At 42.2% G+C, this 144,179-nt stretch overlaps 1 protein-coding gene and 1 pseudogene across 1 annotated transcript; both read right to left on the bottom strand.

The window, feature by feature from the left end:
• Positions 1 to 36,441: 36,441 nt before the first annotated feature.
• Positions 36,442 to 117,471, bottom strand: LOC131499841 (zinc finger protein 345-like). Its single transcript, XM_058708274.1, has 6 exons — positions 117,335 to 117,471; positions 106,338 to 106,430; positions 59,627 to 59,770; positions 56,070 to 56,196; positions 55,491 to 55,586; positions 36,442 to 42,551 (listed from the first exon to the last, which is right to left on the bottom strand). Exons 3-6 carry the CDS (start codon positions 59,639 to 59,641, stop codon positions 40,579 to 40,581), a joined length of 2,211 nt encoding a protein of 736 aa, XP_058564257.1. The 5' UTR covers positions 59,642 to 59,770; positions 106,338 to 106,430; positions 117,335 to 117,471; the 3' UTR covers positions 36,442 to 40,578.
• Positions 91,167 to 93,126, bottom strand: LOC131499847 (eukaryotic translation initiation factor 4E-like; annotated as a pseudogene).
• Positions 117,472 to 144,179: the final 26,708 nt, after the last annotated feature.

The raw sequence follows: 144,179 nt of genomic DNA, 5'->3' as shown, positions 1-144,179 counted from the left end.
CAGGGGACTTTAACACTCCACTTAGAGAAATGGATAGATCATCTAGACACACGGTCAATAAAGAAACAAGGGCCCTGAATGATACATTGGATCAGATGGACTTGACAGATACATGTAGAACTCTGCATCCCAAAGCAACAGAATATACTTTCTTCTCAAGTGCACACGGAACATTCTCCAAGATAGATCACATACTGGGTCACAAAACAGCCCTTCAGAAGTATACAAGAATTGAGATCGTACCATGCATACTTTCAGACGGCAATGCTATGAAGCTTGAAATCAACCACAGAAAAAAGCCTGGTAAACCTCCAAAAGCATGGAGGTTAAAGAACACCCTACTAAAGAATGAATGGGCCAACCAGGCAATTAGAGAAGAAATTTAAAAATATATGGAAACATATATGAACATGAAACAAATATATGAAAATGAAAATACAACAATCCAAACGCTTTGGGATGCAGTGAAGGCAGTCCTGAGAGGAAAATACATTGCAATCCAGGCCTATCTCAAGAAACAAGAAAAATCCCAAATACAAAATCTAACAGCACACCTAAAGGAAATAGAAGCAGAACAGCTAAGACACCCCAAACCCAGCAGAAGACAAATAATAAAGATCAGAGCAGAAATAAACAATATAGAATCTAAAAAAACTATACAGCAGATCAATGAAACCAAGAGTTGGTTTTTTGAAAGAATAAACAAAATTGATAAACCTCTAGCCAGGCTTCTCAAAAAGAAAAGGGAGATGACCCAAACAGATAAAATCATGGATGAAAATGGAATTATAACAAATGCCTCAGAAATACAAGCAATTATCAGGGAATACTATGAAAAATTATATGCCAACAAACTGGACAACCTGGAAGAAATGGACAAATTCCTAAGCACCCACATATTTCCAAAACTCAAACAGGAAGAAATAGAAAGCTTGAACAGACCCATAACCAGCGAAGAAATCGAATCAGGTATCAAAAACCTCCCAACAAATATGAGTCCAGGACCAGATGGCTTCCCAGGGGAATTCTACCAGATATTTAAAGCAGAAATAATACCTATCCTTCTCAAGCTATTCCAAAAAATAGAAAGGGAAGGAAAACTTCCAGACTCATTCTATGAAGCCAGCAACTTTGATTCCTAAACCAGACAGAGACCCAGAAAAAAAAGAGAATATCCCTGATGGATATGAATGAAAAAATTCTCAATATGATACTATCAAATTGAATTCAACAGCATATAAAAAGAATTATTCACCATGATCAAGTGGGATTCATTCCTGAGGTGCAGGGCTGGTTCAACATTCGCAAATCAATCAATGTGATACATCACATTAATAAAAGAAAAGAGCCATATGATCCTTTCAATTGATGCAGAAAAAGCATTTGACAAAATTCAGCATCCTTTCTTAATAAAAACCCTTGAAAAAGTCAGGATAGAAGGAACATACTTAAACATCATAAGCCATTTATGAAAATCCCACAGCTAATATCATCCTCAGTGGGAAAAACTGACAGCTTTCCCTCTGAGATCAGGAACACGACAGGGATGTCCACTCTCACTGCTGTTGTTTAACATAGTGTTAGAAGTGCTAACATCAGCAGTCAGAAAACAAAAGGAAATCAAAGGTATCAAAATTGGCAAAGATGAAGTCAAGCTTTCACTTTTTGCAGATGGCATGATATTATACATGGAAAACCCCATAGACTACACCAAAAGTCTGCTAGAACTGATACATGAATTCAGCAAAGTCGCAGGATACAAAATCAATGCACAGAAATCAGTTGCATTCTTATACACTAACAATGAAGCAACAGAAAAACAAATAAGGAAACTGATCCCATTCAAAATTGCACCAAGAAGCATAAAATACCTAAGGAATAAGCCTAACCAAAGATGTAAAAGATCTGTATGCTGTAAACTATAGAAAGCTTATGAAGGAAATTGAAGAAGATATAAAGAAATGGAAAAACATTCAAGGTTCATGAATTGGAAGAACAAATATTGTTAAAATGTCAATACTACCCAAAGCTAACTACACATTCAATGCAATCCCAATCAAAATTGCACCAGCATTCTTCTCCAAGCTAGAACAAGCAATCCTAAAATTTGTTTGGAACCACAAAAGGCCCCGAATAGCCAAAGGAATTTTGAAGAAGACCAAAGCAGGAGGCATCACAATCCCAAACTTTAGCTTCTACTACAAAGCTGTAATCATCAAGACAGCATGGTATTGGCACAAAAACAGACACATAGGCCAATGGAATAGAATAGAAACCCCAGAATTAGGCCCACAAACGTATGGCCAACTCATCTTTGACAAAGCAGGAAAGAACATCCAATGGAAAAAAGACAGTCTCTTTAACAAATGGTGCTGGGAGAACTGGACAGCAACATGCAGAAAGTTGAAACTAGACCACTTTCTCACACCATTCACAAAAATACACTCAAAATGGATAAAGGACCTGAATGTGAGACAGGAAACCATCCAAACCCTAGAGGAGAAAGCAGGAAAAGACCTCTCTGACCTCAGCCGCAGCATTTTCTTACTTGACACATCCCCAAAGGCAAGGGAATTAAAAACAAAAATGAACAATTGGGACCTCATGAAGATAAAAAGCTTCTGCACAGCAAAGGAAACAGTCAACAAAACTAAAAGGCAACCAACGGAATGGGAAAAGATATTTGCAAATGACATATCAGACAAAGGGCTAGTATCCAAAATCTATAAAGAGCTCACCAAACTCCACACCCGAAAAACAAATAATCCAGTGAAGAAATGGGCAGAAGACGTGAATAGACACCTCTCTAAAGAAGACATCCGGATGGCCAACAGGCACATGAAAAGATGCTCCGCATCACTCCTCATCAGGGAAGTACAAATCAAAGCCACACTGATATATGACCTCACGCTGGTCAAAGTGGCTAAAATGAACAAATCAGGAGACTCTAGATGCTGGAGAGGATGTGGAGAAACGGGAACCCTCTTGCACTGTTGGTGGGAATGCAAACTGGTCCAGCCGCTCTGGAAAACAGCGTGGAGGTTCCTCAAAAAATTAAAAATAGACCTACCCTATGACCCAGCAGTAGCACTGCTAGGAATTTACCCAAGGGATACAGGAGTACTGATGCATAGGGGCACTTGTACCCCAATGTTTATAGCAGCACTCTCAACAATAACCAAATTATGCAAAGAGCCTAAATGTCCATCAACTGATAAATGGATAAAGAAATTGTGGTCTATATACACAATGGAACTATATGGCAATGAGAAAGAATGAAATATGGCCTTTTGTAGCAACGTGAATGGAACTGGAGAGTGTTATGCTAAGTGAAATAAGTCATACAGAGAACGACAGATACCGTATGTTTTCACTTTTATGTGGATCCTGAGAAACTTAACAGAAGTCCGTGGGGGAGGGGAAGAAAAACAAAAAAAGGGGTTAGAGAGGGAGAGAGCCAAAGCATAAGAGACTCTTAAAAACAGAGAACAAACTGAGGGTTGATGGGGGGGTGGGAGGGAGGGGAGGGTGGGTGATGGGTATTGAGGAGGGCACCTTTTGGGATGAGCACTGGGTGTTGTATGGAAACCAATTTGACAACAAATTTCATATTTAAAAAAAAGAAATTCTTTAACCCACAAACTAAAATAATTTGCACTTGCTTCAATGTTTACATGAATATTATCATAACAGACTTACTGTCAATCAATTGCTTTCTTTAACCAATGTTACAAGAAGATGATGTTTTCACACTAGTAGAAAGGATTTACTGCATTCCTAAAACACATCATATCCCACAGTAATTGTAAACACAACACCACTGTTTATACACTTATACACAGTTGAATGTACCAATCTCCTGCTATCACACACAGCATGAAATGTGCAACTTTGATTTGTACACCTGTGACTTAATTGGGTGGTTCTGGGACAGGAGATAGTTGCACCACCATGACTGTGCATTCTTACAAAGGGTGGTCAATTTCTAAATTGCTCTTGCTAATGGATTAAAAGAAAAAACTGGCAATCCCTTATCAAAATAACACCAGCATTCTTCACAGAGCTAGAATAAACAATCCTAAAATTTGTATGGAACCAGAAAAGACCCCAAATAGACAAAGCAATCTTGAGAAAGAAAACCGAAGCTGGAGGCATCACAATTCCAGACTTCAGGATGTATCACAAAGCTGTAATTATCAAGACAGTATGGTACTGGCACAAAAACAGACACTCAGATCAAGGGAAAAGAACAGAGAACCCACAAATGTATGGCCAACTAATCTTTGACAAAGCAGGAAAGACTATCCAAAGGAATAAAGACAGTCTCTTCAGCAAGTGGTGCTGGGAAAACAGCGACATGCAGAAAAATGAACCTGGACCACTTTCTTACACCATACACAAAAATAAATTCAAAATGGATGAAAGACCTGAATGTAAGACATGAAGCCACCAACATCCTAGAGGAGAAAGCAAGCAAAAGCCTCTTTGTCCTCGGCCCCAGCAACTTCTTACTCAACATGTCTCTGGAGGCAAGGGAAACAAAAGCAAAAACAAACTATTGGGACCTCATCAAAATAAAAAGCTTCTGCACAGCAAAGGAAACAATCAGCAAAACTAAAAGGCAACCGACAGAATGGGAGAAGATATTTGCAAACGATATATCAAGGGTCAATATCCAAAATCTATAAAGAACTTCTCAAACTCAACACCCAGAAAACAAATAATCCAGTGAAGAAATGGGAAAAAGACATGAATAGACACTTCTCCAAAGAAGACATCCAGAAGGACAACCGACACATGAAAAAATGCTCAACATCATTCATCATCGGGAAAATACAAATTAAAACCACAATGAGAGATCACCTCACACCTGTCAGAATAGCTAACATTAACAACTCATGTAACAATGGACGTTGGCAAGGATGCAGAGAAAGAGGATCTCTTTTGACTTGCTGGTGGGAATGCCAACTGGTGCAGCCACTCTGGAAAACGGTATGGAGGTTCCTCAAAAAATTAAAAATAGAACTACCCTGCAATCCAGCAATTGCACTACTAGGTATTTATCCAAGGGATACAAGTATGCTGTTTCAAAGGGGCACATGCACCCCCATGTTTATAGCAGCACTATCAACAATAGCCAAAGTATGGAAAGAGCCCAAATGTCCATCGATGGATGAATGGATAAAGAAGATGTGGTATATATATTATATAATATATATATATATATATATACACACACACACACACACACACACACACATACAATGGATTACTTGGCAATCAAAAAGAATGAAATCTTGCCAGTTCAAACTACGTGGATAGAACTAGAGGATATTATGTTAAGCAAAATTAGTCAGAGAAAGAAATATATGAGTTCACTCTTATAAGGACTTTAAGACACAGAACAGATGAACACAAGAGAAAGGAAGCAAAAATAATGTAAAAACAGGGAGGGGGACAAAACATGAGAGACTCTCAATTATGGAGAACAGAGGGTTACTGGAGGGATTGTGGGTGGGGGGTGGGCTAAATGGGTAAGGGGCATCAAGGAATCTACCCCTGAAATCATTGTTGCACTATATGCTAACTAACTTGGATGTAAATTTTATAAGTTAATAATAAAGAAAAAATTTACAGATAACGAACAACAACAAAAAAAATCTCAGACACCCTAGAGCATACTGATTTTTCATTTCTTCCCTCTGGCATTTTCTGTGCCCATCACTGTCCTCATACTTGCTCACTCATGGCCCAGCGTACCTGCCCCACCAACATGCATCAAACGATGTTCCATGCAGCAAAGGAGGCAATGGCAATCTGAAAGGACTTAGAGAATTGGATCTGAAGTCTTCTGTTTTCATTCAGGGAAGGCCCTCTTCCCCAAGTCACTACTCCCTCCAAGTCTTTGACCAGAATTGTGATATATGGGTTAGTCTAATTAGAAATCGTAGCACTGGGTGTTGTATGGAAACCATTTTGACAATAAATTTCATATATTGAAAAAAAAAAGAAATCGTAGCACTGGTGGACACATAAGATATTTGCAAATGGCTCTCGTTCTCTGCACTGTTTCACAGCATTTAACAAAAAGGCCATCACACTTTGCCCTGAAATTAGCCCTTAGAATTCAGAATATCCTTAAACTTCATGCACAGGGATTTATTCTACATGCAAATGGACTGCTGATGAAGAGCTGCGTAAACCTGCAGTTATTTACAGTCTTATGGTAAAAGCCAGCAACTTTTGCAAAGCTGGCCTTTTGCAACTACGAGGACGGAACTGGAGAGTATTATGCTAAGCAAAATTAGTCAGAGAAAGACAAATATCATAGGACTTCGCTCATATGAGGACTTCAAGAGACAAAACAGATGAACATAAGGGAAGGGAAACAAAAATAATATAAAAACAGGGAGGGGGACAAAACAGAAGAAACTCATAAATATGGAAAACAAATTGAGAGTTACTGGAGGGGTCGTGGGAGGGGGGATGGGCTAAATGGGTCAGAGGCATTAAGGAATCTACTCCTGAAATCATTGTTGCACTATATGCCAACTAACTTGGATGTAAATTAAAAAATAAATTAATCTGAAAAAAAAAACCCTGTAATATCCTATCAACTAGGTTTGCACTGTCAAAGAAATTAAATAGGGAAGCCACAGCCTGAGGTGGTTCTAATGCCTCAGTAGCCTCTGTAAGCAAATCAGAACTTAATTCACAGTCACTGCACTGGAGCGTAAGAAAATGAACTTAAGAACAATTACAGTCAACTAGGGCTTCAAAAATAAGGCGAATGCTTAAGGTATATCCAGCCAAACACTGTCTGCTTTGCTTCCACATCCTCTCTGTAAAAACCTCATCACTACCTTCTACAAGTGGAGCATGCCTAACCTCTGAATAGATCATTTTAACTGGCCAAATGAACTCTTGTAAATGTGAATTTACGTATCAGTTCATCATTTAACACCACACAGTATCATCTTCCATTTTGACCACTTTTCTCACATGGCATGAATATCTTACCCACTTCCATTGTGGGCATAAGAGTCCGTGACCTCTTTCCCTGTCCTTCACGTCCCACTTTTGCACATGCGCATCAGACACCAATGAACCTCCCCTCACTTACCCAGACTTCACTCTTGGTAACAGCTCCCCACAACGCCTGCGCACATAGAGGTTTCCGCTAGTTCCGCACGTGCACAGAGGACTCCTGGCGCACACCGCCTGGTTTGCTTATACAGTTACATAGTTGAATGTTTCTGTCTTCTGCTATCACACATATCATGAAATATGGATCTTTGATCTGTACACATGTGACTTAACTGGGTGGCTCTGGGACCTCAGACTGTTGTCCCATCATGACCGCACATTCTTATGAGGGGTGGACAGTAGCTAACAAGGGGTAGGGGAAAGCTTAACATCCTACTAACTGTGTTTCCACTGTTAAACGGGGAAGCCATAGCCTGAGGTGACTAATGCCTCCGTGGCCTCTGCAAGCGAACCACAACTTAATTCACAGTCACTGCACTGGAGTGGAAGAAAATGAACTTAACAACAAACAATTGCAGCCAACTAGGCCTTCAAAATAAGGCAAACGCTTAAGGCATGTCCAATCACTCTCCTTGCTGTGCTTCCACATCCTCTCTGTAAAAACCTTACCACTATTTCCTATAAGCGGAGCATGCATAACTATTTGAATCGACAGATTAACGCGTCAGATTAATTCTTGAGAGTTTGAACGTACATCCGTTCATCTTTTAACACTACACAGTACCACCTTTCATTTTAAGCAGTTTCCTCCCGTGGCCTAAACATTTCGCCCACGTCCAACGGGGCAAGGAACAGGCTCGTCTCCCTGCCCCGCCTTGATCGCCTTCACACATGCGCACAAGAAACTAAGAGGACTCTGCCCTCACTTGCCCAGACTTCACCCTGGGTAATGGCTCCCCACAGCGCCTGCGCAGTTCCCCACCAGTTACGCACACGCGCGCAAAAGACCTCTGGCACACAACGCCCCGCTCAGGACTAAAGCCTGCAATCCTGTGCTCCTCACTTCACCAGCCTTGAATCCCATTTCAACCAAGTACTCACGACTGAGTTCATAGTTCAGACGAGCTGGTAACCAGTCCTCCCGCAGGCTTATGTTCTTATCCAGTGTTTTTGATGCCCTCTCCCGTTTCTGCTTTTCCTAGTGCCAAAACTTCACACATGCGCACAAACAGAATTCAGGTGAACCCCGCCCCAAGGACCTGAGTCCGGCACCTCCCACAACACAGAGAACCACAGAGCAGACGGGGATCGGGGACTGGCCATCCAGAATCACGCTGTGTAAAATAAATGCATAAACGCCCATCAGTCACAGCACTGCAGGGGACCTTCTGACACCTCCCTCCTCCTCCCTCCCCCTCCCCTTTAAAGGCCTCAGCACGGCCTCCCCCTCTGCTCTCTTCACCTCAGAGCTAGCAGCATCTTGAAATGCACAAAACGCTGCCTTCTCCTTGACTTTGTCGCAGGAAAGCTTCAGAAAAAAAAGCTCCTGCGTGGACACTTACCTGTGAGTTTCTCCTTCCCAGTTTCAGATGTCCTCCCCTCCCACAGACAGCCACACATCCTGCCACAGCTCAGAGAACGTGGGCTGCACTAACTTGCCCCTTCCAAGTCCACGCCAAACAGACTATCATTGTCTTTTCTACTGAAAGGCCGACGCAGCCCTTCCAGATACGTCTGCGAATCCTCGTGCTTCACCCTGGCCTCACCTGAGAAGTCACCTGGAGCTCATAGTTAAAGCGGCACCGATGCTCTCACCCTGACCAATAGACAGACTCCGGCAGAGGGCACAGGTGATACTGGTTCTTAAATCTCATCATGGGATGCTTATTGTGAACCCAGGCTCATAAGCAGTTCGGTGCTTTCAGATTTTCACGTGCATATAAATCATGTGGTGTCCAGGTCCCATAGAAGAAATGGTGATTCCGCAGGTTTGGAAAGGGGTCCATGAATCGGCATCTTCCACCAGTTCCGTGTTAGTGCTGATGCTGCTTCCCGAGACCCATGTTCAGTGGCACTACCTGAGAGAATGCAGGCACAGCACACCTGAGCCGCCCACAGCCACCATCTGACTCAACACGAACAACTCCTGCTGAGTTCCCAGGCAAGAGTTCATCACTTACTTTCCACCGTTGTCAGTTTACTGTTGGTTCCCAGCAAAGACCACCATCACTATCCCGCAGGACCACATGCTTTCACAGCACTTTAAAGTTTACTGAAAGAAGGCTCTGGAATGCTCTAATGTCTAAGCCAGACTCTATTTGGAAAATACATGTATACATTGATTACTGCAGTGTTTACTGAGCATTAATTTTGTGTTCACAAGGAAGTTATGGTGCACCACGCTGGGTACCTCACATATATGATGTGACTTAATCCACATAGTCCCCTGCAGACTAGGTACCAGGTGTCCTATAATAACCACGAATATGTAGATACTGGTCCCCCACCTATCTGCCTCTTATGTTTCCCTATCAACTGAAAAAAAAAAAAAAAGTTGGTATAGAACCGAAATATGGATGAATGAAAAAATAGAGAAGAGAAGGGTAGATTAGAAATTCAGAGAGCTTTCATTGTTGTGTTTACGTTTTCTTAGCAGGATAGAAAAATGTTTGAGTGTATAATTAAACACCAGTTCTGTACGTGATACACTGTCATCAGCAATATATGATTATTTTAATTCCTTCACATTGGTGTTAGCAATTTTGTTGTTTTTTTCCCCCTAGTTTAGTCCTTTTAGAAAACAGGAAGTGTCATCTCACTGTATTTTCCCTGCTTCCTAGGAAGGGTGGTTAAAGAAAATGTGATATATATATATATATGTATTCTATTTTTTGATATATATTTATATACTATATATAATTATATATCATATACTTATTATATAATTACTTAAATTACTTATACATTTTGTTACCTATATACATATAATTATTATATAATTACTTATATTACAATATTTTATGTATCATAAATAATGTATATATAATATCTATCTATCTATATACAAGATATATATACATTTTCCTTACGACAATGGAAGGGACAATGTAGGTGAGCCTGGATGATGTTATGCTAAGTGGAATAAGCCACACAAAATGTCAAATACTGCACTATCTCAATTATATCTGGAATCTAACAACACTGAACTCCTAAAAGCAGAGTAGAAGTGTGATGGCCAGGAGCTGGCTGAGGGTGAGTGGGATATGTTGGTCACATGGCACAAAATTTCGGTTACACAGGATGAATAAATTCTGGAGATCTAAATACAGCATGGAGACCACACATAATTATATGTCTGTTATACTTGAAATTTGCTAAAGAGGGGTGCCTGAGTAGCTCAGTCAGTTAAGCAGCTGACTTTGGCTCAGGTCATGATCTCAACAGTTCATAGATTCGAGCCCCGTGTTAGGCTCTGTACTGACAGCTCGGAGCCTGGAGCCTGGAGCCTGCTTTGGATTCTGTGTCTCCCTCTCTCTTCTCCTCCTCCTTGCTTGTATTCTGTCTCTGTCTCTCAAAAAACAAAACAAAACAAAACAAAAAAACTTATAAAAAATTTACTAAGAGAGTATGTCTTAGATGTTCTCAACAAAAATTAATTAAAAAATCAGAAGTCAAAAATCCTAACTATATAAGTTGGTGGGCATGTTAACTAGCTAGATTGTTTTAATCCTATCATAATACATACATGTATTTCTATTTTGTTACCTAAGACTACTAAATCTGCGCCAATGGAAAACAGGACTCTGGGTGAAAGGCTCACTCACGCATCCTGTGAAAGGCACAGGATTTAATGATAAAAACAGAAATGAAGGCACTAAAATATATAGTCTTTTGCTCCCATTCATTGGATTCTGAGTTTTGGGAATTGTGAGCACTGGCCCCAGAGAGATGAAAGGAGCTGCCACTCGGAATCTGACCTCCTCTAATCTATCCTGGGAAGAGAGGAGATCCCAGAGCCAGGCCAGACCTGAACACAGTCTCAGAAGGGAGTGGATCTGGTTTGGGGGAGGGAGGGAGCTGCCTGAAGATTCTTCCTCCCTCTTGGGTACTTCCTGCTCTGTCAGTCCTAAGCCTATCTCAATTATATCTGGAATCTAACAACACTGGAATTATATCTGGAATCTAACAACAGTATGAGCAGGAGTTCATACTATTTTAACCTATTTAGTCTACTTCCTGTCTATTTCATAAAAATAAAACAAAAAGCAACTTAACATAAACACTTACAATTTTCTGGGACAATTAGAAAACTTGCATTCCTAACAAGAATGTAAAATAAATGCTACTACTACTGTTAATAAAAACTCTTTGGTCCACGGATGACCCATCAGAAGTGACACCAGAACTCACACCACAACACGGAAAGGGAAGTGGCCCAACTTCAGCAAAGGCCTCTGTGTTCCCACCTCTTCCACTCACTGACTCCGCAATCCTGAATTCAACAATGCACCCACTTACTCCAACCTAAAATTTCCTGCATGGTAGAGATCGTGACTTTTCATCTGCTTTTTTTTTTTTTTAATTATTTATTGAGAGAGAGAGTGAGAGAGTGAGCAGGGAGGGACAGAGAGAGAGGAAGAGAAAGAATCCCAAGCAGGCCCTGAGCTATCAGCACAGAGCCCAACAGGGGGCTCCCACAAACCTTGAGATCATGAACTGAGCCAAAATCAAGAGTTCAACATTTAACCAACTGAGCCACCCAGGCGCCCCCATCTTTTTTCTAATGACCAGATGCCATGGAAATAATCTCTTTGCATCCCTACACTTTTTCAGTGTTCTTTACCACAGTACCAGGAACCTGAAATGACCCCCACCTGGGCACCATGAAGGAGATTCCTTCTATGGAGGGAGGAGGGAACCCTGGCTGACTCCTCTTTCTCTGAGATGGAAGCAGATTCAGATTCTGGTGCCAGCCTAACCCCAGTCTATACAGGACATCCGCAAATACTCCTAAGAGTCCCTAGTGCTGGAGGGAATGTCCCCATTGAGACTGACCCGATGCCCCCACAGGGATCCAGGTACCAGAAACCTTATGCTGAGTCTGGGCCATCAGGTAGAGCATAGGCCTGTCCTGGTGCAGCAGTATCCCTGATGCAGTTGGGATGTTTTCTCTCCCTGAGCAGGGCTCCCTGGAGTAAAAAACCTCTACTGCAGTTAACAGAAGTTGCAGGTAGCTGTAGTTGTGGTCATGATTCTAGATATTTTGAGTCTTAACCTTGCATTGTTAAAGGATCTTCTCCTCTCCTTAGTTTGGATTAATGCAGGACCTACTGTGGCAGGTTTCAAGGCCTATGCTTGTTGCCAGTTAGAGATTCTGCACTGACTATCAGTAACACTAGTTTCTGGAAGGACCCAAACATGTTAACCATTTTGTGGAACTGTCTTCAGAACCCCATGCCCAGGTAAATGTTGGGCATAGATAATATCTCAGGTTGAAAGATACACATGCGAAGATATTTTGTGTATCTCTGAATTCTTTCAGGAGAAACTCTTTCATTCCTGATTGGACTCTGACCTAATCTACCATTAATACAACATAGTTGTATGGATAATTATATAATAATTATTAAAGGATTCATTGTATGGCTATAATTTATTATTTATTACTAAAATAGATTCTCTGTATTATTCACAGCTTTACATACAATGTGACTGGCTTGTAATTGTACATACACTCTGTGAGGCTTGAATATATGTTGACTGACATGGAGAAAAACAGACTACACTTTTCTCATGAGATGAGGAAGTTCTGTAATTCCTCCAGGATACAGAGAAGAACATGGAAACACAGTAGTCATTTCTCAAAAGAATAAAGGGACGGGCAGTTGGGAGACACACATTGATTAAGGCTCAGGTGTTCACTTCCCTCCATATAGTCTAAGGAAAAAGAGAAAAATTACAAAAATGGAAGAGAATGTATAAAAAGTTACAAAGATGGTCCCTAGGACAAGAATGCTTGGGGTAGCTGTTATCTCAGGGAAGGATCTAGGTATGATACTGTTCCTATCAATATATTGGCCCCTTGGCTTGTGCACAGAATGAAAACCATTAGTCCTAAGCAGAAAACATCTGGGGTACATCTGAATGCTGCAGAGAGTAAGCCTATGTGTTTGCCACAAAGTATAGCAGAACAGAGTCTGATACTAGGTGTTCTGATCTATTTCTTCTTCTTCTTGTCACACACATACATAGCAACTGTGATATTTACCAGGTCAAGTAGGATCCAGCAGAGGATATTGGAGGGGCCAATGGAATGTGGGACTGTTACTTAATGCTTTGCCCACCTGGAGTTCCTGGGATTGGTGGTGATGGCCTGGAAGACATTCAAGGACCAGAGTTGGCAATGGACTCACCTCTGGAAACTCTGAAACTAGAGTATAAGTCTGCATCCAAAATCATAGAGAAAATGTTTCAAACCAAAGGCTGCCAAGATGTCTGGGATTCCACTAGAAGGAATGACCAACACTTGGCTACATTCAGATGACTCATAAAAACCTCTCTAACTTGCCCTGGTTCCACCACAGTAAAGGAAAATGATGACATAAGAGGTAGAAATCCTTCAGGTGTCCAGTGAAAATCTGGACCAGGAAGATCATTCCCAGTGTCAGATTCTCAGCTGCCATTTTCCAGGGTTCAATATTTACATTCAAAACCAGAAAAAAATCAGCATAGAAACATGATTTGTGGGCTACCTTTTCCCTGAAAAATGAAATCTACAGTATTCACCAAGTTGTTATATAGTGTTTGCACTGTATGGTCTACTGTCCTTAATGCTTTGTTCTAATGATTTTAACGTTCATGATTTTATGAATTTGGACTAATATAATTATCATTTATCCTAAGTGATAAGAGCACTAGATGCATCATTTGCTCTATGGAAACAACTCTAGGTGGGCTCCTGGGGGGGGGGGGGGGGGAGGGGGCTGGCCACTAGAAAGACCAAACTATGATCAGAAGCTTAGAACATTTACATTCATCTCCCCCCACCCCTTACTCCAGAGAAGGGAGAAAAGCTGCAAATGGAGTTAATGACTGGTCATACCTACATGAAGAAAATCCCATTAAATCCCAATAGCATGGAGTCTGGAGAGTTTCCAGGCTCTGAACACATTCACACAGGGAGGGTGACACACCCTAACTTCACGGGGACAAAAGCTCCTGAGCGTGGGAACTTCTCCAACCTCACACTACATATCTCTTCATCTGGCTGTTCATCTGTATCCTTTATCATATCCTTTAATAATCTAGTAAGCATAAATGTCTCCCTGAGGTCTTCAAGCCTCTCCAGCACGTTGATGGAACCCAAGGAAGAGATTATCAGAATATCTAATCTACAACCAGCCATTCACAAATATGGGTAATAGCCTGAGCTTTTGAATAGTGTCTGAAAGTATGTCGGGGGAGGGTTGGGAGCAGTCTTGTGGGACTGTGCTCTTACCTGTAGGACCTAACAACATCTCTGGGTAAATGGTGTTTAAATTGAGTTAAACTGCAGGATATCCAGGTGGTATTAGAGACTTGCTAGTTGTGGGGAAAGCTCCCACCCCATATTTATGACCAGAAGTCTAAGAAGTAAATTGTTCTGTGTGTGTATTAAGAGTGACACACAGGAGAGAAATGAAGTAGGGAAAGACAGGGTTTTTCCCTTCATAGAAAATAAACAATAGGTTTTTTCTTTTCTTTACAACTGACCAAAATAATTTAAAGAAAGATTTAGTGATCATCTAAATATTGGTAGGGTCAACATTTGAACCTGGGTACCTACAGCAACAGGAGGAATTGAAATGGCCTTCCAGAAAAACACCTGTTCTTTGATTCTCTCCTCTGTTTGACAATCAATGCTTCACCCAGAAGTCTTCACATGGAACCACCATGGTCTGAGACTTGAGAGTGTACATTCCAGCCCTGGAAACACACATATGACCTGAGTGGAAATTGAATTGACTACTGAGGACCGGGTACACAAGTCTGACTTCCAGGGTTAAAACACAGGAGAAGCCCAGCCTACATATGAGCCCACTTTCACATCTGGAGAACCAAGACCAGGGTCCCCCCTCCCCCAAATAATTCATGATCATCTGTGCTTTTAGCTGCATTCTTGATGCACTGATAACTTTACTGAAGATGACAAGCATAATTATGCACCCAGATTTTCATTCTCAAAGTACATTCCCAAAACAGGCCCCACTGGCATCACCTGAGAACTTATGAGAATGGAAAATTGGGGGCTACAGCCCAGACTATTGAAATGGTGACATGGAGGGGCGCCTGGGTGGCTCAGTCAGTTAAGTGTCCGACTTCAGCTCAGGTCACGATCTCGCGGTCCGTGATTTCGAGCCCCGCGTCGGGCTCTGGGCTGATGGCTCAGAGCCTGGAGCCTGCTTCCCATTCTGTGTCTCCCTCTCTCTCTGCCCCTCCCCTGTTCATGCTCTGTCTCTCTCTGTCTCAAAAATAAATAAACGTTAAAAAAAAAAAAAAAAAGAAATGGTGACATGGGAAAAAATGGCTCAGAAATCTGAAATTTTTACAAGTACACCAGAGGACCCTCATGCAAGATAAATTTTACAACCTGTGCGGTAACTGAGTCACATGTCATCCATGAGTTAAGTAACTCTTTGAAACCATCTATTTGTGGCAATGTTAGTGATATCACACACACACACACACACACGCACACACACATGCACACAACATGCACATTTTCTTTATTCATAAGTATATCTGACCTTATCATAGGTTCTTCTGGCTTTTTTGTCTTCCATGTCTTACTTCTCTCAAGACCCTCCCTGAGCTTCCTGAGATCACCCCCCAAATACACTGGTCTTCACATGCTTTCATCAAAATAATCCAACTTAGAGTAAATGGAAATTTATTCAAATATTTCATCAAATAACATTTGAAACACATATAGCCAAGCCTGAATAGATGCTATAACTTGTAATAGAGTTGAATATAGAGTTCTCACTATGAATCTGCATTTAATGATATTTACTATAACAGCATGACCAATCACAGGCTTAAGCAGCTCTTCATGCCCAGCCCTGAAGAATTAGTCCTCCATTTGCATACATGATAAAATTATTGTGAATCTGGGTAGGCCTGCTCTAAATTTCAGGTTGTTTTCGGAACATCTGATTCCAGTTCAAGGCATGGTGTCCTTTGTGTCAGATGCCTTGAAATACTTCAGGCAACACTGGCCATTCCCAAAATTTCATGTGTCCACCTGTGTTACAGATAAGTTGTTACTTAGAGTTGTGACATGGCAGTGTTCTGCTCAATGAGATGAAGAGAGAAGTGCCTTAAAGGGAAGACCTTCCCTCTGAAAAAGGAGCGGTTGGAAAACACATTCCCTAAGTCCCATCAGATTTACACTCCGTCTTTGCTGCATGCAACACAGTTTGGTGGCTGACAGTGGGGCAAGCATCTTTGGCCATGAGAGAGCAAGTGTGAGCACAATGTCTGCAGGTGGACAATACCACAAGAAAGAAATAGAAAAACTAGAGCACACCCTAAGGTGTATGAGCCATTTTATCACATATAAGCATCTACCTACTCACTGTATACATAACCCAAAAGATGCATCTTCTTTTCTATAAGTACACATTGGCCTTTTCATGGTATAGCTGAACACAAAGTAGCAATTACCCAAAAGTGCATCATTATATTTCTTTTTTTTAAGTTTATTTATTTATTTTGAGAGAGGGTGGGTAAGGGCAGAGAGAGAGAGAGAGAGAGAGAGAGAGAGAGAGAGAGAGAATATCCCAAGCAGGCTCCGGGTTGTCAGCACAGAGCCTGACACAGGGTTTGATCTGACAATGGTGAGATGATTACTTGAGCTGAAAGCAAGAATTGGATGCTTAACCAGCTGAGCTACCCAGGCACCCCCATTATTATATTTCAGTTATGCCAATGTTAAATGTGAGCATAGCCTGCTGTCCAACTTCATGGTCTCAGTTTCCACAACTGACAGAAATGCTCCACATAGGATGGGATAAAAATAAAGTATGAGGTGAATGAACATAGGGGCATCTAGCCTAAAAACTAGGTGGACTGTCCAAGGCAGAAATGTGCGCTGATGAACTGCCCCCCAACTCATCAGTACCTTGCACAATCCTCACAGTAGAACACCCATCATGGGGCTCAAGCAGAACTGAGTTTCCTGCCAGCTGTGGATCAGCTTCACTGGAATGTCATCCATCTACAGTGGATCAGACTGATGTTGGGGTTCTGTGCCTAAGATTCTAGTTATTTGTGGAAGGACAGCACACACCTCCTGATCCTGCCAGCGTCCAGAAGGGTTCCTCATTTCCAGCATCTACTCTGCCATGTGACATGGGAAAGCTATGCCCACAAGTTTCCATCTTCCAGCAACCCCTCTCCATCCACTGCCACCGATGTTAGCCTGAAAAGTACAGTAATCTCTATGATCCAACATCACCTGTCCTCAGCACTGCAACAGGGACATATGAAATCATGAAGAAAGGATCTGACTTCTCTGAAACCCACCTCGTTTCCCAAGTGTCCATTTCTGTCACATTTGCTGATCACATGTAGCTTCCTAAGCCCTTTCAGTGACTAAAAGAGACTCCCTACCATTTGTGTCCCACATTTCAATAGTTCTCCATATTTGCTTTCAGTAGCCCTATGTTCCCCTCAAAGGATACCATCATTATGTTTCATCTGCCTTCATAACTGTCTCAGTGCCAAGTGCCTGAGTTAAACCTGTGGCCCACTGACACCGCTGTCCTCTTATCTCAATGAAGTGGTGACAACATTGTATTTACATTTTAAATATGACCTCCAATGATCTGTTTAAAGATCATTGCTCAGAAAAATTCCAAACTACTCATGAGAACCTACAAGGACCTGAGTGACTGATGTGGAAGGGGGGCAGCTGTGATGCATAGGCTGCTGGGATTTGGAGATGAAGAGACATAGAAGAACTGCAGATGATTTGGAAAGAAAACAAATAGAATTTACCTTCCCAGGTTCAGAGTCAGTAGTGCAGCCCAGGGACAGATGTCCTGTTTCCACAAGCAGAATTCATGCCAATACTTCATCTGGATGTTTTTCATCTCCGACCTGGGGCAGTAACATTACTCCCAATCGAATAGTCATCTTCCTAAGTACAGTATAGTTGCTACATACTCAGCACTGTCCCATGTTTGTTCACTTGAAAGAAATATCAAGACAACCCAAGATGAACACATATTATCTATATTATATGTTTTATATATGGTATTATGATAAAATAATGTAGAGAAAAGAAAATGTTATTAAGAAAACCATAAGGAAAATAAACTTACAGTACTCTACTGTAAAAAATATGCCTGTCAGTGGACATGCGCAGTTCGAACCCATGGTGTTCAAGGGTCAACAGTACTTTGTCATTACAGTCTCTTTACTACAACCTTGTTTAATGTGTAAGGGGTTAATGTTGGTACAAGGAAAACAATTCATTCATTACACATCAGTGCTAACACATGAAAATCCGTTCGGGTTTGCTAATTAAAATATATCAAGTTTGGGGCACCTGGGTGGCTCAGTCAGGTAAGTGTCATCGGGCTTCGGCTCAGGTCATGATCTCATGGTTTGTGGGTTCGAGCCCGCATCAGGCTCTGTGCTGATGGCTCAGAGCCTGGAACCTGCTTCAGATTCTGTGTCTCCCTCTCTCTCTGCCCCTCCCCTGCTCTCTCTCTCTCTATCTCAAAAATGAATAAACACTAAAAAAAGTTTAAAATTTTTAAATAAAAAAATTATATATATCAAGTTCATTGTGAGCTCAAGCCCCACGTCTGACTCCGTGCTGTCGGCACAGAGCTTGCTTGGGATTCTCTCTCTCCCTCTCTCTCTGCCCCTCCCCTGCTTGCTCTCTCTCTTGCTCAAAATAATATATATATATATATATATATATATATATATATATATATATAATTATAATCTCTGATGTAATGATCTGAGAGTTATGGTTCCCTTGGTTTTACTTTTCACATTCCAAATATGTGTTGATCAAACTATTTATGTTCTCAGTAAGGTTTCTGGTCAAGAGTAGTCTATAATAACAGTTAAATTTGGGGAAATCAAGTGCTATACACCTATTTCAACTGCACAGGGGTAGAGCCTCTAACCATGCATTTTGAAGACTCTCCTAAAAATGATCTAAGTGTTTTAACTTTGGGTTATTCTCTACAATAAATATTATGATTTAGATTATTGTCTTCAAAGTGGTAATAGGCTTAGTGCTTTTCACTATGAATTCTCAGATGTTTATTCAGATTTTCTTTTTCATTATATACAGTGCCAATTTTTTACATATTTGAGGTTTTTAATGCTATATGAACCTCTTCTTATCTGAAATGTATATTTAAAACAAAAGTATTCCCCTATTCATTACATTTCTAGGGTTTCTTTCCAGGATACACCCTCTGATGAGTTGATGTTGAGTTCCATGGAATGGCTTTGCCACATTCTTTACATTTGTAAGCTTTGTCCCCAGTAAGCACTCACTGATGTTTACTTAGGTTGTAGTTTTGGCGAAAGGCTTTGCTATAGCCTGTATATTGGTTGGATTTCTCCCGGGTACATATACTCTGATGTCAAAGAAAATTTAAGCATGGTTAAAAGCTTCATGAAATTCTTTACATCTGTAAGATTTCTTCCCAGTATGTGTTTTCTGATGTTAAGAAAGGCTTGCTTGCTAATTAAAGGCTTTGCCACGTTCTGTACATTTGTGAGGTTTCTCCCCAGTGTGAAATCTCTGCTTTTGAGTGAATTTTGAAAACCATTTAAAAGCTTTCCCACATTTACTACATTTATAAATCTTTGATAAGGATACAATGACATACAAAAAAGCTTCAGCTTTGATAAAAGACTTTCTGATATTTCCTTTTTTTTAATTAAAAAAAATTTTTAATGCTTATTTATTTTTGAGACAGAGAGACACAGAACTTGGGTGGGGGAGGGGCAGAGAGAGAGAGGGCGACACAGAATCTGAAACAGGTTCCAGGCTCTGAGCTGTCAGCACAGAGCCCCACGTGGGGATCAAACTCACAGACCATGCGAGATCATGACCTGAGCTGAAGTTGGACACCCAACTGACTGAGCCACCCAGGTGCCCCAAAAGTGCTATATATTTATGTTGTTTAATTTTTTAAGGATTTGTAAAAAAAATTTAATGTTTTTGTTTTTGAGAGAGAGAGAGAGAGAGAGAGAGAGAGAGAGAACAAGTGGGGGAGGGGCAGAGAGAGAGGGAGACACAGAATCCAAAGCAGGCTCCAGGCTCTGAGCTGTCAGCACAGAGACCGACATGGGGCTCAAACTCACGGACCGCTAGATCATGACCTGAGCCAAAGTCGCACGCTTAGCTGAGCCACCCAGACGCCCCTGTTTTAGACTTTTGATCTTCATTTAAAATTTTCTGACATGAAGAAAAGTTTGAATAATTAATCCTTCCTGTATTTGAAATGGTTCAAATCATTACTTTCAGCATGGACCAGGTGACTTTCCAGAAGGTCCAAATTTCTTCTCAGAGAATATGTACGTTTAAGAAATGGAGTTGGGTCTTTGTATTCATAAAGACATTGTTCTGCAAACATACCTGTCTTAAAGCAGGGTTTTGCCCAAAATGTTTTCTACACCCCATCTCTTGTGGCAGTAAGGAGTCCATCATAGAAGTTTACTTATACCCATAATAACCTTCATTCTGCCTTTCATTCCCTTCAATCACTTTCTCTATCTTTCATGAACTGTGCTTTTTTAAAGTCACAGCTTCCATATCTTCCCAGTAGCACTTTATGGAATAAATTTTCTTTGCCTGTCTTTGTCAAAACTCCCAGATGTCACAGCACGCCTGGGAGGCTCAGTTGGCTTTAAGCGTCCAACTTCTGCCTACATCATGATCTCGTGGTTCGTGGGTTCAGGCTTCACATCTGGCTTGGTGCTGACAGCTTGGAGCCTGGAGCCTGCTTTGGATTCGTGTCTCCCTTTTTCTCTGCCCCTTCCCTGCTCATTCTCTCTCTCTCTCTCTCTTTCTCTCTCTCTCTCTCTCTGTCTCAAAAGTGAATAAACATTAAAAAAATTATTGGGGCACCTGGGTGGCTCAGTCAGTTGACCGTCCGACTTTGGTTCAGGTCATGATCTCATGGTTTGTGAGTTTGAGCCCCGTGTCGGGCTCTGTACTGACAGCTCAGAGCCTGGAGCCTGCTTTGGATTCTGTGTGTGTGTGTGTCTCTCTGCCCCTTCCTTGCTCATGCTCGCTCTCTCTCTCTCTCTCTCTCTCTCTCCCCTCTGTCAAAAATAAATATTTATTTTTTAATTTTAAAAAAATTATTTAAAAAAAATCCCAGGTGTCATAAGAAGACATAACTGAGAAAGTACCTAAGAAATTATCCCACTTACTACACCCACCTGTATATACTTTAAAATGCTAATGTAAAAAATTCATATCCAACATAGGACATCAGGAAGATGGAGAAAAGGGAAGCACCGGGACTTTCCTCTTCTGTGGAGATACAAACTCAGCAAATTGCCTTTTTGAGTGCTCCAGAAGCCTGTTGGGAGAACACAGCACCTCCAGGCTGGCACAAATGAAGAACCACCAGTTTGAGAAAAGAAAGAAAATCTGTTACCCTTGCTCACCAAAGCTGCTCTCTCTCCCTGGCACTCTCTGACAAGACCATGAGAAAACTCTCAACTCTGCTCAGGAGAGGAAGATATAAGTGATGTGTGTGGGCAATAATCTGGCTTCATGACGGCTGCCCGTCTCATGCATGACGTGGTGGGCTGAGGGAATGGGAACACCCTCTTGATGCATTGTATTGTCCACCCTCAGAACAGGTAAGTACTCGTTCAAACACCAGCGAGACTGCAGAGCTGAGCAATGTCAGGAGAGGGATGCATGGTGTGCACCGAACAAGAAACAACAAACACTTCTTTAATTACACCCAGACATTACACATCCCAGCATATGTTTGACAGGCCCCAGATTTACTACACAGGTGGCTGTTATTTCTGTTCTCCATAGAAAGCAAGTGCATATATCCTGGGACCAGAGGCTGGTTTTTAAATTCCCAAACCTCAGCAAAAGATCATAAGGCATACACGGAAACAGAAGAACGCGGTCCAATCAAAGGAACAAAATAAAACTTCAAAACAGGCTTTAAATTAACAAAGAACTATTAATTACCTGAGAAAGGATTCAAAATAACTATCATAAAGGTGCTCACGAAGAAAGAGGAGAAAGCAGACAGGTAACTAAAATGATATCTGGTAAATTATGCATGACCAAAATGAGAATCCAAAGAGACAGAAAGTAAGTATAAAAAAACAACCAAACAGAAATTGGGAGCTTGAAAGTACGATAACTGAATTTAAAAGTACACTAAAGGGTCAGCAGACTCGATCAAATAGAAGAAAGAATTAAACAACTTAAAGACCCCTTGGGTTTTTATTTTTATTTTTATTTTTTAATGTTTATTTATTTTTTGAGAGAGAGAAAGAGAGAGTATGTGAGCAGGGGAGGAGCAGAGAGAGAGAGGGAGACACAGAATCTGAAGCAGGCTCCAGGTTCCCAGCTGTCAGCACAGAGCCCGAAGCGGGGCTCGAACCCACGAGCTGTGAGATCATGACCGGAGCCGAAGTCGGAGGCCCAACTGACTGAGCCACCCAGACGCCCCAAATCATACGTTGAGGGGAGCAAAGTACATGTGAAAAAAGGACAGAGTCTAAGGGACTTATGGGACACCAAAAGTGGACGAATATATATGTTAAGGGGACCCCCTAAGGCGAGGAGAGTGAAAGGGGGCAGAGAACTTACATAAAGAACTACTGGCTTATCCTTCTCACAACTGTGGAAAGAAAGACACATATCCAAGAAGCTCAGTGCATTTTAAGTAGGATAGATGTCAAGACATGGGCACAGTGGCACATTATAATTAACATCAAAAATTGCAAGTGAGGAGCACCTGGATGGCTCAGTCGGTTGAGTGTCTAACTTCAGCTCAGGTTATGGTCTTGTGGTTAGTGAGTTCAAACCCCGCAGTGCACTGTCTGCTTCCAGAGCAGAGTCCACTTCAGATCCTCTGTCCCCCTCTCTTCGCCCCTTCCCCACTTGAGTTCTCTCAAAAATAAACAAACATTAAAAAAAAAAAATTACATGGGGCGCCTGGGTGGCTCAGTCAGTTAAGCCTCCGACTCCAGCTCAAGTCATGATCTCACGGTTGGTGGGTTTGAGCCCCACGTTGGGCTCTGTGCTGACAGCTCAGAGCCTGGAGCCTCTTCAGATTCTGTGTCTCTGTCTCTCTCTCCCCCTCCCGTGCTCGCGCTATGTCTCTCAAAAATAAATAAAATCGTTTAAAAACTTTTTGTTAAATTTTTAATTAAAAAAATCACAAGTGAAAAGAGAATTTTGCAACAGCATGAGAAAAGCAACTTATCTTGTGCAACAGAGCTCCTCTAAGAATATGAGTGGTCTCTCAGCAGGACTTACATGAAGAAGCACATGAGATAATATATTAAGTACTGAAAGATCAGAAACTATCAACCAAAGGTGGTGCATCTGGCACAATTCCCCAGGTAAAAACCGCTAGACCTGCCCTACAAGAAACATTAAAGGAAGTCTTTCTGGTTAAAATGCATTGACTCCAAACAGTAACTAAAACCACATGATACGATAAAGCTCTCTGGCAAATGTTTACACAAAGATAGAAACCTAGAATGTTTTATTGAGGGAGCACAAATTCCTTCTTTTTATACGACAAAAATTTAAAAAATAAAATGAAAGTATAAAATGATGCATCGAAATTATAGACTACACCACATAAAAGAGAGAATTGGGGTTATCAGTGACATAAAGTGGGTGCAGGGATGGACAGGATAAGTAGCAGGGTTTTTTTTTCTTTAATGTTTATTCCTTATTAAGAGAGAGACAGAGTGCTAGCAGGGAACGGACAGAAAGAGAGGGAGACACAGAATTCAAAGCAGGCTCCAGGCTCTGAGCTGTCAGCACAGAGCAGGACGTGGGGCTTGAACTCATGAGCCACGAGATCATGACCTGAGCTGAAGTCAGATGCTTAACCGACTGAGCCACCCAGGCACGCCAAGTAGTAGAGTTTTGTATGCTACTGCCAATATCTGGTTAAAATGGTTTCTTACAGCTTTGAGAGGTTTTAAGTAATCCCTATGGTAACCAAAAAAAAAAAAAAAACTGTAGAAGACATAAAAAGGAAATGAGAATGCTATCAAGTTATGTCATTACAAACATCAAAGAAACATAATGGAACACAGGAAGAAAAGAAAGGTGGGATATAATAGCTACAAGAAGTACAGAAATCTATGAGAAAACAGCAGCCATGGTCCTTCCCTTTCAGGAATTATTTTGTACGTAGATTAAACTCCCCCATCCCCGCATTAAAAGGCATAAATTGGCTGAGTGAGTAAAACACAAGATCAACATCCTCCTGGCTATAAAAGAGTCACATTAAATCTAAGGACACACATAAGATGCAAGCAGAAGGAGGTAAAAGCATATTTCTGGGGCGCCTGGGGGGCTTAGTTGGTTAAGCATCTGACTTCGGCTGAGGTCATGATCTCACAGTGTCAGGCTCTGTGCTGACAGCTCAGAGCCTGGAGCCTGCTTCAGATTCTGTGTCTCCCTCTCTCTCTGCCTCTCCCCTGCTCTCTCTCTCTCTCTCTCTCTCTCTCAAAAATAATGAATAAACATTGAAAAATTTTAGAATGTCTCTCATGATGGTATCAGGTGTTGTGATGAACTTTCTGAGCGGTTCATACAGCGAGAAGCTTCCCCATAGGTAACCTGTTGTGGTAATTTTTCCTCAGCTTCAGCTTGCAGAGCTTCAAAAAAAGAAGTTTTAGTTCTCATGATTCCAAGGCAAAAAGGAAAAAGTTCAAGACGTTAATCTGGGGAGTTGTAGCTAGATACTGGAGAAAACTAGAATTCAGGATTTTTTAAGGACTAGCAGAAAGCTCCAGACAGAACCCACAGGGATGCTTTACCACCTTCCATTAAAAACAAATAAACAGGGGTGCCTGGGTGGCTCAGTTGGTTAAGCTTCCGACTTTGGCTCAGGTCACGAAATCATGGTTCATGAGTTTGAGCCCTGCGTCGGGCTCTGTGCTGACAGCTCAGAGCCTGGAGCCTGCTTCGGATTCTGTGTCTCCCTCTCTCTCTGCCCCTCTCCCACTCGTGCTCTGTCTCTGTCTCTTAAAAATGAATAAATGTAAAAAAAAAATTTTTTTAAAGGACAATTCAGGCAAATGGAAACCAAAAGAGGGCATGGGTGGCCATACTTATATCAGACAAATATACATTAAGTTCATAGAGTGTCAGAACAGAAAAACGACATTATATGTAGATAAAAGAATGAAATTACCCAGGTACTAGAACAATTATGTGTGTACCTAACACCAGAGATCCCATATATATGAAACCCAAAAGACAGAAGTGAAGCAAGAAATACACAGCATCAGCACAGTAGCAGAGGGTAATACCTCAATTTAACTGGATAGAAGGACCACATTCAAGTCCAAGAAGGAGAGTACTTGAACAATGTTATAGACCAATTACATATAATGGACATAACACAGATCACTCCACCAGGCAAGAGCAGAATACACAATCTTCTCAATCACACACGGAACATCCTGTAGTAGAGACAATCTGTTTGCCTTCAAAACAAGTTAACAAATTTACTTAGGCCTTCTTGAATTTTTTTTTTTTTTAAGTAGAGGCTTGAACTCACAACCCTGATATCAAGACCTGAGCTGAGATTGAGAGTCAGATGCTTAACCAACTGAGCCACCCAAGTGCCCCCAAAACAAGTTAACAAATTTAAGATGATGAAATCATACCAGTATCTTCTTTGACCACCACATAAAGAAACTAAGAGTGAATAGCAGGTGGAAAATTGGAAATTCCACAAATACTTGGAAATTGAACAACGCACTCTGAAACAATCAATGGGTCAAAATGAAATTAAAAAAAAAAATAATAACCAGTAAATACCTTGAGACTAAGGAAATGAAATGCAATATATTCACACATATGGAAACCAGAGAAAGTAATTCTAAGGAAACGGTGGAGTGAAAAGGCAACCTGAGAAATAGAAGGAAATTTTTCGCAGAGCCTCCAGAGCATAATGAATTAACATCTAGAATATATAAAGAACTCTTGCAACAACAAACACAAAGCAACTAGCATGATTCAAAACTGGACAAAGGATTGAATGGACATAATCCAAGGAAGGTACACAAATGGACAAGCACAGGAAAGATGCTCAAAATTCCTATTCATTAGAGAAATACAAATCAGTGAGTTGTCACTTCATACTTGTTCACCCCCACTATTAAACAAGAACAAAAAAGCTACATGTGTTGGAAAGGAAGAGGAGAAATTGGAACCCTATGCTCCGCTAGAGGGAATGCAAACGGTGCCACCACCATGGAAAACAGACTGGAGTTTCCTCACAACTTTTGAAATCATGTGATCGCGTGATCCAGCCATCCCACTTGAGAGTATATAATCAAAAGAATTCAGAATAGGATCCGCAAGAGATATTTGCACAAGCAGATGGGCAGCAGCATTATTCAGAAAAGCTAATAATAAATGCAAGCAACAGAAATGTTCATGAATGGATAAAGAAAATATAGCATTTAAATGTACCAGTATCATATTCAGCTTTGAAAAAACACATCTTGTCATTTTATACAACATGGTTACAAAGTGATGATATTATATTAAGTGAAATCTATGAGTCACAAAGAGAGATACACTATGATTTCATTTAAGTGGCTAAATTAATGTCTTGAGCCTCATGAAGAAGGGAGGAAGGAAGGAAGGAAGGAAGGAAGGAAGGAAGGAAGGAAGGAAGGAGGGAGGGAGGGAGGGAGGGAAGGAAAGGGAGGGAGGGAGAGAGAAAGAGAAGGAAGGAGGGAAGGAAGGAGGGATGGAAGAGAGGAAGGAAGGAAAAGGAGGGAGGTAGGGAGAGAGAGAAGGAAGGAAGGAGGGAAGGAAGGGAGGAAGGGCAAGCAAGCGCTTAGAGACAAATGTGGAAGTGGCTGCTTTAACAGATATGGAGTTTCAGTTTTGCAAGATGAGAAAATTCAAGAGGTGGGTTTTGCAATAATGTAAATACACTTAATACTTCAGTTAAAAACTGTTAAAATGGTAAATTTCATGGCATATATTTTGGACCACAATTAATAATAATTTATGACACCTAAAATTGATACAGAGATATAAGTTTAACAAAATGACGTTCGATTCAAAACGGTGTTTCTCTCCCATAGAGAATATGAATTCATTCCCAAATAGATGATGACATTAATTCTATTGTGACAACTCACCCGGGATAAAACAGGATAAAACAACCACCGACAACTAACCAAAAAACAAACAAACAAACAAACAAGTTAAGTCATGAAACAACAACGTACGGGTAATATTTACACAAATAAATTTACACATAATTTTATTGGCAAGTGACATGGCTGATTGCTATTTGAATTAAACCCTACACTGTCCTCAACTGCAATGAAAGTTATTCAAGATTACAAAACATAGATAAAAAACAAAAGCACAATTAATTAATGATGTGGCAACTATCATTAAAAAGGAAGCTCTGGGGTGCCTGGGTGGTTGACTCAGTTCAGCATCTGACCCTTGGTTTCAGCTCAGGTCATGATCTCGCAGTTCCTGGGATTGAGCCCTGTGGGGGGCTCCATGCTGACAGTGTGGATTATGCTGACAGTGTTTGGGATTCATGCTCTCCCTCTCTCTGTGCCCCTCGTCTGCTCATGGGCATGCGTATGCTCTCTCTCTCTCTCTCTCTCAAAATAAACTTTAAAAAATAGAAAGCTTTGTTATTGGATTGCAAAACAAGATTAAGTAAAATGTTAACTGAAAAAATTCTGAATAAAGCATACAAAGGATCCTTCTAGATACCATAATTTTATAAAAGGATCCTTCTAGATACCATAAGTTTAAGATTTTTCTTAATGTTTGTTTTTGAGAAAGAGAGACAGACAGACAGACACAGAGCGTGAACAGGGGAGGGGCAGAGAGAGAGAGGGAGACACAGAATCCTTAGCAGGCTCCAGGCTCTAAGCTGTCAGCACAGAGCCTAACGTGGGGCTCAAATTCACAAACTGCAAGATCATGACCTGAGCTGCAGTTGAAGGCTTAACCGACTGAGCCACCCAAGCGCCCCTAACCATAATTTTTAAACTGAGTGGGCACTCAAGAAAAGCAAGCATTTGAAACAGTAGCATGTTACATGCCATAAATTGCTCAGAAAATTCATTTCACTGAATCATAAAATGCTCTAATAAAAAATTTATAAGCATTAAATGACACTATAGAATATGTTATTAGAGACACTCCCACTTTTACACAGAATGCCAAGGCTGTAATTCATCCTTTACAAGCAACAACAGGGGCACATCGGTGGATGGGTCATTTAAGTATCTGACTCTTGATTTCAGCTCAGGTCATGATCTCATGGTTCCTGGGATAGAGTCCTGTGTCAGGCTCTATGCTGACAGTATGGATCCTGTTGGGATTCTCTCTCTCTGCCTGTTCCCTGCTCATGCTTACCTGCTCTCTCTTTCTCTCTCAAAATAAATAAACTTTTTTTTTTTTTTTTAAATAGAAGTAACAGGGGCACCTGGGTGGCTCAGTAGGTTGGGCATCTGACTTTGGCTCAGATAATGATCTCACAGCCCATGAGTTCAAGCCCCACATTGGGTTCTGTGCTGACAGCTCAGAGCCTGGAGCCTGCTTCGGATTCTGTGTCTCCCTCTCTCTCTGCCCCTCCCCTGCTTGCACTCTGTCTCTCTGTCTCTCAAAAAAATGAATAAACATTAAAATTTTTTGGAAAAAAAAAGGAATGTGAGTTTTGTTACAGATTCTTTAATTTTCAATCCAATATTGTCCTCATTAGAGAAGAGAGGCTATTATAGAATTCTAGAAAATAATTTCCCCAAAACATTGTTATTTGATGAGTTTGAATGGAATGATGTTTTTTTAACATTTATTTATTTTTGAGAGAAAGAGAACACAAGCAGGGGAATGTCAGAGAGACAGAGAGACACAGAATCTGAGGCAGACATCCCTTTTGAGAGAGAGAGACAGAATGTGAGCAGGGGAGAGTCAGAGAGAGAGAGAGAGAGACAGAATCTGAAGCAGGCTCCAGGCTCCAAGCTCTCAGCACAGAGCCTGACGCGGGGCTCAAACTCACAAGCCATGAGATCATGACCTGAGCTGAAGTCAGACGCTTAACTGACTGAACCACCCAGGCACCCCCAAGAGCATGCAACTCTTAATCTCAGGGTTGTGGGTTCAAGCCCCATGTTGGGCATTGTGCCTACTTAAGAGGAAGAGACAAGGAAGGAGAAGGAGAAGGAAACAGAATCCCAAGCAGGTTCAACACTGTTAGCACAGAGTCAGACGTGGGGCTCGAACTCATGAACCGTGAGATCATGACCTGAGTCAAAGTTGGAAGCTCAACTGAATAAGCCACCCAGGAGCCCCTTGAATGGAATGATTTTTATGGCAATTATGGGTTCTACTAGAATATGAAAAATGGAAGCTACAATCCTTTTTGAACATTTACTATTACTACATTAGTAGTGTAACAATTTTTATAAGTTAATGCAAAAAAAAAAAAAAAACCCACCAAAATAATTTGAGACCAAACATAATACTTTTTCTCCTTTACGGCAGTATTTTACCAAACAACCAATAAATGGAAGAAACTAGGTTTTAACCAAGATTATCTGGTCTAGAGTTTATCTAACATGGCACACACATCTATATACAGAGACTACCTTAAAGTAATGTTCTGTAGGGGCCAGGGGCAAGCTGCCCCAACATGGGACATTTTGGCATGAAAATTTTTGGGGGGATAAAGGCAACTGACACCCTGTGGGCCCAAGAAAACCTTTTTATCCTCTCCCTTTACTATGTAGAAGAATCTAAATTGGGGATCTTTCAAAGAATAAGTATTATCACCAGAGACAAATTTTATCTGAGTGACTGTGTGAAAGGGCAAACATCTAATTACCAAACATCTGCTTTTATTATCGCCCTGTGAAGGGCATTTCTCCACCGCGAAGTCCCAGACCCTCCTCCTTAGTTCAGGACGACATATATACCCCGTTTTGCCTGATTGTCTTTGGGATTTCTGTGTCTGTGAGGGTTCCTTATACTTATGAAATTTAATTTGATCTTCTCCTGTTAATCTGTCTCATTTCAGTTGGATTCTCTGTCCAGGTAGAAGGACCTGAAAGCGGAAATAAATTCTAACACACAATTGGTTGAATGAAGCCACCAGCATTGATCTTGTCAGTTCAGATGAAAGAATGCACAGGTCATACTGCCCCCAGGCACAGATGTACCAGCCAAGGAACATGTAGTCTCGACTCAAGAGATAGGAATGTAACCCCACTAGTTTACAACGGATTAATCAGCACTACCTTGCAGATATAACGACCAGATGCATCCAATAAAACTTTTAATATAAAGAAAAAAGACACTTTTCTGATTAAAGGTTTTTTGAGATGGAATACACCTCTATGATATCAGGTAAAGTGGCAGCAGAAGTTATCAAGTAACATCTCCTAACATGGCCTCAGGGGTCTCCAATCAATGGCATCCACCTTTTCAGTGCCAATGAACCAAACTATGCCCTTGGGCTCTCTAAGCAAGAGAAATTGATCATAAACCAAATTGAAGTTTCAGGCAAGGTTTCATTGCATCTTGTGCTTGAGAAGAAGGGACACAGCACAAAGAAAAGTGTAGAGGTCAGGGAGAGTCCATCTTGGTGCACCCTGGTTTGGACCAGTCTTTGCCAGTGTTCATAGTAAGCATCCTCCCTCTGAAGTCCTGCAACATAAACTACTCGAGATGCAGAGTTTTGTTTGTTTGTTTTTGTTTTTTTCCCTAATGGAGGGAGTCAAACAATGCTGGATTTCACGGTCAATGTTAAGGGGGCCTGAATCTAGCCCATGCTCTGTCTCATAGGAGGACTGTTGAACTCAATTTTCCCCTTAAAAGCCTTCACTTGCAAGCCACTGGGGAGTTCAAGACTTTTGAGCATTATCCCCTCCTTCTCCTGGGTGGGTCCACACAAATAAACAGCTTAAATTGGTTCACTGCAAAAGGCCAGTGTATGATTTTATGGCTTGCTGCACATGGTGGACAAACTCATTTGCTTTGGTTACTATTTTGGTGAGCATAAAGGAAACCCAGTCCCATGTGGATGTTCTGCCCATGATCCATTGGCCCCTGCCAGTGGGGGCATCTCAAGGTCCCATTGTGAGAAGGGAGATGAATCATTTTCAGAAATACCAAATAAAAGCTGTGCAGTCTAATTAATAATAGGTTTACAACCTATTGGAAATATGTACAGACTCCCCCCTCCCCCCACATTGGAGTCCCAAACGCTTAGACACTTCACTTCCTTGTTCTTCTTCCCCTCTCCATTTAGTGGTCTTATTTTTGCGGATTTTGCAATAAGCATGACCCAAAGAACAGAGGGAGGAGAGACTGAAAGTCCCTGTGTCACCTCAGAGAATGCACCCTTTTTTGAGTCAGACTACTTTTTGCCCTACCTGGGCACAAGCAACTTTGGGTAAGGCTGTAACCTCTGTAATGCTCAGCCAATGAGGAACCAGGGGAGGGACTTACCTGTAGTGCTCAGCCAATGAAGAATCAGGGGAGGGACTTGCATGCTAGGAGATAAACTGCTGTGACTGCGCCCTGTGTGCCTATCCCACAGAAACCACTCTTGCAAGAACGTTGAGTAAAGCCTTTCTCCACTGTGATCTGAGTCTCCTTATCCCTCCTTTGATTGGGTCGACGGGTTTATTTCTCACACCATCCAGGAACTTCCTAGAAACTTGTTCTGGGGAGATTTTTGAGACACTCACCACTGAGCAGATCTGGTTGATCTATGGCGCTTTTTTTTTTTTTTTTTTTTTTAAGAGATCTGCTATCATTTTTCTATTCCTATTTTTTCCACTTTCACTTTAGGCCACAAAATCATACCATTTCTATTATTTGTGATGAGCTGGGGGACAATAGAAGTGTTCGAACTTAACTTATCCTAATAGTAAGGCAATGAAGTGCAATGGAAGGCTGAATGCTAACTGTGAATTTTTTTTGTAACATAACATTTCAAACCTGCTTAAATCCAGAGAGATTTTCTTATTACACAATTTGATTTGCACAGCAATAAAAAATTAAATATATAACAATACAGATGAAGAAACAAGAACTTAATTTGTAGGGAAATAATTATTAGATACATAAAGTACACATAGTGAAAACAGGTCACAGTAAAGTGAGACGTCATTTTGCTCGGTCACTAAAGCTCCTGACACGTCCAATATCATACCATCAAATTTATCGTTCTTGATGATAGAGCAGAACACAAAACAAATATGGATCCCAGAGCTGACTTTCAGAGTTTCCAGCATAGATAACTCACTACAGTGATCCAATTTGCAAATCAGTTGGGACCAATAAATCACTGCATGAAGGAGTGAATGAGGTCCTTTATCCTTAATGTCACCAGCTAGGATTATTATGTCTCTTGGATTTTGTTGAAAGGATTTCGTATTTTCTCAAATACTGAAGAGAAATATATTTCACCTCTGAGCCCTACACTAGCATTTATGTGCTTTAGTCTTGAATATAGAAGAATAATGAATTTAAAATTTTATTTTATACATTTACATAGTCTAGATGGTATTGGCCTGAGGAATATAACTGCCCAAGCTGTACAACATTCAATCTTAAAAATAGGGCACCTGGGTGGTTCGGTTGGTTAAGTGTCTGACTCGATTTTGGCTCAGGTCATGATCTCAGGGTGCTGTGAGATTGAGCCCTACATCAGATTCTCTCAGCCCCTTCCTCCCCCCTCTAAAAATAAATATTAAAAAACTTAAAAAACTAAAAATAATGGGGTGCCTGTGTGGTTCAGTCAGTTAAGCGTCCAACTTCAGCTCAGGTCATGATCTTGCGGTTTGTGGATTCAAGCCCTGCATCGGGCTCTGTGCTGACAGCCCAGAGCCTGGAGCCCGCTTCAGATTCTGTGTCTCCCTCTCTCTCTGCCCCTCCCCTGTTAGTGCTCTCTCTCTCTCTCTCTCTCTCAAAAATAAACATTAAAAATTTTTTTCAACTAAAAATAATTCTAAAAACAAAAATAGATTCAAGAGAAGTTACTAGGAAATGCTGACATATGTACAAACTTTTAGTTTGCTATATCCCATTATATGGAGGAGCAAATGTAATGCGTTTATAAAGGAAAGGGTTTTTTAGGACTCAAATATTAATTTGTAACCCTTTTGCATTTGTTCTGAAATAGACACACCAGAAAGGTCACCTTCCCAAAATTGTGTCTGTTTGGCCTCAACCTACAAATATGTACCTAAGCAAAACTTTAAGCCAGAAGTAATTGTTCTGTTTTACAAGTACAAGATAAAATTTATAATTAAACCGTCACAAAACAAAACAAACAAAAAAAAGATTTAAACGGACTATGCATCAAAAATTTAGTTTTAAGGAGACCAAGAAGGAAGATGCGAAATAACTTGACTATGGTGCTTTCATTGTCCAGTGAGAGAAATAAGGCATCGGACTGGAAAAACCTCTTTTGATAAACAGTATGTGATGACACCAGACATTTTTTGTTAGAGTTTCATCATAAACTCATTTTGGTGAGGACTTGTACTCTTCTGGTTTCAGAATCTAAGAGGCTTTGTGGTTCTGGGTCTGTGCTTGTGTTGTTTCTTGACTGGCAATGGGGACTGTTTCTGATCTAACTCCCCATGTGCAGTCCATTAGCCGAATGTTACACAATAGGCTGGTGTTCAGTTAGGACTCTAATAAAGGATGATCATTTTCCTTTGAAATACTGCATGGCCGCAATACACTGTAGAGTCAGGAAAGAACAGATTGCAGGTCTGTGGCAGAGATGACTCTTCCTCTTAGAAATTTAAAAGTCTTTGGGCGCCTGGTGGCTCAGTTGGTTGGGCGACTGACTTCGGCTCAGGTCATGATCTCACAGTTTATGAGTTCAAGCCCTGTGTCGGGCTCTGTGCTGACAGCTCAGAGCCTGGAGCCTGCTTCAGATTCTGTCTCCCCCTCTCTCTGCCCCTCCCATGATCCTGCTCTGTCTCTCTCTGTCTCTCAATAATAAATAAATGTTAAAAAAAAAAAATCTTTTTAAAGAAGTTTAAAAGTCTTGGCGTGCCTGGGTGGCTCAGTTGGTTAAGCGTCCAAAATTGGCTCAGGTCATGATCTCACAGTCCATGAGTTCGAGCCCCACATTGGGCCCTGTGCTGGTGGCTCAGAGCCTGGAACCTGTTTTGGATTCTGTGTCTCCTTCTCTCTCTGCCCCTTCCCCCTTGTGCTCTGACTCTCTCTCTCTCTAAAATAAACATTAAAAAAAAAAAGAAATTTAAAATTCTTCAGTCTTGCCAATGTAAATGCTTGATGCATTCTGTAGATGAGATTCTGAACGAATCCCAAGACAAAGGACATTAGCTCTTCTCATTAGACAGGGACAGAGTCAACAGCACCCAGCAGCCATCCCACAGGGATTCCCATTCATGTCACAAATAATTTACTCTCTCAGGGGAACCATAGAAGAATCAGCCACTTAACATGCTGAGCACTCTGAATTTAGGCAGGCTAAGTGCAGAGAAAACCAAGACACAAAATATAATGAACCAATTCCAGGAGCAAATTTTTGCAGGAGCAACATCACTCTAGTTAGCACATTCATTCACAGCTAAAACCCTTTAGGTAGTGTTGAACACCTAAACCCACTAGGAATCAAAATAAATCACTAAAATGGGGAAAAGGATGGAGACAATTGTTGGAGACCTTCCAACAATCTGGTGGGACTCGTGTTTAACACACATGGAGAACATGTTTGCAATATCTAAAGAGTTATACTAAGGATGATTTGAATGCTCAAGTGGCCTGAATGAGGAGCCTTGAAATACTTCATGTGTGTACTTATGCATCCACCTCCAGAGAGCCATCTATTCAACTAAACAAATCGAGTGGGACACATATTTTGACTGCTTCTTGTAAGTTTTTTAAAAAAACAACATAGTATCAATGCAGTAAACAAATAAGGAACCCTCTGAAATCGTGGCAAAAACTGAGCTCAAAAAACCAACTCCTGGGGCGCCTGGGTGGCTCAGTCGGTTAAGCGTCCGACTTCAGCCAGGTCACGATCTCGCGGTCCGTGAGTTCGAGCCCCGCGTCAGGCTCTGGGCAGATGGCTCGGAGCCTGGAGCCTGTTTCCGATTCTGTGTCTCCCTCTCTCTCTGCCCCTCCCCCATTCATGCTCTGTCTCTCTCTGTCCCAAAAATTAAAAAAAAAAAAAAAAAAAAAAAAAAAAAAACCACCCAACTCCTCTAGAAGTACTTCCTACTGCTCCATGTTTTTCTACTTGAAATGGAATGCCAAGACATGAGGCATTTAAGTCAAATCCTGTCGGAGAACAAGGATTCTTGTTGCCTCAAAGATCCTTCTAGCTGGACTAAGAATCAAATTGACATGAGACAGGTTAACAGACCATCAAATTTAATAGGTGTATATACAGGGAATCCACATAGAGGTAGAAATTCCAAAGACTGTCAGGCAAGATGAGGCACATATGTCATCCAGAACTAAGGAAAAGGGGGTAGGCGCCTGGAGCTTCCTAGGAAAGGAATGCACTTCACAGGGTGATAAGAGTATATATTTGGTAACTAGAGGCTTGTCCTACCTCACAGATGTGTCACTCAGATAAACTTTATCTTGGTTAATAACTCTTACTGTGGGAAAGGCCATACAACTTAGACTCTTCTGTGTGGTTAAGGGAGGGGGAAAGTTCTCTTGAGCCCACAAGTTCAAAGTACCTTCACCTCAAATTATCAATGGGACAAAATGGCATATTGTGGCTGAGAGAAGGGGTGGGGGCAGGCGGAGCAGGTTGTCCTAAACCACTTCAGTTCCCCCATCTGCAACTTCTATGGTAGTTCACATATTAAAACTTGACCTGGTAGATTTTTCATGCCCTCGATCTAGTACTTTAGTCCTGACAATAGGTCAGTTTAATTAGTCAAGGAAGTTTCACGAGGCAAGGATTCAGCTGTATTTTCAAACTAAGTCTTGTAGTTTCAAGTAATGTTATTAAATGAGGCATTTATATGAGAACAAATGAACCATTGCTAATAGTCACTGAGAATTTCTGAATTCTGGAGGAATCCCGTAGGGAGAAAAGATAAATGTTTCAATTTGTTTACAAGGTAGGTTTTGTGAAACTCCTGCAAGTCAGTTAAGAGAAAATGTTTGCTTAAATCTGCAAAAAACACAACTATTTTTTAAAGGTTTTATTTAAATTCCAGTTAGTTAACATACACTATATTAGTTTGAGGTGTACAACAGTGATTGTATAATTCCATACAACACCCAGTGCTCAACACAAGTGCGCTCCGTAACTCCCACCACTTATTTAACCCGTGCCCCCACCCACCCACCTCTATTCTGGTAATCATCAGTTTCTTCGATATAGTTAAGTCTATTTTTTGATTTGCTTTTTTCCCCGTTTGCTTGTTTCTTTATCACACACGAGTGAAATCAGATGGTAGTTCTCGGAATTTTTTTGTTTATACAATACTCTACCTCCATCCAGGTCAGTGCAAATGTCAAGATTTCATTGCTTTTTATGGCTGGGTAATATTCCGTTGTGTACATAGACGGCAACTTTCTTATTCGTTCGTTAGTCAGTGAACACTTGTGCTGGACTGTTTGAATCAAAAATGCTCACTGCCACTAATTCTCCAACTTCAACAATTCTGTGCCTTGGAAAGAGTCAGAACACAGAACTATACTCATCATGGGTTGACTGAAGACAGGAAGGTCCCTCACAGCAATGCATCAGCTTCCCTAAAACGTCACCCACGTAGAGTGGATCTAACCATAAATGGGCTTATATACCTGGGATATTAGTGCTTTGATGAGACCAACCACAGCACATGACTTGCTGATCCTATTAGTGTCCAGAAGGCTTCTTCATCGCCAAAATTTACTCTTATGTGACATTTTACAGCTAGGCCCACACCTGTGCACCATTCATTACCCCCTCCTCCATCCACTGTCACTGATCTATGTCTGGGCAATCACAGTAATCGCCACACAAAATCTGTTCTTCAGTAACACACAATTCAACTGAATCATGAAGATAAAAGATGAATTCCTTAATCCTCAGTAACTCACCCCATTTTCCAAAATCCTCATCTCTGTGACATTTACTCATTAGATGACACCACCAAGAGCTGCCTATGACTTTGGTGACAAAAGGGAGCCACCTCCAGTTCCCTTCCCACATTGAAAGGGCTCCTCACATATTCATTTCATACGTCTTATCTCTCCAAAGATGGTGCCATGGTCACGTTTTACTTATATTCTCATTCCACATCCCAGTGCTAAATGTCTGAATTAATACTGTGTCCCACTGGGGGCACCTGGGTGGCTCAGATGGTTGAGCAACCGACTTCGGCTTGGGTCATGATCTTGCAGTTTGTGAGTTTGAGCCCCGCATCGGGCTCTGTGCTGACAGCTCGGAGCCTGCTTTGGATTGTTTCCCCCTCTCTACTCCTCCCCTGCTCACGCTCTGTCTCTCTCTCTCAATGATGAATAAACGTTAAAAAAAATAATTTAATAATAATAAAAAAAAAATACCGTGTCCCACTGGCCAAACATCTCTATGATCGCATTTAGGATTTCAGTGAGGACATTCTAGCCGCCAACACAGGCAGAAAATGTTTTTGATGCCTATGTAGCTGGAAACAAAAATGAGGAAAAACAGAACTGGAGATCTAGAGATAACTAGGAAATAAAACAAAATAGAAGCTTTATTTTTTGAAATGCAGAGAGTCAGTTGTGTAACTCAAGCGTCTTCTCTCCACAGCCAGAATTTATGCCAATTCTTCATCCTGTTTTCTAGCTCTTACCTGGGGGTATATCACTCCCATTGGAATGTTTCCCTACTTATGGGTATCTACTACTCAACCAGTATTGTCATATATACATGCTTACGTCATGTTAAGTATCAAAACAACATTCCCCCCTTATGACTGGGGGCACATACCTTTATTTGGGGCCATAATGTGGTGCTTTAGAGTCCCTGCACAAGGTCCAGATTGGGTCATTGACTACAATAGGTTTAGGTAAATTCTGTGGGAATCTTCTCTAGGTGACACACAAGGGGAAAAGTTGGGGGGGGGGGGGTAAGTTATATCAGAAGTTACACTAGGGGTCGCCTGAGTGACTCAATCCGCTAAAGGACTCAGATCATGATCATAAGGCTTGTGAGTTTGGCCCAGGTTGGGTTCTGCCCTGCTGGCAGAGCCTGCTTGGGGTTTTCTGTCTCCGTCTCTCTCTGCCCCTCACCCTCTCTCTCTCTCTCGCTCTCTCTCTCAAAATAAATAAATAAACAATAGAAAAAAAAGTTACACTAACTTGTGACTCTACAGGTTTGTTATCTATGGACCATACTAGTGAGACAAGGCCGGTGTTAGTTCAAGTCCCTGCGAAACTACTGGCTATACAAAATGGCTGCCAAGTGGCACCAACATGGAGTCCTTGAGCTAAACGGTCTATAATACCTCTATATAATCTATACTATATCCGTGTACTATCCCACTAGTCCCGAAAAGGAGAAAATGATACAATTGAGAAACTAGGGAAAAAATAATCACACATTATTTAAACTTTAAAGCCACTGAGAAAATGGATTTCTAGGTGTATTATTCCACTCCATTACAAATACGTGATCGATATCATCAGTTTCCTACAACCTCAAATAAAAATGAGATAGGTTAACATTGGTGGTGGGATAATACTTCATTCATTACACATCCATGCGAACACGTTAAAAACCATTATGTTTTAGTAACTAAAATATATTAAGTTCACAAATAGACTAAGTAATGCATTCCAAATCCACTCTATAACCCTTCTTCAAAATACAGAATACAGGCATTCAAAAAGCATTGGTCTCCTGATATAATGATGTGGAAATAGTACTTTCCATAATTTTCAGGCCTGAGGTCCTTCTTAAAAAATGTCTATCTAAAAATCATATGCCGTATGGGGGAAGCATTTGCTATCCTTTCTGACATCTGCGAGGATTGATCCATTTCAACCACATCAACTGACATTCTCTACATTGAATTTTAGCTGTTATGAAGATACGCCAGTATTTTACAAGACTGCCATGTCTTTTTTCTTAAAGACCAGTTGGTAAAATAAAAAATACTTATCATATTCGGGAAATGTTTTACTTTGAATAAATGGAGAAGATTGATGTTCTGAACACCTATCTCATTATAAGCATAAATAGCATCTCCATTTAGATTTTCTTCATATTGTACATCAGACTGTCCTCCATCTTCCATGAAAATTTAGGTATGCAGGAGTCCCACCTAATGAAGGACATCTCATATCTTTGATGCATCAACAATCAGCCACATACTTTCACACACCCACTAGGAATGAATGAATTCTGCGATTTGAGAGTAGAAATACAATAATACTTGCTAGTCAAATATCTCAGGGTCAATGTAAGAGAAAAAAAAACACATTGAAATTAATTATACCTATGCAAAAATCCATCCACTTAAGCTTTTGAAGCATATTAGCATATATATTATCTAAGTGTTTAGCTTTGTATTTTTACTTATAATGAGTGTTTTGATGTAATGTCTAAATAGGCTGACCGACATAATGCTTGCCACTTCATTTGTCACCTCTATTGACATTTGATACTCAATTAAATATTTTCCTAAATATTTGTATCTTTCAAGTCACTTTCCTCTATGCACTCTGGTGTTTGCTAAAATGTACATTAAAATGAAGGTCTTTGCTCATTCATTACATTTTCAGGGATTGAATCTGGTGTGCATTTGGATTCCGGTTAAAGGCACTGCAACTTTCTCTACATGTTACGGTTTCTAAACTGTTAAGATAGCTACGATGTTGAACAAATTGTGAGCTTCGGCTACAGGATTGCCACATTCTTTATACTTTTGTAATGTTTCTCCTCAGTATAAAGTCTGTGATGCTCAGTAGGGTTGAGCCTAAAAGTCTTACCAGATTCTTTACATTGGTAAATTTTTCCTCCAGTATTAATTCTGTGATATTGAATGAGGCTTGACCTTTGATTAAAGGGCTTGCCAAATTCTTTATATTTGCAAACTCCTCTCCAGTATAACTTCTCTGTTCAGGAGTCAGGGTTTAGCATTGCTTAAAGGTCAGGCTACATTCTTGACATTTGTATGGTTCCTCTCCAATAGAATTCTCTGATGTGGAGTAAGGGCTGAGAAGTCCTTAAGAGTTTTCTCATTCTTTAGATTTGTAAGGTTTGCTCCAGTGTGAATTCTGTGATGATGAGTAAAGGTTAACCAGAGATTAAGTGTTTTGCCACATTCTTTACTTTGGTAAGGTTTCTCTTAAGTGTGTATTCTGTGATGTTGAATAAGATGTGAATACTGGATAAAGGTGTGGCCACATTCTTCACATTTGTAAGGTTTCTCTCCAGTATGAATTCTGTGATGTCGAGTAAGGTTTGAGTGCCTGTTAAAGGCCTGGCCACATACTTTACATTTGTAAGGTTTCTCTCCAGTATGGACTCTGTGATGACGAGTAAGGTATGAGTGCCTGTTAAAGGCCTGGCCACATTCTTTACATTGGAAAGGTTTCTCTCCTGTATGAATTCTGTGATGCTGAGTAAGGTTTGAGTGTCTGTTAAAGGCCTGGCCACATTCTTTACATTGGAAAGGTTTCTCTCTAGTATGGATTCTGTGATGTTGATTAAGATGTGAGTGCTGGTTAAAGGCCTGGCCACATTCTTTACATTTGAAAGGTTTCTCTCCAGTATGAATCCTGTGATGTCGAGTCAGGTTGGAGTGCTGGTTAAAGGACTGGCCACATTCTTTACATTGGTAAGGTTTCTCTCCAGTATGGATTCTGTGATGTTGGGTAAGGTATGAGTGATGGTTAAAAGCTTGGCCACATTCATTACATTGGTAAGGTTTCTCTCCCGTATGAATTCTGTGATGTTGAGTAAGGTTTGAGTGCTGGATAAAGGCTTGGCCACATTCTTTACATTGGTAAGGTTTCTCTCCAGTATGAGTTCTGTAATGGTGAGTAAGGGTTGTGTGCTGCCTAAAGGCCTTGCCACATTCTTTACATATGTAAGGTTTCTCTCCAGTATGAGTTCTGTAATGTTTACTAAGGATTGAGTGCCATTTAAAGGTCTTGCCACATTCTTTACATTGGTAAGGTTTCTCACCTGTATGAACTCTGTAATGACCAACAAGGGTTGCATGCTGGGTAAAGGCCATCCCACATTCTTGACATTTGTACGGTTTTTCTCCAGTATGGATTCTGTGATGTTCAGTAAGATGTGAGTGCCTGGTAAAGAGTTTTCCACATTCATTACATTTGTAAAGATTCTCTCCAGTATGAATTCTGTGATGTTGAGTAAGGCTTGAGTGGTGGATAAAGACCTTGCCACATTCGTTACAAATGTAACTTTTCTCTCCAGCACCGATTGTCTTATGTATATACAGTCTTGATGACTGACTATACATGTTCCCAGGTTTATTACGTCTGTATGAGTTTTTTCCCACATGCATTCTCTGATGATCCATAACATTGGAGGTCTGGTTAAGAGCTTTGTCACACTCATTATATTTATAAGGATTCTCTCCCATATGCATACTCTTATGTATAATGAGGTTGGAGCCTTGATAAAAGACTTCCCATTTATTACACTCAAAATGGTTCTCTGGAAAATGAGTAATCAGATGTTTATTAACATTTGACCCCTGGATAAATATCTTCTCAGATTCACTGTATTGAGCAATTATGTTTTCATTGAAAATGCTCTGGTAGTTTTGCAGGGTTGACTCCTCGGTGAAGGAACTCTCAAACTGATACCACATAGCGCTTTTTTCTTCATTTTTAAATCCCTGATTTTCAGAAATATTGGACTGAAAGGTCAATGCAAACCTATTTTCAAAATGGTTCAAATAATTATTTTCAGCCTGGACTAGGTAATTTTCCAGATTTTCCAAATTTGGATTCTGCACATACGTATCTTTGATCATTGGATTTGAACCATTGCTTACAGAAACACAAGGCTTTGCAGAAGTAGTTGACTTAAAAAGGGATGTCGTCCAGAATGTTTTATATCCTTCACCGTCTGGGGCGGTGAGATTCTCATAATGGGCAGTTATCTCTGTTTGGATACGTCCTTCATATCTCGGATGCTCTGCACTCTCTCCATCATTGTCCCAGTCTATCATTAAGTGTAAATTCTCAAGGGCACTCTGTTTATATCTACCCAGTGACACGTTCTGAAAACAAGATTCTATGCACGGCTTTGGCAGCAAGCTCTGGGTGTCATTTGAAGATACGGCTGAAAGAGATCAAATAACAGAAAAATAAAATCATTTTTATCCAACTACTGTCAGGTAAGTACACTGACGAGTTCTAACATGCAAAATTAAAATCGATCGGAGAGGGGCGCCTCGGTGGCTCAGTCGGTTAAGCATCCGACTTCGGCTCAGGTCATGATCTCACAGCTTGTGGGTTCAAGCCCTGCGTCGGGCTCTGTGCTGACTGCTCAGAGCCTGGAGCCTGTTTCAGATTCTGTGTCTCCCTCTCTCTCTGACCCTCCCCCATTCATGCTCTGTCTCTGTCTCAAAAATAAATAAACGTTAAAAAAAAAAAATTTTTTTTAAATAAAATAAAAAAAAATAAAATCGATAGGAGAACTTCAGCAAGACGGTTGAGAAGCAATCATCAGGACCTCATTCTGCCGGCACACAGAAATTTGCATAGAACGTGCTGACCACGTAGCTTAAGAGATCATTCTGGAGTACACGTCACTTTTCTATATGGCAAAAAGTCAGAAGTACCGTTTGAGAACAAAATTAGCAGAAGGAAGGAAATCTAAACATCAACCACAAATGAACAAAACAGGATATAGCAAAAAGTGGACAGTGCCAACAAGAAAAGGAGCTGGTGTTCAGAAAAGATCAACAAACGTGACAGACCTGTAACTAAATCAGGGAAGAAGGACAGAGAAGACCAAGTACAATCAGAAGTGAAAGCAGACACATTAAAACTGATATGACAGAAACAAAAATAATTATAAGAGGTGACCATGCCTACAAATAGGTATCCAAAAAAAAAGAAAAAAAGAACCTGTGTGTATGGGGTGCCCGAATGACTCAGTTGGTTAAACATCTGAAATGGCTGAGGTCAACATCCCAGGGTTGTGAGACAGAGGCCCACCTGGGGCTGCCTGAGGAGTGTGGAGTCTGCTTAAGATGCTCTCCCTCTATCTCTGCCCCTCCCCTGCTCTCCCACCCCTGTACTTTCTCACTCTAAACAAAATTAAATTAAATTAAATTGACTTCTGGGGAGCCTGGGCGGCTCAGCCAGTTTAATGTCTGACTCGGTTTCAGCTCAGGTCATGATCTCACAGTTTGAGGAGTTCCAGCCCCATGTTGGACACCATGTTGACAGTGCGGAGCCTGCTTGAGATTCTCTTGTCTTCCTCTCTCTGCTCCTCCCCAAGTTGCACTCTCTTTCTCTCTCAAAATAAATAAACTTAAAAAAAAAAAACTTACTTGTAAAAAAATAAGTATAGGGGCACCTGGGTGGCTCAGTCGGTTAAGCGCTCGACTTCAGCTCAGGTCACGATCTCGCGGTCCTTGAGTTCGAGCCCCGCGTCGGGCTCTGGGCTGATGGCTCAGAGCCTGGAGCCTGCTTCCGATTCTGTGTCTCCCTCTCTCTCTGCCCCTCCCCCGTTCATGCTCTATCTCTCTCTGTCTCAAAAATAAACTTAAATAAATTAATTAATTAAAAAAAAAAAGTATAAATTTCAAAAGGTGTAACATACCTGACTCCATCATTGAGAAATATATAAAAATAAAATAAAATAATAAAATAAAATAAAATAAAAAATATAAAATAAAATATAAAATGAAATAAGAAATATATATAATTTTTGAGACAGGGACAGAATGTGAGCTGGGGAGGGGCAGAGAGAGAGAGAGGGAGACACAGAATACAAATCAGGCTCCAGGTTCTGAGCTGTTAGCACAGAGCCCAACATGGGGCTCAAACCCACGGACCATGAGATCATGACCTGAGCTGAAGTCAGACGTTTCACTGACTGAGCCACCCAGGCGCCCCTATATATATTAAAAAAAAAAAAATCTCAACCTGCCAACAGCTAAGTAGATTAGATTGATAAAGAAATTTTATTTTTCTTTTAAGCTTATTTGTTTTGAGAGGGAAAGGAAAGTGGGGGGGAGGGGGCAGAGAGGGAGGGAGAATTTCAAGCAGGCCCCAGGTTGTCAACGCAGATCCTGATGCAAGGCTCGAACCCAGGACTCGAGATCATGACCTGAGCTGAAGTCTGATACTTAACCAACTGAGCCACCCACGAGTCCTACTAAAGAAATTTCTACAAACTTTCAACAATGAAAGGTCCTCTGCCAGATGATTCATTTAATGAGAAACAGATGAAACAATGAGAAAGTGCTTCCAATCTCCTCCAACATTTCCAAGAAGTGAAGATAAATTATCAAAACACTCTCTGTGACAGGACAATCACCTGGTTATAAAGCCAAAGGAAGACACTACAAGTACACAAGAGTACAAAGTACTACCTGTGAGGAATATTCAATACAAAGTCCACAATAAATTAAAGCAAAATGAATCAAAAGCACACTTCGATATTTTACAACATAATCAAGTGGGAATTCTTCCTGTAACTCAGGGGTGTTTCAACTTACAGAAATCAAGAAATTTAAGACTGCACATTAACCAAGAGAAAATCAAACAGGACATGATGCTCTTAATTGTCGCAGAACAAGAGTGTGTGAGCATATTGGAAAGCGTTTCATGATTTACAACACTCAATAGTAGGAATAGAAGGAAACTACCTCAACCTAATAAAGAACACAAATGTACAAAAGTTGAAATCCAACATATTCAAAGATAAAAGACTGAAAGTTTCTCCTGTGTGATCATAAACAAGGTAAGGAAGCGACTTCACCACTTCCATTGGACAAAGTACTGGAATATTCTAGTCAGAACAGTTAGGCAAGAAAACATACAAAAAAGGAATCCAATATAAAAAACTATCTGTTCACAGATGACATGATCTAAGAAAATCCTCAAGAATCCTTATTTCTTTTTTCTGTTATTTTATTTTTTTGGTCATTCCTTGTATTGTTTATTTCTGCTAATTTTCCCTGCTAGGAAATCCATTTTCAAACATTTTTATGCTATAAATGCTTATGTTAAGAAAAATTTCAGCAGCACCTGGGTTCAGTCAGTTAAGCGTCCAACGTCAGCTCAGGGCATGATCTCACAGTTCATGAGTTCGAGTCCCGCTCCCTGCTGACAGCTGGGAGCATGAAGCCTGCTTCAGATTCTGTCTGTGTCTCCCTCTCTCTCAATCTATCCCTCCCCAGCTTGTGTGCTCTCTCTCAAAAATGAACAAACATTAAAACAAAAAAAAAATTTCAGATAAACAACTTAACACTACACTACAAGGAAGTAGGAAAAGAACAGAGCTGAGATTTAGTAGAGGAAGGAAATGACAAAGAAAAATTAAAAATAGAGATCAGAATAAGCAAAAACATAAGACTGAAAGTAACACAATTTCCATCAAAATCCCAACGCCATTTTTGGCAGGAAGATCAAAGTCTGTCCTAACATTTATATGGATTTTACAGAATGACACATACACAGAGCAATCCTGAAAATACATCGAGATCATGTTGCTGGCAGCACACTTCCTGATTGAAAGCAACTACAAATCCGTAGCTATAAAAATAATGAACTACAAACATAGAAGCATACAGTAATGGAAACACGTAGGTGAGTCACATGCGTACTTCTCCGGTGTTAACGTGTATGAGAACAAAGTGGCAATCTTGTTAAAATTCATACTCTGCTTTGGATTTGTAGGTGGGTTCCAAGTCTCCACATTTCTTATAAGCTTGAAAGTGATGCCAACCTTTGGCTCAAGAGCCATATTTTTGTTTCTTTTCTTTTTTTTTTTTTAATTTTTAACGTTCATTCATTTTTTGAGAGAGAGAGGCAGACAGAACATGAGTGGGGGAGGGGCAGAGAGAGACAGAGTCCAAAGCAGGCTCCAGGCTCTGAGCTGTCAGCACAGAGCCCAACACGGGGCGTGAACTCATGAACCACGAGATCATGACCTAAGCCAAAGTCGGATGCTTATCGGACTGAGCCACCCAGATGCCCCAAGAGCCACAGTTTTAGGTTCCAAAAATAAACATAAAAAAAGAAGAAATCGTAAATGACTGTGAACTTAAAGACTATTGTAGAAATTACAAGTTTTTTTTTTTTTTTTTTTTTTTTTTTTTTGAGACAGAAAGAGACAGAGTATGAACGGGGGAGGGTCAGAGAGAGGGAGACACAGAATCTGAAACAGGCTCCAGGCTCTGAGCTGTCGGCACAGAGCCCAACGTGGGGCTCGAACTCACAGACCGCAAGATCATGACCTGAGCCAAAGTCGGATGCTTAACCGACTGAGCCACCCAGGTGCCCCTAGAAATTACAACTTCTAACGTCGAGAACAGAAACAATGGTTCTCGAACATTTCCTACACACTGCATACCATTATAACACTTTTTCATAAACGTACCCATGAATCCACAGTAACCTATGAGAACTGTTCATCTTTCAAAAGACTCTCTTGACAAAACTTCAGTAATAGCAGAACCTGAGTTTTAGCCCAGACTACCTGCCTGTGAATTCACCTAAGAGAAACATGCAGACCGTTGTACAGACACAACCTTCAAGGAGATTCACAGGTTTCAAAGTGACTGTGGGAATGGAAACAATTAAACCACAGAACTCATCCACTACAAGAGGTAATTGAGGATAAAACATAAAACACAAAAATTCCAAATTTCAAGAAAGGAATAAAAATGGGGTGCCTGGGTGGTTCAGTTACAGCTCAGGTCACGACCTCACGGTTCGTGAGTTCAAGCCCCCACATTGGGTTCTGTGGTGACGGCTCAGAGCCTGGAGCCTGCTTGGGATTCTGTGACTCCCTCTCTTTGCCCCTCCCCCGCTTACGCGCTGGTGCTTTCTCTCTCAAAAATAAACATTAAAAAAATTTTTAATAAGAAAATAATAAAATAAAATAAACCATGTTTTTAAAAAGAGCATGCTCTAATTTCTAGCTAAAGCAATACGTGACTGAGCACAGTGTTCACAGAAAAGAAGAATTAAATGTCAAATTAGTTTCTTAGTATGAATACAGGAAAACATAATAAATAATAAAAAATAGAATATAAGGAGGGGCACCTGGGTGGCTCAGTCAGTTGGGAGGCTGACTACAGTTCAGGTCACGATCTTGCAGTGCATGAGTTCAAGCCCCGCATCAGGCTCTGTGCCGACAGCTCAGAGCCTTGAGCCTGCATCTGATTCTGTGTGTCCCTCTTTCTGGCCCTTCCCTGCTTGCTGTCTCTCTCTCAATCTCAAAAATAATAAACTTTTTTTTTTAATTTTAAATAGAATATAAGGAAAAATATAAAAAATAGAATACAAGTAAAAACATAAAAATCTTGGTAAATCCAAATCCTAATATCTACATTAGAATATTAATTCTTCACCTAATCAAATTGTTACAGTAAAGTGTGAATAACTTGGATGATGCCACTTCCAAGAAGCAAAACCACCAGTAACTAAAGAAATCTTTTTTAATGTTTGTGTATTTTGACAGAGAGGGAGAGAGGGTGGGTAGAGACAGAGAATACCAAACAGACTCCATGCTCAGCATAGAGCCCGACTCGGGGCTGGATCTCAGGACCCTGAGATCACAACCTGAGTTGTCAAGAATCAGAGGCTTAACTGAATGAACCACCCTGTCCCCTAAAGAAATCTTTCTTAGTGTTCTCCAATTCAGAAGGAAGAAGTGAAATGTAGCAATTAAACTATATGGAATTGGATATACTCCCTGAACAATTATTTCCATATTCAAATTAATTTTAAACACGTCATTTTGTGCAAACTGTTCTAAAAATCCCTGAGCAAGTTATATGAGCAACAACTAATATACAGCCGAACAAGGAAAACAGAGATGTTATACAATTAATAGCTAGGTAGACAAGACAGGATTTGCCCGGAGAGATTCTCAAACCAAGAGACATGAGATTTAAGAGAAATAACTTCAATACAATGTAGAGAAAATTATTCCCATTAGGTATCTCAACATTTTTGTTTGCTAGAAAACCATCAATTTTTTAATATATTTTAGAGAAAGAGCGTGCAAGCAGGGGAGGGGCAGAGAGACAGAGACAGAATCTGAAGCAGGCTCCAGGCTCTGAGCCATCAGCACAGAGCCTGATGTGGGGCTTGAACTCACGAAAAGTGAGATCATGACCTGAGCTGAAGTCGGACACTCAACCGAGCCACCCAGGCGCCCCTAAAATCATCAATTTTGAAATTTGGAAATTATCTCTTTTGATGCAATATTCCCTTTCCTACTGAAGATCTAGGTACAAACACCCACAAACATAGGCACACATGAACTTCTTTCTAGTTAGTTCTGGGACTCCAAAATCTATCTTTAGCTTAATATAACCTATTGCATTCTGCGCATATCAAAACCAGAAAAATCTGTGTTCTCTATGCTCACAGAAACAAGAGCAAAGAAAAATAGGAAAATTTTATAAATAGCGATTCAGTCGGTATGGCTTAGAATTCTTTTAATTTCAAAAGCACTCTCAATAAACCACTACAAGATCACAGTAGGAGTCTTGGTCAAATACCCATTATAAGCATTCAAGAGTCTTTCTTGGGGCGCCTGTGTGGCTCAGTTGGTTAAGTGTCTGACGTCGGTTAAGGTCATGATCTCATAGTTTGTGACTTCGAGCCCTGCAGGCTCTGTGCTGTCAGTGGAGAGCCTGCTTGGGACTCTTTCTCTCTCTCAAAATAAAATAAACTTAAAAAAAAATTAAAGAAATAAAAGAGAATCATTCTTCTTCTGATAGAATGATCTGTGAGTTCTGCTTCCCATGCTTTACAAACGGAGGCTAAGGGGCGCCTGGGTGTCTCCATCGGTTGAGCGGCCAACTTCGGCTCAGGTTACGATCTTGCTGTCCGCGAGTTCAAGCCCCGCATCGGGCTCTGTGCTGACAGCTCAGAGCCTGGAGCCTGTTTCAGATTCTGTGTCTCCCTCTCTCTGACCCTCCCCCGTTCATGCTCTGTCTCTCTGTCTCAAAAATGAATAAACGTTAAAAAAAAAAATTTAAAAAAAAACAAACAGAGGCTAATAATCAAGTGCATGTGGGTGTACGATAATTTCACACCCTTTTACGGGAAGAGTTAGCCAATCTTTCCTCAGATATTTGTGAAAATTTCTTTATGTCAACCACATAATTAATATTCATGACTTCCACGAATGGCCATTTTGAAGACATCCATATTTTGATGCAATTCCAATGTTTCCTACTTAAACGGCAACTGGCAAAACTATTTAAAATTCTGAGTTTCTCTGTCTTACTTTAGCGCAAAGAACGATGCCCTGAACACTTACTTCATGCTGACTTTGTCACTCTTACACGTCAACCACAAACAGGATCCCCATGTGGACCTCCCTTTGTACAGTCAGTATACACAACAGCCTCCTTGATCTTTCATGGAAAAGTAGGTACGAAGGTGCCTGGGTGGATCCGTCAGTTAAGCGTCTGACTTTGGCTCAGGTCATGAGTTCAAGTCCCCCGATGGGTGAGCATAAACCCCACTTCTCTCTCCCACACTCTCTCTGCCCCTCCCTCACTTGTGCCCTCTTTGTCAACAACAACAAAAAAAAAGGAAAATGAAACGAAATGTAAGCATGAGTGTACTCCTCAACATAAAAGAGCCCCTCAACAATCAAATCATTTTGCACGCACAGAAGTAACACAGGCATAGCATGAGATGATTTCAGAGTAAAAGTAGGGACACCTGGCTGGCTCAGTGTGTTTAGAGTCCAACTCTTGATCTCAGCTCAGGTAATGATCTTGGTTTGGGACATGGAGCCCAAGGTATCTCCCCAGGATGTTATTACCTCTTGTTGAAAACTTTTGATCAGGAGTTAACAGCTTTGCCACATTCTTTGCAGTTTAGGGTTTTCCTCCATTATGTGTTCTCTCGTGTTCAGAAAGTCTGTAGTTCTGTTTAAAGGCTTTGTCACATCATATTTTACATTTGGCAGCCTTCTCCCCACTACGTTCTACTTCGGGTTGGAAGTTTTGAGTAGTACTTTACTGCTTTGCCACATTTGTAATATTTCTTCCCATTATAAAATGTGTTGTTGGGGAGCTTGGTTGGATCCGATGGTAAAGTGTTTGAATCTTGATTTCAGCTCAGGTCATGATCTCAAGGTCTGGAGATCAAGCCCCACAATGGGCTCCATCTTAAGACGCTGCTTAAGATTCTCTCTCCCCCTACCCGACTTGTGCACACGCTCTCTTTAAATGAATGAATAAACGAGTAAGTAAATCTCTGCCATTGAGTGGGTTTTGAAGTTAAAGGCTTTGCCAAAGTTACTACATTTGTAAGTCTTCTCTTTAGGAAGGATACAGTGGTACATATTAAGATTTGAACTTTCGTAAAAGACTTCCCCACGTTTATTATTTTTATGTGGGCTCTTTGCAGACTGAGTTCTCTGATGTTTGTTAGGATTTGACCCTTGATTAGCATTTTCCCAGATTCACTGTATGGGTAAGTTATGTCTCCATTATAAATACCTCACTAATTACGGAAGATACAGTCCTCACTAAAGATCTCCCTATGTTCACAACACATGAAAACTTGCTGCAAACTAAGTATTATGTGATAACTATTGAGCAGTGAAATCTGGTTAAAGATGCTACCACATTTATCAAGATTAGAGACTTTGGGGGGCGCCTGGGTGGCGCAGTCGGTTAAGCGGCCGACTTCAGCCAGGTCACGATCTCGCGGTCTGTGAGTTCGAGCCCCGCGTCGGGCTCTGTGCTGACAGCTCGGAGCCTGGAACCTGTTTCCAAATCTGTGTCTCCCTTTCTCTCTGCCCCTCCCCCGTTCATGCTCTGTGTCTCTCTGTCCCAAAAATAAATAAAAAACGTTGAAAAAAAAATTTTAAAAAAAAAGATTAGAGACTTTGGAACAAGGGATTATGTGTTAGTGGAAGAATACGAAACCCACCTAAGAGAATTTCTCAAATCAATCATATTAAGAATTTTTATCTTCATTTTGAAATGTCTAACATTTCAAAAAAAAAAAAAAAATGTCTAACATTTCAAAATGTCTCGGTGAATGATTAATCCAGTTTTACGTTTGAAATGGTTACTTTCAGTACGGATTGGGTGCCTTTCAGATTTTCCAAATGTCCTTTAAGAGAATGTGTATGTTTAAAAAATGGATTTTGGTTCTTGTGTTCAAAGACATTGCTCTGCAAATATAACAGACTTAAAGTGCAGTTCTCCCAAGTGTTTTACACCCTTGATCTCTTCTGGCAGTAAAGATGTCATTATGGATAACTGTCCCAGCTTGGTTATATCCATCAGAACATCCTTTGTTCCCTTTACCAACCCCCATCATCATCCCTGTCATTAAGTATAAATACTCGGGCAACAGCTTCCATATATTCCCAGCACTCTATAGAACGAATCTTCTTTGTCTGTCTTTGCCAACAAGCCTAAGAGGTTATAGAGAGACACAACGAAAAGACACAAAACAGGTTATCTCGCTTACTAAACTCATATGCATAGTCATTAAAATACTGATGTGCAAAATTAACCCCCATCATAGGACATTAGGAGAATGGAGAAATAGGAAGCATCAGGACTTTGATCCTCCATGGAGACAAAATTGACCATATTACCTTTTTTTCAGTGCTCCAAAAGCCAGTTAGGAGAACACAGCACAAGCATTCAAGTATGAATAAGAACCACACTGAAGGGACAAGGAAAGTTTTTGACAGTTGTGCACAACAGCTGCTCACTCTCCCTGGCACTCCGTGGGCAAGACCGTGAGAAAAGTCTCAACTCTGCTCAGGAAAGAAAGACATAAGTGAACTGTGTGGGAGCAATAATCTAGCTGCTTTGCAGCTGCCCGGGGGACTTGTTTTTTTGTCACCAGGTGACATAAAGAGAATGAGAGAACCCAATGATACACTGTGGTGGCTGCTAAGTCCCAAGGCGAGCATTTGTCCAGACACTGGAGAGACTACAGAGCTGAAGACAGAGGGGAAGGTATCACAGGCTCTAAGGAAGTAACTCCACCTCTGTAAACTGAGAAATTAACAAAAACTCAGACAACACAAATGCCCAGAATACATGTGACAAGCACCAAGATTATTGTGATTTGGGTTCTCCTGTACAAATCAAGTTCAGGAGAATGGGCTCAGAGGCTATTTCTTAAATTCCCAAATGTGAACAAAAGATCACAAGGCATACAAAGTAGAAAAACTACTCCAATCAGAGGAATAAAATAAATCTCCAAAACTGGCCCTAAATTAAAAAAGAACTATTAATTACCTGACCAAGAATTCAAATAACCATCATGAAGATGCTCGTGGGAGGAGAGAAAACAGGGAACTAAATGATGTCAGGAAGACTATGCATGGCCAAAATGTAAACCCAAAGAGATGAAAAGTATAACAATCAATCACCCTAGAAACTGGGAGCTGAAGGGTATAATCACGGAATTTAAAAATACACCACGGGGTCACCAACAGATGTGATCCAGCAGAAGAAAGATCAGATTAACTGAGAGACCCCTTGTTGTCAATGATCTATTGAGAGGAGCTAAGAACAAGGTGGAAAAGGACAGAGTCTAGGGATTCATGGGACACCACCAAGTGAACCCAGAAATACATTAAGGGAACCTCATAAGGAGAGGAGAGGGAGAGGGGGCAGAGTTTACAGGAAGAACTACAGGCTTCTACTTCCAACATATGTGGCAAGAAGAGACAAATTCAAGAAGCTCAGTGAGTTCTAAGTAGGATAAATGTCAAGACACGAACCCACTAACACATTATAATTAATCTATCAAAATTCACAGGTGATCAGAGAATTTCAAAACAGTATGACAAAGGAATCTCATACAAGGGAGCTCCTGTAAGATTATTGGTAAGATTCTCAGTAGACCTTAGGGGAAGAATATTATACTATTAGGACAATTCACGTATACAGGATACAACATTCAGTGAACACTAACCAAGGGAAAAAAATCAACAACATGTGTCACGAAGTATGTGTGCACGATGTGTGTACAAATACATACATAATTTTACTGGTAAAGTGCATAAAGTGGATTCATACTTAAGTTAAACTCACATTATCTTAAAATCTAAGTTGAAAATTGTCATCCTACCACAAAATACACAGGCAAAATGAAATCACAACTAAATAGTGTTGTGGAAGAGCCCAACAAAGGAAACACATTATTCACAACTGCAAAACCATAATAAGACAAAATTTACCCCAAAAAAATTCTACATAAAAAATAGTTGAGGGGCGCCTGGGTGGCTTAGTCAGTTGAGTGTCTGACATCGGCTCAGGTCATGATCTCGTGGTTCGTGAGTTCAAGCCCCATGTTGGTTGGGCTCACTGTTGACATCGTAGAGTCTCCTTCAGATCCTCTGTTCCCCCACCCCACGCCTCTCCCCTGCTTGCATGCTCTTTCTCTCTCTCTCAAAATAAAATAAACTTAAAAAAAATTTTTTTAAATAGATGAATTTTTAGAAGGAAACCTTTTATATAACTATAATTTTAAACTATGTGTACCCCTAAGAAAATAGCACTTTAAATTACTGGTAGGACTTCCTCAATGGTAAAATGAAAAACAGTATTCATTAAAAGCAACCATGGAAAGTTCTAATGAAGAATATTATGAATAAGCACTGAAAAGACATTAAAAAATTGTATTATGTTATTAGAATATTCCTCCTCTTACACAGAATGTGAGGCTATACTCCATTCTTTAGAACCAAGCAGACAAAATAAACCTCTTTTATTTGTAAATAATGAAACACCACCAGAGCTATAAAATATGTTGACAATCACTTTATGAAAAATAAATATTGGGGATTAAATTCAGAAACATTCTGAGGAAAGCAGAAGAGAAACCTATTGGTTATTTTTTACTGAAGTAAAATTACATTATAAAAAAAGCTTTTTAAAATATGGCAATTTTACTAATTATCCACCTTACTTCTTATAAGCATATGCCAATGGCCTATCAGAACTTTTCATCTAAAAATTCAGAGATTAACGGAGCGCCTGGGTGGCTCAGTCGGTTGAGTGTCCGACTTCAGCTCAGGTCATGATCTCGTGGTTTGTGGGATTGAGCCCCACATCTGGCTCTGTGCTGACGGCTCAGAGCTTGAAGCCTGCTTCAGATTCTGTGTCTCCCTCTCTCTCAAAAATAAATAAACATTAAGAAAAAAAAAAGGCTTTTTAAATTTAGTGATTAATCTCATATATAACTAATCAGAAAACAAGAACACAAATGACAAAATCACAAGAACTTCTTATCATATAAAATAAAATTATAAAATGATGCAATTATTAAGAAATATGGTGATAATTGAGACTTTATGATAGGCTGTGAGTTCTAAGCTCTAAATGTTGGAGCTCCCCTAGGGCATTAATTTCTGTAGGAATTCTAGGATACACATAGATACATTAAATTATTTCACCATTAAGGAATGGAATGCAGAGTGAAAATTCCTAATTTTAGTTAACAGAAAGACAAATGAACTTTTGACGTGAAATAAAGGATTAGATTTTCTTATTTTAGGGAGGTGCTTTGTTATCTGATGAAATTACTGAGTCTCAGTTTTGTATGATTAAGATTAAAGCCTCCATAACATTGGAAAGGTTAAACAAGAAAACACGTGATATCTGTCTCCAGCGTTCTCGGAGTTTATGCACCAAACCCCAATATGGCCACCACTACCCTGACACACTTCTCACATGAGGCAAAACAGAACTTAGAAATAGCTTAGAATAGAGTTCGTCAGAAATATGGAAACTTCCCCAAGGCCCTCAAAGCAATGGAGAAGCTCTCAGAATATGGAGGCCCTCACACTCCAAGGGGAGTCTCCTCCAGGCCCTCACTGTGGACACCATGGACCATCACTGGAGCTGAAGAATTCTCAAAGAATGTAAGAGCATGAGGTGTTAGATAGCAGATGGCTTGCTGTGAGAGACATAAAACTAGCTAATTTCCATTCAAGGAGAGCTGCTCAAACCACATTTTAAGGCCTATCTTCCTCCTCCACGACTGGTCTTCACCTCTGTCATCTGCTTCATTCATCCCCACCTACCTGGGGGTGTGGCTATGGTTTCCTTTTCGTTCACATCACACAGCTCCTTCTTTTCCTCCAAAAACATGACCAGGTCTGGCTTTGACACAGCAAGACCTGTTTATTAGAGAAAAGGAACAGAGTATTGACGGGGATTCTAACTTTCGACCCACTATTGTGCTCAGCGGATGAGAGAGGCCACTGTGTAGAATTTTAGGAAATGCTTTTCCAAAAGCCATTGCCCAAAAGTCCCTTTACAGCATGCAGGAAGGATTTCCAATGTTCAGATCTTGACCTCCACTTCCAAATACTAGATACAATAAGAGGGAGAACTTGGAGTTAAACATGTGGGAGGTACCATTTTATGCCATTCAATGTTTACAATTGCCGCTAATCTACAGAAATGAAGATCTTACGTGAAAGGGGAGGCTAAAGCTGAAAAGGAAACATCAGGAAGATACTTCTCTACATCTACAAACCCCTACCTTCTTTCCCTCACTGCAGGGATCTGAATCCCAGTCATGCAAAGAGGAAGCTTTTTCAAAGGAAGGAGCAAAACCCTGAGCGTGGTTTGGGAAGTCTGGAAGGAGTTATCCTCACCCAAGAAAAGGAGGTGTCCGTAGTTCTCTAACATCACATCCCTGTACAGTTCCCACTGAACGACGTTCAGGAATCCCCACTCGTCCTGAGAGAATTCTATGGCCACATCCCTGAACGTCAGCAGTTCCTGCAATGAATACCACAGTTACCAAGTGACCATAGGCAGAGGTCATAATGGTACCTAAGATGAAAGAGGGAGTTAATGTCACCAGCTGGACCCCAAGACCTGAGTTTCACTGCTTACCTGCTTGTTCCCACTGACCTTAATCCCTCAATTTCCTTTACCTCTTCTTTCTACCATCTTTTACTTCAGGCAAAACACCCCATGGGCTCAGTCTCCTATGGGAAAACAGAAAGTATCCAACAAAAGGTAATGACTGCCCCGAGGAAGAGCTTGGGCTGGCCCAATACGAACTTAGCCCCTGACTCACACCTACTGCAGATGGACTAAAGAGTAACCCAAGGAGTGACAGTTGCCATTACTCACCTCTACATATGATGGCAAGGCTCTCCTTTCTCAATATCCACCCTAATCTTAAATAAAAGGAAACCGTTCCCCATTCCTCAGTGAGCCTCTGCTCTGGAAATTATTCCCTTTCTCCTAATTTGCTGAAAATCAAGTTTCCTTTATGTGACAACCCCAGCTGGTGTAGTTTCTCTCTGTGAGTCAGCAAAGAATGAACTCATGTTAGTAGTTATATGAGGAGAGCTGGTTCTGGCCTAGGAGAATTTCTCGCTTTATGCAGTGATTTTTAAGACAGTAATATGTTCTCATGTATTCTCTAATTTTGAGATAACAGGCTGGTATATGATTCACAAAAACATTGTAAACACTGTGTGTTTACCCAAGAGGATTTGAGAAATAAAGGCATCAATACAGGAATACGCATTTTTAAATACTGCATTTGTATCATACAGAAGTTGTGTCTATTTCTTAGATGGAAAGTTTGAGTGGGTTACAAATACGCTTACCAAATTCTAAGGTGAATGAGAATTTCACTACAGTGTATTAAAGATCTTGTTAAAATGCAGGTTCCGTTCAGGACTTTTGCGGTGGTATCCGAGTCTGCATTTCTAACAAGGCATTAGCCTTTGGGCCAAGGGATACATTTTTGAACAACAAAGGTAGAACTCCAAGGCAAGAATTCTTGGAGGACTGGTAACTGAATGGGTTTTATAGCAATTACAGGTTCTACGAGAATAGCAAGAAAGCCAACAATTTTTTCTGAGCATGTCATACTTATCAGTGAGCATCTAAGTTTCTCGTAAACTAATGAAATATAAATAATAATACTCTAAGAGAACAAACTCGTTATTCTTTTATTTTCATGGAGTATTTTGTCAAACATCCAATATACAGAAGGGATCAGGTTGTAACCCAGGTTATCCGCCCTACAATTGATCTAAAATGACACACAGGTCAGTATACAGAGAGGACCCTATAAAATTGTTCATAAAGGTGTCAAACCTGAGGAGTGATGGAAACAAGCAATCCACACAAAATTGATGTACCTTTTTACATTTCCTGCACACATCCATACATTTATTTAGAAAGTAATTAAATACACATTAAAAATGACAGAGTAGAAAACGGTCATGGTGACTTAAACATTTTCAATGACAATAAAACTCATCTCTTTGTGCCTGACAATGCTTCTTTTATTCACAACGGCAACACGAACACACAGAATGAAATAATTGTTATATCTGAGTCCCGTATGGTGATGGATAGAAGCAGTAAACTGTTCACCGTTAGACCAGAAAGCTGCTCTCTAGCCTGCATAGATTCCTTAAGGATCAAACACGTGCTGGTTGCTGCATTCTTACAGGGTCTCGTGGCTGCTTATACATCTCATCGATGGCTAGTATCGAAATGAATGATAAGCACCAGAAAAATCTTGCAAAAGTAGCTTTCCAAGTAGAAATTCCAAGAAACACTGATGATCTAATACTCCCCACATGTCTCCTCCCACTTGAGCACTTTGCAGATAACCCCCAGCTGCATACAGCCAACCTGCAGCTCTTTCTGCCCAAGGTTCCTGTTCCCAAGCTACTGAAATATAATTAGTAACATGCACCATAAAACGTCTCAAGAATCGTTTCTTGACAGTTGTGCTCAAGGATCCCACAACATAGTATTTCACCGAAGACTTTTGTTTCAATCCTCCTTTTTGATCTATTTCATGATTTTAAGACACTCAAACATGTTAATTCCGTGGTTCTTCTTTTGCTGAAAACACAAAGTAAATAGAAGAGGATGCCTGTGACAAGAGCGTAGAGTAAAATTGAAGCCTACAGGACGGAGGTCTGACTGAATTAGAACCTCCATTCCCAGAAGTCACTATCTCTACTACACAAGTGTGTAAACTGAGGCGATGTGGGTGGGCCCGGGAACCAGAACTCAAGAAGAATTCTTGAGACACAATCATTACAAAAAGCTGCTTCCATTAAAGCATGGGGACAGGATCTGCACTGAGACAGTGAAGAGAAATAATCGTCTACTTTTAAGTTCTGGGGATGAAGGAAGCTTGTACAGGAATTTTCACATGTTAAAGAGGACTTAAGGGATCCTGAAGGTCTTGCTACTGTCAAGCTAAGGTTGTTGTTTTTTGCCTCTACCTGCAAGTTGCCAGGAAATTTTATTTTATCTACGTTTTTTTCGCCTTTGTTCTCCTTAACAGAAACTACAAGCAAAGAGAAACTCAGGAGAAAAAAGTTTCCAGTTTAAATGCGATGGTTTCTGCACATCGCTCAGCAAATCCATCTAAGGTCCTTTAGGAATGAAACGAGGGAATATGTGAATGAAATCTGGTGGAGAACACCACGCCAAGTTAAACAACGGAACATCAGCTGTAAGGAAACGATTTGATGTGTCCGAAGGTCACATGATCACTGGCGTGTTCTTGTGGCTCCCTAACAGTAAATCAGAAGATAAATCTAATTATGAAAAAAATCAGTGGATTTATCCCAATTTCAATCACATATCGTTTCCATGTCCTATAATACCTGGTATATTTTAAATAGAGTAGCTTTTTCACATTCTAAAGACCAAGCCTGCCCTTTTTTATTTGCAGAACTCTCGGAGTTATTCTGGGCCTCATATCCATCTTGTATTTATGTTCATTTTCTTAGTCCGGGATCTACACAGAGCTGATAAAGCATCCAAAGTGGACCTAAATGGGAAGTGTTTTTTTTTTCCTTGACTGAAATACCAGGGCCAGACCCCATCCGCAATAGGAATTTTGAACTCCGCAACTTCCCCTGGGGGTCTGTCACAAGGAATATTTTCAATACTTGCAGGACTTTAACTCCAAGTGACAACTGTCGAGGCCCTCCTGGAACCCAGGTCGCAAAGGGGACAGAGAAGGCTCTGGGATATAGAGGAACAGTGTTCTAAAGACCTAAACTTGAGTATGATTTTTGAAAAGGTTTAAAAAATCAGGTGAAAACAAAGCAGAAATATCAGGACTAGAGGAACCAACATTTGCAATTTCTAAAAGCACGGAATTTCAGGAGAGAAAGAGGACGCGGCTTCTGACGTGGGACGCCAGGCTTACCTGAGAACTGGCCATTTTCTTCTTCTTCCACCTCGTCCGCTAGATTTCTCGCTCGGTTGATTTCAGTGATGAAATCACGGTTGCATCAGGAAGAAAATGCCTTTAAAGCCACCAACACAGCCTCTTCACCAGTTAACTGCACGCCTGCAGGCAGGACATTGTAATGCAAAAACGGCCCAACTTCCTAGTCCTTTGTGTCCTGAGCTATTCAGGAACTCTGAGCTCCCACTTGGAGACCTAGCTCTGAGTTTCCCCTTCTCTGCTTGCAGGGGGCCTCTTCTCCCACAGACACCCCCAAAGTAGACTGCAGCACGGGAACGTGTGCTGCACGGACCTCACCCTCCCCAACTCCTACAGAGGAGACCCCATTACCTCTCCTTTAGCTAAAGCCTGCACTCAACGTTCATAAATTAATGGGAAGCCGCCCCGCGTAACCCTGGCCTCATTCTGAATCACCTGATGCAGTTAATTAAAATAACAGTTGGGAGGCGCGCCAGGGTGGCTCCGTGGGTTCAGCCTCCAACTCCTGATTTCGGCTCAGGTCATGATCCCAGGGTCGTGGGATCCAGCCGGTTGTGGGTTGCACGCGGAGCAGGGAGCCTGCTTAAGCTTCTCTCTAGCTCTGTCCCTCCCCCACTCACGCTGTCTCTCTCTCTCACTTGCTCTAAATTAAGAAAAAAAAGAAAAAAAAAAAAAAAACACTTGGGGCGCCTGGAGACTCAGCTGTTTAGCGTCCCGCTCTTAATTTCAGCTCAGATCATGATGCCAGGGTGGTGGGATTGAGCCACGCGTCGGTCTCAGCTCGGAGCGTGGAGCCTGCTTAACATTCTCTCTCGCCCTCTGCCCCTCCCGCCCCCGCCTGCGCATGCGCTCTCTCCCCTCTCTTAAAAAAAAAAATACCGTGCATGTATAAAAATAAAACAAATAAAAAATTGCTATCCTTCCCACCCACACCAATTGACAGAATAGGAGGGGGAGGGCAGCTGATACCTTTTTTCAAACTCCACATGTGACCCTATTGGGAAGCATTTGGGGAAGTGACCAAGCAAAAATCAGTAACCATGGGTATGGTTGTTACCCAGATTTAAATCCACGCCCCCTCCACTGATCAGAGTTTCTGGAGATTTACACATTCTCCCTCTTTTCTCTACACGGAGGGAGACACTCATTCAAATGCAGCCTCCCCTTATACATGCAAATGCCTCTTACAAAAGGAAATTTACACCAGGTTTCAGAGCTTTTCATTTGTCTGCTGGATCTTTAAAATAACCAGCTGAGAATAATCCTTAGGGCAAAGAGACATATTTTGTGCTGACAAAATGCTTCCCTCCCCCCCTTCAGTAGGGAAGTGTTTATTTTCCTAAGTCACTGCCAGTTTTCCAAAGCGAACATGTATTTTCCACTCCCATCAGTAACATATGGGAATTCTAAATCCTCCCAATTTTCGTGTTAATTTAGGGTTATCCTTTTTCCTTTATTTTAGCCTTTCCAGAAAATATTCAGGGCTTTCTCAGTGTAAAATATGAAGTGATCTTACTACAGCTTACATTATGCTTAAAAGCATAATGCTGAACAAAAATCAAAATGACTGCATTAAAGCATCAGTAAGTCTTGACATTAAACAAAATACCAATTTTTCCTCTCTTCCACAAACCTCCCCACCTCCCTTTTCATTTAGCCTTCTTCTTCAGGAAGCCGGTACCACCCAGAAAACCTGATGAACAAGGCAGGCAACACAAACAATTCCTGTCGAAACCGGATGGATCCTGTATTTCCCTACAAACCCCCAGCCCCTGCCTCTGGGTGGGCTTGCAGCTCTGAAGGCCCTAGCCAGCCTCAGCCTCCTCAGCCTCCCAAAGCAAGAAAGCTACTGTTCCCCAACTCTGTCTTATCCCAAACTCTGTCTTCACGCTATTATTTTTGACTCTGAAGCACAGAGGTCAGTTTTTGAAAACAGAATGAATGTGCAGGAGAGGAAAACATTTTTCTCCAACTGTTCTCTATTCTTCGGTGGGTCTAATAATTGCAATGATGTAAGACAGGTTCACAAAGGAAAAAAACTAATTTCTTAATTATGGGAACCTCAAAGATACCAGGCTGAAACACAGGCAGCTGATGCTTATATGCCATTTTGAATTAAGCAGAAGGGGGTAGGGATTTAGAATTTCAACAAGGTGGAAATACATTCACAGGAAAAAGAAAAGAACAAATATTTGTTAAACGTTTGCCATGCCAGGCAAGCAATTATTTATGATATAAAAAGTTAATCTCTGGTATTAGCTCTTTTCCTGGTAGAGAGGTCCCTCATCTAATTTATTCTTGGGATGTATATCAGCCTCAGAAATAAAGGAAATCCTTCCTTTTGCAGCAACAAAATAAACTTAAAGCACCTTTTCTCAAGTTAAATAAGCCACACACAGAAAAATATATACTGTAGGAAATCACATACATGTGGAATCTAAAAGAGACAAAAATTATAAAAGATTAGCATGTTCGTTGCCAGGGGCTGAGGACAGGGAAATACTCAGACATTGATTCAACTGGTCCAAGATTTACTTAATGCAGGATGAGTTAGCACTGCACGTTTACATCTCGATGACCAGAGCTCATACTAGTGTGTTGTATGCTTGAAATTTGCTAGGAGAGGCTATCGGAGTGTTCTCACTGATGTGGAGAACAAAAGGCAAAAGAAAAAATACTATTTTCTTACGACTCACAGCCCACTGACAAGTCGTTGAGATGGGCAGAGTGGCTTTTCCTCCAGGAACTCACCTGCCTCAATGTGGACACTTTGCCAAGGGCAAAAGGCAACCTTTGTGAGACATTAGCCCCACTCCAGGATCCTGTAAATTCTCCTTCAACACATAAAAACCCTTTTGGAACCTTCCTTTATCTCTACTCCCGAAGTCATATGGTGGCAATTACCCTCCAAGCTTATGGCCCACTGATATACATCTGAAGGGTCTCATGACTGAGGCTTCACTAGACAGTAATAAATGACCTTTTCCTAATAACATCTAGACCCTCAAGTTCCTTGAAACCTTGCTTCCAAATTCCTCAGAGACTTAGGCTGTCCCTAACCCCCTCCCAACTTGAAAGTATATCCTCAGCCACTCCTACTAACCTCAGTGCAGCTCTTTCTGCCCACAGGTCCTGTCCCCGAGCTTTATTAAAACCATGCTCTTTGCACTGAAGACCAGAATTCTTTCTTGTCTGTTCACTCCCAAACCCCAACATTTTCATAGCATCACCACACACATACACACACACACACACACACACACACACACACACAGAAAATCTTTTTTTTTTTTACTTTTTTTTTAAATTAAAATTTTAACATTTATTTTTGAGACAGAGAGAGACAGAGCATGAACAGGGGAGGGGCAGAGAGAGAGGGAGACACAGAATCTGAAACAGGCTCCAGGCTGTGAGCGGTCAGCACAGAGCCCAACGCGGGGCTCAAACTCATGACCCTGAGATCATGACCTGAGCCGAAGTCGGATGCTTAACCGACCGAACCACCCAGGCGCCCCTTTTTTTTTTTTTTAAATGTTTTACTTTTATTTTTGAGACAGAGAGAGACAGAGCGTGAGCAGGGGAGGAACAGAGAGAGAGCAAGACAGAATCTGAAGCAGGCTCCAGGCTGTCAGCACACAGCCCTCGAACTCACAAACCGTGAGATCATTACCTGAGCCAAACTCAGACCCTCAACCAACTGAGCCACCCAGGCTCCCCCACACAGAAAATCTTAATTGTGGGAGGTATGGGATGTTTATTAGATCTATTGTGGTAATGACTTTGTAAGCAGGACCCAAGGGTACAGGAGCACCTGGTTCCAGTGGCCCCAGACAGACCCAGTTCTGCCACTCATGGCTGACCAAATCCAAGGGCAAGACAGAGGACTTTTGCTGCCTCAATTTTGACCTCAAACTTCCTCACTGGGTTCCTTCCAGCTTGTCTCCTGGCTCAGGAGGAAGACCCTGAGGACAAAGTATCCCTCAGGGGAACTAGAATTACCCCTCAAGCCTCAAGGACTGCCCTGAGCCAGAAAGACCCCACCCTGGACTGACTCCCAGACAATGACAGATTTAACCTGCACTGTCAACCTGCAGGCACCCACTCACTTTTGCCCCCGTTTCCCTTATATAAACCTGGAAGTATTTCTAGCACATTGGACACAATCTGAGACATTAGCCGTCTTCCCAGTGTCTGCCTCCCTGAAATAACTTCCTTTGTCTCACCACCTCTCATCTCTCTGCCTTTGGATTTTGTCAGGAGCAAGTGACCAAACCTGATCTGTTTGGGACCCTGGAGACACGTGCTCTTGCACCCCATCCCTGCACACCAGCTAACAGCACAGCAATGAAGGATTTTCGTCAGGGAGGCCAACACCGAGAAGGCAGTGCACAGACATCTCAAACACGGTCTCCAAATTACCGGAATAATCCCCAACCTTGAAAAAGGAAATAGATCCTTCCAAATTAAACAACACACTTCAAATGTAAGGACATTATGCTAAGTGAAATAAATGAATGAGACACACAGACACTGAATCTACTAACGTGACTAACCTAATGGAGTGAACCTCATGAAAAAAGGAAGGAATGAAGGAAGGGAGAAAACAAGGAATGTGGCAACAAAAAAGTAAGAAAGGAACAAAATGTAATTGCCTGGGGTTTAGAATAGATACAAATGTGGAAGGGGGCGTCTGGGTGGCTCAGTAGGTTAAGCATCCAACTCCTGGTTTCAGCTCATGTCATGATCTCAGGGTTCATGGGTTTGAGAGCTGCATCGGGATCTGTGAGGACAGTGATCTGGGAGCCTGTTTGGGATTCTGTCTCTCTCTCTGCCCCTCCCTGGCTCATGATTGCTCTCTCTCTCTCTCTCAAAAAAAAAAAAGATACAAATGTGGAAGTAGTTGTGTAACAGGGATTGTTTCATTTTTGTAAGACGAGAAATTCAAAGGGATTTGTTTTGTAATAATGTAAATATTCTTAACACCACAGTTCAAAATGGTTAAAAAGATAAATTTCAGGACTTAGGTTTTCAACCACAATTAAGAGTAAAATATACGAGGGGCGCCTGGGTGGCGCAGTCGGTTAAGCGTCCGACTTCAGCCAGGTCACGATCTCGCGGTCCGTGAGTTCGAGCCCCGCGTCGGGCTCCGGGCTGATGGCTCGGAGCCTGGAGCCTGTTTCCGATTCTGTGTCTCCCTCTCTCTCTGCCCCTCCCCCGTTCATGCTCTGTCTCTCTCTGTCCCAAAAATAAATAAAAAACATTGAAAAAAAAAATTTAAAAAAAAAAAAAAAAAAAAGAGTAAAATATACGAGTGCCTGGGTGGCTCAGTCGGTTAAGATCCGACTGAGCGTCCAACTTCGGCTCAGGTCATGATCTCATGGTTCGTGGGTTCGAGCCCCTCGTTGGGCTCTGTGCTGACAGCTCAGAGCCTGGGGCCTGCTTTGGATATTCTCTCTCCCTCTCTCTCTCTCTCTCTCTCTCTCCCTCCCTCCCTCCCTCCCTCTCCCTCCCTCCCTCTCTGCCCCTCTCCTGCTTGTACTCTCTCTCTCAAAAATAAATAAACATTAAAAAAAAAAAGTAAAATATAAAACCTAAAGCTGAAGGGAGTGTGGGTGGCTCAGTGGGTTAAGCATCTGACTCCTGGTTTCAGCTCAGGTCATGATCCCATGGTGCCTGAGATGCAGCCCCAGATTGGGCTCTGTGCTGACAGTACAGAGCCTGCTTGGGATTCTCTCTCTTCCTCTCTCTCTGTCTCTCCTTCCCCTTCTCCCTCTCTCTCTCTCTCTCTTTCTCAATCCCTCTCTGTATCTCTCTGGCGTGCACACATACTCTCTGTCTCTAAAAAATTGAACATAAAAAACACCGCAAAACCTAAAGTTGATACAACAAAGTTGAGTTTTAAAACATTACCTTCAATTCAAGAAGGTATTTCTCTCACAAAAGTCATATACGTTCATCCATAAATACATAATGAACAAAACAACCACTGACCCACTAACCAAGAGAAAGAAACAAGGTGAGTCATAAGCAAAGAATGTATGGATAATATTTATATAGAAAAATACATAACTTTATTGGGAATTGATATATTGCTGATTCCAATTTGATTTAAACCCTACACTGTGGTAAAATGCACTGAGTTGAAAACTTACGCACAAACATAAAACATAGATAAAAAAACAAAAAAAAATTAATTCATGCTATGGAACCTATCATACAAAAGAAAGCATTGTTCAGGAATTCTAAAACAAAAATCAGACCAATTTTAGACCTTGAAATTCTGCATAAAACCAATGTTTTAGGTGCACCTTGGTGGCTCTGTAGATTGAGTGTCCCACCCTTGATTTCAGCTCAGTTCATGATCCCACCAGGCTCCAAGGATGGAGCCCACGTAAAATTCTCTCCCTTCCTTTGCCCCTCCCCACGCTCATGCAGGCTCGCTCCCTTTCTCTGCTATGGGGCAGAATAGTGTAATATTTTTTTTTTTTTAACGTTTATTTATTTTTAAGACAGAGAGAGACAGAGCATGAACAGGGGAGGGTCAGAGAGAGAGGGAGACACAGAATCGGAAGCAGGCTCCAGGCTCCGAGCTGTCAGCACAGAGCCCGACACGGGGCTCGAACTCACGGACCGTGAGATCATGACCTGAGCCGAAGTCGGCGGCTTAACCAACTGAGCCACCCAGGCGCCCCCAGAATAGTGTAATATTATGCAAGGGTGCTGAATGAAACAACCTAGCATATTTGGGAACATAAACATGAAGCAATAGTTAAGTTTTGAAAGAATAACAAACCTTCAAGGACATATTTTTAAAGTTTATCTCTTTAACGTGTGTGTGTGAGAGAGAGAACAGAAGTAGGGAGGGGCAGAGAGAGAAGGGGAGAATCCTAAGCAAGCTCCACACTATCCGTGCAGGTCCTGATGCGTGGCTCAAACCAAAGAACCATCAGATCATGACCTGAGCCGAAATCAAGAGTCAGACACCTAACCAATGGAGCCACCCAGGCACCCCCAAAAACACTTTAAAACGGAATTGTTATCTCTAAGGAACTGTTTAGAGCCACACGTGTTATTCAAAATACTCTGTAAGGTTTTAAATGTATAAATCATGCATTTGCAGGGCGCCTAGCTGGCTCAGTTGGTTAAGCATCTGAATCTTGGTTTCAGCTCAGGTTATGATCTCACAGTTCATAGGTTCTTTTTTTTTTTTTTTTTTTAGAGGATTGAGGAGATAGTACTTTATTTATTTTTTTTTAATGTTTATTTATTTTTGAGACAGAGAGAGACACAGCATGAGCAGGGAAGGGGCAGAGAGAGAGGGAGACACAGATGTGAAGCGGGCTCCAGGCTCTGAGCTGTCAGCACAGAGCCCGACGCGGGGCTTGAACTCACGAACTGTGAGATCATGACCTGAGCCAAAGTCGGATGCTTAACTGACTGAACCACCCAGGCGCCCCACAGTTCATAGGTTCAAGCCCCACATCTGGCTCTGCATTGACAGTGCAGAATCTGCCTGGGATTCTCTCTCTGTCCCTCTCCCACTCTCACTCTTTTGTTCAAAATAAATAAACTTAAAAAAAGAAAGAAAGGAAAAGTTGGCTAAAAAAGAGCTGAAGGTACCTTAGGCTCTTAAATTTGTAACATTCATTTTTCCAGTGTCCTGGTTCCTTACATTAATTGTGGAAGCAAGGCTTCTAGTTTTGTTTAGGGGTATTCATTTGCTGGATTGAATACTGAAAATTTTAGCCATCTTTTCTCTAAGGGTGAGAACAAATTGGTCTGCAAAGTTCATAATGTCCAGTTCCATCTTGGTCCTTGTAACTAAAAAAGAAAGATCCTGGATCAGTCCATTTACATAACATAGTTAAATACTACTACATGGGTGAATTCCACATCTAAAGACCAGAATTTTCTTTAAAGAAACGTTGGACTTGGAAACAATCATCAAAACTAAAAGGAAACTGATGGAATGGGAGAAGATATTTGCAAATGACATTTTAGATAAAGGGTTAGTATCCAAAATCTATAAAGACCTTATCAAGCTCACCACACAACAAATAATCCAGTGAAAAAAATGGGCAAAAGACATGAATAGACACTTTTCCAAAGAAGACATCCAGATGGCCAACCAACATATGAAAAGATGTTCAACATCACTCATCATCAGGGAAATACAAATCAAAACCTCACACCTGTCAGAATGGCTAAAATTAACAACTCAGGAAACAGCAGGTATTGGCAAGGATGTGGAGAAGGAGAACCCTCTTGCACTCCTGATGGGAATGCATATTGGTACATACATATATTCGGCAATCAAAAAGAATGAAATCTTGTCATTTGCAACAATATGGATGGAACTAGAGTTATGCTAAGCAAAATAAGTCACTCAGAAAAAGATAAATATCCTATTATTTCACTCATGTGGAATTTAAGAAACAGAACAGATAAACATAGGGGAAGGGAAGGAAAAAGAAGATAAAAACAGAGGAAGGCAAAGGACAAGTGACTCTTAAATACAGAAAATTAAGTGAGGGCTGCTGGAGGGGTGTTGGGTGGGGGGATGGGCTAAATGGGTGATGGGTATAAAGAAGGGCACTTGATGGGATGAGCACTGGGTGTTATAAGTGATGAATCACTAAATTCTACTATTAAGATCAAAAAAATTTAAAAAAATCACAATTCCCTCTTAATTATAGAGAACAAACAGGGTTAATGAAGGGAGGTGGGTGCGAAATCTGTTAGATGGGTGATGGGCATGAAGGAGGGCACTTGTTATGACAAGCACTGGATATTGTATGTTAAGTGATAAACCACTGAATTCTATTCCTGAAACCAATATTCCACTGTATGTTAACTAAATAGAATTTAAATGCTGGGGAGGAGAGGGAAGGAAAGAGGAGAGGTAGGGGAAGGGAAGGGAGGGGAAGGGGGAGGAGGAGGGATAAGTGAAGGGAAGATGGGGGGGAAGAGAGGGAAAAAGAAGGGAGGGGAAGGGAAGGAAAGAGGAGAGGTAGGGGAAGGGAAGGAAAGAGGAGAGGTAGGGGAAGGGAAGGGAGGGGAAGGGGGAGGAGGAGGGATAAGTGAAGGGAAGATGGGGGGGAAGAGAGGGGAAAAGAAGGGAGGGGAAGGGAAGGGGAGGGGAGGGGAGGGAGGAAGTTAGACTTCATTGTAATCATCATGAAGGGATTCATAGGGCTTTTGTGTACAAGACTGAATTTTGTTCCGATCCACAGGATTGGGAAAAGCCATTATAATTGATAGGTGGGGTCTTCCAGGGACCCTTTTAACGTCTTGCCTAAAGTTAGCAGTCTTTCTTTAGGCCCCATTTATGATGCTCCCAGTGGATGTTCCCATCCAGTGTATGGCCTGGCCCTCACCAAAAACCAGGTTGTTGAGAAACCAGGTTGGGAAGGTTGGATCACCATGTTAAATTCTTCACCAATTATGGGCATCCTCAGTCACTTTAGGGAATTCTTTGACTGTGGCTCCAAGTTCAGCCTTACTCCAGAGAACATAAGAAACTTTGGGTCGACCTAGGTCCTCAGAGGACTCATCTTTAAAGGGGCAGGTTTTAATAGGTTCATGAGAGGAGGCAGCAGAGTGAACTTCAGGGGAAAAGGAAGGTGCAGCAAAGGGATGGAAGGGAGAGGACAGAGGAAGATGCTCAGGAGGTGGGGCCTGAGCACAAGTGGCTTCCTAGTTAGTATCTGTTGACATCGAAGATGGGGGAGAAGACTACAAATCAGCAACTCTTTTTTATCCTTTTAATTGTTTGCTTACCTTATTTCACTGAAAATTATATATATGTTAGCATGAGGCAACATTACATTCTTGATAGGGTTTGGAACCTTCAAAATACAATAGAAATCTTATTCCATCTTGTTGATTTCAGAATCATAGTTGTGCAACTCAGCTTTGATTAAAGTAACTCTGGAAAGTTCAAAGAATCCAGTAATGGCCACCGGAGTTCTAAATTACCTCTGGTTAAGTCCGTCCAGATGCCCAAGCAGAAGGAAAGTATCTTTTCTTTTTTTTTTTTTTTTAACGTTTATTTATTTTTGAGACAGAGAGAGACAGAGCATGAGCGGGGGAGGGTCAGAGAGAGAGGGAGACACAGAATCAGAAGCAGGCTCCAGACTCTGAGCTGTCAGCACAGAGCCCGATGCGGGGCTCGAACTCACGGACTGTGAGATCATGACCTGAGCTGAAGTCGGACGCTTAACCGACCAAGCCACCCAGGCGCCCCTTTTATTTCTTTTTTTGAGAGAGAGTGAGAGAGGTGGGGGAGTGGAGTTTGAGCCAGGGGCAGGTACAGAGGTAGACAGAGAATCCAAAGTGGTCTCCACACTGATAGCAGAGAGCTGGATGCAAGGTTCGAACTCGAGAACCATGAGGTCATGACCTGAGCTGAAGTCAGACGTTTAACCCACTGAGCCACCCACGTGCTCCAGAAAGTATTTTTTAAGCATAAGGAAGGCGTCTATTCCTTCAGCTGGAATAGAGGAGTAGCACCCATGAGCAAGATCAAGTCCACCCCTTCCTGTTGGGGTCCTGACGTGCAGGGGAAGAATGCTACAGCGCTGAATGATTCTCGATATGATCTCAAGACTTGCTGGCATCAGAAAAGGCCACTGCCTACCATGGTCAAGTTTGATCTTCTAGGAACATGGGGTTCCTTGGCTCCCCAGCATCAGTGGTCTGTTGAAATCTCCAAGAAGCTACAATTAGTCAAGGTATAAGCTAGCGAGCATAGGTCAGTGGGTTATATGTGTGCAGCCACTGTAGTGCTTAGAACAGTTACAGTCTGAGAAAGACTGTATTTGGACAATAACATAGATACGTTATTAAGTGTTCATTAAGCTCTCACTCTATGCACACACACAGGTTACATGGTGCTGTGCTGGGAACCTCGGGAACATGTATGTGAGTTAATCTTCACCATACTTTTGGGCTTGATAATAGGTGTCCCATATTTCCCCCAGAATACAGATGCTGGGCCCTGCCTTTCTGTTTGTTTTGTTTATTCCTTAACACTGATTATACAAGATTGGAGCAAAATATGGATTAGAGGAAGATACAAAGCCTGAACTGGAACTTAAGAAGTTCAGACTGTTGACTAAGAATGAAATTGGCGGGGCACTTGCATAGCTCAGTCAGTTGAGCATCTGACTTTGACTCAGGTCATGATCTTGGGGTTTGTGTGTTCAAGCCCCGCATCAGGCTCTCTGCTGTCAGCTGGAGACTGGAGCCTGCTTCGGAATCTGTGTCTCCCTTTCTCTCTGCCCCTCCCCTGCTCATGCTCTCTCTCCCCCTCTCAAAAATAAATATTTTTTTAAAAATTTTTTTAAAGAATCAAATTGCCATGAGATAGACCTGGAGAACGTAAAATCTGAACTGTATGTACAGAGATTCCACACACATGTAAAAATTGCAAAGACTGACAAAATAAATTAATACGTATTTGAGGAAAAGAAGAAAAGTAGGAGCCTGGGACTTTAAAGAGAAGGCAGGCACTTCAACGAAAGATGAAAGAGAGGAAATATTTGGTAAACAAATATTCTCTGAGCCACTCAAAAACAAATAGGGCATAGAGGACTTTGCTCCAACGGGCCATACTAGGTTCCTCGCTGTTAATCACACCTAGTTGATGTCACAGTATATTTGTGTGTGGTGACAGCAATCATCCTGGGGCAGTTTCTCTATCTAAATTCTTTTTAGGCAATGAAGTGGGAGATAAAGACGTTTCCTGAATCTGTTGGATGCAGATTGCTTTTTAACTCAAAATGAGCTTTCTGCCAAAGCGGCCTGTCATGGGGCAGCCTGGGCTTGGTCCATACAAACTGGAGGATACTGTGTGGAATTAAATACAACACACAGAAAGAAAAAAAAAAAAATACTGTATGAAATCATATAGAATCTTAAAAAAGTTCAAATCATCAAAGCAAGGATTAGAGTATTAGAAACGTTAAGATAGTGGTCCAAAGAAAATGTGAAAGTTACGGACGCCTGGGTGGCTCAGTCGGTTAAGCATCCAACTTTAGCTCAGGTCATGATCTCGTGGTCCATGGATTTCAGCCCTGCATCAAGCTCTGTGCTGACAGCTCAGAGCCTGGAGCCTGCTTCGGATTTTGTGTCGCCCACTCTCTCTGCCCCTCCCCCACTCACGCTCTGTCTCTCTCACTCTCAAAAATGGATGTTAGGAAGAAAAAAAAAAAAGGAAAGAAAATGAGAAAGTAGTGGGAACCCTCACTAAAATGGAGTCAGGAAGTTTCAGCAGGGGGAGCTCTCAAACCCTATCACTCATAGTCAATGGCAGATCCAAAGAGAAGGTCTTGACCTTCCACAAACTTGACCTTGGAGGTAGCTTATACTCTACTATTCCAGCCACAGGAAGAGATGTTTTTCTCATTTCTCCCAGCCAACAGCTCAACCAATGAAAATCCACCGTCCTTCAAAATACCAATTTAGTCTAAAGGACTTTGAGTTTATAACAGACTTCCCAACTTACTCCTGTCTCTTCAAAAAGCATGTCTCTTGTTTCTTCCCTGGACCTGCCTATGGTTTTGCCACAGCCCATACATATATCCCTAATTACAATTCTTTGTTATTCCCACATAAACCCTTCTTCTGCTGGTAAAATAACTGGTAGGTTTTTTTCTTTTTTTTAATGTTAATTTATTTGTGTGAGAGAGAGGCAGCACCAGCGGGTAGGGGCAGAGAGAGAGGGAAACACGGAATCTGAAGCAGGCTCCAGGCTCTGAGCTGTCAGCACAGAGCCCGAAGCGGGATTGAACTCACCCCCCTTGAGATCATGACCTGAGCCGAAGTTGGACGCTTAACCGACTGAGCCACCCAGGCGCCCCAGTAATATTCATTTTTGAAGTTAAATGTTACAAGGTTCACTCATGCTGATGAGTAAGTAGTGGACTTCTCCTGTAACAGCAGAGTGACTATAATGTATTTGGACACTTGCAACTTGCTAGGAGAGAGCATCTAAAGTGTCCTTGGCACACACAGAAAATTCTTCACTCTGTGGGCTGAGGGATAGGCTCATTAGGTGGATTGTGGTAATCGTTCTGTAGGCAGATAAGGTTAGGGGTCTACAGAAAAAGGAAGACAAGGCACAGATTTCCTAACATAAGACAAGTCCCTTTAGACCCCCAGCCACGTTAGGATCTAGACCAGCACTACTTACCTAAAGCCCATGTTTGGTGAACGTCCTGGGATATGTCAAAATTGCAGAAAAGTAGACATCAGTAGTTAATGATTTTAAGGCAGCCAAATGTAAAAACAAATATGCACTACCAGGCCAGGAGATAGTCTAGTCATAACAGAGATAATAAACCCACGGCAAAACTTCCACTGCTGTTTCCAAACTAAAGATGGACTTCACACACATTCTTGAATATGGTTTTGGGGGAATTAAACCCCTCTGAGCATCCAAATACCAGACTGAAAGAGCCACAGAATGGATGATGACCACCCATGGTGGCCCTGTGACTTCAATCAACCAGGATCTGGACTCTTGCCAACGTGGGATGACTTTTGAGTGAGCGTATACTAAAATGTCCTTTGCCAGGCCCCTTCATGAATATGCATATGCCACTAGCTTAAAACTTCCCCCAAGTCTTTTGTCTGGGGGAGTCACCATTTTAGGAAATGTCCTTGGGGTTCTTATTTGTTGCAAGGAAAACCTGTCTTTTTCCTATTCTTTGGCTTGGTGGTGTCTTTTGGCTCAACCCCCACCAAGAGGTGAAACCACATTCGGGTTACAATTTAAGAATATATACGGATATTTGCTTTCTAAACCTTCAACAACAATTGGATATTCATGAATGGAAAAGAAGATGCTGAAAGAGGAAACACAAGAAGCAGAGAATTTAATAAAAAGGACAGAAATTTAGGCACCAAAATATGTAGTTCTCTGTTCCTATATATCTGTATTTGGGTTTCAGCAAAAAGTGAGTACTTACTTTGCAATTGGGAATAGGCAGCCAGCAAATTTTTGATCTCCTTTAATCTGTTTGTGAGAAGGGAGAGCCCAGAGTGGGGCCAGACCTGGAAAATTTTCAGAAGGTAGATCTGGGTGGGGCTGTGGGGGGATAAAGGTTCTAGGCTTCTGATCTCCCTGCTTATGGTATATTTCCAGTTCTGTCTTCCTGACTTTGTATAGGGGACAATGACATTTTAAGAGCTGCCCTAAAATGTGCTCCTGTTGATTATTTTGAAATTAAAGACACTTACGAAACAGCCTACACCTGGGGCACCTGGGTGGCTCAGTCGGTTGAGTGTCTGACTTGGGCTCAGGTCATGATCTCACTGTTCATGGGTTTGAGCCCCACATCAGGCTCTGTGCTGACAGCTCAGAGCCTGGAGCCTGCTTTGGACTCTGTGTGTGTCTCTCTCTCTGCCCTTCCCTGCTCGTGCTCTATTTCTCTCTCTCAAAAATAAATAAATATCAAAAAAAAAAAAATTAAAAAGAAAAGAAACAGCCTATGCAAAAAGAACACTGACTCACATTTAATTGCAAAACAGAAACATCAGTCTCCATGTAATAGATACCTTTCCAGCACCAAGAGGTAAAGAGACATTCTGTCACCAAAGACAGAAAAGAGCTGAGGTCTGCATGAACAAACCTTACTTTTCATTAATTTATTACCACTACACAATTTCCATTTAATTCCTTACTAACTGAAGGCCCAAACAGCGGTTTCCTTTATGCTGTCAAATCCTCACAGACTTATTGTCTCTTTCTCTACGAAGTATAAAAACTATTTGCATGGGTTATTTCTATGGTTTTCAATTTCATTATTGGGCTTTTATGCACATGTAATTAAACTTTGAGATTTTTGTCTCTTATGACTGGTCTCAGTCAATTTGATTCTTAGACCAGCTAAAACAACCTTGAATGGTAAAGTAAAATTATTTCTCCCCAACAACGTTTTCCCTAAAGTCCTAAATAACTTAAAGTACAGGGTTGAATATCTGTTCAAGCCCATCTATAAAGAATTAGCAATCTATCTGCATACATGATGAAATTCTTTTCCATCTGGGTTAAGTACATTCTAAATTTGATCACCTTTTTTTAACACCTTGTTTCAGTGCCAAAGGTGATGGCCATTGTGTCATATCCTGGGACACACTGGTGGTAAAAATGGTCATTTTCAATGACGAGTTTGTGTCCATTCGTGCTAAAGGCGATTTTGCTTTCAGTGGCTACAGGAGAGCTCTGGTTAATAAGATGGAGGAGAAGTGTCTACGGAGGCAGGACTTCCCTGAATTTATTAGAAATGACCTCAAATCAAAATTTGTATGTACTATCAGACTCTTTCCTTATTCCTTCTTAATGCATGACATACAGTTTGATGCCTGATGGTGGGTAATCCTATTGAGGCCATGAGAAATCAAGGATAAACACAGGGGTGCCCAGGTGCGTCAGTCAGTGAAACATCTGACACTGGTTCAGGTCATCATCCCACCGTTCATGAGTTCGAGTCCTATATTGGGTGAGCTCAGCCCCACACTGGGTGAGCCACCCTTGGGATAAGTCCCACTTCTCTCTCTCTCCCTCCCTCTGCATCTCGCTCAATTGCTCCCTCTCTCTCTTATTTAATACAAGTGTTACTCTTTTCTTGGTATAGCTGAACAGAAACTAACAGCTACAAAATGAAATTATTATATTTTCATTCTATCAATGTTAAATGTGAGCACCACCTGCTACCCACCACCATCGTAATATTGGTTTAAACAACTCAGAAATTATTTCCACTCCATACCCAACATGTGTAAGGGCAGCAAGAGCTGTGAAGGAACATGGAGATTTCTGGCCCAAGATTGGGTGCGCTGTTTGAAGCAGAAATGCTCACTGCCTGCTCAACTAATCAGTCCCTGGCACAGAGCCCAGACCATGAGACGGTACTAATCACGGGGCTGAGTGGGAGTGAGGGACATACCTGCCAGCAACGTCTGCATCACTGGAAGGTCATCCATCTACAGCGAATTAAACCTATGTTGGGGTTATGCACCTGGCATACTGGTGCTCTATGGAACCACTGCACTCACCTTGCTGATTCTGCCTGTTACAGTGTCCAGGAGGCTTCCTCATCTTTGCCATGTGACATTTTCAAGACATATCCACGGTATTTCCATCATCCAATACCCCACTTACTATCCACTGCCACTAATCTAGGCATGAGAAAGTTCAGTAATCAGTCACTCGACAGCATCTGGTCCTCAATAACATCCAGGAATTCATTTAAATTATGAAGAAAAAAGGGCACCTGACTGGCTCAGTCAGTAGAGCACACAACTCTTGATCTCAGGGTTGTGAGTTTGACCCCTACATTGGATGTAGATAGAGATTACTTAAAATCTTTAGGGGCGCCTAGGCTGGCTCAGTGGGTTAAGCATCCGACTTCGGCTCAGCTCATGATCTCATGGTTCGTGGGTTCAAGCCCCTCATCAGGTTCTGCACTAGCAGTGTGAAGCCTGCTTAGGATTCTCTCTCTCTACCCCTCTTTCACTTGTGTTCTCTCTCTCAAAACAGATAAAACTTAAAAAAAAAAATTTGAGCCCTGGTTAAACTTTTTCTCAGATAAACAGCATTGATCGGATCTCTCTCCATTTATAAAGGCCCTGGTACTTTTTTAGGTTTGAGTCCTCACTGATGTGGTTTGAAGTGTTGGGGATGGAACCAGTGGCCAAGAAAGAAATCTTGAGTTGTCTTTGGTGCAGAAAGTTGTTTTCATTGAAGCATGGGGACAGCACCCATGGGTAGAAAGAGCTGCACCGGGGTTGATGGATGACTGATTATATACGTTCAGGTTGGAAGGGGGTTAGGGATAGCATAAGTCTCTAAAGAATTTTGGAAGCAAGGTTTCTAGGACCTTGAGGGAGCTAGCTGCTGTTAGGAAAAAAGGTCATTTACCACTGTTTAGTAAAAACTCAGTCATAAGACCCTTCAGATGTATATCAGGGGGTCATAAGCTTGGAAGATGATTGCCAACATAGATCTTGGGGTGGGGGTGGAGATAAAGGAAGTTTCCAAAGGAATTCTTATATGTTAAAGTGGACTTACAGGGGGGTGCTTGAGTGGCTCAGTCGGTTAAGTATATGACTTCGGCTCAGGTCATGATCTCACTGTTCGAGTTCGAGCCCCATGTCGGGCTCTGTGCTGACAGCTCAGAGCCTGGAGCCTGCTTTAGATTCTGTGTCTCCCTCTCTCTCTGCCCCTCCCCTGCTCACACTCTGTCTCTGTCTCTCAAAAATGAATAAACGTTAAAAAAAAAAAAAACTTTTTAAAAAAGTAGACTTACAGAATCCTGCAGGGACGGGGGTGGGGGGGTGGGGGGTGGGGGGGTGGGGGAGGGGGCAGATAATGTTAAGCTACAATTCTCTTTTTCCCTTAGCAAAGTGTCAACATCAAGGCAGCTGAACTCGTAGAATAATGTCACTCTGCTTGTTTCAAGGACTTGTCAAGGGGCTGTGGGCAGTAAAGAAATTTCTCAATTGCCTTTGTTTCCCCCATTAATCCCCCTTAACAATCTTTACCCTTAAATCTTTAAGTGTGATGAGGGTGGAAGGTCTCATCTTCTGTAGCTTCTTCCTGCCAAATAAGGGACGTGGAGATGTCCCTACCTATGAGCCAACACTGGTCAGTTGGGGACTTATATATATATATAGGAGTTACAAAAGCCAGAGGCAGCTGAGTCCAAGGGAGACCGCACGTATGGACCTTCCCGAGTGGAAAGGATCATCTGTCAGATTGAAGCTATGGCAGTCAAAGAGCCTGGGCGCCAGGTGGAGGAGAGACATGGGAGAAATCAACAAAACCTGATTAGAACACCAAAAAGAAAAAGCAGCTCAAAAAAGAGTCCTTTGATAGTTGACATAAATCTTCTTCGAATCCAAGAGTTTGACCAATCGTTAAAGGAAAGAGAGGGATCATTTAAAGGGCCAACTTGAGCATTCACATCTGTTCGAAACCCAGAAATATGTGTGTAGTAATCTGGAATGTATGCCCAGCACTGTCTTTGTGATAGCACATGTCCCCGTTTCTGCAGCAGTTAAAACATCTAATGCCATTTTATTTTGTAAAACTGCCTTATGCATTTGTGTCCCTTCAGTATTTAACAGGGAAATGCTACTTTGAGTGTCATTTAAGGCTCTGACCACGTACTTATTTCCACGTACCAAACAACATCCTCCAGTCCCAAAGAGGGATCAAAGATGGTCATACCAATGAAACAGAACATGCCCACTGTTGTTTGACACGTAGAAGGTCGGCTGGGTTGCTAATGGTCCACGCATCCAGGCAACACCCAAAGTACAGGGGCTTATCCAGCCTGGGTGAAGCCATGGCCACAAGTTAGAGCCACACAGACACTGGGTCCCATTCAGGGCTCATCATCTAATTCTGGGCCTCCTTGAACTACAGTTAGGATATCACGGGCCAGGGAGGGTGGGTGATGGGTACTGAGGAGGGCACCTTTTGGGATGAGCACTGGGTGTTGTATGGAAACCAATTTGACAATAAATTTTATATATTGAAAAAAAAAAAAAAAGGATATCATGGGCCATTTGGTTTTGGAGGGCCACCTTTCCAGAGCACTGTGGATACCAGGCCAAAAGTAAATAGCAATTAATTTTCTAAGGCCTGAGCTGTTTGCTAAGCTATCTGTACACTAAAAAGGATGGTCTGTTGTCATTTTGTGGAGACCAAAGTCATCCAAGTCTAGGGACAATTTCTCCTAGCAAGGTTTTTGTCACCTCGATGGCCTTTCTACTCAAATGAGTAGCCTGGTATAAACCCTGTTTTACCTTCCATCGGCTATTTGGTGGAGGGTGGGGGATAAAGATTTTTCCCTCATTATTAACAAGCCAGTCCTGCGCATTTTTTGAACATACTCGTTCCTGGGCTATGTGAATGTTTCAATGTTGAATAGACTGGTGTTATGGACTTTATTGGAGTTAGACTGGTTTAAGACTTAGCGTTTGTTTATTTGGTGCTGCCCACTTGGCTGCAGGGCCTGCCAAATTGTTTCCCTTAGATCCTAAGGTCATATCTTTTTGCTGTCTTTTGAGGCGAATAACAGTCACCTCCGTCAGCAGATGTACAGCCTCAAGAAGAGTAATCACTTAGGGCCCATATTTGATTGGGGAGTTGTTATGACTTGATTATAATCCCCTTTCCTTCCAAATTGCCCCATGTAAGATTAGGAAGGCACACTTAGCTTATTTTGAGGTCCTATGCCAATTTTAAAGCACAGACGAGTGCTGTTATCGCTGCTTTTGGGGCAGATCTATTTGCTGGGAGGGCTTTGGCTTCAACAGTTTGAGTCAGACTGACTACAGTCTATCCAGCTTTTCCTATGCCCTTTTCTCCCATGAAACTTCTGCAGGGCGCCTGGGTGGCTCAGTCGGTTAAGCGTCCAACTTCAGCTCATGTCATGATCTCACGGCTGATGATTTCGAGTCCCACATCATCAGCACTGAAAGCAGTGAGCCTCCTTCAGATCCTCTGTTCCCCTCTCTCTCTCTGCCCCTCCCCCGCTCGCGCCCGTACGCCGCTCGCTCTCTCAAAATTAAACGTTAAAAAAAATAAAGTTTGACAAGTGTTAGGTATTATTTGAGGTATATCTAAGAGCATAGCCTGGTATTTAGTAAGTCGACCTCCCATCATCCACTGGTGGCCTTTGGTCTCAAAGCACTCTGGCCCTGATGTGGAGTCATTATTTTCAGGGACTGTCCCACTGTTAAGTTTCGAGGCTTCTTCTACCAGGAGGGCTGTAGTGTGCTTGGATAAAGCCTCTATTTGGAATTGTACATCAACAGAGGTGGTTCCTGGGACAAATAGGACTAAGGAATAAAACCATCAAGAAGCTCTCTTTGAGGTCTAGCCTTACCAGTATCCTAATTATGAGGAATCCCTGACAAGTGGGAGAAGACTTGTCTCAAGAGATCAGGGCATCCCCAAGTACACCATCCAGTCCAATCATAAGGAAAGTTTAGTCATCCATTATGCCCACAAGTCCAGAGTTAACCCCACGGAGTGGGGTACGCTCTGGCTTTTAAGGAGAAATTTTTCCATTCCAGCCACACAGAACTGATCAAGGTGATAGCTGAGTGACATAATTATTGAGGACTCTATCCCATTTTCCAGCTGTTCACATATTCACATATCCACAGGGTCCTGTTATCCCCCAGAGAATAATAGGCATGAAGACTGTCTATACATGAGCTATTGTGTCAATTTCTCTGAAGTTCACCTCAAATTGTCCGGCCTGGGCAAACAACAAACAACCAGAACTGAATACCCGTAAAGATCAGTTATTGAAACATAGTTTTTTCTCTCCATAATCACCCTTATTTCCAGAAACAGCCAAATGAGGGCTAATTTGATTGAAAAACAAATCCAATTTTTAACAAACTTGGCCTATTATTTACATAAACTCAGTAAGAATAGTCATTGACCATACAGATCTTTTTTTTTTTTTTAATTTTTTTTTTCAACGTTTTTTATTTATTTTTGGGACAGAGAGAGACAGAGCATGAACGGGGGAGGGGCAGAGAGAGAGGGAGACACAGAATCGGAAACAGGCTCCAGGCTCCGAGCCATCAGCCCAGAGCCCGACGCGGGGCTTGAACTCACGGACCGCGAGATCGTGACCTGGCTGAAGTCGGACGCTTAACCGACTGCGCCACCCAGGCGCCCCCATACAGATCTTTTAAAATCGTTTTACTTAGGGGCGCCTGGGTGGTTCAGTCAGTTAAGGTCCAACTTCGGCTCAGGTCATGATCTTGCTGTTTGTGAGTTCAAGCCCTGCTTCAGGCTCTGTGCTGACAGCTCAGTGCCTGGAGCCTGCTTTGGATTCTGTGTCTCCCCCGCTCACTGCCCCTTCCCCCACTCGTGCTCTGTTCTCTCTTTCTCTCTCTCTCTCTCTCTCTCTCTCAAAAATAAACATTTAAAAAAGTCTTTTTGGGGGGCACATAGGTAGCTCAGTTGGTTGAGCGTCCAACTTTGGCTCAGGTCATGATCTCACAGTTAACGGGTTCAAGCCCCGCATCGGGCTCTGTGCTGACAGCCCAGGGCCTGGAGCCTGCTGCAGGATTCTGTGTGTGTCTCTCTCTGCCCCTCCCCTGCTTGTGCTCTCTGTCTAAAAAATAAACATTAAAAAAAAAAAAGTTGTTTTTTCAATTTGCTTTACTTGAACTTCTCATGAGGAATCTAGATTGAACTTTTAGTAGCCTCTCTAGGCCAGAAGCCAAGCCAAGTACTTGCCATCAAACATGCCTGCAATATCTACAGATTTGGGTGAATTCCTCTGCTCAAGATCCCCAAGATATCCTCAGATTCCTGCACTCGCCAGGAAGTGACATTCTCTACTCACCTGGTGAGGCTGCTGGGAACTTTGTAAGAAGGTATCAGGCCAACATCCCCAAGGGGCACCATTGGCTCTGTGTTTCATAAAGTCAACATCAATTCCTTAAAGCCATCTGGTCATATCTGAGTCTATGCATGTCTCTCAAATACGACATTCCAGTCAAAGCTTTGGTAAAATAACCAATGTTTCCAATGGTGTCCTGTTGCAAGGAGAATAGATTCTTTATGGAACTTTTGCAAATAACTATGACTGCCAAGGAAGAAAGCATACTCACTGAGACTTTTTGAATTTCAGAGGGTTCAGGTAGAGAGAAAAGTTAAATGCTTCAATTTTTTCACAAAGGAATATTTTATCATATTTTTGTCAGTCATAGAAACCTTAAGAGAAAGTTTCCTTAATCTGGAAGAGCAAACATTAGAGAACCAGCAATGTTTCAAAGAAGAGTCGTAAAAACTAATCGTTTAGTTCATTTTGTCCCATGTTACTAATTCTTCAATTTGTTTTTTTTTTAATTATTTTTTTAACGTTTTTTTATTTATTTTTGAGACAGAGACAGCACATGAACAGGGGAGGGTCAGAGAGACAGGGAGACACAGAATCTGAAACAGGCTCCACGCTCTGAGCGGTCAGCACAGGGCCCGATGCGGGGCTCGAACTCACGGACCGCGAGATCATGACCTGAGCCGAAGTCAGACGCTTAACCAACTGAGGCACCCAGGCGCCCCACTAATTCTTCAATTTGAATGTAACCTTTTTAGTTCTGGAAATTCTTACCCATTTGAGTTTTAAGATCTTAAAGATATGTATTTGTCCTAAAAGTCCTTTTTATGAATCCCTTTATATGCTCTGTAAGAGCACTGGAACAATTAAAATGACAAGGACCCAGAAACTGACATTGTTAAAGAACTGAGAGTTCATTATAGTGCAACTGACAGGGAAAGTCAGTGATTTCTGTGACACAGAACACAAACACCTCCATAACCTGCACATCTTGATGACCTTAAACTACAACATACCAACGAAACAAGACTAATTAGTCAAAAAGATTCTCTTTAAGATCTAAATCTTGGGGAAGTTTGTTAAAACCTTAGAAAGTTTTAAAGCACATGCTAAATAGGATTAGGATCACCAAAGGCCTGATAAAGTCAAAACACAGAAACTGGTTTTTCTAGGCTGACAAAGAAAAAAGAAAACCATTTTGTTTACATTTTCTTATCAAGAGAAAACCAACAATCCAGGAAACTTTGTCTTTTAAACAAGAGAGTAAACAGAATGTGCTTATTTTTTTTTTAATTTTTAAAAAAATGTTTGTTTATTTTTGAGAGAGGGAGACAGAGCACAAGTAGGGGAGGGGCGAGAGAGGGGGAGACACAGAAGCAGACTCCAGGCTCTGAGCTGTCAGCACAGAGCCCGACGCGGAGCTCGAACCCACAAACTGCAAGATCATGACCTGAGCTGAAGTCGGATGCTCAACCGACTGAGCCACCCAGATGCCCCAGAATGTGGTTTTTAAAAATCTATTCATTTCAACTTTAGTCCATCCTGACCATACATAAAATTCCTTTCCAAAGATTTCTCTTCACAAACCTTCTACAACTTTCCTTTGCATTCAGATTTTGTCCCAAGCCATTGTTCTCCAAACAACCAGGACAAAATTACCTTCAACAAAAATGTATTTTCATTCCTTACATTTTTCTTACACATCTCCTACTTTTCTACATACAGAGTTGCTTCCTTTATTTCCATCAGTCTTAATTACATTTAGCAGAATGTAGCATTCTTAGGAACCTTAGTCTCCAATGCGAACTAAGTAGTGACCAATTGTGAACTGTTATACCAGAATTCTTTACATGGAAAATTCATGAATCAATCAAACAGAAAGCATGTTTACCAACAGACCCAAATATCCTTAGTTTCTCAGCAACAGGAAGTCAACAGTAGATACACCTTATGTTTAGTAATCAATGCCTTATCCTATTTGGAAAACACATAGATAGAAATCCAATGAATTCAATCCAAGGAAAGTTTTAAAGTCTCAGGTTACCAAAACTTTGAAAGCTATCTTAACAATTACCCATGAAATCTTTGAGACAAAGTTAACCGTTATTTTTTTTTTTTTAATTTTTTAACGTTTATTATTGAGAGACAGAAAGTGAGCAGGGGAGGAGCAGAGATAGAGGGAGACACAGAATCCAAAGCAAGTTCCAGGCTCCAAGCTGTCAGCACAGAGCCTGACGCAGGGCTTGAACTCACAAACCCCAAGATCATGACCTGAGCTGAAGTCGGACACTTAACTGACTGAGCCACCCAGGCACCGCAACCATTATTTTAAGTCATCTTTTTATTACAAATTGCAACAGAGAACACGAGCTTATTTGACCTTTAGTAAACATTGGTGGAATGCAAGTGTCATATTTAATGATAACTCTAAATTTGTACATGTCTATTTTAATTAAACCAACAAACTTAAGTTTGAATACCAAATTATGTTCCACCTGGGTCCACACAAAAATCCATCAATTTAGGGGCACCTGGGTGGCTCAGTCAGTTAAGTGTCTGACTTTGGCTCAGGTCATGATCTGGCAGTTTGTGGATTCAAGCCCCACATCGGGCTCTATGCTGACAGCTCAGAGCCTGGGGCCTGCTTCAGATTCTGTGTCTCCCTCCCTCTCTGCCCCTCCCCTGCTCATGATCAGTCTCTCTCTCAAAAATAAACATTTTTTTAAAAAGTCAATTTGTGGGGCGCCTGAGTGGCTCAGGTGGTTGAGCATCTGACTTCAGCTCAGGTCATGATCTCGCAGTTTGTGAGTTCGAGCCCCGCGTCAGGCTCTGTGCTGACAGCTCAGAGCCTGGAGCCTGCTTCCGAGTCTGTGTCTCCATCTCTCTCTGCCTCTCCCCTGCTCATTCTCTGCCTCTCTCTCTGTCAAAAATAAATAAACTTTAAAAAATAAAAAATAAAATAAAATAAATAAATAAAAAGTCAATTTGTTCCCCATTGTCAATTTTTACCTGGGACACTGGTGGGGAAATCTGAAGTGGGTGGCCCAAAGGGGATGCTCTTTGCTCCCTGACAGCAAGGGTAAGAGGAGGAGGCAATGGGTGCCAGAGGCACCCAGGATGACATAGGAACCACGTACGTGGACTGCACTCCAAGTGGTACAGAAACAGGAGGGAGAGGCAGAAGAGGCGAGGTGCTGCCAGAAGGCAGAGAAAGAGGACTCCCAGTTCTAAACCTCAGCTGATTGGACAGATGAGCACATGCCATGTTTTTTTTCTACCAAAATGGAAATATGCCATCCATGTCAGGCTGGAGAAGACAGGGAATTTCCCCAAAACAAAGGGAGTTTTGGGAGCTGCTTGGGAATCTTTCTGAAAGTCCGCATCCAGAGATACTGACTCCAATTATAGCCATTAGCCTGGAAAATGAACGGGAGAGAAGCCTCCACATCTATTAAGAGGAACAGTGAGAGTCAGCGTCCCATTCATTAGGGATGGCCTGTGTTTTGTCCGGCAACCTGGGTTTATTTAGAAGCCTGTTTAGGCAATTATCCTCCGATATGTCAGGAGGGAGTTAACTGGCCTGGTTACTGACCAGACACGTTCTGCCAGAGCCTCTTAGTTCCAGATCCTGACTTACAGCCCTGAAGGCCTGGACCTAGGGTAACTGTCCATTTGCCCTATTTCCTGCACAAGAGATCTAACTGATAAAGCCCACTGAGGCCTTGCAGTGTTACAGATCAGTCCTTTCCTAAATTTTGCAATCCAAATTGTTTCCAGTGGGTGAAAAGGCATTCCAAGGGAAAGTCCCTGGGAACTGAAGAAGAGAGAAGGTCCATTACCAAGAAAAGGGGGAAGGAGAGGCAGAAGGGACAGAAGTGCTACCAGAAGGCAGACAAAGAAGGTTCTAAACATCATCAGCTGGGACAGATGAGAAGGCACCATGATTTGTTTGGTTTTGCTTTTTTCCCACCAATGTGGAAATATGCTGTCCATGTCAGGCCGGAAAAGGCAGGGAATGTCCCCAAAACAATGGGAGTTTGGGCACCTACGTGGGGATATTCCTTAAAGTCCCCATCCTGGGGTAGACTAACCACACTTGGCCCCAGTTTTAGCCATTACCCCCGGAAATGGATGAGGGAGAAGCGCCCCCCTCCCCATACAACAAGGGTAACATGGGTCTGTTAGGAGGAGGAACAGTGAAAGAGGGTCAGCGTCCCCCTCGCTAGGGATGGCCTGTTTCCTCCAGCAACCTGAGTTCTATTAGAAGGAGGCCTATTTGGGTAATTATCATCCAATATGTCAGGAGGGAGTTTACTGGCATGGCTAATAACCAAACACATTCTCCAACAGGCCCTTAGGTCCGGATCCTCCTTTACAGCCTTGAAGGCCTGAACCTAGGGTACACTTCCATCCATTTGCCCAGTTTCCTATAGAAGAGATCTGATAGATCCTACTGAAGCCATACAGTGTTATAGATCAGTTCTTTCCTAAACTTTGCAATCCAAACTGTTTCCAGTGGGTTAAAAGGCATTCCAAGGAAAAGTCCCTGGGAACTGAAGAAGAGAGAAGGTCCATTACCAAAAATCCCACCCAGCTCCTGGTGTCGAAAGCAACTGGAGGCATCCTTCGAACGAAAATCACTATTGATCACTGCCTGCCATAAAGGGCCCGTAGGAAGGATGCTAGTCTCCCCCCATTCCTCGTTGCACCCTAGGCTACAGATGGGTGCCTGTTGAACGGACTGAAGTACCGTGCCTTATGGTGGCCAAGCCTTCTAATGACGGCTGCACTACTGCCTTCCTGTGAAGGCTGTGCTGTTGTTTTTATTATTAATCTTTTTATTTATTTTTTTAATTTATTTTTTATTTAATTTTTTTAATTTATTTTTTTAATTTACATCCAAGTTAGTTACTATATAGTGCAACAAAGATTTCAGGAGTAGATTCCTTAATGCCCTTTATCTGTTTAGCCCATCCCCCTCCCACAACCCCTCCAGCAACCCTCCGTTTGTTCTCTATATTTAAGTCTCTTATGTTTTATCCCCCTTCCTTGTTTTTATATTATTTTTGCTTCCCTTCCCTTATGTTCATCTGTTTTGTATCTTAAAGTCCTCACAAGTGAAGTCATATGATATGTCTTTCTCTGACCAATTTCGCTTAGCATAATACCTTCTAGTTCCATCCACGTTTTGCAAATGGCAAGATTTCATTCTTTTTTAAATTTTTTTTTTTAAACGTTTATTTATTTTTGAGACAGAGAGAGACAGAGCATGAACAGGGGAGGGGCAGAGAGAGAGGGAGACACAGAATCTGAAACAGGCTCCAGGCTCTGAGCTGTCAGCACAGAGCCCGACGCGGGGCTCGAACTCACGGACCGCGAGATCGTGACCTGGGCCGAAGTCGGCCGCTTAACCGACTGAGCCACCCAGGCGCCCCAAGATTTCATTATTTTTGACTGCCGAGTAATACTCCATTGTATACATATACTAAATCTTCTTGATATATCCATTCATCTATCAATGGATATTTGGATTCTTTCCATACTTCGGCTATTGTCGATAGTGCTGCTATAAACATTGGGGCACACGTCCCCATTCAAAACAGCATACCTGTATCCCTTGGATAAATACTTAGTACTGCAATTGCTGGGTCGTAGGGTAGTTGTATTTTTAATTTCTTGAGGAACCTCCATACTGTTTTCCAGAGTGGCTGCGCCAGTTTGCACCCCCATGTGCTGTTTTCTAACCCATAGAAAACGCTAAAACAGTTTTACAAGGGAAAATCACCCAATTCGGTAGTCTAAGTAGTTAGCAGAGGACACTGATGGAAAATGGTAAAGATAGAAATCCATCATGGTCTAAGCAACATTCCATCACAAGTAGTCTTTACAAGCAACCCCTCTAGGAAATGGCCCCCACTTGGGATTTAACTCAATGGGGTCCTGGTTTTGGCCGGCTCCCAGGGCAGGTCCTGCAGCCAGAAGTAGCTAGACCAGGGATGTGGAGGGGATCACATCAGACCCATGAGGACTCACATAGGAGTCTTAAGACTGGCAGCAAGGCTAGTCACAAGTGGCTGTCCCGTGCCCAAGACAGACAACTTTGTATAAGGAAAGGAATACAAAAGAGGGCATCAAGTTTCTGAGCCTTATTACCATCGCGGCCAGGGTACTAACTTCCAGCCAAAAAGCAGGCTTTCTCCTCCACAGGGTAGCCACGGGCTAGATAGAGGATTGCAGCCTGAGCAATCCACAGGGAAGTGTTCCAATAGACCATACTCCTTGAAAGTCCCCTGAAATGAAAGTAAAGGAAGAGAAAATAATACTCCTCAGGTTTGCACCAAGGCTCAGAGTCCAAATGAGAAGGCTCAACCCCACGTTAGGACACCAAATGATGTGGTTTGAAGTGTTGGGGTCCAGAGCCAATGGCCAAAAAAGAATTCTTGAGATGTCTTCAGTGCAAAAAGGTGATTTTATTAAAGCATGGGACAGGACCCATGGGCAGAAAGAGCTGCACTAGGGTTGTGACAGATGACTGATTATGTACATTCAGATTGGGGGGAGGTTAGGGATGGCATAAGTCTCTACGGAATTTTGGAAGCAAGGTTTCCAGGACATTGAGGGGGTTAGCTTTTGTGTAAGAAAAGGTCATTTACCACTGTTTAGTAAAAAATCAGTCATGAGACCCTTCAGATGTATATCAGAGGCCATATGCTTGGAGGATGATTGCCAGCATATATCTTGTAAGGTTAGAGACAAAGGAAGTTTCCAAAGGAATTTTTCTATGTTAAAGTAGACTTAACAGGATCCTGGGGGGTCAGGATAATGTTAAGCTAAGACTTCCCTTTTGCCCTTAGCAAAGTGTCAACATCCAGGCAGCTGAGCTCCCAGAGGAAGGTCACTCTGCCTGTTTCAATGGGCCGTAAGCAGTAAAGAAATTTAATTTTTCAGTTGATTTGGCTTCCCACATCACTCACTAAAGTTCTAGTTTTACTACACAGGTAAAATTCTTCATGATGTGGGGCGCCTGGGTGGCGCAGTCGGTTAAGCGTCCGACTTCAGCCAGGTCACGATCTCGCGGTCCGTGAGTTCGAGCCCCGCGTCAGGCTCTGGGCTGATGGCTCGGAGCCTGGAGCCTGTTTCCGATTCTGTGTCTCCCTCTGTCTCTGCCCCTCCCCCGTTCATGCTCTGTCTCTCTCTGTCCCAAAAATAAAAATAAAAAACGTTGAAAAAAAAAATTTAAAAAAAAAAAAAATTCTTCATGATGATTCATTCTCTGACGCTCAATGAGCAATGACGAATGGTTCAAGATCATCCCACATTTACGATGTTTATAGGTTTCTTTTTTTTTTTTTTAAGTTTATTTATTTTTGAAAGTACGAGCAAGTAGAGAAGGTACAGAGAGAGAGAGAGGGAGACAGAGAATCTGAAGTGGGCCCCACACCGATAGCAGAGAGCCCAACAACAGGCCTGAATTCACAAACCACGAGATCATGACCCGAGCTGCATTAGACACTTAACTGACTGAGCCACCCGGGCGCCCCTAAAGTTTATAGATTTCTGAACTAGGAGGGATTATTTGTTGGTAAAAGACTAAAGAACCCTCACTAAAGGGTCTCTCAAATTGATTCCACTTAGCATTTTTAAATTACTGATGTTCAGAAATATTTGACTAGATAAGTGAACCCAACCCTATTTTCAAAATGGTTCAAAGAATTATTTTCAGCATGCACTGGGTACTTTTCCACATTTTCCAACTTTTCTTTCCATGAACTTGAACGTTTAGATATTTGGTCTGAGTCTTCTCGTGCAGTAACACACTGTTTTGGAAAAGTAGCCAACTTACAAAGGGAATTTTTCCAAAATGTTTTATATCCTTCATCATTTTTGGCAAGAAGATTCTTATTGTGGCCACTTGTCTCAGTTTGGATATATCCTTCACAAAATCCCTGCTGTCCTTCACTGTCTTCATCATCGTCCTAGTCTATCAAGTGAAAAATCTCAAGGCCACTACTACATGAATGTCTCCCCATTGAGACTCTGCAATGAAGTTTCTATGTGTGGTTTTGGCCAGAAGGCCTGCATGTCATGAGAAGATATACTTAAAAGACATCAAAAAACACAAAAGAAAACTCATTGCCCTTACTACTCACAGATGAGTATACTTAAAAACTCTAATATGCAGGAGCACCTGGGTAGCTCAGTCCATTAAGCGTCTGACTTTGGCTCAGGTCATGATCTCATGCTCATGAGCCCATGTTGGGCTCTGTGCTGACAGCTCAGAGTCTGGAGTCTGCTTTGGATTCTGTGTCTCCCTCTCTCTCTCTGCCTTCCCCCCCACTTGCTCTCTCTCTCTCTCTCTCAAAAATAAACATTAAAAAAATTTTTAACAAATAAATAAACTCTAATATGCAAAGATAAAATCAATCCAAGAATGTCAGCAAGATAATGGAGTAGGAACCATGAGGACTTCATTCCTCATTGGAGACATGAATATATACACAATATATAACCAAAGAGCACTTTTGGGACTCCATAAGCCAATGCAGAGGTCACAAAAAGCCATCAAAGGCTTTTTGAAATCAAGAACAATCACATTGAAAAGGGAAGGAAAGTTTGTCACATGTGCCCATTAGGGTTGTCTTCCTTCTCTAGCACACTATGTGATGACTGTGAGAAAACTTTCAATCCCTCCTTTTTGCCTTGGAGACAAAGAGAATATTGGACGATGTGTCCCAATCTGTGACTTTTTGTGCAAGTGCATCAACTTACTTCATTTTGCATGGCACAGAGTACAAGACAGAATGGCAGATAGCATGAATGCACCATTGGTTGTCATGAGTCAAAAAGGCGAATACTGTGTTAGCACCAGAGAAACTGTAGTCCTGCAGATGGACATCAGGGAGAGCGAGAGATCATGCGTGCTTAAGAGAGAGAAATTTTTGGTTACTGGAAAGTTACACGTACAACGACCAAACTGGTGTGAGCAGATACAATTATTCTAGTCCAGCTGGCTGTTACTGGTGTTCTCCTGAAAACAACCACGTCCATAAAGACTAGAAGACAAAACTCGTTTAAATTCCCAAATCTCAACGAGAGATCAAAAACCATACAAAGAGACAGAAAAACATGGCACAGTCAAAAAACCAAGATACAGGGGTGCCTGGGTGGCTCAGTCGGTTAAGTGTCCGACTTCGGCTCAGGTCACGATCTCACAGTCTGTGAGTTCGAGCCCCGCATCAGGCTCTGTGCTGACAGCTCAGAGCCTGGAGCCAGTTTCAGATTCTGTGTCTCCCTCTCTCTGTCCCTCCCCTGTTCATGCTCTGTCTCTCTCTGTCTCAAAAATAAATAAAGGTTAAAAAAAAGAAAATTAAAAAAAAAAAAAAAAACCAAGATACATCTGCGGAAAGTGGCTGTAGGCAATGGGCATCTATATTACTTGGTATACAATTCAAAATAACCATCTAAGTGATGATTAAATAGCTAAGAGTAAATAAATCAATTAAATAAAATATGGAAACTACTCTGGAAGACTATGAAAATGTCAGTGAAACAGAAGTATAATCAAGGAATGAACAAAAAATGAGAGCTAAGTACAATAACTGAATTTGAAAATTCACTAGAGGCATTAATTATGACTTGATCAAGCAGAATAAAGAACTAAAAAACTTGAAGACAAGTTATTAAAATAATCATGTTAGATAAAAAAAATAATAAAATGTGGGCATGGGACGAATGCCTGAGGGACCCGTTGAACACCATCAGGTCAACCAATATAGTCATCAAGGGGACCCAATACAGTACTGAGAAGGAAAAGGGGGCAGAGAGCTTGTATGAGCAATTAATGACTTAAATGTCTCTCCTCCGCAGAAAGAAACAGACCTACAAAATCAAGAAGCACAATGAATTCTAAATAAAATAAACTAAAACGCGTCCACACAGATACACAATACGATCACACTGCCAAGTATCACAAACAAAAAGAAGATTTTAAAGGAACAAGAGAGAGCAACTCAGAGGATACAGGAGAGTTTTTACAGAATGATCGGTGGATTTCTGAGCAACAACCTTCTATAAAGAAAACCATCTATAGTCTATTAATAGTCATGAAGGAAGGAGCACCTGTGTAGCTCAGTCAGTTAAGTGTCTCTCTCTTTTTTTTTTTTTTTTGCACAAAATTAATGTTTGTGTCATATTCCTGGATCCTTCACCAATGTTACATGAGGAAAAAAACAAAAGCAAAACAAATGAAAAACTGAAATCAGAATCACTAACGTTATCAAGTAGGGAAACAAATAAATTAAAATCTAGCAGCCATCAGCAAGAGTACAGCAAAGACAATGCTGTGAAAAGAAACAAAGAAAATTGCTAGAAAACTGTATGCATCATACTCTTCCAAACCAGCAAAATATGCTCCTGCATACAATGAAACATAAACAGAATTTTTTTTCCTTTAAGCTACAGAAATGCAAGTTCTTTTTTAAATATTGTGGATGCGTAAAATGTGTTTATAATGGTAATTCTACTAAGCTATTACAGAGTGGGCCAGGAACACATTCATGGGTTCTGGGGATGATGTGTACCGTAATTCTTTGATTGGGATAGTGGACACTCTAGCCAAACAAACAAACAAAAAAAAAAGCGAACACAGAAGTACAAGACAAAGGCGAGTGAGACTTCTCTTATATCTTAGCAACATTTAGATGGAAATCAAATTTAAATGCAGTCCACTCTGCATTTAAGAAGAGGCTTTGGTTCAGCTCCCAAATCTCGACTGCTTGACGCAGTCTCCTATGAGAATACTCAGAAGGTGTCTTCTCAAACAACAAACCTGTTTTTAGCGGTGGAGCCAGGCTCTTAGTAGCTGTGTCTGCATGGGACTGATAACCGATCACTATCTTTGGAGGAAGTCCTCACCTTTCCTTGTATGCCCTCCCTATATGTGTAACAGCCTCTCTGTTTTCACCTCCGTAGTCCATATTGCTCCCTTGTCACCTTTAGCTCTAACGTTAACAACAGCTCCACATACATCATCGCTAGAGTCATCAAAAGATTCCCCAATAAGGCACGGCAGTGTCTCTAGCCAAAAGCCATCCAGATCACTTCGTCTCTGCTGTTCGATGTAATTAACCATCGTCCTCCTCGTTTGTTTTTCTCATCTTCCCACACAGGCTCAATACCATCCTTAGAAAGTGAGTAGTCACAGCCAGGCATTACATTACTAGACAACTGGATGTGGTTGTACAGAGCCCGAAAGTCTTCAACGGTATCAAACTTAGAGATCAGCCGAAGGTTTGCTTGCCAAGTTTTGCTTTTATCATTTTTATTTTTATTTTTTTTAATTTTTTTTAACGTTTATTTATTTTTGAGACAGAGAGAGAGCATGAACGGGGGAGGGGCAGAGAGAGAGGGAGACACAGAATCAGAAGCAGGCTCCAGGCTCTGAGCCATCAGCCCAGAGCCCAACGCGGGGCTCGAACTCACGGACGGTGAGATCGTGACCTGAGCTGAAGTCGGACGCTTAACCGACTGAGCCCCTCTTTTATCATTTTTAAAAAACCAGAGTGCCCATCTGTTCTGTAAAGGAAGTTTAATACAGTGTTCTGGGTTAGCAACCTGATTAGATTCTGTTTTCTCTTCTTCTGAAGCGGGGGTGGGGATTAGGAGTAGGGGTGGTTTCCGGTTCCACAGTTGCCATCTTGTCTGATCTGACACAAGTCACATCAAGTGTCTGACTCGTAATTTCGACTCAGGTCATGATCTCAGGTTCGGAGTTCAAGCCCCACATCAGGCTCTGCACGGACAATGTGGAGCCTGCTTGGGATTCTCTCTCTGCCCCTCGCCCTCTCACTCTGTCTCTCTCAAAAGAAATAAATAACATTTTTTAAAAATAGTGGAGGAGCGGGACCCCTGGGTGGCTCAGTCGGTTCAGCTTCCGACTTCAGCTCAGGTCATGGTCTCAGGGTTCGTGAGTTCAAGCCCTACATCAGGGTCTGTGCTGACAGCTCAGAGCCTGGAGCATGCTTCAGATTCAATGTCTCCCTCTCTCTGCCCCTCCCTGCTCATGTTCCATCTCTCTCTCTCTCTCTCTCTCTCTCTCTCTCTAAAATAAATAAACAGGGGCACCTGGGTGGCTCAGTCGGTTAAGCGGCCCACTTCGGCTCAGGTCATGACCTCACGGTCAGTGAGTTCAAGCCCCACGTCGGGCTCTGTGCTGACAGCTTGGAGCCTGGAGCCTGTTTCAGATTCTGTGTCTCCCTCTCGCTGACCCTCCCCTGTTCATGCTCTGTCTCTCTCTGTCTCAAAAATAAATAAAACGTTAAAAAAAAAAAATTTTTTTTAAATAAATAAATAAACATTAAAAATTTTTAAAAATAAAAAAAAATAAATGGTGGAGGAGGCCTGAGTGGCTCAGTCAGTTAAACGTCTGACTTTGGCTCAGGTCATGATCTCATGGCTTGTGAGTTCAAACCCCCCAGCAGCTCTCTGCTGACGGTGCAGAGCCTGCTTCAGACCCTCTCCTCTCTCTGCCCCTCTCTCTCCCTTCTCAAAGATAAATATTTGTTTAATGTAGCATATGCATACCATGAATACTTTTCACCTTTGGAAAGAAACAGATTTTGTCACATGATACAACTTAGATAAACCTTGAAAACATTATTTTAAGTGCAATAAATGACTCACAAAAAGTCAGATACTGTAGGATTCCACTGAGGGGAGACAGATGGTCATGGTGGTTGCTCAGAATAAAAGCTGAGTACTTATTGAAACACTGGAGAGGCTACAGCTGCAGACAAACACCAGGGACAGTAATGTATCATGGGCTCTAAACAAGAAACAACAAAGCCTTTTTTAACTGGGGTATTACAAAAACACAGACATTACACATCCCCAGATTAGGTCTGACAGGCCCCAGGATTATTAGCGTAGTTGACTGTTATTTTTGTTCTGCGGTACAAAGCAAGTACGTGAAGCCTGGGACTAGAGGTTTTTTTGAATTCCCAAATCTCAGCGAAAGATCACAAGGTATACAAAGAAAGAGAAAAATGTGTTCCAACCAAAAGACCAAAAATAGGGGCGCCTGGGTGACTCAGTCGGTTAAGCGTCTGACTTTGGCTCAGGTCATGATCTCATGGCTTGTGGGTTAGAGCCCCGCGTCAGGATCCATGCTGACAGTGTGGAGCCTGGAGCCTGCTTTGGATTCTGTGCCTCCCTCTCTTTCTGCACCACTCCCTCCTCCCCACCACATTCGTGCTCTGTCTCTCTCTCAAAAATAAACAGACATTAAAAAAAATAATAAATTTAAAAAAAATAAACAAAACTCAAAACTGGCCCTAAATACAGAATATTAATTATCTGACAAAGAATTCAAAATAACAATCATAAAGATGCTCTTGGAGAAAAAAGAGAAAACAAACAGGTAAAAAAATCATATCTGGAAAACTACTCACGACCAAAATGAAAATCCCAACAGACAAAGTATAAAAAACAACTAAAAAGAAATTGGGAGCTGAAGAGTTCAGTGACTGAATTTAAAAATACACTACAGGGGCGCCTGGGTGGCTCAGTCGGTTGAGTGTCCAACTTCATCTCAGGCCATGATCTCACAGTTTGTGAGTTCAAGCCCCGTGTTGGGCTCTGTGTTGACAGCTTGGAAGCCTGGAGACTGCTTTGGATTCTGTGTCTCCCTCCCTCTCTCTCTGTCTGTCTCTTTCTCTCTGCCCCCGCCCTGCTCATGCTCTGTCTCTCTCTCTCTCTCTCTCTCCTCAAAAATAAATAAACATTAAAAAAATAAAAATATGCTACAGGTTCACAAGCAATATTCACCAAGGAAAAGAAAGAATCAGACATCTTAAAGGCCCCTTGTTTTAAATTCTCCATTGACGGAAGAAAATATGGAAAAGGACAGAGCCTAAGGGACTTGTGGGACACTAAGATAGGGAGCAATTTATATATTAACGGGTTCTCCATGAAAAGAGAGAAATGGAGAAGAAAACTTACATGAAGAGTTAATGCCTTCCACTTCCCACATTTATGGGAAGAAAGACAAATTCAAGTAACTCAGCAAATTCAAAGTAGGATGAATGTCAAGACAGGAACACAGTGGCACATCATAATTAATTAACCTATCAAAAGGCACAGGTGAATAGAGAATTTTTAAACAGCATGACAAATGTAATTCATCATGTACGAGAGAGCTCCTATCAGATCATTAGCAGGGCTCTCAGCAGACCTAATAGGAAGAGGTGCGTGGGATAATATATTCAAGTGCAGAAAGACAAAAAATGTCAACCAAGAATGCCCTACCTGGCAAAACTGTTCTTCTACTATGGAGAAAAGAAGGCTTTCTCGGGTACAAACCCTGCAAGTTTACCACTATATCTGCCCTACAAGAAATGTTAAAGAGAGTTCTTCCACTTGAAGTAAAAGGATTCTAAACACTACAACCACATGGAAATACGGAGTTCTCCGGTAAATGTAAATATTGCCACAAATACACAAACCTGAATACTGTAATGAGGTAGCACTAATCAATGTTATTTCTGCTACTAAAATTGTTCTCGGGGCGCCTGGGTGGCTCAGTCGGTTGAGCGTCCGACTTCAGCTCAGGTCACGATCTCGCGGTCCATGAGTTCGAGCCCCGCGTCAGGCTCTGGGCTGACGGCTCAGAGCCTGGAGCCTGTTTCCGATTCTGTGTCTCCCTCTCTCTCTACCCCTCCCCCGTTCATGCTCTGTCTCTCTCTGTCTCAAAAATAAATAAACATTAAAAAAAATAAAATAAATAAATAAAATTGTTCTTAACCAAAGCATAAAAATCATAAATCTAGGTTACAGAGTACACAACATAAAAGGTAGAATGTGGGATGTTGCTGACATACAGTATGTGCAGGGGTGGTCCTAAGTAGGAGATTTTGAAGGCAATTGACAATATCAATTTAAAATTTTTTTTTCAACGTTTTTTATTTATTTTTGGGACAGAGAGAGACAGAGCATGAACGGGGGAGGGGCAGAGAGAGAGGGAGACACAGAATCGGAAACAGGCTCCAGGCTCCAAGCCATCAGCCCAGAACCTGACGCGGGGCTCGAACTCACGGACCGCGAGATCGTGACCTGGCTGAAGTCGGAGGCTCAACCGACTGCGCCACCCAGGCGCCCCGACAATATCAATTTTAAATGGTTTGTGACGCTCTTGGGGCACCTGGGCCCCAACCAACTGAGCCAAGTTGGTTAAACGTCAGACTCTTGATTTTGGCTCAGGTCATGATCTCACAGTTCAGGAGTCTGAGCCCCACGTTGGGCTCTGCTTGGGATTCTCTCTCTCCATTTCTCTCTCTGCCCCTCCCCTGCTTGGGCTTATGCTGTCTCTCAAAATAAATAAATACACTTTAAAAAAAGAAGAAGAAGAAGTTTAAGAAACTCCTGAATAACCAATGGGTCAAAAAAAAAAGTTTAAGAAACTCCTGAATAACCAATGGGTCAAAAAAAAAAAATCAAAAAGACAATCAGAAAATATCTGGAGACAAATGAAATAAAACATAACACACTAAAATGTACAGAATTCAGAAAAAGTCTAAGGACATAATCTATGGAACAAAAAGATGACCTGTGCAATGGAAGGAAATTTTTCAAAGAATCTAGCGGATAAGGAGTTAACTTGCAGAATGTAGACAGAAGGCTTGCAACATGAAAAATACGGTATAATTAAAACACGGACAATGGATTCAATAGACATAAACCAAGATCACAAATAGACAAGCATTTGAAAGACACTCTAAATCACTAAGTATTAGAGAAACACAAATCAAACCACAGTAAAAACCACTTCACGCTTATTAAGATGCCACCATCAAACAACAAAATCAACACATGTTGGCTGGGACAAGAACCGAAACCATTCTACACTGCCGGAAGAGCTACAAACGATGCAACCACTATGGAAAACAAACAACATCAACACAGAACACAGCCACCCCACTTCTAAAGATACAAGAAGAAATCAAAGGATCTATAGGTATCTCCAAAACCGAGTTTATTACAGCACTATTCACAAAAGCCAAGTAACAGGGGAAGCAAGAGAAATGTCTTTGTATGGCTAAATAAAGGGAATGTAGCATATATGTGAACTGGAATATGATTCAGCCTTGACAAAGAATAAGATGTTATCACAGCACACAACATAGGTAAAACCTGAGGGCATTATGTTAATTAAAATAAGTTGAGGGGCGCCTGCGTGGGTCGGTCGGTTGGACGTCCGACTTCGGCTCAGGTCATGATCTCACAGTCCATGAGTTCGAGCCCCGCGTCGGGCTCTGTGCTGACAGCTCGGAGCCTGGAGCCTGTTTCGGATTCTGTGTCTCCTTCTCTCTGTGACCCTCCCCCGTTCATGCTCTGTCTCTCTCTGTCTCAAAAATAAATAAACGTTAAAAAAAAAATTTCTTTTTAATAAAATAAGTTGATTAAAAAAAACTCTCAGATATTACAGGATTCCATTTACAAGAGTAATCTAATGTAGTCAACCTCTACATTAGAGGGGAGAGGGGGGCTGTGGGGTGAAAAAACAGTGACAGCCAGGGGCTCTGGCAGAGGGATGTGGAGAAGCGGCTGTTTAACATAGGTACTGAGTTTGGGGGTTGAAAATGAAGTCATTCCAGAAATCAGTTTTACAACAATGTGAATACACTTGACTCTACTGTTAAAAATGGTTAACGTGGTGGGGCACCTGAGGGGCTCAGTCGGTTGAGCGTCAGACTCTTGTTTTCGGCTCAGGTCATGATACCATGGTTTGTGAGTTTGAGCCCTGCGTACACAGGGGCCGACAGCACAGAGCCTGCTTTGGATTCTTTTTCTTTCTCTCTGCCACACGCACACACACTCTCTTTTTCTCTCAAAAATAAACTTAAAAAAATAAAAAATAAAAAATAAAAAAAAATTTTTTAATGCTTAACATGGCAGATTTTATGCTCTGTCTAGGACCACAATTAAGAATAAAATGTAATACCTAAACTTGATACAGAGATATAATATTTTCTAAAATAACCCTCAACTCATAAAAGTGTTTCTTTCACAAAGAGAATATAATTCATCAAAAAAGAGATGATGAAATTCATCCTATGATTAGAATAACTCATCTAGCCATGATAAAACATAGACTGACCACTAACCAAGAAAACAGACAAGAGGAGTCACAAAGTATTATGGGTAATTATGCAAATACATAACATAATTTTATTGGCAAAGGAAATATGGCTGATTCATAGTTGAGTTAAACCCTACAATATCTTAAAATGTAATGAGTTGAAATTGTCATCCAAAACGTAAGATATAGGTAAAAAGCAAAATGCAACTAAATAATATTGTGGAAAGTACTATGAAAAAGGAAGCACATTATTATGGAACTGGATAACCAGAATAACAGAAAATTTAACCCAAGAAGTTATACATAAAAAGGGATGTTTTATTAAAAAAGATCTTTCTTGGGGCGCCTGGGTGGCTCAGTCGGTTAAGCGGCGGACTTCGGCTCAGGTCATGATCTCACAGTCCGTGAGTTCGAGCCCCGTGTCAAGCTCTGTGCTGACAGCTCAGAGCCTGGAGCCTGTTTCGGATTCTGTGTCTCCCTCTTTCTGACCCTCCCCTGTTCATGCTCTGTCTCTCCCTGTCTCAAAAATAAATAAAACGTTAAAAAAAAATTTTTAATAAAAAAAAAAAAAAGATCTTTCTACAGGACTATAATTTTACACTGTGACTGTGCACCCATGAAAACCAACTATCTTGAACCACTAGCATGTATTACACGGCTGTAATAGTGTGAACAAAATTAATTAAATCAATCATAAAATGCTCTCATGGAACATGTTATGAATAAGCACTTAAAAGATACCAGAGAAACGTATTATGTTATTTTTTACATAATTTTTTAAGTTCATTTATTTATTGTGAGAGAGAGACAGAGAGAGCAAGCAGGGGAGGGGCAGAGAGACAGACGAGAGAATCCCAACCAGGCTCTACACTGTCAGTCAGCATTGAGCCCGATGCGGGACTCAAACTCGCGAACTGTGAGATCGTGACCTGAGCCAAAATCAAGATTTGGATGCTTAACCAACTGAGCCACCCAGGCATGCTGAGACTCTATTTTAATAAGCAGACCAAAACACACCCAGGATCTACTTCTTGGGGTTTTGTTTTTTGTTTTTCATTCTTTTCTTTCCTGAACAAAATGATGAGATGGATGTAATTCACTCCATTTAATCAATACAAATAGAAGATGTACGAACTAGAATTTAAAACAACTTATATGGATACTAGCTGGAGATACTGAAGAATCTCTTTCTACAGAGATAAAAGAACTAAAATCTAGTCAGGCTGAAATAAAGACGCTATAACCAATATGCAAACCCAAATGAAGGCCATAAAAACGAGGATGGATGAGGCAGAGAAGCAGAAGATAAAATTATGGAAAATAACAAAGCAGAAAAGAAGAGGGAAAGAAAGGTCATGGATTACAAAGATAGCCTTAGGGAATTTAGCAACTTGTTAAAATGTAATAACATTTGGGGCGCCTGGGTGGCTCCATAGGTTAAGATCCAACTCTTAATTTCAGCTCAGGTCCTGATCTCACAGTTCGTGAGTTCAAGCCCCTCATTAGGCTCTGTGCTAACAGCGCAGAGCCTGCTTGGGATTCTCTGTCTCCCTTGCTCTGCCCCTCCCCCAATCATGCTCTCCTTCTCTCAAAAATTAACAAACGTTAAAAAAAAAAAAAAAAAGAATGCCGCATCCTGACAGGTGCAGGAACCTCAGGATACTTGGGAGACATCAAGAAAAGAGGAATTCACCTAAATCACAGGTATTGCAAGCAAATGTAATGGCAAATATTTGGCCTGTCTTCTGGTCTCGAGATACTATGAAATTTCAGTCTGAAATTTCTTATAGAAAGTTTCAGCAAGGGCACTTGGCTGGCTCAGTTGGTGGAGCATTTGACTCTTGATCTCAGGGTTGTAAATTCAAGCCCCACGGTGGGTGTAGAGATTACTTAAAAATAAAATCTTGGGGGGGAGGGAGGGAAGTTCCAGCAAAGCAGACATAAAACAAAACAAAACAAACAACAACAAAAAACAAAACTATATGGCCAAGCACTATTCTTTCTGTGTTATGTAAATTAGGCCAAATTTGTTAAACTTGGAATTCTTTAATAAATGCATTATTAGTCTGCATTTGAAGATCTTTGATGGAAATGAGGGTGATTTTGGAGAAAAAAATTGTTTTAGTAACACATATTTGGGGGTGTCAGATTCTAGCTCTGATTAACTGTCTCTTAATGTTTTTGTTTGGCTATAAATTGGGCTGGATCCTGAATTCTACTTGCTTCCTCAAAAATCTGGCTATGACTGTCCAAACTAAGGTTTCTAATTTTCTCTCATTCTCTTGGCTTGCAATCACTGAGAACTAAAATTGCCCTTTTTCCTGAAGCCCTGCAAACTGAAGCTAGAAACTGAGGTAGACCTCAGGGAAATTCCCACAACAGCCCGGGTTCACACAATCTTCTTGCCTACTGCTGTGTGGGCCACTCAGAAGAACCACCAGAGACATGTGAAGAACAAGCCAGAAAAATCGATCAGATTCCCACCGTCCGCTCCTACCCCATTGGAGGATGCTTCAAGCCTACCCCATTGGAGGATGCTTCAAGCCCGACATGTAAAAATCCTCTCACTGACAGCACTCAGGACTCAGATACTGGGTTTATAATTTGCTCCAAGCATTGGGGCACCCGGGTGGCTCAGTTGGTTAAGCGTCTGACTTCAGCTCAGGTCATGATCTTGCAGTCCATGAGTTCGAGCCCCGCGTCGGGCTCTGTGCAGACAGCTCAGAGCCTAGAGCCTATTTCAGATTCTGTGTCTCCCTCTCTCTCTGCCCCTCCCCTGCTCATGCTCTGTCTCTCTCTCTGTCTCAGAAATAAACGTTAAAAAAAAAATTAAAAAAAAAGAATAATAATAATAATTTGCTCAAAGCATTAAGCTGTGTTTTTCTTTGGTTCCCATAGAAATGACTCTTAATAAGTAATTACCTGGTTGCTTGCACAATATAGGCTTAACTTTAAGAGTCTGTTGCAGAACCACCCCCTGAAATGAGACAACTGTTCAAATGAACTAACCTATTCTGAAGATGAAGACTGGTTCATGAGGTATGAAGTAAACTTCTACCTAAGGTCCAGAGCAGAGCTTAAACTCCAGCTAGAAGGAAACCATGTTGATCTCTGATGTTTTTCTAAAGGAAAATTGTGTTAAAAGGGGAGACTGTGCAATTGCCACTAACTCCCTCCCAACCTATAATGCATGTTCCACTAAAAGACAAGTTCTAGGTTTTATAGACCGGTACTATTCATGACAGTCCTACACCAAAATCCATCCACATGTCCATTTAGAGTAAAATGATGCAGGGCGCCTGGGTGGTTCAGTCAGTTAAGCGTCTGACTTCAGCTCAGGTCATGATCTCACTGTTCGTGAGTTCAAGCCCTGCTTCGGGCTCTGTGCTGAGAGCTCAGAGCCTACAGCCTGCTTCAGATTCTGTGTCTCCCCTCTCTCTCTGCCTCTCACTCACTTGCTGTCTCTCAAAAATAAATAAACATCAAAAAAATTTTTTTAATTAAAAAAAGAGTAAAATGATGCAATTAATTGTTTGATATTCACACAATGGAATTGGACCCATCCATTCTAATGAATGGTACACAATAACGTGCAGGACAGATAAATTCACAAACAACATATGGAAAGAAAAAAAAAAAACAAACAGAAAAGAGTGCCTGTTGCCTGATTACATTTATATAAAGTACAAAAATGAGGACAGCAATCTATCACCTTACATGTAAAACGAGAGCCTAGCTTTGGGGGAAATTATACTGAGGAGCTAAAGAAAAATTTTACAGGACAAACAATATTCTCTTTCTTGATCTCAGTGGTTTTTAGAGATTTACTCAGATTGCAAAATTCCATTGAGCTGTTTACCTACGATTTGCATTTTATTTTTTTTTTTAAAACATACTCATTCCAGGGGCATCTGAGTGGTTCAGTCAGTTAAGCATCTGACTTCGGCTCAGGTCATGATCTCACAGATCATGTGTTCAAGCCCCACGTTGAGCTCTGAGCTTACAGCTCAGAGCCAGAGCCTGCTTTGGATTCTGTGTCTCCCTCTCTCTCTGCTCCTCCCCTGCTCTCTTTCTCTCTCTCTCAAAAACTAAATAAAAACATTAAAAAAAAAATCTATACCGCCTATATCCTAACCATCACAATGTCCCAGTACTTACAAAAAGGAAGAAAAGGTACAATACTAAAGTTGGGGAAAATAATCTCAAGTAATTTGAGGTTTAAGGCCCTTGGGAAAAGGGATTACTGGTGATGCCACCCCACTGCATTAACAAGTACAGGTGACCCTTGAACCATGAGGTCCGCAGCCCCTATGCACCTGACCATGTATAACTTTGACTCCCCAACACTTAACTTCTAATGGCCTGCTTTTGACCAGAAACCTTGCTGAAAACATACACAATCAAAGATAGCATGTATGTTATATATGGTATTCTTACTATAAAGGAAGCTCAGGAAAATGAAAAGAAAACCAGAAGGAAGAGAAAATACATTTACAGTACCGTACTGTAAAAAAAAAAATCCGACTGTAAGGGTACCCACAGTTTAAACCCACGTCGTTCAAGGCTCAAGTGTACTTTGTGTTACTGTCTGGTTACCTGCAGCCTTGATGAAGGTGGGGCGGGCTAAGGTCAACATAGGGATAACCCATCATTTATTACACATCAGTGTTAACACATCAAAACCCATTCAGTGTTATATTCATTAAAACATATTAAGTTCAGGGGCAGCTGGGTGGCTCAATTGGTTAAGCATCCGACTTCAGCTCAGGTCATGATCCCACAGTTCATGAGTTGGAGCCCCGTGTTAGGCTCTGTGCTGACAGCTCAGAGCCTGGAGCCTGCTTCGGATTCTGTGTCTCCCTCTCTCTCTGCCCCTCCCCCACTCACACTCCGTCTGTCTGTCTGTCTCTCTCTCTCTCTCAAAAATAAATAAACGCGGGGCGCCTGGGTGGCTCAGACGGTTAAGCATCCGGGGTTGGCTCAGGTCATGATCTCATAGTTCACAAGTTCGAGCTCCACATTGAGCTCTCCTCTGACAGCATGGAGCCCGCTTCAGATCCTCTGTTCCCCTCTCTCTCTTCCCCTCCCCTGCTTGTTCTCTCACTTTCTCTCTCAAAAATAAACATTTAAAAAAACACACTAAAGAATCAACACAGACTTGACCAAGCAGAAGCAGACATCTTCGAAACATCTTGTTTTAAATGATCTATGAAGAAAAAAATATTTTTTTAATAAATTATCTATGAAGAGGAGCAAAGAAAAACGTGGAAGAAGGGTCTAAGGGACTCATGGGACACCCACAAGTGGACTGATATGCACACTGAAGGGACCCCAGGAGAGGGCAGGGAAAGGGAGCAGAGAGCTCTACTGAAGAACGCCTTGTACTTCCCACCTTCCTGGGAAGAAAGAGACAAATTCAAGGAGCCCAGTGAATTCTAAGTAGGATAATGTCAGGACAGGAGCACAGTGACACATTATTATTAACCTAGCAAAAAGAAGAGAATTCTGAAACAGCTTGACAAAAACAGCTCATCTAGTACAAGAGAGCTCCTATCAGATTAGTAGCAGCTTTCTCAGCAGACCTTATAAAAAGAAATGCATGGGAAGGGGCGCCTGGGTGGCTCAGTCGGTTAAGCGTCCGACTTCAGCCAGGTCACGATCTCGCGGTCCGTGAGTTCGAGCCCCGCGTCAGGCTCTGGGCTGATGGCTCGGAGCCTGGAGCCTGCTTCCGATTCTGTGTCTCCCTCTCTCTCTGCCCCTCCCCCGTTCATGCTCTGTCTCTCTCTGTCCCAAAAATAAATAAAAAAAAAAAAAGAAATGCATGGGATAACGTATTCAAGGGCAGAAAGATCAAAAAATACCAACCAAGAATACTGTATCTGGCAAAACTGTTTTTCAAAAATGAAGCAATGGGGCGCCTGGGCGGCTCAGTCGTCCGACTTGGGCGTCCGACTTCAGCTAAGGTCATGATCTCATGGTTCATGAGTTCAAGCCCCGCATCCAGCTCTGTACTGACAGCTCAGAGCCTGGAACCAATGGAAGCTTTCCCAAGTAAACACCTCTGCCCTACAAGAAACATTAAAGGGAGTCCTTCTAGCTGAAATAAAAGCATTCTATACAGGAACTAAAATCACATGAGAATATAAAGGTCTCTGCTAAATACAAATATCTGCACAATGATGGAAACCTGTAGTGTTGTAATAAGGTCGCACAAGTTGTTTTCATTTCCGCTACAGAATTTCTTTTTTTTTTTTTTAAAGGAAATTCAGGCCCAGCATGACACCCAAGGCGGGGCTTGAACTCAGGACCCTGAGATCAAGACCTGAACTGAGCTCAAGAGTCGACACTTAGTGGACAGAAGTAGAGTGTATTGTGCTAAACAAAATAAGTCAGTCAGGGAAAGATAAATATCATACGATTTCACTCATATGTGGAATTTAAAAACCAAAACGGATGAACATAAGGGAAGGACAAATAAGATAAAAACAGAGAGGGAGACAAACCACAAGAGACTCTTAAATTTAGAGAACAAACTGAGGGTTGCTGGAGGGGAGGTGGGTGGGGGACAGGTTAAACCGGTGTTGGGCATTAAGGAGGACACTTGTTGGGATGAGCACTGGGTGTCATATGTAAGTAAAGAATCACACTGGGTTCTAGTCCTGAAACCGTATTTGATGAAATGAATTCCATTACTATGACAACCCATTTAGACATAAAACATTCACTGACCACCAACCATGGAAAGAAAGAAACAAGATGAGTCACAGGCAAAGTATAAATGGGTGATATTTATACAAATACATAATTTTATTGGCAAAGGACATACAGCTGATGAATAGCTGAGTTGAACCCACACTGTCTTAAAATATACTGAGATGAGGGGCTCCTAGGTGGCTCAGTCGGTGAAGCGTCTGGCTCTTGATTTTGGCTCAGGTCATGATCTCACGGTTTGGGAGTTTGAGCCCCGCGTCAAGCTCTGTGCTAACAGTGTAGACAGTGCTTGGGATTGTCTCTCTCCCTCTCTCTCTGCCCCTCCCCGACTTGTGCGTGCACACCCTCTCAAAATTAACTTAAAAAAACTATAAGTAAATAAATTTGGGGGATTAAATTCAGACACACTATCAGGAAAGAAGAAAAACCTGAGGATTAATTTTTCTTGAAATAAATTACATGTGTGAACAAAACATTTTTTTTTAATATGAGACTTTTACTAATTATGCAACTCATTTCTTTTTTTTAAGTTTATTTATTTATTTTTGAGAGAGAGAGAGAGAGAGAGAGAGGCAGAAAGGGAGAGACAGAATCCCAAGCAGGCTCCACACCGTCAGCACAGGGCCCAACCCAGGGCTCGATCCCAGGAACCTTAAGATCACAACTTGAGCCAAGATCAAGGGTCAGACACTTCACGGACTGAGACACCCAGGCACACTTTATGTGCTCTAAGTTCTAAATGTTCCAGCTCCTGTATGGCATTACCCTATGTAGGAACTCTAGGATACGAATAGAAACACTGAATTATTTAACAATTGAGAAATTGGAACACACTGAGTTGCAATTTCTACTGTCAGTCCAGAAAGAATAAGGAAACTGTGAAGTGAAATAAAGCATTAGATTTTCTCATTTTAGGGAGGTGCTTCGTTATCTGGAGAAATTCCTCAGTCTCAGTTTTGTACAGTTATGTTTGAAGCCTCCCTCAGACTGGAAATCAAAAAGCAGAAAACAGGTGAAATCTGTCTCCACTGTTTCTGGGATTTCTGCACCAAATCCCCATACGCCCCCGCTTCCTCATACACTTCTGACGGGAGGCAAAACAGAACTTACAAATGACTTAACATAGAGACCCTCAGAAATATGCACAGATTTCCACAGGCCTCCAAAAGCAATGGAAAAGCACTTAAGATCATGGAGGCCCTCACCATCCACGAGGAGGCTTTTGTCCATGCTGTGGATGTGATGGACCATCACTAGAGCTAAAGGAGACTCCTCAGAGGTTGTAAGAGCCCGATGAGTGTTGGACAGGAAGCGTCCCTCTGTGACAGCAAGAGAAATACACCTACCCTTCTCAAACTTATTTCTATTCAAGGAGAGCTGCCTAAACCACAATGTAAGGTCTACCTTGCTCCTTGACATTTGAACCTCTCCTCTGGCATCTGCTTCATTCATGCCCACCTACCTGAGTGTGTGGCTACCTTCTCCTCTCTCTTCACATCCCTGAGCTCCTTCTCTTGCTCCAAAAAGATGACCAGGTCTGGCTTTGACACAAGATCTGTTTATTAGAAAAAGGAATATGAGTATTGCTGGAGATTCTAACTTTCCATCCACTACTGTGCTCAGTAGAGAAGAGAGGACACTGTAGAATTCTAGAAAATCTAAAAATAGAACTATACTACCATCCCGCAATTGCACTAGGTACTTATCAAAAGGATACAAAAATACAGATACAAAAGGGCACACAAACCCCAATGTTTATAGCAGCACTATCAGCAGTAGCCAAAGTATGGAAAAAGCCCAAATGTCCATCAAGTGATGAATGGATAAAGAAAATATGACGTGTGTGTGTGTGTGTGTGCATGTGCATGGGTGTACACACACACACACACACACACACACACACAGAGAGAGGAATATTACTTAGCCATCAAAAAGAACGACATCTTGCCATGTGTAACGACATGAATGGAGCTACAATGTATTACGCTAAGAAAAATAAATCAGACAAAGCCAAATATCATATGATTTAAGAAAGAAAACAGATGAACATATGGGAAGGGGAGAGGAGAGAAGAGAGGACAATAAGCCACAAGAGACTCTTAATAATAGAGAACAAACTGAGGGTTGACAGAGGGAGGTGGGTGGGGGGTGGGCTAGATGGGTGATGGGTACCGAGGAGGGCACTTTGGTGGGATGAGTACTGGGTGTTGTATGGAAGTGATGAATCACTGAATCCTACTCCTGGAACCAATATTGCACTGTACGTTAACTAAAATTTAAATTTTAGGGGCGCCTGGATGACTCAGTCACTTAACCATCCGACTCTTTTTTTTTTTTTTCCCAACGTTTTTTATTTATTTTTGGGACAGAGAGAGACAGAGCATGAACGGGGGAGGGGCAGACAGAGAGGGAGACACAGAATCGGAAACAGGCTCCAGGCTCCGAGCCATCAGCCCAGAGCCTGACGCGGGGCTCGAACTCACGGACCGCGAGATCGTGACCTGGCTGAAGTCGGACGCTTAACCGACTGCGCCATCCAGGCGCCCCAACCATCCGACTCTTGACTTCAGCTCAGGTCATAAATCTCACGGTTGGTGAGTTCAAGCCCTGCATCAGGCTTTGCACTGACAGTGCGAAGCCTGCTTGAGATTCTCTCTCTCTGCCCGCCCCCCCCAAGAATAAATAATTTGTTTTAAATAATAATAAAATAGGGGCGCCTGGGTGGCTCAGTCAGTTGAGCGTCCAACTTCAGCTCAGGTCATGATCTCACGGTTTATCAGTTTGAGTCCCGCGTCAGGCTCTGTGCTGACAGATCAGAGCCTGGAGTCTGCTTCAGATTCTGTGTCTCCCTCTCTCTCTGCCCCTCCCCCACTCATGCTCTGTCCCTCTTTCAAAAATAAATAAAAATTTAAAAAATAGTAATAATAAAGTAAAATCTGAATTTTAAAAAAAGGGAAAAATAAATATTCACCCTAAGCCTAAATAAAAGGAACTCATTCACTCTTGCTCCGGAGTCTTGGCTTTAGAAGTTATTCCCTGTGACCTCCTTATTTGCTACAAATAAACTTTCCCTTGTGTTGGCAACTCTGCTTGGTGTCGTTTCTGTCTGTGACTCACCAAGGAGCAAGTTCACTTTAGTTCACTTACGAATCTGGCAATCCACATGTGTGTTTCTCAGGTTCTGGTCTCTGTTTCCCTGGTTCCCAACAGATGAAGCAGCGGTCAGCACAAGGTCACTCTGGCTAAACCTGTTCAAGTTACTGTGGCAGGAGGCAGATTCCTTGGGGGACAGAGGGGGCGCTCACTCTTCACACCTATGACTGCCAGCCTGGTGTTCTGACGGCCCCTGAAATCCAGTGGCCATTCTGAGTACTATTACTCAGAAGGATTTCTGTTCGGATAAGCCATACCAGGTCTGTGGCACAGCTTTAAGAGGTAAATGGGGAGAGCTGTCCCATAAAGTCTGGGCAAGACGGCATAACGCTCAGAATACTCGGGGAAAATTGAATACTCATTCAAGTTGAGTCTAGACATCCCCGGAAGATCACAGGACCCAGGCATTCACAGGCTTGGGATAGTCCAACCTTGCAAAATGGGAGTGACCCAGCAGAGACGGGGCTAAGGTCTGAGACTGAAATCTCCATCCCACCTAGTTGTTTGGTCGGCTGCTTGTTCCCAGCTTAAATCTCCACCCCGAGCACTTCCTCCTTTCCTTCTATCCCCAGACAAAGGAGACAGCAACTCCCTGGGTCACTGGAAGCGGGCACTTGGAACAAGTAAGAGCTCTATTTAACTGGTTCAAGAGACAAACGCTTATTTATATATGTGTGTGTGTGTGTGTGTGTGTGTGTGTGTGTGTATTAGAATGTCATATATATGATATATATATGCCAAACGTTTTTCACATTCACATATCTGGGATCATTTTTTGTAAACTAAAGTTTAAGCTTGTTGGTTTCATTAAAATAGGCAGATCTTTTGGAATTATCAACATCGAAAATAAGAGATAATTAACCTTTGTTCTACCTGAATTTACTAGTCATGTTCACGTTGTATCTGTTACAATTTGTCACCAAACAGAACTTAAAATTCGGTCTGTCCCATGGTTTTCATGGGTAATTGTTAAAGAGTAAATAAGTTCAATAAGTAAAAAGACTGATAGGTGAATGTTTAAATAGCTTACAAAATCTTTGATAATCTAACACTCTGAAGTTTTGCTCAAGTAAATGATAAACTGGTTTGAACTCACTGGATATCTAAGTCTTTTCCTAAGAAGACAGAATACTGAAACACTGATTATTAAACATTAGGTTTATCTGTTCTTGTTTTATTAGAGAGAAACTAGACATAAATTTGGGTCTGGAAGTACACATTTTATGCTTTATTAAAAGGTTCTTGGGGCGCCTGGGTGGCTCAATCAGTTAAACATCCGACTTCGGCTCAGGTCATGATCTCACGGATCATGGGTTCGAGCCCTGCATCAGGCTCTGTGCTGACAGCTTGGAGCCTGGAGCCTGCTTCAGATTCTGGGTCTCCCTCTCTCTCTGGCCCCCTCGCTTGTTCATGCTCTGCCTCTCTCTCTTTCTCTCTCTCTCTTAGAAATTAATAAACATTTACATATATATATATATATATATATATATATATATATATATAGTTCTATCAAAAAACTATTCTAGAAATTATGACATATGTTCATAAATTTGCCAATCTAAAGAATTCTGGTGCAACAGTTCACAATTGGGTAGTACTTATTTTTTACTAGAAATTCAGGTTTCTAAATGTTAAAATTCTTTTTTTTTTAATGTTTTTACTTTATTTTTGAGAGAAACTGAGTGTGAGTGGAGGAGGGGCAGAGAGAGGGTAGTACAGAGCTCAATGTGGGGCTCGAACTCACAAACCGTGAGATCATGACCTGAGCCAAAGTCGGACGCTCAACCGACTGAGCCATCCAGGTGCCCCTAAACGTTAAAATTCTGGGGGCACCTGGGTGGCTCAGTCAGTTAGGCGTCCGACTTTGGCTCAGGTCATGATCTCAGTCTGTGAGTTCGAGCCCCGCTCTGTGCTAACAGCTCAGGTCCTGGAGCCTGCTTCAGATTCTGTGTCTCCCTCTCTCTCTGACCCTCCCCCGTTCATGTTCTCTCTCTGTCTCAAAAATAAATAAACGTTAAAAAAAAAAACAACTTGTAATTCTGATATGTGTAATTGAGACTGCTAAAAATGGTAAGGAAAGCAAGTCTATATGGAAGGAAAGTAATATGCGTTTTTGATAAGAAAGGTAATGACAAATAGGATTACATTTTTGTTGAGGGAAGACTGCTAACTACCAAGCATGGAGAAATTAAATATGGCAAGGAAATTCTCAGACCGCCAGAAGCCATACACACACCTAAACGAGTGGCGGTGGTTCATCGTCGAGTCCTCAAAAAGGAAATTCAGAGGGAACAGAGGAAAATAATTTTGCAGATGCAGCACCAAAAGGACACCCAAGTCTGGGGAGATTCTGCATTTTCCAGTAACTCCCTCTCTACCACTATGTAAGCTCACTCCGTCCTGCTTCCACAATGAGATAAAGGAGGCTGTAAAGCTGGGTTATCGATGGTCCCCACCAGCCAGAGGATGGATGATGAATAACCACTGGAGAATCCGGGTACCTAAGACTGCTGTAGACTCACTCCCTGAAGAGTGTACCTGCCTCAACCCACCACGGTAAGGAAGCCTTATACCTATGGTTACTAAAGATTATGAGCACCCCAACGATGAAGGAAGTCACCGAGCAATAACAAATCAATGTGCCTACTGTAGGCAAACAATGATAAACCAGACCTTTGGTAGGTACACCCTTTAGTTAGAGAAACTCAAATCCAAGGGCAATGTCTGGGGAGGGTTGGTGAAGGGACCTTAGTGTAAGGCAAATTGCTCCCAGAGGGTTCAGATACCTTTGGGTGTTTGTGGATACATTCACTGGATGGATTGAGGCCTTTCTCTGTGAGGCAGAAAGGACCTTAATAATTTAAGTTTTTTTAATGTTTGTTTATTTTTGAGAGGGAGAGACAGAGAGAGAGAGAGAGACAGAGCACGAGCAGGGGAGGGGCAGAGAGAGAGGGAGACAGAATCCAAAGCGGGCTCCAGGCTCTGAGCTGTCAGCACAGAGCCAGACGTGGGGTTTGAACTCACGAACCACGATATCATGACCTGAGCCAAAATCAAGAGTCCGACGCTTAACCAACTGAGCCACCCAGGAGCCCCAGAAAGGGCGTTAATAAGGGGGAAAATTCCCTGATTTGGGTTGCCAAGGTCAATCCAGAACGACCTTTTTGATTTATATCAAAAATCACTTCTAAGGTAGCCAAGCCCTTAAATATCAAGTGGAGGTTACACTCTGCCTGGAGACCTCTCAGTCTTCTGGGAAGACAGAATGGGCTAACAGAACCCTAAAAAGACTCTGGCAAAGTCATATTAGGAAACACAGGAAAACAGGTTAAAGTTAGTTCCAATAGCTCTCACCAGAATCAGAGCAGCCCCAACAGGCAAACTGAAAGCTCCGCCCATTTTCTCTGGGGTCAGTGCACAGCCCTTTTCAGATCCTGTCTCCCCCCCCGCCCCCCGCCCCAGCTCATCCTCTCTCTCTGTCTCTCTCGAAAATAAGCATTTAGGGGCGCCTGGGTGGCTCAGTCGGTTGAGCGGCCGACTTCGGCTCAGGTCATGATCTCACGGTCCGTAAGTTCGAGCCCCGCGTCGGGCTCTGTGCTGACAGCTCGGAGCCTGGAGCCTGTTTCGGATTCTGTGTCTCCCTCTCTCTGACCCTCCCCCATTCATGCTCTGTCTCTCTCTGTCTCAAAAATAAATAAACGTTAAAAAAAATTTTTTTTTAAATAATAAGCATTTAAAAAAATTTTTAAACTTAAAAATAATAAAGTAAAGAAACTAAAAGCTCAGCCCATTTGAAATGACGTATGGGAGAACTTTCCAAAATGCTCCACCTGCCTCCCCCCCTCCAGAGCCAGAAGTCAGGCCATTTAGCAAATAATTAATCCTCAGCAGGTGATGGAGAGGTTTCCTCCCACTACCCACTGAAACTAAGCTTCACTCAAATGAAACTGGAGACTGATGTACCTCAAAATATGGAAAAACAGGGATGCCTGGGTGGCTCAGTCAGTTAAGTGTCAGGCTCTTGATTTTGGCTTGGATCATGATCTCATACTTTGTGAGTTCGAGCTCCAAGCTCTGCATGGGATTCTCTCCCTCCTCCTCTCTCTGTCCCTTCCCTGTTCACCCTCTCCCTCTCCCTGTCTCAAAAATAAACTTTAGGGGTGCCTGGGTGGCGCAGTCGGTTAAGCGTCCGACTTCAGCCAGGTCACGATCTTGCGGTCCATGAGTTCGAGCCCCGCGTCAGGCTCTGTGCTGATGGCTCAGAGCCTGGAGCCTGTTTCCGATTCTGTGTCTCCCTCTCTCTCTCTCTGCCCCTCCCCCGTTCATGCTCTGTCTCTCTCTGTCCCAAAAATAAATTTAAAAAAAAAAACGTTGAAAAAAAATAAATAAATAAACTTTAAAAAAAAACTTGGAAAAGTGGGTCACCCCATATTTACCCTGACTATACTCTTGGCCAGCACCCCACCCAGTACTACTAACCACATGCTCTTCCTTCAAATTAGAAGGCATCCTACCTTCTCGAATCCACCAGATTAGAGTAAACAAAAGTATCTACACAGAGGCCCAGGGAGCCAGAGAACCAGATGACAATATTCCTGTGAGCAACTCACTGACTTGAAACTTCTGTTCTGGAGACACTCTCAAAATAAGGAGAACTTCAATGGATACAGGTCCTCAAATTTAAAACATAATAATCTCAGGGTGCCTGGGTGGCTCAGTCTGTTGAGCATCTGACTCTTGGTTTCAGCTCATGTTATGGTCTCGCAGTTCATGGGTTCAAGCCCTGCATCGGGATCTGTGCTTACAGTGCGAAGCCTGCTTGGGATTCTCTCCCTCTCTCTCTGTTCCTCCCCAACTTGTGCTCTGTCTCTCTCAAAATAAAGAAATACACTTAAAATTTTGTTTAAAAACAACAACAAAAGGGGTGCCTGGGTGGCTCAGTCGGTTAAGCGTCCAACTTCGGCTCAAGTCATGATCTTGCGGTTTGTGGGTTCGAGCCCCACGTGAGGCTCTGTGCTGACAGCTCAGAGCCTGGAGCCTGCTTCAGATTCTGTCTCCCCCTCTCTCTGCCCCTCCCCTGCTCACACTCTGTTTCACAAAAATAAACATTAAAAGACAGAGAGAGAGGCGCACCTGGGTGCCTCAGTCAGTTGGGCGACCGACTTCAGCTCAGGTCATGATCTCGTGGCCCGTGAGTTCGAGCCCCGCGTCGGGCTCTGTGCTGACAGCTCAGAGCCTGGACCCTGCTTCAGATTCTGTGTCTCCCTCTCTCTCTGACCCTCCCACTTGCACTCTGTCTTTCTCAAAAATAAATAAACATTAAAAAAAAGAGAGAGAGAGAAAGAAAAGAAAAACATAATCACTATCTGTATGATATTAGTTCTGTTGATTTCTTCAGCCTTACTGGTTGCTGCCAGGCCCGTTTAACAGATTAAATCACTCTCTCCATGAGGGGTAATAAATACCACAGCTTATTGTTAATACATAGCACAATAACGTTCTAGCCCCCTCTTCCTCTGGTCTGATGTCACGATGAACACTCTCTTAATGTGAGTTCTTGTCACTATTATCCTAGAGATGCCAAAAGCTATCAACACAGTGGACCATCCCTGGGGGATAACTTCCCTAGTAAACAGCAGTAAGATCACATAGCAAAAGGAAACTAACAAAAAATACTGCACATCTTGCTGTTTGGACCTTGCATACTTGCATCGAATTTGGTACAATTTGTGTCCAAGCTCAGAGACCATAAAATTACAAACGGTAGTAACACGAGGTTACATGAGCTTGGGGACCCACAAGCAGATCTAAAACTAGCTGAGGGAGGGCGCCTGGGTGGCTCAGTCGGTTGCGCGTCCAACTTGGGCTCGGGTCATGATCTCGCGGTCTGTGGGTTCACGCCCTGCGTCAGCTCTGTGCTGACAGCTCGGAGCCTGGAGCCTGTTTCAGATTCTGTGTCACCCTCTCTCTCTGGCCTTCCCCCATTCATGCTCTGTCTCTGTCTCAAAAATAAATAAAGGTTAAAAAAAATTTAAAAAAAAAAAAAAAAATCTAGCTGAGGGGAAATTCTGCTCCTCAGCCAATCCTTATGACATGCCCATGCCCAGCAGGAAGTAGCTCCAGGATGGACCTTCTGCTGGTGCCCCTCGAGAACGAGGGGCAGAATGAAACTAGAGGAGGGATTTGTCACCAGCTAGACCCTACTGCCCACCTGCACGTCCCCAACGAAACCTTATCCCACATTTTCATTCAGCTCTTCTTTCCTGCTTAACTTTCAATTTGGGCAAGAGACCTGATGGGCATAGCCTCGCATCATGGAAATGGAAACTTCCGAACCTCAAGCAATGAGTGCCTTGACAAAGAGCTCCAGTGCCCCGGCCACCGACACCAGCGTGAGCTTAACCTCCAAATCACACCTGCAGACGGACTTTAGGGTGACTGACAATTATCTTTACCTCATTGTAATACTAAATCTCCACCCAAGGAGCACAAGCCCCATTGATGTAACATACAAAGTACAGACCTGTTTCCGTATGGAATGTGCATGGCCTTATGTCCGCCTCTACCTAATATGACAAGGCTCCCCTTTCTGAACATCCATCCTAACTCTAAATAAAAGGAACCCACTCAGCCTTGCTTGGGAAATCAAGGCTTCAGAAGTTATTCCCAGGGATCTCCTTATGTGCTGCAAGTAAAGTTCCCTTTGTGTCACAACTTTACCTGGTGTAAAGGTAAAGTCCGCCTTTAACTTTGTTAAAAGTCACTCTGTGACTCTTACCTGGTGTGAACTCATGTTACTTTGATTATATTAAGGACAACTAGTTCTGGCTTACGTGTGTTCCCTGCTTTATCCATACGATAATTAAGCCAGTAATATGCTCTGATGTATTCTCGAACTCTGAGTTAAGAGGATGGCGTCTGATCCACAAAACCACTATATATACTGTGTTTACCCAAGATAAATTCTGAAATGAAGGCATCAACACAGACATACACCTTTTTGAGTACCGTATTTCTATCATAGAGTATACGTTGTGTCTCTGTCTTAGATGGAAAGTTTTAGTGGGTTACAGATGTACTTAGCAAATTCTAATGTGAATGTGAATTTCACAATAATGCACGGACATCTTCCTGAATGCAGATTCTGTTGAGTTCTGGGGTGGGATCTCCATTTCTTTCAAGGCAGTAGCCTGTGGGCTAAGGGATACATTTTTTAATAACAAAGAGGTAGAACTCCAAGAAGTATTGGAGGACTGGGAACTGAAGGCATTTAAACACAATTGCAGGTTCCACTAGAATAGCAAAAATGGCCCAACAATATCAGTTACTAGATGACATTCTAACGATTTTTTCATAAATTAATGCACAAATAAGTATTAATAATCTAACAGAACATATTATTCTTCCTTTTTTATGAGAATATTTTGTCAACCATCCAGTACATGGAAGGGATTAGGCTTTAATCCAGGTTATCTGCCCTAGAGTTGATCTAAAATGACACACAGGTCAATACAGAGAGGACTCCAAAGCAATGTTCATGAAGGTGTCAAACCTGAGAAGAGTGATGGAAACAAGACAGGATCCATACATGTAAAAAGTAATTATATACACATTAAAAGTGACAGTACAAAACTGTCCTGGTAACTTAAGAAACATTTCCAATGGCGTAAAACTTATAAACCCATGTGTGGATGATGTCTTTTAATCACACTATGAAAACACACAGAACGCTATAAAGAAAACAGCTATATCACATATATATAACTATATATATATATATAGCTATATATATATATATATATATAGCTATATATATATATAACTATATATATATATACACACACACGTGTATATATATAAAAACTTCCTAGAATTTGAATAAAAATTTGGAAAAAAAACAGCTAATGCTTTTGAGTCTAGAATTTCATTAAAAATTTTTTCAATAATCATTTATGCTATGTTAGGTTTTAGAAGTTTATGTCAATTTATGTGATCCTTTTATTTTTCTGAAAATACAAGGAGAGCGTGTCTGAGACATGAGTGCAGAGTAAAATTAATAAAACGGAAACTTGCAGGACAATGGCCTGAATTATTTAGAAACAGGGTGCCAGAAGTCAGTGTCTCCAGAGTACACAAAAGTGAGAGCCTTCATTTTCCAACAGAAACTACAAGAAGAAAAGAGTTTGCAGTTTAAACGTAAAGGCTTCTGCACCTTTCAGGAACTCCACCGAACCTCCTTACGAACGATAAAATGGAAAATATCGATGCTGTAGAGGAGGACGCGGTCAGAGAGCAATGAGCCAAGGAAAAGAAGTTAATTAACATCAGCCGTAATGAAGCAAACCGGTACCAGTGCCTAAGGCACACGGAAGGACACATGATCACCGCTGTGTTCTCGTTCCCCCAAAAAGTAAATCAGAATATGAATCTAATTACTAGAAAACAGTGGGATTTATACAAATTACAAGCCACACGGAGCTCCCACGGCCTGTAACGTAATCGTGTATTTTAAATAGAGCATCTTTCTTTCTTTCACATTCTAAACAGGGAAGACTGTCTCTTTTCCAGAACTTTCCGAGTTATTCCGGGACACTTATCCATTCTGCTTATTTAACCGCATTTTCTTAATCCTGGTCTACCCAGAGCCGTTAAAGCATCCAGATGGGACCTAACGGTGAAATGTTCCCCTTGTCCGATCTCCCAGGACTCGGCCCCCTCCGCAACTGAAAACTTTGGGATTCCCTGTGGATCGGTCAGAGGGAACATTTTCGATACACGCAAGACAGGAGTTCCGAGTGACAATTGTTCACGTCCTGCTGGAAGCCGGGCTGGAGGGAAGGGAAAGAGGGCGCTGGAACCGAGGAGGGTTTTCTAAAGCGCAAAAATGTCAGTATCCTTTTTAAAAAGCTTCCTAAAAATAGGTGAAAACGCTCACAAGGCAGGAACGGGAGAACTAGCGTAATCAACATTTGCAAAAAAAAAAAAAAAAAAAAAAAAAATTTTTTTTTTTAATTGAGAGCGAGCGAGCGCGTCCACGCGTGCGCGCGCGCGAGGAAGGGGCGGAGGGGGAGAGCGAGAGAGTCTCAAGCAGGCTCCACGCTCAGCCGCGGCCGGACGCGGGGGGAGGGGGCTCCAACCCACGACCCCCCCCCACCCCCCCGGGGCCGGGGCCTGAGCCGGAATCCAGAATCCAGAAAGCTCCACCGACTGGGCCACCCAGGCGCCCCCGACCTTGGCGACTTCTCCTTGCACGGAATTTCGGCACAAAGAGATGACACGGCTTCTGACGTGGGCCGCACGGCTTACCTGGGACCCAGCCATTCCTTCTTGTTTGTTTTTTGCGTTTTTTTTTTTCCTCTCCTCGTCCTCTAGATCTCTTTCTCCGAAGGCACTGGCGGAGAAGTCGCAGCTGCGCCGGGAGAAAATGCCTTCAGAGGCACCGGAAGGGCGTCTCGGCGGCGGCAGCAAACCGCTCGCCTGCAGGCAGGACGCCGAAATGCAGAAGAGGCCCCACTTCCTGGTCCTTTGTGTCCTGAGCTGTTTCAGAAACTCCCTGAGCTCCTACTGGGAGAGCACCCCCTGCCTTTCTCCTCCTCTGGGTGCCACAGTAGGCCCTGAGTCTGTTCCGACGGGCTCCCTGCAGGGGAGGGGAGGGGAGGGGAGCGTGGCCCCCTGGCAGGGGAGGCGGATGCCCACGCGGGCCGCTCTCCACGAGAAGCCAGCTCGAACCAGACAGGCCCAAGATGGCGGGTGCCATGACAGGAAACGCCTGACCAAATAAGGAAGAAAAGGCGCGGAAACCCTGCTTGCAAGAATTTCCCACCCCAAGTAATAAATAGCCCACCCCCTAGTTAACAACTGTCAATCACCCTTGGAAACCCAAAGCCCAGGGCCCCCAGCTCTCTCCCCCCCTGCCCCCCCCCACCCGGGGATCTCTTACTCTCACATCTTGAGAGTGTACTTTGTTTCAGTAAGCTGTCCTGTTTGTGTCACTCATTGCTGTGCTGTATGTGTCCCTGCATTCTCTCTTGGGACCCTTCAGCAATCTATTTGGGATGGGCTGGAGAGAGGCCCCAGAGTCCACCCGGCGACTTTCAAGGGGCCTCATTTCCTACAGAGGCCCCCCCAAGTTCTGCAGCGCAGGAACGCGTGCGGTAGGGACCTGACTGGCCCTCCCCGACTCATGGAGAGGAGACCCTGTTACCTCTTCTTGAGCCAAAGCCTGCACTCAACTCCCATAAAATGATGGGACGCTCTCGTGCTTAACTCTGGCCTCACTTAGAATCGTGGAGAGTGCTTCATTAACACAACACTTGTTTCCACCCACACCAAGTGACCGAGTGACGGAATCTGAGGGGGTGGGCAGCAGCAGTAATGCTTTGGGGAACCCCACGCGTGATCCTACTGGGAAGCATTTGGGGAGGTGACCAGGCAGAGCACGAGGATCAAGCCTACGGTTGTTGTCCAGATTTCAATCCATGCTTTCTCCATTGATCAGTTTCTGGAGATTTGCACATTCTCCCCTCTCTGGGCTACAGAGGGAGGCATCCTTACAAATAGAGCTTTCCTTTATAAATGCAAATGCCTCTTACAAAAGGAAACCAGAACTTCGGATTTCAGACTTTTTCCTTTGTCTGCTGTTTCTTTAAAATAAGCAGCCTAAAATAATTCTTAACGGAAGAGGCGCATGTGTTCGGGTGACCAAATGCTCCCCTTCAGTAGGTAAATGTTTATTTTCATAAGTAACTGCCAAGCAGCTTTCCAGAGTTGAATGTAGCTCTTCCACTCCCGTTAGCAGTATATGAGAACTCTAATTCCTCAACGTTTTCACTGGAATTTGGTGTTGTCATTTTTTTTTTCTTTATGCTAGCCATTCTAGAAAATAGTCGGTGGTTTCCCACTGTAAAATATGAAATGGTCTCGCTACAGTTGTCCTGCTGATTGGGATGAATGTGTAGAAGAGGAAAACTTTTCTCTTCCTTCTAGATTCTTTGGCTGGTCTAATAATTAAACTGACATAAGACAGATTAAGGGCGCCTGAGTGGCTCAGTCAGTTAAGCCTCTAACTCTTGATCTCAGCTCAGGTCTTGACCTCAGGGTCATGAGTTCAAGCCCCATGTTGGGCTCCATGCTGAGTGTGGAGCCTACTCAAAAAAAAAAGAAAAAGAAAAAAAGAAAGAAAGATTAATCACAGGAGAAAAACAAATTTAATTTCTTCATTACAGAAACCCCAAAGATAGGAGGCTCAAGGACAAGCAAATGATACCTATTGGCCATTCTGACCTAAGAAGGGGGGGGGGGGGGGGGGCGGGGGTAGGGATTTAGAATTTCAAAAAGGGGTTAATAAATTCACAGTAAAAAGGAAAGAGCAAATGTTGGCAAAGGTTTTCCACACCAGGCAGGCCAATCTTGCTGATAAAAAAATTATCTCTGGTATTAGCTCTCTTCCTGGTTGAGGTCCCCTATCTAATTTCTTCCTAGCAGTTAACTTAGAGGCAAAATCACATTACCTGAGCCTGCTGGGTCCTAATTGCCTTCAGCTCAAAAAAATCCACATGCAAAGTGATTTTTTTAATTCCTTTATTTTTTTAAGTTTATTTATCTTGAGAGAGAGAGAAAGAGTGAGCGGCAGAGGGGTAAAGAGAGAGAGAGAATTCCAAGCAGGCTCTGCACTGTCAGCACAGAACCTGATGTGGGGCTTGAACTCACAAACTGTGAGATCATGACCTGAGCCAAAACCAAGAGTCAGATGCTCAACAGACTGAGCCACCCAGGCACCCCACAAAATGATTTATTTTGACATCACATATTCTCTCCTCCAATGAATAAAAACAGTATTTTGTGTGCGCATATATATATATGTATATATATATATACACTCCTGAATATACTTCTGAAGTTGTGTGTGTGTGTATGTGTGTGTGTGTGTTCAGCCTCAAAAGTGAAAGAAATATTTCCATTTGCAGCAACAGGATGTATCCAGAGGACACTTTGCTAAATTAAATAAGCCACACACAGGAAAAAAACAATTCTGTATGTATATGTGGAACCCATAAAAAGTTAAAATCATAAATGTGAAGATTAGCATGTTTGTTATCAGGCGCTGAGGGCGGAAGAAATATTGAGACGCTAATCAAATGGTACTCAGGCAGGATAAATAATTATTGGAGTTCAGCTAGCCAGCCCTCTTACTCAATTGCAGACCCCAACAGGCAACACCAGAAATAGGGGCACCTGGGTGGCTCAGGTCATTAAGCGTCCGACTTTGGCGCAGGCCGTGATGTCACAACTTGTGAGTTTGAGCCCCATGTGGGGCTCTGTGCTCACAGCCTGGAGCCTGCTTTGAATTCTGTGTCCCCCTCTTTCTCTGCCCCTCCCCTGCTTGTTCTCTCTCTCTCTCTCTCTCTCTCTTAAAAATAAATTTTAAAAAACATTTTAAAAAAATGTTTAATACAACCATAAAATAGACAAGACCATTTCACTCGTGCTCTAACTGAAGCCCATTGTTCTTATAGCACAGTCTTTAAGGCACTGATGAAGATGTTTTGAAATGACCGGGACATTCCAATGGCTGGGGCAGAAAAGCCCTGATGGCAACAGAATGCCTACAAGATTTCCTCCCCTGTGCTGCTCGTGATCAGGCGCTGAGCACATACCAGCCCCCACGCATGACCATGTGCTCCCTGCCCGTTCTCGCGCAAGTGCCCCCCTGACCCTCTCCCTATAAAACACTAGGTGTCCATCCTGTTAGCAGAGAGGCCAGTTGTTAAGGCTTGCGTCTGCCTCTTCTCCCCCCAAATAAATTTCTCCCTTTCTCTTTGCCCAATCCCTTGTCTCTTGAGTTATTAACTTCTCTTGTGAGGAGGTGATGGGAGTTATTTCAGCAACACTGTTGGCAAACCCAGCCGGGAGCTACCCTTTACATTTGTCCAGCCCTGTAGGGATTTCCTGGAAAAGAGCACTTGGCCATGGCAGTGCACCTGCATGGCAGGCTTACCCGTCCATTTCCTGAGCTAGGAGCCACGCTAAATAGGTCAGTTACAAGTCTAATACACATCATTGTGGCTATAATTAATAGTGTATTGTACACTCGAAATTCACTACGAGAGAACATCTTAAGTGTTCTCACCACACATACACACAATCTTAGCTATATGAGGTGAGGGGTATGTTCATTAGCTTGATTGTGATAATCATTTCACAATGTATATTTGTATTCATGTTTTAAAACTTGACTAATGGGGTGCCTGGGTGGCTCAGTTGGTTAAGCATCCAACTCTGACTCAGATCATGCTCTTGCAGTTCATGAGTTCCAGCCCTGCCTTAGGCATCCTCCTGTCAGCACAGAGCCTGCTTTGGATCCACTATTCCCCTGTCTCTCTGCCCCTTCCCCCTCAAAAATAAATAAATATTTTGTTATTTTTTAAGTTTATTTTAATGTTTATTTATTTTTGAGAGAGAGACAGAGAGAGACAGAGCATGAGCAGGGGCGGGGCAGAGAGAGAGAGAGACACAGGATCCGAGCAGGCTTCAGGCTCTGAGCTGAGAGCGTAGAGCCCAACACAGGGCTCGAACTCACAGACTGAGAGATCATGACCTGAGCCGAAGTCGGGCACTCAACCGACTGAGCCACCCAGGTGCCCCAAAATAAATATTTTTTAAAATAATTTTAGGGGTGCCTGGGTGGCTCAGTCGGTTGAGTGTCCAGCTTCGGCTCAGATCATGATCTCACAGTTTGTGAGTTCAAGCCCCGCGTCAGGCTCAGAGCCCCACTGTCAGCTCAGAGCCTGGAGCCTGTTTCGGATTCTGTGTCTCCCTCTCTCTCTGCTCCTCTCCCACTCATGCTCTGTCTCTCTCTCTCTCTCTCTCTCTCTCTCTCTCTCTCTCTCTCAAAAATAAATAAAACATTTAAAAAAATAATAATAATTTAAAACTAAGACTTGAGGGGCACCTGGGTGGCTCAGTCGTTTAAGTGTCCGACTTCAGCTCAGGTCACGATCTCGCAGTTCATGGGTTCAAGCCCTGCGTCGGGCTCTGTGCTGATAGCTCAGAGACTGGAGCCTGCTTCAGATTCTGTGTCTTCCTCTCTCTCTGGCCCTTTCTCTCTCTCTCTCTCTCTCTCTCTCTCTCTCTCTCTCTCTCTCTCTCAAAAATAAACATTAAACAAATTTAAAAAAAAAACTAAGACTTAAGAAACTATAGGATGTTCAGAAAGAGGAAACAGGGTGCTGAATGGGTAGGCCCTCGAAGCACAGAATCTAATAAAGACAAATTTAGGCACCAAAACATACAGTCCTTTGCTCTCATGTATCAGTAGAGCACCTACAACCGAGCTGTTATAACCAAATGAAGGGGAGTTTGCTCCTTGGTGAGTCACAAGTAGAGTACAGCCTACACCAGGGGGAGTTGTCACACAGAGGAAACTTTATTTGCAGCAAATAAAAAGATCACTGGGAGTAACTCCCAACGCAGTGACTCCCTGGGCAGGGGTGAGTGGGTTCCTTTTACTCAGGGTTAGGATAAATAGGAAGAATGAGGAGTTGTGTCATGCCATGTAAAGGCAGGCAGAGGTTGCACAAGTATGCTTAGAAAACATGCCTATACGTGCATCCTATGTTAGGTTCCTGAAGCCTGGTCTCCTAGGGCGGAGACTTTAACATTATAATGAAGCCCAGGTAACCCTCAGACCAGGGGAAGGGGTGATGAGCTGAGTGAGTATGCCTGCAGACCCAGTGCAAAGTGAACGGGGCCTTGGGCCCCTTATCTCAGGAAAGGAATACAGGTCCTTGCTCACTTTTCAAACAGCACTGGAAATATGTGCCACTGATTTATCCTCTCTGATATGGTAAGGCTAGAGACTGGTACTTTCTGTCTTCCCTTTGTTCCCTTAAGATCCTCAACTACCGAGGTTTTTGCATTGCTCTGTAATTCTGACACCGCCTAGGAAGTTTTGCACGAAGTATGCTAGAGCGGGTAGAGCCTGTGAGGCACAGATCACAGAAAATAGCTGGGGACTTGAAAAAAAAAAAAAAAAGACTCCCCTTTCTCTTGCTGGGGACCCCCTAACTCTTGCTGCTTATAATGCAGGAGGAACTGCAAACCAAAAACTCTCACCTCCTCTAATCTGTTCAGTAAGGGGAGAGATGAGGGTGGGGCCAGGCCTAGACAAAGCTTCAGAAGAGAAGGCATCTGAGTGGGGCCTGGAGGGAGAGCTCTCTAGGCTTCTGATCTTCCTGCCTAGGGGGTGTCTGTCTTCCTAACTTTGTGTAAGGGACAGGGGTGCCCTAAAATGTACTCCTTTGGCATACTGTTTTGTTTTGTTTTGTTTTGTTTTGTTTCTTTCTTGTTTCTTTTTTTTTATTTTTATTTTATTTTTTAATATATGAAATTTACTGTCAAATTGGTTTCCATACAACACCCAGTGCTCATCCCAAAAGGTGCCCTCCTCAATACCCATCCCCCACCCTCCCCTCCCTCCCACCCCCATCAACCCTCAGCTTGTTCTCAGTTTTTAACAGTCTCTTATGCTTTGGCTCTCTCCCACTCTAACCTCTTTTTTTTTTTTTTCCTTCCCCTCCCCCATGGGTTTCTGTTAAGTTTCTCAGGATCCACATAAGAGTGAAACCATATGGTATCTGTCTTTCTCTGTATGGCTTATTTCACTTAGCATCACGCTCTCCAGTTCCATCCACGTTGCTACAAAGGGCCATATTTCATTCTTTCTCATTGCCATGTAGTACTCCATTGTGTATATAAACCACAATTTCTTTATCCATTCATCAGTTGATGGACATTTAGGCTCTTTCCATAATTTGGCTATTGTTGAGAGTGCTGCTATAAACATTGGGGTACAAGTGCCCCTATGCATCAGCACTCCTGTATCCCTTGGGTAAATTCCTAGCAGTGCTATTGCTGGGTCATAGGGTAGGTCTATTTTTAATTTTCTGAGGAACCTCCACACTGCTTTCCAGAGCGGCTGCACCAGTTTGCATTCCCACCAACAGTGCAAGAGGGTTCCCATTTCTCCACATCCTCTCCAGCATCTATAGTCTCCAATGGCATACTGTTTTGAATTAAAAGTGATGTATGAAACAGCAAATGCAAAAACAACATTCTCACACACACACACACACACACACACACACACACACACACACACCCCACCCACCCAACATCAGTCTCCAGAAAGCAAGAAATCAGTCTCCTATGGGAAAGGTGCCCTCCCAGTTCCAAGAGATAGAGACATTCTTATCACCAGGGGTAAAGAATTTAGAGCTGAGAAGTCTGTATAAACAAATGTTGTTACTTTTCACTAATCTACTTCTCCAGCCTAAATTCTCTTGAGAATTCCCTTACTAATTGAAGGCCCAGACATTAGTTTTCTTTTTTCTTTTTTTTACATTTATTTATTTTTGAGAGACAGAGGGAGACAGGGCACAAGTGGGGGAGGGGCAGACAGAGAAGGAGACACAGAATCCGAAGCAGGCTCCAGGCTCTGAGCTGTCAGCACAGAGCCAGATGCAGGGCTGGAACTCACAAACCGCGACATCATGACCTGAGCCAAAGTCGGACGCTTAAACCACTGAGCCACCCAGGTGCCCCCAAGTTTTCTTTATCATGTCTATTTCTCACAGATTTATGGTCAAAGAGACAATAAATCTATTGACCAGCTAGCATAATTATGAATGGGAAAAGAATATTATTCCTCCACACCGATAATTTTTACCGTAAGATCATAACATAATTGCAGTGTTCTATGGCTTTTCCTGCCCACTCCAAAAAAAATAAGCCATTATTTGCATACATAATGAAATTCTCGTGCATCTGGGTAAAGCGTACTCTAAATCACAGGGTCTGTTTGTAACAAGTTTGTTACAGGGCAATGGGTGATGGCCATTGTGTCAGATGCTACGAAAGAGTACCAGCGATGTTCTCATGTGTCCACTCGTGGTATAGGCGTATATTTTTGCTTAGAGTGGCCACAGGACAGAGGTCTGGTGAATGACACAGAAAAAGAAGTGCTCAGATACTTTTTGCTCCTTTTCCTGATTCTATTTTTGCAGGACCTGCACCCCCAAGTTTGCCCATGCCTCGTAAACCAAATAGTGTACGTCCTCCTTGTAGGGGGCAAGGAGCTAATGGTTTCTTTGGAGTCATGCAGCACAATGGATAACACCTAAGGAAGGACCAGGTAGAATGACCAGAGGAAGTCATCACGTGCATATTCGAGACCGCCAAAGCTACACATCTGTGCCCTGGTGTTTGTTCAAACCAGTTCCCGGATGGCAAAGAGGACATGTAAACCAGACCACAATCCTCAAAAAAATTCCCAGGCCCCAAGCAAAGGTAAGACTCTCTCTCTCTCTCTCCTTTCCTTTCTGAGTCTTATAGATACTGTCTGTACCTGCTCTCTCCGTACCTTCAATAAACTCTGGTCTCACCTCCTACTGGCTCGGGTTTGATTTCTAACCTGTGCTTAGCCAGACATCCTTCTGGCTGGTGCTGCAGGACCCCTTCGCGGGTCCTCGGACCCAGCCTACCTGCATCATCGTGGTGACCACGAAGGGACAGTCTGAGGAACGGCGATACCCCAAAATTGAGTCTTCGCGGCACAGTGTGGCTTTTGGGGGGGCTGGTAAATTCCTCCTGTGGGAAAGAGAGTCGATTTAATGCCGATGTAATTTCTGTCTCCGTGCTTTAATGTGTCTATTCTCCAGGGAAGATGGGGAACTGGAAGAACTGGTCTGGGAACCTGTTCTTACTGCTGCCCACTCTGCTCTGAATTACTTCGGCCTGCTCTGACACGCCATAGTGTGCAGTCCCCTTGGGAACCCAAAGGGGGAGTGGTGGGCCCTGGGAGCACGCACCGGGTCTCACTCCTCAGTTTCCCACACTAGAACCTGGGAACCTAGACAACCGCTTGGGGTTACTGCCCTCTTTAACTGGCTTGGGATTTAAACTGGCCTTCACTGTAACTGCCAGCTCTCTTTACCCAGGCTTTGGGACAATTTCTAGGTTGTTAGTTGGCATGAGAGACTGAGTCACTCAGCTCCGAAGAAATGGGACACTTGCTCCTTCCCACCAAAAAGGTGTTCATAGGTGACTAAGGAACAAAGGGAAAGTGTCTGAGGTTATTCCTTGATGCACAGGGAAATCCACCCCCCCGCCATGAAAATTAATTTCTGGATCACCAGTGGATGCACACGTAAGACGTGTTCGTTTTGTGCTCTGAGCCCTCACATCATGTCGGAGAAGTCACTGTCCCAATTTCTATTGGACAGAAAAAAAAAGAAGTTCAATAAGGAGAGGACTTGAACCGTAATATACAACAATTAGCTATAACAGACATAAACTGAGGACGCCACTAAACTACACTAGAATACATCATGTCCTCAATCAGACATGGAACAACATTCTCCAGTATAGATAACCTGTTTGTTCACAAAACAAGTTAGTTTTTGTTTGTTTGTTTGTTTGTTTTTGGTGCAAAAAGGTGATTTTATTAAACCATGGGAACAGGACCCCAAGGCAGAAAAGAGCTGCCTACAGGGGCATCTGGGTGGCTCAGTCGGTTCGTTCAGCATCTGACTTTGGCTCAGGTCACGATCTCGAGGTTTGTGAGTTTGAGCCCTACATCGGGTTCTGTGCTGACAGCTTGGACCCTGGAGCCTGCTTCAGAATCTGTGACTGCCTCTCCCTCTGCCCCTCTCCCACTCATACTCTGTCTCTGCCACTCAAAAAATAAATGTTAAAAAAAAATTTTTTTTTAAAAAAGAAAGAGCTGCCTACAAAGCAAGTATTAGCACATTTAAGAAGATTGAAATCATATACTTCTCTTTTATGGCCACAGTTGAATGAATCCAAAAATCAAGAGCAGATGGAAATCTAGAAACTCCCCAAATATGTGGAACCTGAACAACACATTCTTGCCCAATCAATGGGTCGAAAAAGAAATAAAAAAGGAGGGGCACCTAGGTGGCTCAGTTAGTTGAACATCTAACTTTTGATTTCAGCTCAGGTCATGATCCCAGGGTGGAGGGATCGTGCTGGGTGTGGAGCCAGCTTGAGGTTCTCTCTCCCCTCCTCTCTCTGCCCCTCCCCTGCTTCATGTACATGTGCCCAGGTGCACACTCTCCCTCTAAAAATAAATAAGAGGGGCGCCTGGGTGGCGCAGTCGGTTAAGCGTCCGACTTCAGCCAGGTCACGATCTCGCGGTCCGTGAGTTCGAGCCCCGCGTCAGGCTCTGGGCTGATGGCTCGGAGCCTGGAGCCTGTTTCCGATTCTGTGTCTCCCTCTCTCTCTGCCCCTCCCCCGTTCATGCTGTGTCTCTCTCTGTCCCAAAAATAAATAAAAAACGTTGAAAAAAAAATTTAAAAAAAAATAAAAAAATAAAAATAAATAAAAATAAATAAGAAATAAAAATAAATAAAATAGGATATAAATAAAAATAAATAAGAAATCAAAAAATATGTTGAGATGCTTGAAATGAAACACAATATACCAAAACTTATGGGATTCAGAGAAAGTAATAATAAGGGTGAAGTTTGAAGTAACATATGATGGGGTGTCTGGGTGGCTCAGTCGGTGCAGCGTCCGACTTCAGCTCAGGTCACGATCTCACAGTCTGTGAGTTTGAGCCCCGCGTCGGGCTCTGTGCTGACGGCTCAGAGCCTGGAGCCTGCTTAGGATTCTGTGACTCCCTTTCTCTCTGCCCCTGCCCCGCTCATACTCTGTCTCTCTCAAAAATAAACATTAAAAAAAATTAATAAAAAGTTTAAAAAATTAAATGACATATGCTTACATCAAAAGATATCTCAAGTGAACAACATAAACTTGTATCTCAAGGGAGTAGAAAAATAAGAACAATCTAAGTCCAAAATTAGCAGGAAGAACATAATTTTAAAATACAGCAGAAGAAAAAAATAAAACGGGGTATGGCAAAAATAGCAAAATAGCAATAAAAGTTTTTTTTTAAGATCAAAATTGACACACCCTTATCTAGATTAAGAATGAGAGAAGACTCACCTAAAATCAAAAGTAAAAACAGACACGTTATAAATGATGCCATAGAAATAAAATAATTTTGAGGGCAGATGAACAATTATATGTCAACAAATGGATATTAAAAAAGTATGTAAAAATTTCTAGAAAGATACAACCTATCCTGGACTCTGTCTTGACGAAATTAAAACAAACAAAAAAATCACAACAGATCTATATCTACTAGGAAGATTGAAAAAGTAATTAAAAAAAAAAAAACTTCCAACAAAGAAAAGTCCTGAGCCAGATGAATTCACTAGATAAGTCAAGCAAACAGTAAGTAATAATAACAATAAATAATAAGTAAATGATGTCACCTCTCATCAAAGACTTCCGGAAGTGGAGTGTAATTTTATAAGGCTAGTATCGGCTGATATCAAAGCCAAACAAAGACACTACAAAGAAAATTACAGACTACTACTCATGATGAATATTGATGCAAAAGTTCTCAAAAAATATATAACAAACTGAATTCAAAAGCACATTTTGAAATTATACGCCACAAACATGTGGAAATTCTTTTTGGAATTCAAGGGGTGTGTTGATGTAGGGACATTAAGAAATCTAAGACTTAAGGGGCGCCTGGGTGGCTTAGTCAGTTAAGCATCCTACTTCAGCTCAGGTCATGATCTTATGGTTCATGAGTTCGAACCCCACGTGGAGCCTGCTTCGGATTCTGTGTCTCCCTCTCTCTCTGCCCTTACCTCCCTCTCTATCTCTCCCTCTCTCTCTTTCTCTCAAAAATAAATAAACATTAAAAAAAAATTTTTTTTAAGAAATCTAAGACTTAACAGAATTAAGGTAAAAAAAAACCCACGTGATCATATCAATGAATACAGAAAAGGAATTTGACAATATTCGACATCATTTAATGATACAAAAAAACCCCCACACACACACACACACTCCACAAATTAGAAATGGAAGGAAACCATATCAACATAGTAATGGCCATATATGGAGAACATGGGAAGACAGAGGAAAATCCTAGGCTCACCTCATCCCACAGACACACCTAGATGACAGTCACATCAGTGTCAATAATCCAGAAAACAATCCTAAAACTGTTACAGCAGACTCTACAATTAATTAATTGTAGAGAGGAGGCCACATCAAAAAAGGTAGGAATGCAGGTGCCTGGGTGGCTCAGTCGGTTAAGCATCTGACATCAGCTCAGGACATGATTTCATGGCTTGTGGGTTGGAGCACTGCTTGGGATTCTATCTCCCTCTCTCTCTCTGAGCCTCTTCCCCCCCAGCTCACACTCACACTCTCTCTCAAAAATAAATAAACATTAAAAAAAAAAAAAAAAGGGTAGGAAGGGTGGAGTCCTGGGCGGTGGGTAACCAAACTAGCCAGCCAGATCAACAACAAAAGGGAGGAAGACCACACACATAGAGGAAGGAGAGGAACAGACCCCACACAGGGCACACCAGACACAGCGGACCTGCACTGAGAAGATGAGTCCCCTGAAGTCTGGCTTTGAAAACCAGACGGGCATAACATCACAAGTTTTTACAGTCAGTGGGGCTTAACACTGGGAACTTTAAAAATTGGCAGGCTGGGCTCTGGGACAGCCGGAGGGCAAAACAACAAACAATCCTGCCGAAGCAGCATCGTAGGAACAGTTTGAAGAGCAACTAAGGTGTAAGGGAAGGAAGTTTATTTACTAAGCTCAGAATCTTTAGGAAACTTCTCCAAGATGTAAAGTATGATGTCATATACATAAAACATGGGGAGGTGGGTAAAAACTTAGTGCTTTTATTTTTTTTTTCATTTTTTTAAATGTTTATTTACTTTTGAGAGAGTGAGAGAGAGACAGAGTGGGAATGGGGAGGGGGGAGACAGAGAGGGAGACACAGAATCCGAAGCAGGCTCCAGGCTCCGAGATGTCAGCACAGAGCCTGATGTGGGACTGGAACCCATGAAACGTGAGATCATGACCTGGGCTGCAGTTGGACATTTAATCGACTGAGCCACCCGGACATCCCCAAAATTTAGTGCTTTTAGAATGGGGGGCGCCCGGGGGGCTCAGTTGGCTAAGTGTCTGACTTCAGCTCAGGTCATGATCTCACAATTCGTGAGTTCAAGCCCCACATCTGGCTCTGTGCTGACAGCTCAGAGCCTGGAGCCTGCTTCGGATTCTGTGTCTCCCTCTCTCTCTCTGCCCTCCCCTGCTCATGCTCTGTCTCTCTCTCTCTCTGTCTCTCAAAAAATAAACATTAAAAAAAAAATTTAGAGGGGCACCTGGGTGGCTCAGTCAGTTAAGTGACCGACTTTGGCTCAGGTCATGATCTCACGGTTCATGAGTTCAAGCCCCACTTCAGACTCTGTGCTGACAGCTCAGAGCCTGGAGCCTGTTTCAGATTCTGTGTCTCCTTCTCTCTGTGACCCTCCCCCGTTCATGCTCTGTCTCTCTCTGTCTCAAAAATAAATAAACGTTAAAAAAAAATTAAAAAAAAAAAAGACCTGTAATAGATATGTGAAAACTAAAGAGAAAGGAATTCAAGCATATGACTAAAGTCAATCAAGACACACAAATGCTGGGCGCCTGGGTGGCTCAGTCGGTTAAGCATATGACTTCGGCTCAGGTCGTGATCTCACACTCCGTGAGTTCAAGCCCCGCGTCAGGCTTTGTGCTGACTGCTCAGAGCTTGGAGCCTGTTTCAGATTCTGTGTCTCCCTCTCTCTCTGACCCTCCCCCATTCATGCTCTGTCTCTCTGTCTCAAAAATAAATAAACGTTAAAAAAAAATTTTTTTTAAATAAAAAAAAATAAAAATAAAAAAAGACACACAAATGCCATAGCAATCCACTTATGTGAATAATCATATGTAGTCAACCTCATAGGTAGAGAAATAACAATGATACTTGCCAGGGGCTTAGAGTAGAGGGAAATGAAGAAGTGATTGTTTTGTTTGTTTGTTTGTTTGGTTGGTTGGTTGGTTGGTTGGTTGGTTTTTTAATGTTTATTTTAAGAAAGAGAGTGTGAGAGGGGGAGGGGCAGAGAGAGACTGGGAACAGAGGATCTGAAGGGGCCTCTGTGCTGACCGCAGAAAGCCCAATGTGGGGCTTGAACTCAGGAACCATGAGACCATGACCTGAGCTAAAGTTGAATGCTTAGCCAACTGAGCCACGCAGGCACCCCAGGAAGTGGTTGTTTAACAGGTATTGGGTTTCCAGGCACCTGGGTGGCTCAGTGTGTTAAGCATCCAACTCTTAGCTCAGGTCATGATCTCATGGTTCAGGGGAATGGAGCCCGACATTGGGCTCTGTGCTGACAGCACGGAGCTTGCTTGGGATTCTCTCTCCCCCTCCCTCAGTCCCTCTCCTGTTCACATACATGTCCTCTCTCTCTCTCTCTCTCTCCCTCTCAAAAATAAATAAACATTTGGGGCACTTGGGTGGCTCAGTTGGTTAAGCATCCAAGTTCGGCTCAGGTCATGATCTCATGGTTGGTGAGTTCAAGCCCTGTGTCAAGCAAGCTCTGTGCTAATAGCTCAGAGCCTAGAGCCTGCTTTGGATTCGAAGTCTCCCTCTCTCTCATTGCCCACCCCTGCTTGCACTCTCTCTCTCATAAATAAATAAATAAATACATAAATAAACAAAAATTTTTTAAATTAAAAAAAATAAACATTTAAAGAAAGAAAAAGACAATTTTCATGACTACTCACCTAAACAGGATAAATAAAGCAACCTTTGACCATTAACTGAGAAGAGAAATAAGCAAGATAAGTCATGAACACAGTAGGGATAATACTTATACAGGCAGACACAGACACAGTTTTGTTTGCAATAGACACAGGACTGATACACATTTGAATTAATCCCCACATTGTCTTTAAGGATACCAAATTGGTGATCCAAAATCTTAATATATATGTAAAAACCTAAGGTGCAATTCTCTAAGGTTGGGGATCCTTCCACAAAACAAGGAAACACATTGTTAGGGAATTGCAAAACAAGAATAAGAAAATCTAACCATCAAAATTCTGAATACAACATAAATATATTATCTCGATATCGCTTCACACACTTCCAACATGAAAGAGAAAAAGGACATAAGACAAGGCTTAGCACAGTGTTCCTCAGAAATATGCAGACTTCCCCCAGATACCCAGGAGCAACAAAGAGCAGCCAGATCATGTAATCTCTCATGGCTCACAGGGAGACCCTGGTCCTCACTGTGGATGTGATGAAAAACTCTAGAGCTGAAGGAGAATCCTTAAAAAACTATACATACAAGGGGCGCCTGGGTGGCTCAGTCGGTTAAGTGTCCGACTTCGGCTCAGGTCACGATCTCGCGGTCTGTGAGTTCGAGCCCCGCGTCAGGCTCTGGGCTGATGGCTCGGAGCCTGGAGCCTGCTTCCAATTCTGTGTCTCCTTCTCTCTCTGCCCCTCCCCCGTTCATGCTCTGTCTCTCTCTGTCTCAAAAATAAATAAATGTTAAAAAAAAAACAACTATATATACAAGCACGATAAGTGTTGGGCAGATGTCCCTCTGTGACAGCAAGAGACATGAACTTAGTGTTATCAAAAATCATGTTACTGAAGCAAAGCTGCTCAAACCACATTTTAAGGTGGGGCTTTCTCCCTGACCTTGGACCTCACCTCCATCATCCACTTCATTCATGCCCAGCTACCTGGGTGTGTGGCTACTGTCTCCTTTCTCTTCCCATTCTAGGGCTCCTGCTTTTGTTCCAAAAAGATGACCACGTCTGGCTTAGAGACAGCAAGTCCTGTTTCTAAGAAAACAAAGAAACAAACAAACAAAAACAAAACATGACTCTCATGACTCTTGCTGGGGATTCTCCAGTTTCCAATCCAGTATTTTGCTCAGGAGAGAAGAGAGGATGTTGTAGAAGGTTCTCAAAAGTGATTCCCCAAAATACTGTTTTCTGACAGCATCTTTAGTACGTTAGAGGAACATTTAAAATTTTCATACCCTGAGTTCCACTTTTGAGTACTAATGAGTTAAAAAAAAAAAAAAAAAAAAGGTAAAAAACTAGTGAGTAAAAAACAAAACAAAACACTGGACTTTAAGAGGCGGACAACAATAGGGGCGCCTGGATGGCTCAGTCAGTTAAGCGGCCATCTTTGGCTCAGGTCATGATCTCACGGGTTTGAGCCCTGAATCAGGCTCTGCACTGCTGGTGTGGAGCCTGCTTGGGATTCTCTCTCTCACTCTCTCTCTCTCTCTCTCTCTCTCTCTCTCTCTCTCTCTCTCTCTGTCTCTCTCTGCCCCTTCCTTGTGTGCACTCTCTCTCTCTCTCTCCCTCTCAAAAATAAACAAACTTTGGGGCGCCTGGGTGGCTCAGTCGGTTAAACGTCTGACTTCGGCTCAGGTCACGACCTCGCGGTCCGTGAGTTCGAGCCCCGCGTCGGGCTCTGGGCTGATGGCTCAGAGCCTGGAGCCTGCTTCCGATTCTGTGTCTCCCTCTCTCTCTGACCCTCCCCCGTTCATGCTCTGTCTCTCTCTGTCTCAAAAATAAATAAAACGTTAAAAAAATTTTTTTTTAAATAAAATAAAAAAATAAAAATAAACAAACTTAAAAACAAAAAAGAGAATTTAACTTAGTATTACTCTCTATTATAGTTTCTAACTCTGAGGAAAGGTGATATAAGATCCACAGAAATACTGTAGATACTATATTTTTATGAAACATAAACTATAAAATTAAGGCACCAACACAGACATATACACTTTGAGTGCATGAAAAGTGTGTATGATTCTCAAGTGAGAAAGTCGTGAGGAGTTAGAAGTGTACTTCTCCAATGTTATATGTATAACAACGAACTGGAGACCTTGTTAATACTTATATTCTGATTCACAAATTTTGAGGTGGTTCCTGAGTTTCCACATTTTTTTTTGTATTTTTTTTTTAATTTTAATGTTTTTATTTATTTTTGAGACAGAGAGAGATAGAGCATGAGCAGGGTAGGAGCAGAGAGAGAGGGAGACACAGAATCCGAAGCAGGCTCCAGGCTCTGAGCCGTCAGCACAGAGCCCGACGCGGGGCTCGAACTCACGAACGGTGAGATCATGACCTGAGCCGAAGTCGGACGCTTAACCGACTGAGCCACCCAGGCGCCCCTCTTTTTTTATTGTCTTTAGACATATCATATTATTCTCAGTAACATTTTCTGCATTTTTAAACATTTTTTTTAACGTTTTATTTCTTTTTGAGACAGGGAAAGAGCATGAACAGGGGAGGGGCAGAGAGAGAGGGAGACACAGAATCTGAAAGAGGCTCCAGGCTCTGAGCTGTCAGCACAGAGCCCGACGCGGGGCTCGAACTCACGAACGGTGAGATCATGACCTGAGCCGAAGTCGGACGCCAAACCAACTGAGCCACCCAGGCGCCCCTAACATTTTTTTAAATCTTATTGAAGTAATCTCTACACCCAACATGGGGCTTGAACTCAGCACACTGAGATCAAGAGTCACATGCTCCACTGAGGCAACCAGGTGCCCCTCCACATTTCTACTTCTGGTCCAAGAGCCACACTTTTGAATAACAAAGAGATCAGAGAATCATGGATGACTTTCAAGTGAAAGGGTACTGTGAAAATTAAAAGTTCTTTTTTTTTAACGTTTTATTTTATTTTTTGAGAGACAGCATGAGCAGGGGTACAAGCAGAGAGAGAGGAAAACACAGACTTCAAAGCAGGCTCCAGGTTCTGACCTGTCAGCACTGAGCCCAACAAGGGCTGGAACCCACAAATGCAAGATCATGACGTAAGCTGAACTCAGACCACTCAACCGAGCCACCCAGGTGTCCCCCCCTTTTTTTTCTTTTAAAGTAGGCTCCACGCCCAACATGGAACTTGAACTCACAACCCTGAGCTGAAGAGTCGCACACTCTACCAACTGAGCCAGTCAGGTGTCCTGGAAATTACAAGTTCTAATATCAAGAATGGAAACAACAATCCTTCTTGAACATGTACTATGTACTAGATATCGTTCTAACAGCTTTTCATAAATTAAGCCATAAAACCACAAAAATGATCTATGAGAGCAATAGTGGTATTATTCTTCATGACTCAAAAGAATATCTTGGCAAACTGTCAGTAATTGTAGAACCTGAGCATTACCCCAGATTATCTGACCTTGAATTTGTCTAAGTGGAGCATACAACTATAGAGGACAACCCTAAAATAATGTTCGTAACAGGGGCGCCTGGGTGGCGCAGTCGGTTAAGCGTCCGACTTCAGCCAGGTCACGATCTCGCGGTCTGTGAGTTCGAGCCCCGCGTCAGGCTCTGGGCTGATGGCTCGGAGCCTGGAGCCTGTTTCCGATTCTGTGTCTCCCTCTCTCTCTGCCCCTCCCCCGTTCATGCTCTGTCTCTCTCTGTCCAAAAATAAATAAAAAACATTGAAAAAAAAATTAAAAAAAAAATAATAATGTTCATAACAGGTTTTGAAACTGAGTAAAGTATTGGAAAAAATTTAAGAAGGTACCAATACAGAATTGAGCAATTAAAAAGAGATAAAAGACACTAAAAGTTAAATTTTTAAAGATTAACAATGGCTGGCTGTCTCACCTGGTAGAGCATGCAATTCTTGATCTGGAGATCGTGACCTCCAGCCCCACATTGGGGGTAGAGATGACATAAAAAATAAAATATTCTTCAAAAATTAAAAAATATAGGGGCACCTGGGTGGCTCAGTCGGTTAAACGTCCGACTTCGGCTCAGGTCACGATCTCGCGGTCCGTGAGTTCGAGCCCCGCGTCGGGCTCTGGGCTGACCGCTCGGAGCCTGGAGCCTGTTTCCGATTCTGTGTCTCCCTCTCTCTCTGCCCCTCCCCCGTTCATGCTCTGTCTCTCTCTGTCTCAAAAATAAATAAACATTAAAAAAAAAAATTAAAAAATATATATGGGCCTATGTGGCTTACTTGGTTAAGTGTCCAACTTTTGATTTTGGCTGAGGTCATGATCTCACTATCATGAGATTGAGCCCCACATCAGGCCCAGTGTGGAGCTCAGAGCCTGATTGGGATTCTCTCTCTCTCCCACTTTCTCTCTGACCTTCCCCTGCTTGGGCACTCTCTCCCTCTCCAAATAAATAAATAAACCTTTTAAAAAATAAATTAATTTAAAAATTTTAAATATATTAAAAAGGGATGGTGTCGAAAATTTTCATTGTCATTGAAATAAAGAATTTTTAATTTTATTTTTTATTTTTTAAAATTTACATCCAAATTAGTTAGCATATAGTGCAACAATGATTTCAGGAGTAGATTCCTTAGTGCCCCTTACCCATTTAGCCCATCCCGCCTCCCACAACCCCTCTCGTAACCCTCAGTTTGTTCTCCATATTTATGAGTCTCTTCTGTTTTGTCCCCCTCCCTGTTTTTATATTATTTTTGTTTTCTTTCCCTTATATTCATCTTTTTTGTCTCTTAAAGTCCTCATATGAGTGAAGCCATATGATTTTTGTCTTTCTCTGACTAATTTCACTTAGCTTAATACCCTCCAGTTCCATCCACATACTTGCAAATGGCAAGATTTCATTCTTTTTGATTGCCCAGTAATACTCTGTTGTATATATATGCCACACCTTCTTTATCCATTCATCCATCGATGGACATTTGGGCTCTTTCCATACTCTGGCTATTGTTGATAGTGCTGCTGTAAACATGGGGGTGCATGTGTCCCTACGAAACAGCACACCTGTATCCTGTGGATAAATGCTTAGTAGTGCAATTGCTGGGTCGTAGGGTAGTTCTATTTTTAGTTTTTTGAGGAACCTCCATACTGTTTTCCAGAGTGGCTGCACCAGCTTGCATTCCCAAAAATAAAGAAATATTTTTAATTGCTTGAAACTTATACATCTATTTCTGGATGATGATTTTTTTTTTTGTTGTTGTTGTTCTAATAAACACACTCTGGAGACACACATTGATAGAACTAAAACAGCTATTGTTTCTGAGTCTTGTGTTTCTTTGAAAATTTTTGTTTCATTTATCCTTTGTGCTGAGCTATATTTTACAGTTTTAAGACAGTAGAGCTTATATTAATTATACAATTCTTGTTTTTGTTTTCCGCAGCAAAAGAGAAGTGATAAAGAAGAGGAGGTCTCTGACATGAGTGCGGAATACAGCGGAAACTTACAAGACCAAGACCTGATTAAAACCTTCACTTGTGGGATGGAGCACCTGGGTGGCTCAGTCGGTTAAGCCTCTGACTCCAGCTCAGGTCATGATCTCACGGTTTGTGGGTTGCAGCCCCATGTCAGGCTCTATATTGACAGCTCAGAGCCTAGAGCCTTCTTCGGATTCCGTGTCTCCCTCTCTCTCTACCCCTCTGCCACTCATGCTCTGTCTCTTTCTCAAAAACAAATATACATTAAAAACAAAACAAAACAAAAAAACCCTTCACTTGCAAAAGCCAGTATGTCTGGCCAACAGAGAAGGAATCCTTTATTAGCCAAAGCAAACTACAAGCAAGGTTTAACTGAGAAGAAATGGGAGTTTCCAGATTAAATGAGGTGATTTATGAGTACCTCATAGTATATCCCAAGATATTTATTTTTTTTAATTTTTTTAATTTATTTTGAGAGAAAGAGAGCAGAGGCGGGGCAGAGAGACAGAGAGAGACTGAGAATCCCAAGCAGTCTCTATGCTGTCAACACAGAACCTGAAGTGTCTCGACCTCATGAACCTCGAGATCATGACCTGAGCCAAAACCAAGAGTCAGACACTCAACTGAATGAGCTACCCAGGTGCCCCAGAAATGTTTAGTTTTAATGAAGTTTAGCTTATAAATTGGGGTGCCTCGGTAGTTCAGTCGGTTGAGCGTCTGTCTTCCGCTCAGGTCATGATCTCACAGTTTGTGAGTTTGAGCCCCACATTGAGCTGGCTGCTGTCAGACTGTCAGTGCAGAGCCTGCTTTGGATCCTCTGTTCCCCTCTCTCTCTCCCTCCCCAACTTGTGCTCTCCCCAAAATAAATAAATATTAATAAATAATTTCATTCATGCATTGTCTGTAGTGTTTTACTTAAAAAGCATTCATTATATATCCAAGGTTATCAAGGTTTTCTCCAGTTATGTATGCAGAGTTTTGTTATTTTTCACTCTACATTTAGGTCTGTGTCCATTTTGAGTTAATTTTGGTTTTGCTATTGTTGTTGTTTATTTATTTTGAGAAAGAAAGAGAGAGAGCAAGTAGGGAAGGGGCAGAGGGGGAGGGAGAGAGAATCCTAAGCAGCCTCCAAGCTGTCAGTGCTTGGAGCCAGCAGGACACGGGGCTCGAACTCACCAACTGTAAGATCATGACCTGAGCTGAAACCAAGAGTCCGATGCTTAACCAACTGAACCACCCAGGTGCCCTGTTGAATTCGTTTTTGTGAAGGGTGTAAGGTCAGTTTCTAGATTCATTTTCCTTCACGCAGATATTCAGTTCTTTCAATACCGTTTGCTCAAAAGACCATCTTTCCTCCACTGGTATTTTCTTTGCTTCATTGTGAAAGATGAGTTGACTGCATTTACGAGGGGTCTCTTTCTAGGTTCTCTATTCTGTTCCATTGATCTATCGGTCTATTCTTTTTTAAGTTTTTTTATTTTTTTTATTTTTTTTTTTTTGGGACAGAGAGAGACAGAGCATGAACGGGGGAGGGACAGAGAGAGAGGGAGACACAGAATCGGAAACAGGCTCCAGGCTCCGAGCCATCAGCCCAGAGCCTGACGTGGGGCTCGAACTCATGGACCGTGAGATCGTGACCTGGCTGAAGTCGGACGCTTAACCGACTGCGCCAGCCAGGCGCCCCTTAAGTTTTTATTTCAGTTCCAGTTAGTTAACATACAGCGTTATGTTGGTTTCAGGTACACAATATTCAACACTTCCATACATCCCTGGGTACTCATCACAATAAGCTCATTCCTCAACCAGGTGTTCTCCCACTAACATAGCCTGGTGTTCATTACTCCAGCTTTATAAGTCTTGAAGCCACATGGTGTCAGGCCTCCAACTTTGTTCTTCTCCTTCCATACTGCGTTGGCTATTCTGGGTCTGTTGTCTCCGCACCTGGGTGGCTCAGTCAGTTAAGCGGCCGACTTTAGCCCAGGTCATGATCTCACTGTTTGTGAGTTCAAGCCCCGCGTCGGGCTCTGTGCTGACAGCTCGGAGCCCGGAGCCTGCTTCAGATTCTGTGTCTCCCTTTCTCTCTGCCCCTCCCCTGCTCGCACTCTGTCTCTGTTTCTCTCTCTCTCTCTCAAAAATAAAAATAAACATTAAATTTTTTTTTTTTTAAATGTGAGTATACTTTAATGCCACCTAATTGCAAATTTGACAGGCTTTAGAAAGGGGATTTGTGGTTTCCAGTTCCACATATAAGGATCTTGAAAGTTGCCATTTCATTCTAACAAAGGTAAAAAACTGAACAGATTAAAAATAACTCTTCTTGGGGGCGCCTGGGTGGCTCAGTTGGTTAAGCGTCCGACTTCGGCTCAGGTCACGATCTCGCGGTCCGTGAGTTCGAGCCCCGCGTCAGGCTCTGGGCTGATGGCTCAGAGCCTGGAGCCTGCTTCCGATTCTGTGTCTCCCTCTCTCTCTGCCCCTCCCCCGTTCATGCTCTGTCTCTCTCTGTCCCAAAAATAAAATAAAAACGTTAATAAAAAAAAATTAAAAATAACTCTTCTTGGACCCATAAAAGAAGGGAGGACATGGGGCAAACTGCTTTCCCCAAGACTGGATTGACAATTCCATATTTACATCATTTCTCTCTTCTCCCGTTCTATTAGAAGCAGCCAGGAGGAAACAGACTATTGTTTTGACACTTTGCTTACACCTTTCCTCGGCCAAAGATCCAATTCCATCGCTCGCAAGGTCTACCCTGTACAAAACACCAGGACAGGAACACAATTCAGCCAAGTGCTTTCCATATTGTAACAGCAACACCTCTCCTCCAGCTTCCAATAAAGCGTTCCTCATGTCTGTCTGGGACCCCGCCAGAACTGCCTCTGCTGTCCGTATTTCCACTGAGGTGTTCTCAAGAAGACTAAGGTCCCCTCTACAGTCTCCCCTTCTCTTTTGAGCTGTCACCAGAATCGCCCTTCCTGGTCCTTTCGTGCTGATGCAGGCTTTTTCTACCCTGCTCTCCCACAGTCTTCCAGCCCCCATCCATCATGCTGTTCCCATGCCACAGGTTTAGGGATGTTTCACAGGTGTACCCCAATTCTCGTTACCAATTTTTGTCTTAGTGTATTTCAGCTGCTAAAACGGAATGCCAGAGACTGGGTAGTTTATCAACAACAGACTTTTTTTTTTTTTTTTTTTTTTTTTTTTGTCATAGGGGTAGAGGCCGGGAAGTCCGAGATCAAGACACCAGCAGATTCGGTGTCTGGTGAGAACCCATTTTCTGGTTTATAGACAGAATTTTCTGGCTAGGTACTCAAATGATGGAGGGGCAAGGGAGCTTCCCTAGGCCATTTTTATAAGGGTACTAACGCCACTCATGAGGTCTCTGCCCTCATGACCTACTCGCCTCCTAAAGGCTTCACCTCTTCATGTCATCAAGGTGGGAGTTAGGTTTTACCATATAAAATCAGGTGGGACACAAATATTCAGACCAGAGCAGGGTACCAAAGAGAAAATGGATTTTTCCTTACTGCTGGAAGGTTCAAACACTGTAGGTTTTTACTTAGTCCCAATAACCTTTAATTGGTAACCAAGACTTTCAATTTTGCCATGTTTTACCGGCTACTCTACTGGCAGAGATGTCATAACATCCTAGACAGGGTATTGACTGAACCTCCAGAACTACCAACAAAGAGAAGATCATCTAAACTGTGAAAAATTTGCCTCTCAAAGGATGGAGGCACCCATGCTAAATTCTGCTGTGTCCATCACTGGCATGTGGCAGAAGATTTGGTCTTACCAACACTTCTCTCCTTGCACGTCTCTCTAATGAGAATACTTCCCTCTAAAACTTGTAAGACAGGGAAATATATAGTGCAACCCATCAATGTCTCCTATAATTCTAAAGCAGGAACAGTAACAGGATGTTGAATGCATCCAAAGGATTCTGTCTATAGTGTTATGGGAGCTTCCTTCCCAAACCTGACCACTCGAATTTGAGTTATTTTTTTCTAAGGGAGTGCGACATATTTTAATGCAGAGTCAGGTGCTGCAGCAATATTACACTTTCCCTTGGGCAAGTATTTGGGAGGGATTCAAGGGACTGTGTGAGGCTACCACAGGGTCTGCCCAGGATGCTAGGGAGATTTCATTCTCCTTTGGTTCTTCACCCTAAGATCCCTGCTGCCTTCTTTATCTTACAGCTCCTCGTGTCTAGAGAGTAATCAGGACCACGGGCTTTGCTCCATCCATGAAAGTAACCTGCAGACTTGGTGCTTCCAGACCCCCCTATACCTCTGCAGCATCCAGTCCCCTCCCTGTGCAGCATCACAGAGAACAAGATGGTGACATGGGTACCTGTTGTGAAAAAAGAGACACGAGGACCAAACTGGGGTCACTTATGCTCAGCCCCACATTCCCAAACCAAGACTTAATCCCTAACTTAATTGCAGTTTCAGCCTCTCCCAGCAATGGGATCTGAAACCCGTCAGTGTGGAATCACTTGTTCGGCACTAGTGAAGTGCCCTACCGTTACTTAAAGAAAGGTGGCCTTGCCACACCAATCCACTCTGTGTTTGTACAACTTCCTTGTCCTGCTCTCTCCTGCCTAGAAGTCTTTTATTTTGTACAGCTCTTCAGCGCTCCTTTCTATTTGCTGGATGATGATGCCCAATTCACGTACCATAAAATAATATCTTTTAAATTGTGTTTGAATGGTTGAATTGTGGTTTTTTTTAATTGATTTTGAGAGACAGAGCGCGTGTGCACGCGCACGAGCAAGGGAAGGACAGAAAGAGAGGGGCAGGGGAGAGAGCAAATCCCAAGCAGGCCCCATGCTGCCAGCACAGAGCCCGATGCAGGGCTTGAACTCATGAACCGTGAGATCATGACTTGAGCCGAAATCAAGAGTCAGACACGGGGTGCCTGGGTGGCTCAGTCAGTTAAGCGTCTGACTGTAGCTCAGGTCATGATCTCATGGTTTATGGGTTCCAGCCTCACATTGGGCTCTGTGCTGACAGCTCGGAGCCTGGAGCCTGCTTCAGATTGTGTCTCCCTCTCTCTGCCCCTCCCCCACTCGTGTGCCATCTCAAAAACAAATAAACATGAAAAAAAGAGAGAGAGAAGCTTAAACCAACTGAGTCACCTAGGTGCCCCTGAATTTTGTTTTTTAACAGTACAGATGGCAGTAATAGGACCATAGGAGAGTTCTGACAGCTTTGGGGACAATGAGAAACACAGGCATGGGTCCCTGCGAACCCTCTGACCTCTCTCTCTTCCTGACCATTTTCAACGGCTGTAGATAAATTCTCTCGGTTCTGAGCTCCTCCCTCTGCATCAAACTCTCATTCTAATTGGCTTCCTAGTTCAGGGAAGGCGAACTTGAGTTAGCAAATGTTTCACCCGGAACCCAAGCCCCCAAGGCTTGGTTCAGTCCACAGTGTCCCATTTGATTGGAATCCTGGTCCACAAATATTTGGCAGTGTCTAAGAGAAATGAAAAGATGAAAATCTATGACCCAAAGATTTCACTACTATTCCTACTACTATGTACTGAATATAGGTTCATACGTGTATCAATATCTCACCAAAACACAAGTTCTAGGATTTACATACCAGCACTATTTCTAACAGCACAAGCTGAAAACAACTCACTTGCCCATAAACGGTAGAATAATTACTTTTTTAATATTTATTTATTTTTGGGAGAGCGCAAGCCAGGGAGGGGCAGGGTGAGAGGGACAGAGGATCCAAAGCAAGCTCTGAACCGTCAGACCAGAGGCTGATGTGGGGCTCAAACTCACAAACTGCAAGATCATGACCTGAGCCAAAGTCGGATGCTCAACCGACTGAGCCACCCAGGCACCCCACAGAATAATTAAATCAATAGTTTAATGTTCACACAATGGAATACTACAAAATAATGGCAATGCAAGGTCCATGCAATGGTATAGATAAATTCACAAACACCATATTGAATAAAAAAAGATAAATAGAAAAGAGTTCATGCTGTACCATACCATTTATATAAAATGAAACACAGGAGAAACTGATCTGTGTTTTTAGAGGCTAGAATAGTGTTCACCCTTGGGGTGGTGACTGAGAAGGGGAACCAGGGACTTCTGAGTGTTAACAATTTTCTGTATCTTTATCTGGGAGTTACATACAGAAGTATATGCAGATTCTGGAATTTCTTAAATTTGCTGCGTACTTAGGACCTGTGCACATGTCTTTGTTTTTTAATAGGTATCACAAATTCTAAAAAACGGGTCTGGGAGAAGTACCTGTGTGACTCAGTAGGTGGAGCATGTGACTCTTGATCTCAGAGTTGTGAGTTCAAGTCCCAGGTTGGATGTAGAAATTACTTAAAAATAAAATCTTAAAAAAAGAAAGAAAGAAAGAAAGAAATCAATGTAGAAGAGTTAAGATAGAAAAACAAGACGGGGCGCCTAGGCAGCTGAGTCTGTTAAGTGTCCAACGTTGGCTCAGGTCATGATCTCACAACTTGTGAGTTCAAGCCCCGTGTTGGAGCCTGGAGCCTGCTTCGGATTCTGTGTCTCCCTCTCTCTCTGCCCCTCCCCCACTCACTCTCTGTCTCTCTCTGTCTCTCTCTCTTTCTCTCTCAAAAATAAATAAATTTTTTAAAAAAGATAGAAAAACAAGACAATAGACTAGATTCAATGTAGAGCACAAAATAAGAAGGTAATTCTAAACCTATATATGTATATCTATTACCATATGAAACACAGGAATTACTCCTGTTAAAGTCAAACTTTTTAAAAATTATATGCAATTAGATTTTTTCATGGATATAAATTACAAGCATTAAACTAGAGAAATGGAAAATAGGTTCTACATAATTTTAAACAGTGAAACAATTAGCATAGATTTTAAGATGAAAGCATTTTGCCATTGTTGAAATCAGTATTATTTTTAAATTCCTTAATGAATAATACTGCAATACTATTGAGTGATAGGAAACAATTATATGCATACGTATATGTGTGTATGTATATACGTGTGTATATACACATGAT

Source organism: Neofelis nebulosa, chromosome 17 (assembly GCF_028018385.1).
Source record: "Neofelis nebulosa isolate mNeoNeb1 chromosome 17, mNeoNeb1.pri, whole genome shotgun sequence".
NCBI lineage: Eukaryota > Metazoa > Chordata > Mammalia > Carnivora > Felidae > Neofelis > Neofelis nebulosa.
This window is presented reverse-complemented; position numbering and strand designations above follow the sequence as displayed.

What these genes read in the sequence shown, in the direction of transcription:
- LOC131499841 (XM_058708274.1), bottom strand. An exon ending in CGGACACCTCCTTTTCTTGG is followed by an intron (nt 55,587 to 56,069) that starts GTGAGGATAACT and finishes TCTAATAAACAG; the next exon opens with GTCTTGCTGTGTCAAAGCCA. An exon ending in AACCATAGCCACACCCCCAG is followed by an intron (nt 42,552 to 55,490) that starts GTAGGTGGGGAT and finishes GATCTCTTTCAG; the next exon opens with CCGTATCTTCAAATGACACC.